Here is a 144,179-nt window from a genome sequence, read left to right on the forward strand (position 1 = left end):
GTGCTGTAGGGGTGAAATTAAAGGTGATTGTCATACAAAGGAATTAATGAGGCAGAATCCTAAAACGGTCTAAGCGTTTTTGGTCTCTTTATTCAATAAACCTCACCCAAACTCCTCAAATACTTTCAAACGTGAATGTAAAAGTACTTCCAATACTAAAGCCCTGCAAAGGAAAGATGGCTCTTTCTAAGAGCAGGAGCTGGAAAAGCATTGGAAAACAAAGTGTGCTATATGAGCTACCCCGAGCTACCCACATTTCTTTTATAGTTGCTATTGCATAGAGTGCTAGATGTGACCAAAACTAAGTGAGACTTACCTCCCATTAGGGTGTGATCTTCCTGCGGGTGTGAGCACACAAACGAGGTGCCAGAGCTCCCACTGGGGATTACGGTCACGCAGAGTGTTGGTCCTTGGAGCCCTGAAGGACCGACGGTGGCACTTGGAGCTTCCCTCCCACACCAGTTTCCAGGTGACACTGAGAGCAAGCGGTATGAGAACGGGCAAGTGACCAAACCACTTAGAACTGCTAAATAGTATTTTTATTTGTGGTCTAAATGTCCTTTAATGCTAGACTTGCAGCAAGCTTTCTTATTGCTTGTGTGTACTCTTACTAGCGTGTCCTATCATCAGCTACCTCTAATGCACGATCAATTATTCATGAAGTTAATAAAATATTAGGAAAATTCAAAATTGCTTGCACTTTTGCTCAGTTGTATGTACACTGGCATGCACTCCAAGTTACGTTTTTAAGAGTTCTGCATACAAAACCCACAATATGTTTTTGATTGCTTGTTTTATTAAGTGAAATGAACAGGGTAATTAAAGAAATTCCAGGAAGTTTCTGCTTTCTGTCTCCTAGGGACAAGCCTCAAGTGTCAAAGGAGATAATACTGTTGGCTGTAAAACACCCAAGTGTGTTTATATTGCCTCTAAAATGCAGCTTGTAGCTTCTATTTAACTTTCATAATATTTCCTTTTTACACCATGTTTAAAAATACATATTAAGGCATTAGTTGAAATAGAGCTTGTATGTATTTGAAAAAATCTGGTAATTACAATTTAAAAAGCATAAGGCAAGCCATTTGCCAAACAGTCTTGGGAATAAACTGTTATGAATATAATTTTATCCATAAACACTGGAAACCAAGAACAAGCAAGCCATCAAAAAATCTTCGAGATATTTCTAGTCTTGATTTTCAGAACATCTTTAACCCCAAGCAGATGAGCTCCTACTCGACGCCATAAACTATGCCACAGAATCAGCGGTGGTCTCAGTGCAGTAAATCAAGGCTTCTAGATCCACTGCATGGCTTTGAAGAATTGCTAAAGATATTAAACTTTCTCATAAGCAACCCAGACCTGCAGTTCTAAAGAGCTGCTGCGTAAAACATCCGCAAGGGAGAATTATTATGTACCAGATCTTCAACTTGCAGCTTCTATTCCCAATAAATAATGAAAAATTCTGTTTACTCTTTAACTACTTTAAGACCACATTCTTTAAAATACTTCTCTCTTAGTGCAATTATTTGATTTTCTAATACCAGAGCCCTCTAAATTATTTCTACATTCTTAGATAATCCAATATTACCGAAGCCATTCAAAAATAAAAACAGAATGTTTTTAATCAGGGAGTTAGTTATCTGGCAGTTCTCACGCATCTTGCTTCTCAGAGCTGCATCATCTAGGCTACTTAGTTTTCTTTGAAAAAATGTTCAAGCTTAAAAGCACATGAAATTTGTAAGGGTATTTTAAAGCTCAGTAACTTGCTTTGTATGAGTAAGGGTGGATAGGCACCGGTAAGGCAAAATTCAGCTCCTGATCTAATGCAGTTTTTGCAAAAATTTAGGAAGTGGGCTATATCAGTAAGAATTGAACTTTAGGAATGTTCTGAGAATTTCCCACTCTATTGACATATGCAATCTAGTTGTCAAGTGGAAACGTGCAACTGCCCTTGTAGAATGAACTTTGATGGGCTGAAGATGCTCCCAAGTTCAAATCTCAGAGTGTTTAGATAACAAAAGCCTTAGGTAACTGCTTTGCAGCTCAGCCATGTTTCCCGTGCCTTCTGCCAGGAAGACTTCCGAAGGAGAACATAAAACCTTTCAAACTGAGCGAGCAAACACACGCACTGCTGGTACCATTCAGCTTTACTGCACTTATCACAGCCAGCTCTGCAAGCACTCAGGTAACAGCAGCAGAGCACAAAGAGAAGCACGGAGTAACACTGGAAATAGCTTTCAAGACCAGCATTAGCTCTTCAGGATCACAGGGAGATGACATTAACCAAAGCAACTTCAAAGAGCTGAAACAGATTAAAGTTTTTCTCTTAATGATTTTAAAGTGTTATTGAAGGGATCAATAGCTTTTCCTGTTAAACAAACAAGCTGTTTAAATCAAGTATTCCTGGAGAGGAGACAAACCACCCTTGGAAGTAATAGTGGGATTTAATTAGGATTTTAGATTTTCACTATTCATTAATTGATCTGCCAGTCTCAAAATAGTTCTAGTGAAGGTGAGTTTACAGCAATGATTCCTTATGAAAGGACAGAATTACCTGATCCCTTCTAAGCCCTTTTATCTGTGCCAAAAGGCACGATTTATTATGTGCTTTCCATAGAGAGAAACTTTACTGTAGCTGTAACATCAGCTGTAACTGATGCCACCATTTTGCTGGGGAGAGGAGGGCAGAGAAAGGGGAGAAAGAAGCGTTATTTCCCCTTCCTTTAACAATAAAACACTTGCATCCCTTGACTGTGAATGTTTTGCTTATTGTCAACTAAGACATGTGAAAAGCTCCTCGCAAAGCAGAACTAAATTAACAGATATCCAGGTCCTAAATTGGCAGTGCCAGAGACAATTACTAAGACTTGGTGTGTTATTGATTCTCTTTATAGGACTATAAAATGTATCAGTTACTTGGACAGCTCTATACACAGTGAGGAAAGCAAGCTTGTTGTAAGGTGCAAGAACAGCTGGCTATTGCTGTGACGGTCTGTGCGTCACCAGAATTGCTAAAGAACCTGGGGGTTTCTGTTCCAAGGTGTCAAAGCAATGCGCTATGCTACAAGCAAGCCTTGTAACTAGCATCCGTCCCTATAAACTGATCAACCTCGCTCTTTCAAAGGAGGTGGAGTTGTGCTAGAAGCCTGGTCCTTTTATCCAAGGTACGACATGTGGGGACCAACGCAACCAAGTAACGCCCACCCCAGCACTGCAGGTGGCAGCTGAATCAAGTTCAGCTCTGCAGCTGAAGCTTACTGGACCTTTGCACTGCGATTGCAAAGCTCGTGTGGGTGGAAGGGAAGGTGTGGTATGGGGCTAGGACAGACCCCTCAGAGCGGAGTACTTTGACTCTCATCAGCCATTACTGCCAGGAGCCAAGAAAATGCCATGTGCCTGCTTTTTCTAACACAGCTTGCTTTCTACCTGAAAAATCACCAGAGAAGGAGGAAACAGAGGTGAGAAATGAGTCCATACAAGCAGAGAATAGGGAAGGAAAGGTAGGACTCCCCCCACCCCCCACCCCTTAAGCTGAAATCCTGGTTGCCTGAAACCCCGTTGCCTATAAATGACCTTCCATCTCCCACACGGAGATCCTGAGCCCTCAGCTCTCTCCAGCTCTGTCATCACCAGGCACTGCTCCTCTGACCTGAACTCCCCTCTGGCATGCCAGGAAATTGGACCCCATACCTGGGTGATGGTCGTGTTGATTGGCAGGGAGAACTAAAACACACAGCAGGCACTAGCTCTTCTGTTGGCAGGCCTAAAGAAGCTCATCTCCCACCTTACCCTGTGCCTTCAGCACTGTTGGGGCTGTTTTTTGTTCTGAACCCACTTTGCCGTTCACGTGGCTCATGAGGTGAAGTCCGAGGTTTTCCCTGAATTCGGCAGCCATTTGGCGTACTGCTGGGCTGGGATGCTGACAGCAAGAGGTCACCGTGTGTCTGCAGGTTCCTTGCAAAGGCAGCCCTGCCCCCAAAGTCACCTAGTTTTGCTCCTTTGTCAGGGAATTCCTAAAGTGCAGCTGAGTTAACTCCATGCAGGACGGAGCTCCTCACACTGCAGGTGGACAGGATGAGATGCAGCTGGATCCTCTTTACAGCTGTGCATGTGGCAGTTTTAATTGAAGCCAAGTCAGAGATCGGCTTGCACAGCTGGTCTGGTGATCTGCAAATCGCTGCACCAACCTCAGGCCTGCGGCTACATCCAGAACACACTGCTAACAGAAAGTTTGGGCAAAGCACGGTTGGTGAGGCAGATGCTGTGATCATCTTGTGTTGAGACAGGGTAGCATGAACCAGTAGATAGAGCTATTCAAACTGTGGAAAAAAGCAGATGCATTAACAAAAGCAGAACATGCCCCAGTCACAATGAAGCACAAAACCACAGGCAGATGAGAGCGCAGCTCTGCCTTCAGTCAGCTCTGCTTCTAACACGGGAGTACCCCACCAGGGGGCTCAAATCACAAGCAGGGTGTGACTGCTGGGCCCAACTCCCAGCTCACATTCACAAATGCATTTAAAAATAATCTCAGGATTTTTTTTTTTTTTTTTTTTTTTTTTTTTTTTTTTTTGTGCTGTGGAAGCAAAGCACAGCAGCTAGTTCATGGCAGCAACTTCTTCCAGGAGTGTATTTGAGAGGCCAAATTCAATTTTGATGTGTTTTAAAGCTTACATGTATATTCTCTACGGAGAATATAAGCAAATCGTGCTATGAAGGGGCTTGTGCAACTAAGAGGGAACAGTTTCCCCTTACCTCCGTTGGGAATGAAGAACCAGAGGGAAAAGCCCCCTACCAGGAGAGGGACAGGCGAGCACGGAGTTGGCGAAGGCAGCTTTCAGCTTCCCTTCATACAGCATCAGCCAAATTAATGTTTTTGTCTGCTACTACTAGCTAACGGCGAGACGCAGCCGCCTGCCAGCTCGTCTGAAAGTTTGTCCAGCCCCTGGCAGGGGAAAGCCCGGCTGCCTGCACCAGGAGCAGAGGAAAGAAGGGAGTTTTCAGCAGCGCTGCACAACGGGGGATGCAGGAGCAGACTCATGGGAGCTGCGCCTTTCCCCAGCCTCTCCATCTTCCTCTCTCAAGCGCTTTTACAGCTCAATGTGCTGTAAAATGCAGGATATCAGCACGAATACCTACACGTTTTATGATAATGTAAAGAATGTACTTGCTCAAAACATTTAGCAGTTACCACTAGATGGCATTTCGTTCCTGAGAAACTGGAAACCCCCAGATTTTGAATTACTCTTTACAGACAGCAGGAAATAGTATAAAATGGAATTACCTCACTCCGTTAATAATTTATTATCCATTGTCTTGTATAAGCAAGACATCACTAACACAGGATAATTTTACTTGCCAACTTATAAATCCCCCTTGTTTAACTATAGATTGCAACTCCTCTCTCCAGCCCCCTGCTCAGTAGGCAGGGAGCTGAGCTGCAGTCAGCACTTACCAAAGTCGTCTTCACATTTTTAAATGAAAGACAAATGTGAGGCAGTTCACAGACTTGGAGCGTGCCATGGACAACTGCCAGAAATGCTTTGCTCCAGTAACTGTGCACTGTATTTCCTGTGCTATTTTTGGATAAACCCTCAGTACAGGCTGCAGTAGAAAAAAATAATTCCCAATCAGGACTAGAGCTGTTAGAAGCCCCAGTTATGGATATTATACTTTGTGCTGGGACATTTTAATTTCAACATGTACAGGCAAGCTGTGATGTACATGATGACATTTCCATTCTTTGTCACACCATACTCCAAGGTGCAATCGAGTTCTACTGTGCACACCCTGGAGTTGTACAGAGGTGTCTTGTTTAGCATCCACAAGCTGCTTGGTGCTGGATGAGAGCAAAACAAACAGGATTTCCCTTACTGCGCAGCAAAATGGAAGGCTGAGAGGTGAACCATTAACTTCTAAGGAGTAAGAGACTAGAGCACAGTTAATTTTTACTCATGGAAAGTCAAAACAGCTCCAATAAACATACTTATTTAATTTTGCATTTATACAAATCTATGTATGTGAATTTTTTTTTCTCATTAGATGATCTTAAGTACCACTGCTCTGAGTACATAGGAACCTGTTCAACAGTTCATCAGAGCAAAATTCACAATCTGAATAGCAACGTAACACCCAGCACTTCTATGAGAAAATGTGTGAAAACCATCCATGTAAGAACAAAACGAAATACCATTATTTCCATTTTCTAAGGAGTACTGCAGGGTCAAAAATGGGATTGCACATTGACAGGGTGATCTGCATTAGCATGTTTGCATACAAGAGGCACAACCTGTGCTACTTGCAGCTAAATGCTGAAGAGACTGGAGACTTGTATGTCTAGAGAAGCTGTTTTGAGATGGCTCTTGCACAATTACAGAGATGACAAGACTAGAAAATATATTTGCATCCTATTTAAGCTTCTTTGTTTATGGTTTACTGCCCTGTGCCAGCTTTTACACTTCTGTGAAATACTTGTGCGGTGATCAGTGCACAGTACTTAGCTTGAACTACAAGATTTTTCTTGGTACATGTTGTGAGATAGCCAACTGAAATTGTAGTTGTTTTTTTTTTTTTTTTTTTTTTTTTTTTTTTTTTTTTTTTTTTTATTATTATTTTTTATTTTTTAAGAAGTTATTTTCAAGTTAGTGTTTTCCCAAGCACCTGGATTCTGATCGTTGTGAAACCAAACAAGAGGATTCAGTATGAAGGCCAGCACACTGACAGAGCTCTAGAAAGGTCAGAGAAACTTTGGAAAAGATTCTCAGGAAGTCTTTGCCCCTACCTCTGCAGTGTAGCACGAGCACTGCTGGAGGAGAGCCATTTGATGACGCAGAACCCACAAAGGAAAGAAATGCAGCACAGGACAGGAACAGGAGGGCTGCCGCTGGAAGCCCAGAACTAGCTAGGCTGCAATAAGTTACCAGGCAAAATTAGGAGAAAAAAAAAATAAAAAATCATTTTCTGGATACAAAGCATTTTGAGCATAAAGCAATCCCCAAGCCAAACTCTCTATCTACTACATAAGCATGGTGAAGACCAAAGCCCAGGTTCTCCACACTGTAAAGACCTGCCTAGGCACGTTTTACATCCTTCTTACGCCCATTGTCCCTCCCCAGGGCTGCGCATCAGCCCCATAGAATTGTCTCCTGGTCAGCATGGTTCCTAGTCCTTTTTCTGTAGTTAACATCATCTTCCATTGGCATTCTGGAAGAAAAGCCAGCCCCAAAAATCCCCAGACAAAACCTGAAAGATATTCCACACATACTCTGTATAAAAAAAGTGAGGTTCCTGTGTGATGTAAAATTGCATACCAAAACGCTTCCGGAACACTTAAGTCTCAGGTGTTTTTTGATATATGCTCAATGTATCTCAAGTCTACGTCTCACACCAAGGTGTCTTGCTGTTAACAGCTCTTCAGCTCCACTGGCAACAGCCACAGTAATCGCTGCTTGCTACAGACAAGGAAGGGTCTGAATGGCTGTGGCTAAATCAGGCAAGTTCTCCATACATTTCAGGGCGGAGCCTTATGGCAGCATTCAGAGAACCAATGAACACTAACAGCATAGATTTTTGAGCAGCTGAAGATCTAAATTGAGAAAATATTCAGGAAAAAGCTTCCCTGTTAGTCTAAGCTACTGCAAGGTACTAGGTTTGACAATGCCTTCAGAGGAACAACTTCAGCCTTGGAAAGATGCAGTATTGGGTTACAAGAAAAAAAGAAAAAAGACATATGATCAGTAGGTCACAATACACAGAAATAGTCGTTTACACTCACATTGTCTTTGACTAAATTATTGTTTACCAGCAAGACAGAGGCATAGATGGTGATTAGCAGCCAGCTAAATCAGATTCTGTTCTCTTATTTGGGAAAGCCTGATTACAGAAGGTGCTTTAGTTTAAGTTAAATATTGTAAGATAATGATATACTTATTTGTTTATTTTAAAATGTAGCTTAATACTATCATTCTCAGGAAACATGAGCTGGACTGAAATAAACCAGTAGACATCAAAACAAAAGTTTACGTTCTCTAAAGCTGCGTGTTTGTGCCAGTTTAACCATGTCAAAGTAGTGACGCTTTCTTAGGCAGACAAGATCCTTGGTATCTTGAGCTCTTGGTGCCTGGCATATTTTAACAGCCATTTCTGTTCTGTGGGTGTGTGCACCCTTATCTGATAGGTGCACACATCAGGAAAAAAAAAAAGTAACAAATATACTTCCATAATCACAAGACTTTTATGATTAAGTATTAATTCCTAGATTAAATTCTGCTATATGTAGTTCACTGTAAAACTTAAGAACCTTCCCTCTCCTCTTCCCCAAAAATGAATAGGAAAAAAAAGGGCTTGGAGAAACATGCATCAGTATAAAAATGATTAACAGTAGATGGACAGAGACTTTGAGTAAGGTTTAAACTGTATCAAGTTTGCCTGTCTTGTTATTCTACTGACAGCCCTGCAATCAGACTGTAACTAACCCCCTGCCTAGGAAATGGGAAGCTCTGAAGGCAGTTGCACTTTGCACAATTATGAAGCCATCAGCATACACCCTGTGCTCCTCAGTAGCGCTCCTGACTTCTGCAGAGCATCTCTAATGATGACTTGGGCAACACCAAACATTCCACATTGCTGGAAATTCAGGAAGTCCTTCCAGATCTAAATACAGGTTTTGTAATATACTTAATTCTAGGAAGATGTCAAGATTTCATAATCTTTTTAGCTGTGATACACAGCATGCGGAAACTGCTTTCCTCACTACTAACTTCTGGAAATAAAGGTTGCCATAGAAAGCAAACATAACCAGGAAGAAAGCAACATGCAAAACCATGACATTCCACACTAAATATATATATATATATATATACATACATACATATATATATATACACTAAATATATATAAATATATATATGTATGTGTGTGTATATATATATACACACACACACACTTTCCTGAGCTCACCAAACAGAACAATATTTTGGAGAGGAAGCAAACGAAGAACAAGAAAGGTCATGATCTTAAATTTTGGGAGAAAAAAAGTCACATTAAAAGTTGGAGTTGAAAGGACAAGAACCTTTTTTTTTTTTTTTTAATTTAATTTAAAAACCAATAAAATCCATGATTAATGTAAATCCAATTTTTTTCATGACAGTATCATCTAGATCTATCCCTACACAGTGTTATATAAGACAGGTTAAATAAATCATACCTGTACCACTGTTGGCACAGTGGTTAAAAATAAATGTAAAGAAAATACTACTCCAAGGTATCTTACACTTACTGCTCTGCAATGTAAATGAGTGTAGTTCAAATTATTTCTCCACTGAGGGAGGCAACAGGCAGCACATAAATGCAAACAACCTTCATTAGACACATTGTCATGAGTATATTAATCATGTCAAGAAGCATTGCTGGAGTTTCCTTCAGCATAATTTAACATACCTTACTTTATTAGGATGCACTTAATTTCACTATGTTTTCCCCTCATTATCATTTATGATGACCAATTAAAATGTTTGTGTCTGTCTCTAAGCAAATTACTTCTGTAATTCCAGTAGCTGAAATCACCACTCATCCAACACTTGTCATCTAGTTCCATCAGTGTAATATCTTCATATCTTTATTTGCCCGGCCTATATTAGCATTTTAAAGAGAAAAAGCTTACTTGGATCAGATATTTACATATAAAATGAGTTTTTTGTTTGTTTGTTTGTTTTGTTTTTTACACAGTGGAGATGGTAGGTTGTTTTCTTCCCCTGCTGCCCTGTTATATAGCCTTCAAGCTTTTTTCCTCAAAATGGAATATAGTTAGGAAAAGAAAATAATGAAGGAAGAGGGGCTTGGACACTATTCTTGTATTGGCCTTAAAGTTGTGTGAAGTTTAAATTTAATTTCCTTTGGTCAACACATGCAATAATTTGCAAGTACACAACTTTACCTTTTTTTTTTTTAAACCCCAAATCCTCCACACCAGAGCCCAGTCTAGAGCTTTTCAAATGATAACAGGATGAGGCGCCCCATAGATCATGCTTCCTACATTCACAAATAAGACCAAACTACTTTTAATATTCTAACAAACACAAGGGCACGATTTCTTCTCAACCTTTCAACAAAAATACAAGCAGTTCATCTGACTGCATCTGTAATTTCCTAGTTTCATCTACATTCATACAAGGTTAAGATACTTTGAAAGTTAGCTGGAAAAGTTGATTACACACAACACTTTTGCTGTGGCACTCATTGCAATCAGAAATGGCTGAGCAAAGCCTGTGATCACCAAGCTGTTTGTGAACTCCTTCTGTAGATTACCTTAGGCTCCCGGACCTGAAGATACACGGCTAACTCCTCAGAAGCTGCTGGATCTCAACTGCAGAGCAATGGAATTTGGCTCAATTTCTAAAGAATCATACGTGTTTTTACGCACATCATGTTATTTTTTACATTATAGTAATGACTTCCAGAAAAATGCTGGTAATTGCAATGATGAACAAAGAAGTCTGAAGACAGTGCTGCCTTTTAGAACAATTATAATTTCATTAAAATAGGAACATAACTTAAAGATAGATTTTATTCTCTTTGATGATTTACTCATGCAAACTGCACATAGAAGAAAACAGTACAGTTTGTGAAACATGTCCAATGTAAAGACCCAAAATGCTAAGTACAGAAGTAGTGTGACATACGTCTCGAAACGGAATCCATGGTAGTACGACTAATAACTTTTCTCTATTTGCTGAACACAGATTTTAATGGTTCTTTTTCCAGCCCCACTGTTAAAGTCATTAACTGTTTACACGTCTCCTATACACTTATGTACTTATTATACAAGCGCGACAGCTTTGTTATAAAAAAAAAAATCCACTTATATAAATATGGTTTAAAAAGCCTTTGTGTTTAGGAGAGCAAATTATAGCATAATCAATGAGGCCTTATCTAGTCCACCAGAACTACAATGAAAAGTGACTGTATAGCTTTCTTGCAGAATTCACATTTTGTGCCTTTGCAATTAATTTCCTTCTCACAAGATGTCCATTGTGTTTTACCATCCCCGAAACACTCAAGTGTTATAGTTTTTTTTCTTGAAATTGGGAACATAAGACTTTTAAACACACAAGGTTATCAACTCAACTTTGTTTTAAAATACAAAATATTTAGAATCCTTATTATTTGCATGCTTAAAGCCCTGCAATGATACATATATGACCTAGATATTTCTTTGTCCAGTTTTCATTATAGTATGGTTGTATATATATATTGTAGAAATTATGATTTTTCCTGTGGATCAATTACACTTTTTTGATTTGAAATTGAATCAAATAGAAATCTGATGGCACTGACACTTAAAAACACATAGTATAGTGTGGAGAAGGAAGAGCAAATGAACTACACAACCCATTATAAATGCATTAAATCTTTGTTATATACATAATGGAATCCTGCTTTACTGCCAGTTGCTACTATGCATCTGTTTTTGCTATTATACAAAGTTTTCCGACCCGAAAGCACACATCTAATTTTTTTAAACAACTTAATCTATTGTAAAATATTGTACTGTATTTTGAACATGAGTACAGAATCAAAATAGATAATGGCACATTTAAAAAACTCAATATCCTACAGATGATTGGATAATGAGAAAAAGTGTACCTACAATCATTTCATCAGAAACAAACTACATCATGGAATGTTAGTTATCCAAGTTCGCACAGTAAATAACATTTTAAAACTGCAATCACCTATCAGCCAGCATCACATTGAAGGCATCTTTAAACATTCAAGCAAAAGACTGCTGGCATTAACTACTGAACCATTCTCACGCACACACCACACACACCACATTATAATTACATTGTTTCCAAGATACGGTAGATACTGATTTTTTTTTCCACAAGAAAGGTATCAAAATTTTTGCTACTAAAAGATGACAGTGCTTACACAAGAATTAAGTACAAGTTAGCTTGCAAATACAAGACAATGACAAAAAAAAGTCTTGAGTTGTCTGAAGAAGGATTTTAGGCTTTTCTGGCATCCAAAACCATGAGTAAACTCAGTCTGCAACTCAAAAATCCACAAAATATCAACCTACCTTGGAATACTAAGTATTCCATATTTGATAACCCTGTATTTTACAATATGCTTGCTTACTGGTTTCAGCCTAGCAACAAAGGGTAGTTACAGATATCTAGCTAACTGGAGAAATAAAGCTCTCCTCCTCCCATAATGAAAGTGTTGGAGGAGAAAAAATAACCTGACATCAATTTAAAAAAAAAAAAAGAAAAAATCTATTTAGTAATGATCCTCACCTAAGATAGGTATGTGCATAAGAGTACTGTATCTCATATACTGTACTGGCCCTATTAAACAAATTAAAAACCCCAACGGTTAAAAAGTCAACCAAAATGCTATACATAAAACAACCCAAACATTTTTCTCCCAATGTTCTTCCTCTCATAATGTGCAAAACAACAAAAAGGCAAAAAGAATAAAAGCAAATTTACTGTTACTGTCTTTCTCTTGCCTAGTGCTTTATGACCTTGCTTGCATTGCAAAGTCAATAGGGACTATGCAGAACTTTGGTATAAAATGTCACATAATATTACTATCACAGTCTGGGGGATGACCTTTAGTATTTCACCCCAATGTTTGTTGAAATAATACCAAATTAAAAATGAAATAAACCACGTTGTACTGTACACACACTTTACACATTAAGCACAAAAAATAACTAGTAAACCTAATACTTAAAAAAAAAAAAAAAAGTCTTTGCAAAGAGACTAGTAACTGGTGTTCTGTCTCACCTTCACCTGCCAATCGTTAAAGCCAAATTTGGGTTTGATTTTTAAAAATGACTAATTTTAAGCTACAATTTCTCCTAGAAGGAGACTGGTCTTTTGTTGATTTCCCTTTAAAGTCACAAACGTGTATCTAAGAAACTGCTGCAATGCAAGTTTTTAATCAACTTCCTGACGGCTGCGACTGGGAGGGAGGCGCCATGACGATCTGGGAAAGCACTGGCTCTGTGCTCTGGTCCGCCATCTGGGTGAGAACGGAGGTGGCCACCGCTTCAGCCTTGGAAGTGGAGCTTACGCCATTGGAGGTGCTGACAGAACTGTGCTGAATAGCTTCCGTGTGTGGACTGCTTGGCACCGATATGTCTTCTGAACTGTCATCTTTATCTGCAGCTTAAGAAGAAAGAGTTGTTTATTTTTGCCCCCTCACAATGCACACTACTTCCAACATAACAGCAAACACCTCCCAAATAATTCAAGTAATTCATACTCACAGTATGACGTAGTGCAGCAAATTGCAAAACAATCTTTTCCCCCCACCCCCCGAAAACACTACTACAAAAGCAAAAGTATGGATTACATTTTGGGGTATTCAGGAAACAAGAACATTTTCACATCGTCAACATCACAACTAATGTTGTCTGATGTCCCGCCTAGTACATCAATCAATCAGCTCATGGGTGCAACGCCTAATTCTCATGGTGAATACTCATGACAATAAGCAATATTTATAGATAAGAGGCTAATTCTATGTTCAATAATACTTGAGATTGTGAATACCACCTCTGGAAAGAAGTCATTTATAGCATTGTTATTAGGTGGACACTACTTCTGCAAGTTTTCAACCCACATTCTTGTACCACAGTAAAAGTTCAGTAACTTGTTTAATATACAAATGTCTTTCAGTAAGATTTAAAATTATTTTTAAAATTAAAGTTATAATATCTTTATGAAGGTTTTCGCCACAAAACTGAAATGAATTAGCCCTTCAGTTCCATCACGTTTCCTCATGACAAGAGGGTAAACAGATAAAAAAAAAAAAATTCTTACTCTATGGAATTATAATTTACAAAGTTAGCATAATTGTCTCTCACACAAATGTCCTAGCCATGCTAGCACATCTTATCCTTTTTTGCCCAACCTGAGAATTGCAAAAGCTAGCCAAGGCATTATGCAAACATTGATGAGCAGAACTCTGAATTAAAGACTAAAAAGCAGAAAGAAGCACACCGCTTTTCACTCAAAATTAAATCTGAACACCTGATTTAAGTTTTCTGTATTGCTTTATGCTACTTAGTATTTTTCAAGTCAGTGTATAAAACTTTTGTGAAAAATACTTAAACCAAATATATAGATGGAAGATGAAGTCCTTTTTAAGACACCACTGTCCACTGTATAATACAACATAGAAAGACACACAGACATAGCCAGGAGAAGCACGAACCGCTGCTGGTGACACAGCAATAGAACACAGCTTGGAACACTACACTTGTCACTACAGCAATGGGAGACTATACCAGTCTTTGCAAACCCTCTCAGGTTTGCTTGAGATTGGCCTACAAGCTCAAGGTATCCAGTGAAGAAGAGAAGGGAAAGGATGACACTAACACTAAAAGCTATCATAGCCTCATTTCCATATAAAACCTGGCTAATAGCAGTAACTGAACTGCATACAAAGCATGAACATACAATGATGAAATGAAGTTTATGATGTACTGAGGTTTGTACGTCATACCAGAAAAATCACTCAAGTCCCCAACATAAAGATCTTTGAAGCAACCCCATGCATACTAAGAACCCACTCCTCATCATAGCCTGAAAGTAACAGTTCTATTATTGACTGTTTCTGGAAAAGAATGGTAAGGTCAAAGAGGATTTGTTAGTCAGCGAAACGGCGTATTTCTTTTGGAGGACTACTGCCTAGATGGACAAGGTAACAATTTCTCTTACAGCCCTATTACAAGGGCAAGTACGTAATAATTTGAAAACGTCATGCTATTCTTATCCACAAGGCTAGCTATTTTACAGATTTTTTTTTTTCTCCCCCAAAATCTTTCAAACTTCATATGCATTAGATAGATGATACTGAGCTAGGTCTGCTGACAATTACTAAACCTTAAGATTAACATAGCAACTGAATACAGCAAGAACAAAACCAAATTACTGCTGAAATATGTTTGTAATCCTTAGTAGGATTTATCCATTCAAGAATAGAAAGAATATAAATGAGTGCCAATTCAGCTCACATTATTCAATGGGATTTCTCGTTTGCTACACTTCTACTGAGTTCTGCAGGATCTGATGTGAAAATAAATAAAAAGGAACACAGACAAACTTTCTTAAGAACAGAAGAACTCTAGTGCCACTTCCTGAAAAATAATGAATCACTATGAGAGCAGCATATTCTTCCCTTAAGACAGAAAGAAAAAGCACTGAGTGGGAAATTGTGTATCAGTCTCCCTGCTGTCACACCTTTTCCTCCTCTTCAGTTTTTTTTCTTTTCTTCTTCTATGAATCTCAACCTAGCTGTTTTTTGCTTTCCACCCCTCCCCTCCCTGATTCTTGTTGGCAATATCATCCTTATCCTCAAAAAAAGATGAGGTTTAAATACTGTAAGCCAGAAGGCAGAGAGGAAGTGGTAGATCACCATTCAGCCAGAGAAGAAAGATCTTCCATTATTCTATATCCTTCAACATATAAATTACTACCAAAACAGAAAGATTTGTAATAACATCACAATGACAACAAATGTGAAAAGGGCTTGACTTCCTGATTGTGCTGGGCTCCGGAAGACCATACAGACAGCAGAAGAAACAGTTATGAGAATACTCATGATCACCAACGTACAACAGAAGATTTTGTATCATGAAGCAGATGAACATACTGTGCTGAAGAGACAAAATCACGTCATTCATATATTTTCAGGTGCTGGGGTTGTGGTGGTGAGCTTACAGCAGGCAAATGACTATATGAGATACAGACTTAACACTAGTCTATATTAATGGGTTTGACTGAAAGTGTAAATACTTGCAATGAATGCAAAGTAATATTTAGAAACAAGGTGCTACCCTAAAGAATAGCTAGTGTGATTTCCTTCATAGTCCTAAGTTTACAGGAACAGCAGCCAAAAACTGAATACAAAACTGCATTTGAATATACATGTATAACACCAAGCACTGACATAATGGGATCCACAACTCCTTTTGGTCCCCTAATACCTCTAGAAAGGAAGCCCCATGATAATTGTCAGCTATCGAGGGATTACAGAGGGACTCACTGGGAAATTTACATTTCTAGGCTTGAGTTGGCTTTTGTGAATACTCCTTGCAGTTGAAGGACTGTCGCCTATCCAGAACAGGCTGTAGGAACACAGTCGTTTGAGCTACCTGAGGTCTGAAACTGGTTAGTGAACTTCTACTGTTTCTTTAACTAGGGAAAGAACACAAAAGCACTTATATAATACCACCTGCACTACAGCCTCTATTTATCTTCCTTTATATTCAGTTTTGTACACCTGTTCTTGAAGATTATGATGTCCTTTTGAAAAATATCTAAACCATTTTTTTTTCAACCGGAATTTTCACAAGTTTTCACAGTCTTCCTCCTCTGAGTCCAGAAAAAAATGAGAAAAAACTGACTATGGCAGATGAATTTTAGAAATAATCTGGTATCGAAGAACTCAAAAATAAATGAACAGCATTCAGATGCCTCCTACATATTACATGACACTCCCCCTCACCCCCCCCAAAAAAGTGTTAAAAAATAATAAATTCAGAACCAGTACCATTCTTCTTTGGGAAATAAAAAAATTAAACTATCTGAAAACTGAAGACCTGCTACAGAATTTCATTCATACTGCTTCAAAGTGCAATAACCATTTCTCTCTCTTTTTTTTTTTTTTCCTCCTGTCCTGATGATGCACTTTTTTGAAGCAGGCTTTTGAAATAATGAAAATATGACTCCAAGAATGGTTTTCAAAGAAAGGATATCTTCACTGTTGTACTTTTTACTTGCCCTGAGGCAAAACATGCTTGGAAAATCCAAAAAATCTTGAAAGTTGTGTAAGTAGGTGCCAAAAATACCCTGCAAAGCAATAGATTATTTCTTCCTATTTAACTGCATCATAACTGAAACCCCATTAAAGTGTGGACTTAGCTGCTAAAAGACAGTCTGCATGGTATAAACTAGCACAGTCTCAGCAGTGCACAATATTCAGCACTGCAGGAGCTCTGTAATCTGGTGTCTTCAGTTTCTTCCACAGAGACTGTTAAACCACTTGGTACTTTTCCGAAGCAACTGGACTTACATGACATATGAACATAGTATCTTTATTTAAAAATACTTTCTTTCAACTGTATTTTCATAAATGCATTAGCTGAAACTATTATTTCCTCTCATAAATTGTACTGTGGGTAAATCAGTCAGCCAACATGTTTTCCTAATAGTATTCACATGAAGACGATGTGACAGGATTCTTCCAGAGGGATGTCATTGCAACTATCACTTGTGCTGAACTTTGACTTTCAAAAGGTTTTAAAAAACTAGGTGAGCTATGCCTCCAATTTTGTTGCTTACTATTATTGTTTTCTAAAATATAGGCTTTTCCCAGCAATATGGATTTTAATACTTATTCATTTTGCTTTCCTCAGTAAATTAGGAATGTCATAATCCTTTTCTAAGGGCAGAAAATAAACACTATTACTAAAATGTCTGCCATTAGTACTTCAACAAAGAAATCCTCAGCATATAATTAGCTTGCCAGACTTATGTTTAAATATTTTTTATGCAAATTCAGGAACACGTATCCTCCAAACATCAACGTTCAAGAAACCTGCATTTTTTATTTAAAAAAAAAAAAAAAAAAAAAAAAGAAACCCTTGCATGTATAATGTTATTCCTTGTAGCTTCTGTATGAAATTATGTTGTTCTGTCAGATGGGAGCCATAATGGCCTCATCCCTGCAGCAATCATTGTTAATATAAATCCCAAACATATTTCTATACTGTTCCAATTTACTCCAAGATGCTATTTTCTGTCTTGTCAAAATGACTGGAGATCAAAGGACCAAGATTTATATGCTCAAAACTGACAAAATCAGTATTCTAAATATATATGGCAATAGAGAGTTGCTAAATCTCCTGAATCTTTTAAATTAAAAAATATTGCCCATTCTGATGAAACTGCTTACAATGACTACAAGTAAAGATGGTGGCCATTAAGTTTTATCGCAAGCACCTGAGGATCTGTTTGCATGCAATACAAAATGTTCCTTTATTCTCCTGAATTACTGACACTAGCAAATTAAAATGAAGTGGCTACATATGGCAGAAACAATCTTCACATTTACAAATATCCTGAAATATCACTAAATCATAAAAACGAAAGCTGTGGGTTATATATTATGAATGTTGCCTAATGCATTCCCGGCTCAGTTATTTGTAACAAATTTGTGTACAATGGACAAAATTGGCCATTTATTCTACAGCAGCAGCAGCTGGTTCTGGCACTGTGTATCATATCCAAAAACGAAGTTACAAGTCAGGAAAGCATAATTAACCTTTAAAATGCTGGAAGGATAAAAATCAAATGACCAACTTTCAGTAAAAATATGTATGAGAAAAGAAGTGCTACTGAAATTCTCCATATTCCCTTCAGTATTGCAACTGCTTTTTAAAATACCCTGTATATAGAAAAGTAGATGCTTAATGCGGAAATAAAAACAACCTAGAAGACATTGTACAGTAGGAGCCATGAACCTGCATCTGATTATTTTAATAGCTTGACTGATCCTGGATGTTATGGTAAATGAGGACAGCTGTTATATTACCTCTACTGAAATCTCATTACGATAAAGAAAAAAACCACAAGGACCTTTCACTGTACTAGGCTAAATATAAAAAAAAAAAAAGCTTTATCATGTGCTCTTAATACTTTAATCATATTTTCCAAAACAGGTGTAGTAACCTATAGTCCATAAATGCTAATTACCATATGCATTTATTAAGCCAACATAAAATCTTCAATGATATATAACACGTCAACTGAGATGATTTAAAAATACATTTCTAAATATCCCATATTCATTCCTGCCTCGCAGTAACCTTTGAGATTTTTTTTTTAAATCTTTAATGTAATATTAGAACCGCACTTCTCATTTTTAATGCTCATTCGGTTCACTTTGGCAGTATTTCATTGATGCAGCCTAAGGCTATAGGTAATGGAACATTACTCACTATGATAGCCAGATTTCTTCTGCATGGCGGTTACAGGGCAATCTTTATGAGCCAGAAGAAGCTGTTTCAGCTGTGCCACTTCATTTCTCAGCAGGGTGACTTCATTCTAGAGGAGAAGAAAGTTATGTACTTCACCAGGCTCAAACTACATACATTTTGAAGGTAAGTATTAAGTTTTATAAGATTTTCAGTTGTTCACTTAGGGGTAAATAAAATTCAAGAAGTTTCCATTTAGTCTATATATAGCAAAAATGTATACGTTTCTTTTATCTTAGAATATTACATCTTATCTGAATCTTGACTAACTTTATTTTATGATTTTTTTTTAAATTAGGAAATGCTTTTATGGAAAATACAACATTTACAGTTTGCAGATGCAGAGTCTACAAATAGTCTCATTCACATGATCCAGCTACTGTAAGACTCTTCTATAGGGTTTTATGAATTCTAATCAGAGTAAGCCTAGATTTAGCTAGCCACATTTTAACAGATGCCACAGCCAATGATAAAAAAAAAAAAAAAAAGTTAAAAAAAAATCAGCCAATGCAGAATTGTTTTTGGGAAATATACTTGTACTTTGGAAAAAAAATCTCAAGTAGTGGAGAAGAATTTGGAAAATGTCTGTTGATTTTTACATTTCTCTTTGGCAACCATGCATAAACCAAGTGTTGTATGAAGGAAAAATTAATAATGATGACAAAACCCTGAAGTGTCAGTTAATACCACTAAAATGGAGTGTAATCTAGGAGACAGCACTTGCAGAATCTAGCGACAGGACTCATGCCCAGGCTGTGCCTTTCCACTACCGGGTGACCTTGAGCAAGGTCATTTTTCTTCTTGGCACTTCAGTTTTTCCATTTGTAAAACAGAGGATGATACTTACCTGCCCTGTAAAGCTGTTTGATATCTATGGATGGGAAACAGTATATAACCACATTGACAATCCAAACTGAGAACAGTATGGCATTGTGATAGATTCATTTTCATTTAGAACAGTAGAAAAGCTTTAGATATCTATAGAATCAGGTTATCTGTAATGCTTTTTGATCCCCATATCTTATCATGATATATGCTTTTCACGGGTTAATTTCTTTTAAATCCAAGTCTTTTCCATTGGTATGAAATACTTAAAGTTACTTAAACTGTAAGAAAACTTGTATTACATGAGTGTAATACATACCACACGTAACATAACTGGTAAATACATATGTTTATACATTAGGGAGCAATTTAAAGAAAAATAAACATAAAATAATTGGATTGCAAATAAAATTATGTAGAAAAAAGGATAACTAAAAAGATTCTAAAATAATGAAAATACTTTTAAGAACAGAATTTATTTGGTTTACTTACACTATGTAAAATGATTTACAAATACTGTAACTGAACTACCAGATTTTCAAGACAAAGCTTCTCTTCATGTCCTCTCCCTCAATTTAGAGGACAAAAATGTCAAGCCTTTGTACTTGCAAAGTCCTCTTAAAAAACTATTAAGGGCTAATTTTCTGTTCAGTCATTTTATTGTGCCAAATATCCCTTGTCAAAACTTTATATTTAAAACAAAAACAAGAGCTGAAAGAGAGCCAAAAATCTGACTTCACTGATATTTCTAATAAAAGAGAACTGTGATTACAAACAAAAAAAGTCATAATGAAAAAAAAAAAAACCAGGAAAACTCCCCCACCCCCAAAATCTCTACCAGCTGTAATTACATATCCTGAAATCTTGGGCTGTTAAGGAAGCAGTCTACTTGTACCTCCAGCTCTCAGTCTCATCTTAGTTCACCATATTATTTACTGAGGAGCCACAACTCTGGGTGCCATGCAGGCAGCTGCACAGAACTGACAAAGAAAAAAAATGCTGATGTAGTTTTGAGACACTTCTTAATAATGTACAGGAGCAGCAAAGTCCAAGAATATGAAATATACTTCTGTTAGTTTATAGGAACATTGGCAAAATAAATGACCAAATCAGGAAAAAAAATTCAGAAAGTTTCTACCTTCATCTCTCCCATTTAAGGGAGAATTTTATACACAACAGGATATATAAAAATGAAGTGGCTGTTTACCACTGCAAATAAATCTAGTAATTATGAAAAATGGTTGAAAAGGCAGCTTATAGATTAATCTCAGTTGTATTACAAATACTAAGAACTTTGCTAACAAGAACATAAAAAGCAAGTGTATTATCTTACATTAAAGCAAATTTGAAAAAAAAAATGGAACAGCATTGCTATACGAAGTTAAAGTGTTGAGGTATACTCATTAAATACATAGCTAGGACACTGTTAGCAACATGAACACTGTGTGCCAATAGTGCCATAATCAATTCACAAATGATTCCTGAAAGTAGAAGCAAAGACACAAGGTACATGCAATCCCACAGAAAGGCAAGTCAATGGTTGCCATGTACATGTCACCAGCACGGGCCACTTTTCATGGGTCATAAAATGATGTTGACAGAACCAACTTACATATACTTTGCAGTTTTCTCATCATGTATGTGACAATATTTAACCTCTCCAACTCATTCAAAATAAATTAATGTGATCTTCTTTACAGAAAACAGGCTAACAAGAAGCAGCATATGGAATAAACAATTCAACACTTTGCATGAAGAAAGATGTAGTTTTTGCGCAGGACAAATAGTCCCCTTCATTTTTCAGAAATCAAGTCAAGAGTAGTCATTAATGTTTCTTTAAACAAGCATGAAATACACCTCACATACTAAAGGAATTTTTATGTTCACACGTTTCAACAGCATGTTAACATTATAAGGCAGGTTTCTGGAGGAAAGCATATCTATTTTTACCCGTACTATGTTTTCCATAAAATATTTTCCCTACTGCAATCTAAGGTACACCACGCTGTGTACAATATGTTCTTTGTATCTGCCTTTATTTTCTGGATTCAAAATGCACTTGGAACCAGTTTAATCCTTACACTAAGCAAGGTGTTGGGTAACATTTTGAGGTATATTTACCGAGACTGTTACCAGAGACAGGCAGATACGGGGACAGTGGATCATCTGCACCCGAGTTAAACACCAGTCTTCCTGTTTCTTTTTGAAAAAAAAAAGAAGAAACAGGAAAGACTGTTTCTTCAACAAGATACCGTTGTGTGGGAAAGGACCTTTACTTAAGTGCATTTCTTTCTTAACCTAGCTTTCCTAAAGCAGCTTCTGCAGCATTGGTACAAACCACCACTGACTGGTGATAACAGAGGTCTTCTAAAACCTAAAAAGATCTCCTAAGGAAGACAGGACATTCTTCTACAACACTGAAGTAACAATAACTAATACTTTGCCCTCTAAATTTACTAAAGCAACAGTGACCAAATAGAGACCATGTTACAAACTTCAGTATCTGACACTGCAATACAAGTGGGTGGTCTCTGGGGACACATTGCCAACAGTTCGTTAAGAACGTGTTATATATAGCATACCATATCTTGCACAAAAGCAAAACAAGAGGGTATATAAAATTTAAGATCCATAAACAAATCAACATATGAATAGAAAACAGTCCACAAAAAGCAAACAGTAAAATCTGAAAAAGTTGAAAGCATGAAGTAACTTATCTAATGTATAGTAAAGACCAATAAAGGCCAATCTAACCTACATACGCTATTGACAGGATATAATTGATTGAAATTATCTTTTAAACAAAAAAATGTCTAAAGAGAAAGTTACATTCAAAAAAATTGAAGGAGCTACACTTTTCTCATACAGAAGTTCATCTACAGAAAGCTGAAAACTATGGAACAGAAGAATATACATAAATCACATAAGGCTCTTCAAAATTGTTATGTACCATTAGAGAACTTCCAGTCTTAAAAATCTTGATGTTTACCTTAGAACCTTTGACACAGACATTACAAGAAATCTACTGTGTTGAAAAAAGTCAGAAACATTGTGTGAAGCACTGCAATGCAATTTCTAGTCATTTTTGTATTAACCTACTTCTGGAAATACAACATCTCAGCAAATTCAGCTGAGCAGGTCGTTTAGATATTAAACAAAATATGAACTGCTAAACCCTAACACTCAGTCCATAAAACTGTACTAAGGCAAAACTCCAAACTTATTAAATTTACTATTAAATATAACATAAGTAAGCAAGCATGGGTCATTACTGCCCACTATGCTGATCAGCTGTACTAGCCTGTCAAGTGAAGAATTATTACGGAAATAGAAGATTGATTAATGTTTTCACATAAAATACAATTTAATTATTTCTCTGACATTCAACATCTTTACAAGTCATTCTGTTCTTCACAGTTAACAGCCTTGCTTTTGGCAGACTGCAAAAAAAAATCTTTTTTTTTTCAGTTAACTATTACTTAATTAATGCTTTGAAATCTGGGTATCTTTTGGATTCCAGATACGTAAACAAATAATTAAAAACCACAATCAAAATTTAGATGCAACTATAGGTTTAAGCAATGTACACTGTTAAATACAACAATATGTTACATGGACAGCCAGTTACACTAAAAGTTTGCTGCCCTGCCACCGAGGAGGCTAGGGGTGCACAAGAAGTTGGGAGGGGATGTGGCCAGGAGTGCTGACCCTGACTGTCAGCATAACAAAAAAAAAAACAAAAACAAAAACACAAAACCACAAACAAACCACAAAAACAGTACCTGCTACAAACAGCAACAGTAATTTAGAAAAAGCACAACTGTTATAGAGGAGAAAATCTATGGCCTTCTTTATGGGACAAAGGTTTTTTTGTTGTTTTCTTTTTTCCTGTGCTATTAGTGCTGCTACTGCATTTCTTAAATAAAATACATTAACTTTCTTCCTTGTCATTATCAGATAGTAAATTTGCATACCTCTAGATGACTGCATTGTATTAAAATATCTACAAACAACCCTAATTCTATATTTCATCCAATAAGTGGGTGTTTGAACACACACAGTATTAAAAAGCAGGATTCTTTCCCGCTAATTAGAAGCAAAAGACTACTATGCAATTTTGTAACTAAACAATATTAATATTGGTATTACAGTAACAGCTATAGTAAATAAGGTGTGTGACAATTTGTTATCCATTACAATACAGTACTTAAATCATTTTCAATTAAAAAAAATAGATATTCATAAGTTAAGGGCAGCTCCTATCTTACCAGAAACTACTTCCACTAAGAAAGCTGAAATATAGCCGATCTTTGTTGTTCTTTGCTTTTCTTCCTGTAAGTCTACCTTCACTTGTTTCTTAGATTTACGTTATAGTGCTACATATCATTTTGTAATTAATGGATTTACAGTGAGGGCTGTGACTACATTAAAGGAAAGGTCCACAGACTGTGAACAGGTATGAGAAGACCATGTATTTGCAAGTAATTTAAGCAATGCTGTGATGTCATGTCAAAGGTCATGGTTCTTAGAACACAGGAAATGATTTCACCTTGTGTACTTAGGTATGAATTTCTTGTGTTTTACAGATTGGGATGCTGAGTAGTTTTAAAGATAGACTAGATATTATGAAAAATTTCTTTACTCTAAGGCTAGGCCTTAGAGTAAATATTGGAACAGGCTTCCTAGTGAAGTGGTTGGTGCACCAGGCCTGTCAATGTTCAAAAGGCATTTGGATAACACCCTCAATAACATGGTTTAACTTTCGGTTAGCCCTGAAGTGGTCAGCCAGTTGGACTTGGTGTCTGCAGGTCCCTTCCCACTGGATTATTCTAGTCTATTCAGAAAGCTAAAGATGATTGATGCGTAGTAATTGTGGTTACACAATGAAAAGTAATCTTGCAGGCCCTACTCTCCCAGTTGGTTGACCTGGGACATCTTCATCAAAGAGCATGAAAGAAAGATTTTAATACAGAAGACCTATGAATTTGACTCACCGAACAACTCTGATGAAACAGCAAGGTAAACTTTAAAATATCAAAAATACTTTCCACTACATTTTCTAAATGGATGCTTCATTTAGGAAATGACATCAGTGTCCCTTTCTTTAATTCTCAAAATAAAGCTTTTAGATTTTTTATTTTGAAACAATACATTGTGCCAATTCTTGTGTGCTGCTGGAAAACATTACTACTAAATGTTAAAACATATTTTCTTAATTTAAACAAAAGGGTCACGGATTGTTTGAAACAGAGAAAAATGTGTCCACATGACAGCTTTCCAACGACTGATAACCTCAGAAGAGGTAGAAAAATGACTGGCAACATACACTAGACTATCTTACAGTATACATCCCTCCCTATAGGATTTATGCACACTCAGAGGGCAGTGTGCTGAGATTTGCACTGCCACTGCCTGTGCTGTACCTGTTCTGTGCACAAAAGAGGCCTTCAGTTTCCAGTGATGTCAATCTGGCACCTTTCACGAGCACTACATTCACTTTAAAGGAAAAAACAGTGAAGTTAAAAAGAACCAAAGGAAATCAAACCAAATATATTTAAATAACTCAGACTGTGATAGAAATTGTTAGGAGCAAGGCATTTTTTAAGGTAAAAATGGTAAGTAGGCTATTAAGCCTTTTCTCCAACAGATCTTGTCATCCTAATTTAGTATCACCGTCTGGAAGTTATTTAAAATTGAATAAAGGATAAATGGGCATGATCCTAAAGTTTACACATCTTAAAAATCTGAATATTCTTTTATATTCTTATTTTGTTGGTATATTCAATTTAATACTGAATTTTCAATTCTTATGCGACCCATAAAGCCATTTATATTTCAGATTTTGTGCAAAGTTTAAGTTCCATTGATCCAGAATCACTGTCCAAGTATAGTAAAGTTTAATAATTTTTACTTGTAATAAAAAGCATACCTGTAACTGGCCATTTAGTGAGCTCAAGTCCTCAGCTTTTTTCTCCAATGACTGTACCCAGACTTTCCGCTTCTGTCGGCATCTGGAAGCAGCAGCCCGGTTTCGTTCCAGAAATTTCCTTCTTTTTTCATCAGGGTCTTCATTAGCAGCTCTTCTTCGCCGACCACCTGTATTTGGCGTTTGTGGCGTAGGCTGAGCTGGTGATGCCTAAAAACAGTAAGAAGTATTAAAGAAGCTGTCAGTGTAATACTACTCACAACTCAAACTGCAGCACAAGTAAAAATACACAGCACATCTTGAGAAAAGCCTTTACAACGCTTCTACATACATTCATGTTATACAGATTTCTTTTGTGGAAAGCTATGTAATTTACTGTCACAACTAAGGTTTAAAAACTTATTTACACTGTATTTACACTCTTTACTTACCATGCAACATTAACATTTAACATTTTAATTATGGCTTTATTTTTGGTTTAAAATTGCACTAAAATGTCAATCACTTCACGAAGCTGAATTCATGTGACGTTTACATACGAATAAAGCACAGAAACAACACCACTTTAGATGGTCTCTCTCTTTACCAATTTTGATGACACATGATGACAAAGTCTTCACAAACAGTCAACTTCTTAGAAGCCTTTCACCCATAATAAATTTGAAAAGTCAGATTTGGTAGGAAATATATTCTCTACTCTTTACTCTTCCCAAATACCCTTCACTAAAACTTAATCACAATTGAAATATCACAGAATTATTTATTTCCAGTACACAGAAACTGCCTGACAAATGCTCTCTGTGCTGATAGTTACTGATCCCTAGATCTCCAAACAGCAATTTCCTATTTGTTAATGTAATGTTCTCACCACTGCACACCAACCTCCCTTATATCCACCCACACACAGTGACAGGATCAAAGTATTTCATTACCTTAGACTATACATTATACTCCCTTCATAGGTGTAGAGAGACCCTAGACAAGGATTTAATGAATTACGGTAACAACATAATGGATCTTAAAATTCTTTCAACAGATAGGACAGACACAACATAATTGTCTATACGGTATCTTCACAGCTGTACGTGTACACCTGTACATTCAGTACAGCACAGTAAGAAAGTTACAGTTTTAACTTAAAAAACCAAACCCACAGATACAGCATCTGGCATACCAATTTGTCATAAATTCTAGACAGATAACAAAAAATCTGGGAACTCCTATTAGATTTTTAGGAATAGCACACTTGCATATTTTTTTAATACTAGATATTAAGTAACAAAAAAATAAGTGAATAACAATCTTTTCATTTTGAAAATGCTGCTTCAAAGTATTATGACAATAGTCTTTTAAAAAACTTCAGGTAGTAGGGGAAAATAGCATGAAGAAAATCATCTTCCAATGGCTAGTATTTTTCTCTCTTTTGCTCCAAACATTTGTTTTGATATATTATTTGATTACACTGACCAATCTCAGAATCTAAATGCTTTCCCTGCAGCTGCAATTTACACCCATGGCTACAGGCATAAACAGGTTCGGTCCTTTGGTTTCTGGGCCAAGTATATACGGGTTTTACAAAATTGGTATTAGAGAATCATTGGGAACCATAGGTTGGAAAAGGTTCTTAAGATCATCAAATCTGAACATCAGCCTAAGACTACAAGTCCACCACTAAACCATGTTCTTTGGCACCACATCCACATGTCTCTTAAATATCTCCCGGAATGGCAACTCACCACTTCCCTGGGCAGCCCCTTCCAATGCCTATCCATCCTTTCTTTGAATAAATTCTTCCAAATGTCCAACCTACACCTCTCCTGGTGGAACTTGAGGCTGTTTCCTAGCATCCTATCACTTGTCACCTGAGAAAAGACACTGACACCTTTCACGTTTGTCCTACTGGCCTTTTATTTAGGAAGAGTGACTACTTCTACTGTTACCCATTTACTTTTTTAAGGAAACACTTTTCCAACAAGTTTCTTAGAAGCAGAACAGCTGCAGTCCTCCAGGATTCGCTCCTGGAAATAGCTCTTTTCTACAGCAGGGTTCCCACTTCTACTCTGAGTCAGAGCTGTTGTCCTTAATTCTCCTGTTCTCATCTATCACCCCAAAAGGAGAAGACTACCATCCCTAGCCTCACAACCCTCCTTTCAGCACCTGGAAGGACGTACTGAAACTATTCTTGTAGCAGAGCAGAAAAGATCCTTCAAGCAAAGTAACACAACCATGATCACTGAGGCAGTTAAAAAAAAAAACAAAAACAAACACTAAGAATGTTTATGACATAAAATACTAGACAGATGCAATATAAATGCAAAATAAATTAAGTTTTCTTCAATTATATATCAACCAGCTGTACAGTTTTCAGTTACCACAAGATTTCCTGTTAATGCAATCCAGAAATCAGGAGTCAGTTCTAAATCTAAACAAACAGATAACAACTATTTCGAAATTGTCACCTTGAATGACACGTTCTAGAAATATTTAAGGACATACAACAAACATCCTATTGCTACAGAAATATTGATGTAATACACTAGCATAACACACACACAGTATAGATTTACCAACCTCTCGAAATTATGTATAGTCATAAACAGATAAAATACACCAAGAAAAAACAGTCTGCTGCATAACTACACACTGAGATTCTGCCAACATTTTAGCAAAAAGATCTATTTTCCATACAGTGAAGGAGGCAGAAAGTACACGTGCACTGTGTTGTCATACCGGTGTTTCAGTTGTTGAAGTTGCAGGTTGTTGTAGTGATTGTGGTCGTGGTTCCTCTGACTGAGTCCTAACCAGCCCACTTGGATGTCCCTTGGCAGTATCTCCATTTGTTACCTGAGGGTGCTGCTGGGTCAAGGCTGCTTTCAATCTCTGAAAGAAAAAAAAAACAAAACACATTTTTTCCCCCACATCATGGAAATACTCTAACAATTATAGCATCACTTGAGGAGTTATGATGTATGTTAGTTACTAGTTATTTTCACTTTGCCAACAGGGGCTCCATCTTTAAAATAGCTGTATGCCTTTTTACAGGCTTTCAACAGTGACCTAGACATACACCTACTAGCAGATGACAACTTGCAAGCATCATGAAAGCATCTCAGAAAGAAGAGGACTGTATGCTGCATGGAGAAATAAACAGAAAACTGCCTTTGTGATGAATTGTGCCCACAAAGAGGTGACTTGAAAGCAAAGAACAAATAATTGTTGAAACTGGTATTACGCTTGCAATGACATGCATAAAAATTACCTGAAACCCTGAAGGTAGCAGGAATACCAGCATAGTACTCAGTAAGCCATGATACTTTGGTTTGAAGCTGACTAACAAATTTCAATTCCTTACTTTAATTTTTGAGAATTCAATAATCATTTTCTACCACATCCTTTACGCCAAATACATTTGTGAGTAGTTTTAATTAACAGCAACATTTAACTGTTCTTTTGATGTACTTCTGTGTCCTCATGTTTTAGAGTATGAACAAAACATTGACAAAGTACTAACTATTAATAGAGCGTCTTGATAGTGCTAGAGCTAGGCTGCATTTGGCCAGCTCAAAATAAGCAGAGGACTTTGCATCCATTTATGTAGATACACCCTATCAACTACAGCATTCCAACAGCTCTCAGCAATTAAGCCACTGGAATACTGTGACAGCTCTCTCCTACCATGACAGGTTTCCCTGGCTCCTGTTTTACAATTAAAACAACAGATTGCAAATCCACCTCTGCCAGAACTGCAAAAAACCTGTGTCTGTGATATGGAAAATTGACTCTCTATATTTGAAAGGTGCATGTAATCACCCACTAGCAGACGTCCCATTTGAAGACTACACAGAGAATCATTAAAATTCTAAAATTCCTCTGGTGGCTTGCTGGTATGGAAGCTTCAGACAGTGACTTCTATAGGTCACTTTTCCCCATGCATTGTGAGAATTTTGGTTTTCAAACAACTTAGGTTTTCAAACAAAGCCAACAATATAGAAGTATAGAGGCAGTAAGGTTGTGGGAGGTTTTTTTGTTTGTTTTTTGATGGGATAAGACATTAGTTTGTCTACGGACTTGCCAAAACTTTCTTAAATAATGCTGGTTGGGACTTAACATACATAGGAAAAGAGAACAGGTGTACATTATGTGTGTAACTCACAATGATGGCAGTTTCTAAACACTGAAATGTTTGTAATAATTGACCTTGCAGAAGCACTGAAATAATTCTGAATACACACATGTACATAAAAATTCAGTGTTAATTAAGTCTTGTTCCACACTTCACTTTGTATCACCTTTGTAAATTTCCAAGAACAAGAAACAAACACAAGAAATTTACAGCAACTCCCCCAGTGCTCAACTTGAACTAAAGGAATTTAGAATAGTTGCAGACTTTAGGGTAAGACAGCACCATTTTAAAAGATGGTTAAAAATTTTTAAAAGATTGATAATAAAAATGTATTTAAAAAAAACCAAACAACTGAAATTCTTAGCATGCAAACAGTACACTGAAATTCCTAATGCTACAGATACCTCATAACCTTTCTTTACTGCAGTAAAGCAAACTCACAGCATTCAACTTATACCTTCCTTGTACCTTCCTAACTCACCTCAGAAAAACGCCTAACAAAAAGCTCAGTCCCTGTCTTCAGCTAAACAAGAGCGGAAAGGACCAAGTGCTTTCTTTTTAATCAAAATTACTAAACCCAAGCTCTATGATCTAAGTACAAAAATGGAAAGGTTGATTTGATGATTTCTTGCCTTTTAGAATTCAAACTAATTCTGGTCATTAAATGGCGTAATTTCCATAATTACTACCAAGACTACCACAGAGACACACCACTTGCAAATCACTTTTTTTTTGTTTTTTTTTTTTTTTAAAAAAAAGGAAATATAATGTATTTAATGTTTTGTTGAATATCCTTTCCATAAGTTAGCACCTGTTTTTTTCACAATATATTTTCATTTACTATCTGAATTACTTCAGCTGTATTTCTTGCATCACAACTTGCCCTTTAGCAGGACACAAAAAGCATACAGTCAAAATAAAGACTAGGGAGTTATAACAAATTAGTTATGTTGTCTGTATTTCAACTTCTACTAGGGCTTTTAAGGGCATGCTTTCTATTTCAAGCCACGACATCAACAGGTTCTGAAAAGTTACATCTACCAAAAATTACGCAGCCACGACATAGCAACTTATTATATACAGGCAGTCTTCTCTTCCACTGCCATGAGAAGTAAAAAGAGTAGATTCCATCCAATTTAATGGGCTAGATAACGTAAATTCAGTAACAACAGGCTAACTTCTAACTTCATGGCACTGGAGCACAAACATTTACACCACATCAGTACAGCCAAGTGTGCCTGTTCAACTCTGCCTGTGGCTCTATGAGCAAGCCTTGATAAAAGCATCCTCCACAACAATAACAAAGTACATGAACTGTTAGAAATACTTTATAGTATTTACTTAAAGCCAGCTATTTTAGAACGTTTCATTCTTCATGTCCATTTCCTTAGCAAAAGAGTGTCCAATTCAGAAAATTTGGGAGATGAAATAAAATTAGCACTTGGGTGGTTTTTGACTTTGCTTTTTCATTTTCCCCAAATATGGCAAGTAACTTATTGTCTAGGTCCATTCTTTCTACCTCTCCCTTTCTGCATTACAAAAGTATTTGTAAAGTTAAAGAAAAAAAATTAGGAATTCAATGCTATTAAATGTATCTATTGTACGTTTAATTTGGAAGTAGCAGAAGTGAAGGCAATACCACGATACTATTAACATTATTAACACATATCAGGCATAATGGATGTGCAAACAGCTGAGATAGGACTTTCCACACTAATGATAACATTTTAAAAATACAGTTTTGTACATTTCAAAGTAAATAAACTCATTTTGAAAATTAGATTGTTAAATCTAAGTGTAGGTTCTCTGGAAACTAATGCAAAATAATTGGCTTTAGTTTTATATCACAGTTTCAAACTTGAAGTTTCAATAGTTACGATTAGAACTAACCACAAATATGGAAATACTGTGAAAATCAAACATTTTTACAGATTCTCACAAGAAGATATTAAACGAATGCATTTTAAAAGATTCCTATTGCAGAAGACAATGCTGTAGTAAAATACTACATGGATGTTGTGCTTCCTGTGAGTTGGGAGATATTCACACAAGCACTATGGAAATCTCAGTTTTATAAATCAAGTATATTGAAACAAATATTAGAATAAAAGTATGTAATGATTAATATGCGAGGAAATTATGATAACCAAAGCTTGACATTATTTGCCTATTAGAGGCAAACTAAAAGCGGTATTTTCAGATAACTTAATAGCTTTTAAAGTCTTTATTAGCAAAGTTTTATTGTTCATATATATCCTTGAAAACAAATCCTCACTGCATCTGTCAAAATTTGGTAGGGCTAGATCATTCCATCAAGAGCTCACAGAAACAAGACAATATTCTCCAGAAACAATTTATGAAAAACTCAGATCCATATTTCATATCTGCCACAAAAGCTCATCAGAGTAATAACCCTCCTTCTCCTGGGTGTTATCCTACCATCTGCTGCTCTATTACTTATCTTTATTTTGCAACTAATTAACAGCATAATCTTCTAAATTCAGCAAGTTAATTATCATTATTGTGGTCTTTGCAGCATCATCAGTCCTTATGAAGTCTTGTCTCTCCACCCCCAGAGAACATATGAAAATGAAGTAGGTTGTGAGAGGGTCTGTTTCTTTAGAGTAGGCTCATTAGGTGTTTGCTGATTAGCTCGGCATGCAGAGAGACAGGTCAGAAGAATTCTGCTGAACACAAGGTCCCATGCCAGGCTCAAGCAAGTTAATGTAGGTTTCTGAACATTTGCCAAGCTGCCCTCTGTCAGTTCTCAGTAGAAACCTCCTGCAGAAAGCCTCTGGGTTGCCCACTGTGTGCAAAGTATTTCTCAGTTTGTGACAAAAGGTTTTATATGGGGAAGAGAAGGCAGGGGGAACACTCAGTGTAAGTTAAAACATTTTTTTAATTTCTTAAGAAACTTCTGCAATCCATGCAGAAGGGTCTGAATGTTAAGCTTGCATCCACAATCCATACATTCAAAAAACAGGGATGTGTTACAACTAGGAATAGTTCATAGCTCATATATGGAAAGCAGATCTTCTTACAAACTGATTAGAAGCAAGTCTGTAATACCTAGAATTATGCATCCTTATCACAGAATGATCCGGGTTGGAAGGGACCTTTAAAAATCATCTGTTCCAATTCCTGACCATCCCCTCCTTATCGGAAAACATTTTTGTTAAACAGAACTATTACATTTACTTTTGAGTCTCTCTAAAATACCACAAAACTGATCTGTGTGTTTGATTTTAATAAAGTATGTAGAATTTAGTATCTATGACACAAGAAATAAAGAATAGTGATAAAAACAGATAACTTATTTTAAGTGTTCTGAAAAAGTCTGAAACTCATTTTCACTCCTATTCTGTGCCACTCTCAGTACGAGATATAAAGATATTTTCAAAATAATACCAGTAAAAGACAGTTGTGCCTGAATGAAATCTCTAATCATATTTCACTTGAATTCTGCAAGCAACAGGAGGAAAAGGATCCAAACACTTTCAAAACTGTAGTTAACAGTGCCTGAAAATGTGCTCCAGGAAGGTGTCCTATGCCCATTACCAAACAAGTCTGCCAGTTATTTTACGCTTTAGCTTTCAGAAATTGTAATGTCAATTTGTTTTTACTGAAGTTCACTCATGGTTTTAAATATAGAACCGCAGGGTGTTATATATATACAATTTGGTATATATATAGTAATTCACAAGTAATTCACAAGTAATTCATCAATATGAAAGAAAATTGATATTTTTCCATTAATAAAAATGTAGAGATTATGTTGCCCAAACCCACATTCAAATAATTAATCACCATAACTATTAGAAAATAATAGCACTGCAATCTCTAATTTTATTTTTGTAAAGGTCAAAGTTCCTGCCTTCACCTTAAAGAAAAAAAACTTTTGTCTATATTACAGTAGCCTTTTGTAAACAGGTAAGAGAGAAACATAACTGAGATGAGGAATGAAATCAAAGTACAGGTTACTCTTCTGATAACAAAACTAAAATATGTTAGTTCCTTGAAGAGTCATGCAAGAAATGAACTGCAGAGATGGCTTCTGTAAAGAAAGGCACAAGGTACAAACAAAGGTAAGTATCTGTTTCCCTTCTTGGTTTGTACCTGGTATTTCATCCAAAACATACAGACTTGTGACTCCTACTTATAACTGCTGGATTGTTGCCAGATATAGAGCTATCTGGGGTAACTGCATCTTCAAGTTAAAAAAAAAAAAATAAATAAATGTTGTTTTAAGTGGTTCAAGAACTTTACTCAGAATCTCTGAAGCAGGTAGATCTGTCTTAAGAATACCTTGAAATAGTATTGTCACACATGTGACAGCAGGAAATGCAGAATACTGTATATAGTAATATAGGAAAAGTGTATATAGGAAAGTATAGTCTTGAGAGAAAGGAAGGATGCAAACAATGATGACCAGAAGTGTGTATCACAAAACCCTCTGGAGTTAAAAACAAACAAACACACACAACTCATAACCTTTACAAATTTTGTATCCCCTATATTATAAATCTTACCTGAACATCTGAGGACGTTAGGAAACTGTCTGAGAATGGTTTTTGTGTATATATATTTGTTGCATATTCTATTTCAACATTTGATAATGCAATATGAAAAAAAATCTGAGACTAAAAATACGTATCTTTAAGGAACAGCAGAAAATCTCCAACTAATAAATAATAAATAAAAATGCAACATCCAAGTCAATTTCAAAGATCTATAAAGTCCTGACTCCTGGGCCTTGATCACTGAGAAAGGAACATCACAGCTCCCTCCATTCAGTTCTCTCCTCAAAAGACAATAAGAACACTAAGCTGATGGACTTCTTCCCAAAATAAAGCAGAAGGGAGAATATGGTACACCAAAGAATGTAAGAAGTGTTCCCGCCTTGTCTTTGTTTAAAGCATACCAGTAAGTCCAAAATTACAGTCTCCTCTACATAGATGGAACATCTATTCCATCAGTCAATACATCGTTCGTTTGGTTATTAAATTTAATTCAATAAAATAGCTTTTATTTCACCTTCAGAAGTGAATTATTAATGAAATAAAAAGCAAACAAGCAGCTGCAAAAAAAAGATGCCTTCTTTTGACATAGCCAAGAGCACAAATGAAAATGAAACTGATTACCACAGCTTTGCAGAACTTAGTATGTAGCAAGCAAAATTTTTTTCAAGAGGTATGTGAAAAAAATGGATTTGGCATCACCAAAAGTTTAATTTTTAAGATTAAATGGAACTTTGCAGTTAATAAACCATGACATATATACGAACAACGTATTACATGGCATAGTGAGTTAGTCTTTCTTTTGGAAGCTTTTCTGCATAAACATTAAGTTTCTCATTAAATTGCTTTTATTTTAGTAGTGATAAGAAATTAAGTTTTTTATTTTTGTGAATAGGCACTATATAAAAGTAAATGAGCATAAGAAATACACATAATTCTGATATTCTTGAATTCTGTTCATGTTCTCTATTAGGAGACAAGGAGGGAAATAAGAAATACTGCAAATACACTTTTTACAGTCTCATTTAAAAAAAGATAGGCAATCACTGAAGTGCATATATTAGCTAAATTCTAACGAGTCGACTAATGAGACTGTCAAATTTTAAGTCTAATGATCTTTGTTTTTCTTTGCATTTGAGTGACTGATTCTTCCAACGTGAGATCAAAGTATTTACCACATGCATGTGTCTCCTTCTCCTCTTTAAAGCTCCATAAGAACAGACCACTCAGTATGAACCTAATTTCCTTCCCAACTTAGGAGACGCTATTTTCTCCTTAATTTCACAAAGTAAAACTTAATGCATGTCTAACTCTAAATGTGCAATTTCTGGCCAACAGGGGTAGGGCAGGGCAGGGCAGGGTTCTCATTTTCACTTTCTTACATTCTTCTCTCCCACATTTAAGATAAATTCACCCCTTCAGACCTGGTTACATTTACATTTTCTCAGCTATGAAGATATTCCTCACTCCAGCCCAAGGATTACAAGGATGCACAGAAACAGACCTTTATCCTTTCTGTCCCTCTCTACACTATTTTAAAAGTTCAACTGAGGAAGAAAATGAAGGATAACCTGACAGAATTAGGAAGAGTCAGTGCACTGATGACTAGCTCTTCATAATACTTTCAGTACGTGGTGAATGTGGACTAGTGTTCCCACTACACTGGAACCCCATTACTCCAGAGAACAGATACAAGCATTTTGTTGATACGTTTTTGTTGATATTGTTTAATAATAGTTTTCTATTGCTTCTGAAAAGTTGGAACAAGCAAAAAGAAAAAAAAGACAGCAATAAACAGCAAAGCAACTACTTAATGTAGCATTTTTTTTTCAAATTAATTCAAATTACCACCTTACGTGATCACTAACTTTTTTTTTTTAAAAACCTCTGCCTGTTTTAGTCATGATTTTACCAAATTACTCAATACCCCACAGAAACAACTTCCACACAACACAATTTCTTAAGTATGCCAGTAATGCTAATCACAGAAAAAAACTTGCCAAATGATCTATATTTGAGATAAAAATACAGACCAAAAACCATAAAACTTTCTTTTCCTTTTTTTTTTAAACATCACATTATTTAGGATCAACTATATTCTGCTTCTTTGAAGGTGACGTTCATCACTGAAAAGCTACTTATCTTGTCTTTATTTTAACTGTTTCCTACCCTTTTATACAAAAAGCAAGAACGAGTTCAGTTGAAAATCTAGTTCACTTAAAAGAATAAAAAAAAAAAAAAGACCAAAATGACTGTTAGCAACAGAACATGCTGGAATCTGAAATAACTATAAAATAACTGCAGGTATTTTTCTGTTTTTATTAAATTTGTACTTGCAGACTTTAGACTAACAAAAGAAAACTAAAGCCATTCTTAAAAAGCAAAAGAATTTAATTAATTTCTCAAGTTAGTCTTCTTGAGGAATAATGGAGTTTTTCACTTACCAATTTAGCCTCAGACTGCACTGGCTGTGGGGAGGAAGGCCCTGGGATTCCTGGGATACTAGGCACCATGGTGACAGGTCTAACAAGCTGACCAGATAAAGTATAAAAATGAAGAAAACCTGAGTATGTTATCATAATACAGAGCATATGACACCACTACCCTCTGAAGCCAAAACAGCTGTTTAAAGTTCTATGCTGCACTTATGCAAACCTGCTAAACTTTCAAATTAATATAGCATCATGCTTACTTACTGGAACTGCAGCAGGGACATGCACATTAGAATTTGTGATAGATGCAGGAATAGCAACAGGCATGGTTTGTCCATTAGGAAGATGTAACAGCAGAGGAAAAGGACCTGGAACTGGACTGAAAAAGGAATGATGTATATAAAAGAAAACTTATCCTGAGAAGAGAAAAAGCTTTTATATTATATATGTATATATCTATTTTAAAACAGTTCTAATGTAATATTTATTTAGCAATTAAAAATATGAACTTAGTGATGTGGAGAACATGGAATTATATTTCACATGTAGTGAAAGTTGTATATTTTGTATGTTGTGAAGCACCACATTACACTAAAGCACCTCAAAGTTGTACATTAACTCTAGAAACAGTAACGGACAGTAAACAAGACAAAATAGTTTCAGAAGCTGTAAGAAACTTGACTGAGATTTATGTAACTTACACTATTGGTCTGTTAGAGGATGGAGCCTGGGTAATAACAGTACTAGATGTTGGTGATGGTATTGCCTGCTGAATAATAACACTTGAGTCAGAACTTGTAAGCAGTACATTAGGAACCTGTAGCGATGCTGGACGAACTATTGTTGATGTAGGCTGTGCAGTCTGCTGTAGTGACACTTCCTGAGGAAAAAACAAAGATCAATGAGTTTGTAAAATACAATTATTAAATGGCAATTCAAGGAAACAATAGAACAAATGTATAACAACATGCAAAATCAGTTATACAATTAAAAAAAAAAATAAAAAAAAACTTTTGGAAGAATCATTTAAGCCACCAAAATGAAATTGTTTGTGTTATTTTAGTTTTATGACCAACCCTGATTCAATTTATAATAAGGCTACTGTTACTAACAATTCCATTTTGATCAGATATTAAGATTTTTTAATGCCAAGAAACCCGTGGCACTATTTGCACCATCACGGCTACCCAAACTGAACAAAGAAAACATTTTATCGTGTCTTTATGTACATTCCGGTTTCAGTCCATTGTTGTACATTTAAACAAAAACAAAATAGGTTTAATTTTCAGTAAAAAGGAAAAAAAAATCTCTCTTCTTTAAATCTGTAACCCTAACTTGTATACATAACTAGAGTGCTATTAAGTAACCAATGCTAAGAGTGATAACTTTGCAAAATGTCTGGTTATCGTCATACAGCAGAAATGACGTGAGTACAGAAACTGAATTTCCTAAGTTGCAACTAAAGAGTAGACAAAACCGACTATAATTCTTAGCTCAGCAATCAGGTGAAGTACAATATAAATTTGAATCTAGTACCTGTATTTGCTGTTTCTGAAAGCCTATTAATGCCTTACTAAAAACAATGCTTTCCTTCTCAGGAAACCCTTCAAATTGACAGACTTCAGATTTACCTTCAGAAAGGATTTTTTCCAAGTTATTTAGTCTTTTGACACTAACTACTGCAATCAAAGGTACAGAGCTACAATCTTGAGACTAGCAGTTTTAGTTGTTCTATTGTTAAACAGCATTTTCCAATCATTTTCCTAATTATTTCCAATTAGCATTTTCCTAATTTTCCTAATATCCTGCCAAGAGGTTTAGGTTGGATATCAGGAAGAACTTCTTTACTGAAAGGGTTGTTAGGCAATGGAATGGGCTGCCCAGGGAAGTGGTTGAGTCACCATCCCTGGAGGTCTTTAAAAGACGTTTACATGTTGAACTTAGTGATATGGTTTAACGGAGAACTTGTGTCATGGCAGAGGTTGGACTAGGTAATCTTGGAGGTCTCTTCCAACCTAGATAATTCTGTGATTCTCTGATTTCAAATGGAGCATCTCATACCTGTAACACAAGTCTACCTCGACTACCTTTGTACTGAATTAAACACAAGTTTTGAGTATTTTTGAATATTCATCAACAAAGCTTTAAGTAGTAGGATCTTAGCTATCTTGCAGATATCCACTGGAAAATGAACAAGCTCCTCTGAGCACTCCATAGAAGTGTAAATAGGCTGGCAAATTCTGGGCTTTAAAAAATATAGGACTTGAGCTGATAAAACTTGTTCCCCTCAGAAGTTCAGAGGCTAGATCTGTCATTAAGGTTTATCAGTTTTTTCAGGGTTTTTCCCCAAGGATCTAAAAGATTCTATTTACAGTGAATAGAGCTTTTGGAGAGTAACAGAGAAAGCCAAGAATTATTTCTTCAGTATCAATCTAGCAAAATTATACGTTATAACATTTGAACACAGTACCTAGGATTATGGATGAGCATATAGTCAACAGAAGAAATACAGCATGGAATTGCAGAAAAAAAAATTAGAGAGGTGACTACAGCACATTCTTAGGACAGGATTAAACACTCCTTTGCAAATAAGAAATCTGGTGTAACAGCTAGACAGGTCTTACTCCATGAGAAGAGTCAACAAGAAAAACATAAAGGAGACTAAACTTCATGACTGAGAAATTAAGAGGAAGGCATATGGGGAGAATATTTGCTCTGAATCTACTTTAGCAATAGTTAATTGAGAAATGAGTATTGTGCCATTCTTCATTAGTTCCAGCTTCACCCTTTCCTTTCTGCTGTTTGCCACTATTACCTGTTATTGTTACTGCAACCAAGTAGGTTCGCATAGCCATCAGAAAGTCCATTCCCGTTGTAGGGATCTGACACGGGAACACCCATGTTTACCCCTACCAGGGCCAACATAGTTACAAGAGCTTTTTTTTTTGTTCTTCCTTTCACGTGAAATATTTTCATACATGTGGCAACCACATACATATGTATAAAAATAGATGTAGATATGTGAATACGACAAATTGAATATCCATGACACAGTAACGCTACTTTATATAAAAAGGTGGAAAACCTAGTTAGCTAACAGCAGCCACAAAACCATGTGTGTAATAGCTTTAAGACAAAAATGTCAACTAACCAGACATTCATACATTCTCAACAACAGTAATGCCAACACAGCCCCTTCTTTATGGGTTTGTGTGAGCAGCTTTTGTAAGCGCCTGTGTGAGCAGAAATTACAATAGCAACTAGAATAGAGAAGGCCAAAGAGAGAAGCATGTGCTGAGAGGCAGCATGTGAAAGTCTCCCAAGAACTGTTAAGTTCCAGTGAAAAAGGGCCCTTTTGAATTTGCAACAATGCAAAAACTCTGAACAGCAGCTGAATATGTACATAGTCACCAGTGTGCATACACGCAATCAACACGCTGTATCATTCCAATAGCATCCAAGAACACGGTGGCTGCTATGTGCAAGCCAAGACTACAAGAATATATACAGACTTGATGAAAGAAGGGACCCACTTAAGGACTTTCCAAATACCTACCTAGAACTGTCATGTCAGCACAACCTCCCACCTCTGAGCAAACAGCTGGGATTGGCCTTTCAACTTTTGCTTCAACCAGGTAACTATGCATAAGTTACAGTGCTGTGTGAATACTTATGGGCTATGAATAACAAGAGCTTCATTACTGAGTGTTCTAATTAATCTTGCCTTTGAACTGAGTCTGTCCCTGGCTAGACCCCCCATTTGGAGAAAAGTAGTTTGCAACTTGGACATGAAGCATATGGTAAGCATATTTCAGTGACTGTCAGAAGATTAGCGCAGTAACATAACTTCATTTTGTAGTATTTTGAAAAGAAAATCTTCACATGAATACACTTTTTTTCTGTTTTTATTAAATACAGCATTTGCATTTTGTTTAGAATAAAAATGATCTCCAAACATCAAAGGAATAACACGTTTACTGACGAGTGCTTACGCAGTTGAAAACAAATCATTTTCAGCTTCCTTTTCTTATACTACCTTGCTGTATGCTACACTCTGGAAATGTATGCATGTGCTAATTATTTCAACAATGTGGCATTAACATAAGCTGCAGATTTAAGTAGTACTGGATCTAAAGTACTCCACTGTAAAGTATCATTTTATTAACATGTAAAAGCCAACATGTACACCAGTCTAATAAAGATTGGTCAAATAATTGTTCTTATGAAAGTGTACGTTTTGTCTAAAATCAAGTAGTTTGCAAATATATTCTGCTACAGAACAAGGACAAAAAAAAAAAAAAAAAGATAAATTGGCAGAATCATGACCCTAACTGACCTTACCTTTACAAGACAGAAGCTTAAGCCTGTTCAAAGATATTAAAAACTTACTGAAAGAACCTCTCCAATCCTTTTATTCTTGAAACTAATAACCACATAAGTTCAGAAAATATTTTATGGAAGATGATAGTTACATTTTTATATTTGTTTTCAGAGATGTATATTTGCAAGTATTTTGCATCTAAAAGCAAGGATCATGTAATAACTTCCAAATGCAATCAATGAACACATGGAATTCTTTACACAGAAGTGAATGTTGACAGGACTGTTACTGCAATTGACTGCTATTGTAAAAAAACAATTGGTTTTAAAATAATTAACTTAGGGAATTGGCTATCTGGCAACAACTAAGCAACAACTTGTGAAATTCTGAGGGTTCTCTTCTAAAATATTGTTAATAAGAAACCAGGATGAGCTTGAAAACTCTCAACAAAAAATGAGGATTCGATTGCTTATTATTTTACAGCTAAAAGGCTTTATAAAATTCCAATGATATCTTGGTCTATTCCAAGCAGAACATCATGAAGCCCAATGGAACTAAGAGAACTCTAGCAGAAAACTAAGAAAAGAATTAAGCATCATTTTAACATCTCTAATATATTCCTTTGACAACTACAAAGAAAATGAGAACCTTCTTACACATACTTGAACAGGCTGTAATCATTTAAGGCTACTAAAACATATTCAGCCAATAAAATAGTTACAGAGGCATATATATTTTAAAACCAGTTATGCCCTGAAAAGAAGACAAACAGAAACTTTCCCTCCTTCAATACACCTATAGAAGGAGAATATAAAAATCTAACTGAGAAAACAGCAACACTCTGCTCACATTTCTCAACTTCTGCAGGCCACATTCAGCAGCAGCAGCACACTCCAAGCAGCACCCTCATCCTTGCTCAGCTTGTCTCTACAATCAGACATCAGAACAGCAATAAGCAGCAGCAGCTTTTCACTTCAGCACTGTTACAGTGACAACACTGAAATTACACCATGAATAAGTTTATAAGCACTGCCAAGCATTTAGATACAATTTTAACTTGTAACGATGCTAATGAGATACTGAACCACTACTGAAAAATATTTTCTCTTGCCAAAATCTGAGTACTTAGAATACATATTTGCAGAGAAAAACAAACTAACCTCTCCAAACTATGAAATATAGATTTAAGATTTGGACTGTGATTTGCTAGATCAAAGAAGCTCTTTACACGTATTTTTAAACCATTTTTACTATTTTACTATGTGATTGCCTTGATTAGCTATGATTCCTCATCTTTGCTAACTTACAAAACTCAGTACAGCTTTCTGAAGACAAATCTAAACTGAAACTCCCTCGATTTTCTTGTCACACACTTAAGGCTCTTCCCAACTGGTGCCTGTTGAGAGGACAAGAGAAGCAAGTTCAAACAGAAGAGGTTCACACTGGATACCAAGAAAAACATTTCCCTCACAAGGACAGTCTGGCATTAGAACGTGTTGCATAGACATTGTATAGTCTAACTTTGAAACCTCCAAAGACAGTGAACGCACAAATCCTTGAGTTTCTTGGTCTGATCTCAAAGCTAAACTCTGCTTTGAGCAGGAAGCTGGATGAGAAACATCCTCCAACATGAATTATCCTGTGACCCTGAAAAGTCCTGCTAATTTTGGGAATAAGGTATCTGAGTTCCTCAAATGCAGATTGACCATTAATGATGTACATAGAAAAACTGACTAGAGCAACCATATTGCTTACTACTCTCTGCTAATATTTTTTTTTTATTGATGTAGAAACAGAAATAATTAATGTTTCACTGTTTTTGCTTGGTTTTGTGTTTTCTAAGAGAACTCCATTTGATGAAAATACTGCAAGTCACATATTGAACTTATTAAAACATTTATTTCTAGTACTACCAGAGCAGTAATTCGAAAATTAGTTTTATCATGATGTCCTCTAGTGACAGACAATACCCCAGGAATCCATCCCTCCGTGATACTCAAGTAAACATTATACAAGAAACTGCTCATGATCACCACTTTTGGACATACTGCTGAAGCCTATCAGCTTTGTAGGTTATCAATCTTGAAACAAAATTATTTCATGCTTAATCGTGAAAGACAGCCCATTCATCCATGTGCATTTTTTGTAGAACTTCCCCTTATGTTGTACAAAACATTTATGAGAAAACATAGAATGAACACAAAAAAGTACACGTAAAGAGTCTCAAACTGTTGAAATTATTAAAAAAAATAGAGAAACTACACTTTTTGTTTTTTTCATGAATACAACCTGATGATGCATAAAACAGAACAAAGAGCCCTGTTAGCCTTTTTTAAAATAGTGCGAATATTAATTTTTATTTTCTTTCTAGGTTTACTGGATGACCAGTGTGGGTTAAAGAAATAATTGTGCTGGGCAAAGCTAACTAAAGAATTGAACAAAGTAAGTAAGTATCCAACAAATCTGGTTAACAGGAAGTCTTTTACTTACAACTACTTAAGTAGTGTGGGTATAAACAGGTACAATAAACCTACAGACCACCTGATTCAGATAATGAACTCGGGAAAAAAAAGCATTCTCTGACCTTTTCATCACTGGTAGTAGACTCTGGGTGAGGTAAAGGACTATCTTGATGAGTTGTTTCTACAACAGAAGGTTCTTCAATTTTATTTCTTATAATTGGTGTTGCAAGAGGAGACAGATCTAGAGGCATCTAAGATCAATAGTATAAAACAAAATTAGTTAATTACTAAGAAATTCAAATATATAAAAAAAAAAACATAAGTAACTAAGGAAAAAATCAGTCTTATGATAACAAGAAGGTGCTGATATTTGTAAGATCTTGATACAGGTACATTACCAGTCAAGCCTAATTTTTCCAGCACCTGCATGAATACCAATCTTCAGTAAGACTTTGCCTTTCAATATCCATTGCTAGATAAAGTAATTCTTTTTGAGAATTAAAATCCCTCTTAGAGTTTGTATTTTCCAAGTTTCAAAGGCAAATTATAACTGAGGAAGAACTATGCTATGCTTAAAAGATACACTTAAGATGTTATCCTTATACAAATTGTATCACATGCTACAAAGCACAAAAATTTAACTTCACTTTCAAAGTAGAAAAGCTACTGTGGACTAGTCATTTCAAGCTTAGAGCAGCAAATAATTACTAAAAAAGCAAGTTTTGTATTGCTACACAGCTAAAATCCACCAGGACATCTGAAACGCCACAGAGAAATTGAGTTATAAAAATACTTAAGCAACACTATAGATTTGAAGGCCTGTTCTGCTGTCTAATTTACTGTCCAAATACCTTTGGAAGAAAGTTCCCCCAAAGCTCATCTTCCATTTATATTCTTCCAGATGCTTTTTCTACTTAATCCCTAGTTTTCCTACTGAATATGTTGTTAAAGAGGGAAGATTGTTAAAGGTGGAACCTCTTTTCACACTACAGCTGAATATGAAACACTACAGAAAAAGCTGAAGTCACCCTCTTCTTCCCCCTCAAAAAAAAAAAACAACCCCTAGGAAATGTGTTATTATGGCAAATTTTCCACCCCTAGCAATGTTTGCTTATTTACGTTAATCAACCAGAGATACATGGTGTGACTGTGTTTCTTCTGGTCAGCTTGGATAATGAGTATCAATTCAAATAGTTGTCGTAATGTTTTAAATACTCTGTGATACCTACAACCTCCTCTAAGACAATGGTGAAGTACACAGAAAATACAGTATTGGTACTAGAACTGGTATTATCATATGTATAGGTTTAAGAAAAGCTATAATGCCACAGTAAAAAAAATATCGTTGTTTGGCATAGCTGTAGGAACAAAGCACAGGTGAGCTGTGGGGTTTTTTTGTTTTGGTTTTGTTTTGGTCAGGAATGACCAAATATACATCTTATATGTAAAATACCAAATGACCAAACATACATCTTATTTGTAAGTGCATACTAAAATCTTCACTGAAACAGAAAAAATAGATAGAGACAGATTCTACAAAATCTGTACATACGAATATTTAAAAAAAAAAAGAAAGGGGGGGGTTGTTTTGTTTTATATCACTGTCTATGGGAATCAACCAGGTAATCGACCAAAGGTAGAATTACTTATAGGAGATATTGAATAAAAATTTTTCATTTGCAGAACTGTTAAAGTGTTTGGGCCCTAAACCAGTTATAATTAGGAAGTGCTAAAATACATAGAATAAAACACATTTAAACATATGGGAAGTTCCTCACAAAAACATGAAATTGTTGAACAGATACAGAACAAATCTTGCTTCTATTTTAATCTGAAGTAAAAAAAAAGAATTGTAGATGTTTAAATCGTTATAAGTAATTTCTAGGTTAAAATGTTTACTTAACTGACAAAGTGAATAAAATCATAACCAAATCACTGACACCTCTAAATTTAGTGTTTTTGCTGAACTTTGTCAGTGCTTAATCTCATTATTGTTATTACTGATTCTGAGAATAACATTGCTATTTTAAATCTAAGCACATTCAAAATAGTCAGTGTTCACGTACTACTCTTTTCACTTTTTTCTTCTCAAATATTTTTCTTTCTCCAAAAACTCATTTCTTTTCAAATTTTTTTGCTTATTTAGGGACTAATGAAATTTCAATCAAGCTAATAATTAACTTAAACAGATAGACTAGATTCTTGAAGAAGTAAGACAAAGTCATTATGCCCCACTGTCCATTCTATCTACGTAAATTCAGGTAAACCAATCTTCAGAAGGGATTCTTAAATTCGTATTCTCTCCACAGAACACATAAGCAGCTGGACAATGATTACTGGTATAGTTTTAAAAGATATATATATATAAGTCAAGTTTGCTCTCTTTCTTAAATGGAACTTGTGATATAAAAGCAGCAGAAGCCCTGAAAAGAAAAAGTATTTGAACATACTTTCTTAATATCATCTTCAGAAGCCTTTTTAAACTCATTTTCAAAAGGACTTGCTAATTCATTGAATAAGCCAACTTCTTCACAGTTCTTCAAGAATCGAGTTGGTGTTGGTGTCTGATCTGAAATGAAGTTTACAAAAAACCCAAAATTTTATTTTTAAATATATGGTGAACAACATATATATTGTATTTTTTTTTTTCAGAGTAAAAGCAGAGAGCACCAGTATACTATCAAGATACGTATTCATATAATTACATATCAGTAACTCTCATTAAAACTAACCCAAGCTAACTAAGGAACAGTCAAAAAAACATCTGAATAAAGTGAATTTTATGTTATAAAGGATTTCCTTTAACTTAATTTAAAAATAACGTAATCATAGCAAGGTAACCTTCAAATTTAAGAAACCTGTATTTAGCCTACACAAAGATGGTATCAACACAGTTAATTACTTACTCTAAGTGACTTTATAGTGGATCAGTGTGAGTATTAACACTTGAAGATCTTTAGCAATTGACTTCAAAATTACTTCACTTTCTTCAGAAAACTAAGTGTAGAAAACTAAGTAAGTATTTTTGAATGTTTGGGGTGCTCCTACATTCCATTTTCTTGTAAAATGTTAATCAGCTACATATTTTGAAGACTGGTTAAAAGAAGAAAACCTTAAAGTTAATACTTAACAGATTTGTTTTGATTTTCTCATGATAGTAACATTCTCAAAAGATAACTACACAATGAAAAGAATGCCAACAAAAATTCTTTATCAAAGTACTTCAGTGCACCTACGTGGAATTAAAGTCATAAACCTGTAATGAAAGTAATAAACCCCAAATCCTACAGTTGTGATAGAATGGCTGTTCTTTTTTTTTTCTCCCCATCAGCCTTTCATAAAATTTGCCCATTTCAGACAGAATTATCTGGTCTCTTAGCCAGCAAAAACCATCTAGATATTAATAAAAAGCAGCTAACAGAGAGAAGTGAAAGATCACATTCATTATAAAACATAGTAATATATGGCATTTACGTTAATATTCTTAATTTTTGTAAGCTGACATTCATTAGTCATGTTGATAGACAACTAGACTCTCAGATACAGAGAAAACTGTCTCCTTTTGAAAAATACAGATATGGGGGAAAGAAAAATGACATGGTTAAGAATTCTGTTTTGTCTTGAAAACACACTCTTTTCTGTCTTGCAGGAAAACCGACCACAAGCCCTACTCCACCTGCTGGAGACAAGCAATTCAAGTCTGAAAACCACTAAGCAAGTCCCTTACAGTGCTGGATGGTTAACAAAGCTTTTCTTCCGACCATGTCCAGCGACCAGAGGGAGCTATTCTCAAGTGCCTAGTCTAGCATAGCAGAGCACTTTGGTGAGCTAGCAGGTTCTAGTTACAAACATAATGCTTACATGAAGGCTTTAATAAAAACAAAAATGTATTTAAAGTTTTGCATTTTTCTTCTCATATTGTGAAAACAGCAGTGATTACTCTGAAGTGTGTGGAACACACTAAAAAGAAGCGTGATATTGCACCCAAGACTGTACTGGCTCCTAAGATGGCCATACCACTGAGCTGGAATCAGAAGAACTTTGGTATTTTGCTGATTACTGCCAAGACATTTTCAAAAAGGTCTTTCTATGAAATTTTTGGTACTATGTAAAACCCCCTCATTTCACTATTATTATCTGGTCAAAGATAACCGTATTTGCTGCAAAGTAACTGTATTTGAAATATCCTAAGTGGTACTATACTCATCTTCACTAACATAATGTAGCATTTATGACTACAGATTATACACTAGAACATGGTTGCAAAAAGTTGGAATGATGCCATTGTTTCATCCTCTTGCAATTATTGACAAGGTCCCTTCCTTATGGTTTAATCGTTGAGGATCACATTTAAAACTTTAAAAAATGTAACTGCTGGCTTAAGAGTAACTTCATTTTTGTCTGTTCATCCTAGCAAGTTACCCATATAAAAGAAAAATGTTCTGAAGATATGTGAAAACCTCTGCAAGTTTGTTTAGGCTCTTCCACCACTGAAAACAAACAAAAAAAACACTTCGACTATAACTTTGGCATGAAGATAGCACGTGCTATCTTCATTGAAGAGCTTTGAAGCATAGATTGCAATGATCCATTAGAAATTACTTCTGATCCCTGACAAAAAATAGTACTTACAAATGACCAAGAATACGCTATGAATTCAGAGGTGGAAATACAATAAAAGTAGTTGGAATTTAAAATAAAAAATACTTCAAATAATTAAAACCAAAATTGTTATTTTTCTTCTACTATTTTATTCAAAGATAATAATTCATTTATTTATTCATTCTCTTAATATCCTAATTGATGAGTGGAGGGGCAGACGCCAATCTGTTCTCTTTCGTGACCAGTGATAGGACCCGAGGGATGGTGTCAGGCTGCTACAGGGGAGGTTCAGGCTGTGTATCAGGAAGAGGTTCTTCACCAAGAGGGGCTGTCACACACTGGAACAGGCTCCGCAGGGACGTAGTCACAGCACCAAGCCAGTCAGAGTTTAAGAAATGTTTGGACTGTGCTCTTAGTCATATGCTCTGAATTTTTGGGTAGACCTGTGTGGTGGCAGGAGTTGGACTCGATGATCCTTGTGGGTCCCTTCCAATTCTGATATTCTATGATTCTATGATCCTATGAATGTCATCACAGTATGTAAAAACTCCAGGTATTTTAAAATTTAGGAGACATGTAATCTCAATGAGAAAGTAAACCTTAAATATGGCATAACCTAGTTACAGACCCTGTTAGGTGTAGCCTTTATTAGAGTGTTCTTACTGAATGCTTACTACACAATTTAATTAATTCTTAAAGAACTGGTTATTGAAAAATACTTAATCTTGTATCAGATATAAATAAAGTTACTTAGGTAGAATAACTGGCTTCAGATTTTTAACAAAATTATGTGAGAAAACATTTACTAAACATGATGCAGACAACTACATTGAAGAAAATATTGCATAGTGTCTTAATGGAAGTCTATGCATTAAATACAGAAAATACATAAAACGTATGCACATTCCACCAGAAAAGTGAATAAACTAGTTATAAAAGTATATACTAACCAGCCACAATGACACTATCATTACGAGCCGGACCAAATTTCAGTGTCATCTCATGTTTATGTTTATGGACAGCCAAATGATCCTCATTGGTAAAACGCTGTGGCAGAAAGTTTTAAGAAACAGTTGTAATTTTGAATGTGAACACAGCAAACACAACTCTACAGAAAGACATTTTGACAACATGTAAAACAGTTTTTACTCTGTTTTGATTATCACTATTTCAATTCTGTATTGTTCGTATTATCACAATAAAAAGAATGATCTGTAATCAGATCATCAGAAACACACTCTTACTGTATTTAATAGCATAAAACCGAAATAAAGTAATCTCTTGCTCCTAACAGCTTACTATATAATTTAAGAGGCAGACAGAATAGGAAACACTGGAACATCAGACAACTGAAAGGCTGTGAATGAACTTATCAGCAATCTAAAAAGCAATTTAAGAACTCTCAAGTTTTCAGATGCATCCCAGCAGTTTTTTGCATAATTCCTCCAAAATTTGGGGTATACTCTGAAAGAAGCAGTAGGTAGACAAACTATGTGCTGAAGAGTCTTACTTCTATTAACCTACAATTCACTATTTCTCTGTAATTTTAGGTAAAGTTAGTGTTTCAATTGAGATAACCTAAAAAAAAAAAGAAAAAAAAAAAAGGTTTCCCCACATACAGGCTTCCTAAAAAGAACAGGTCTACAAAATATTCTCTTACTTTCCTTTATGAGCATTTGGGACCCAAATTATGTTTCTGAATTTTCCCCAATCATTCAAGTCACTCCACATACGTCCCGTATGATACCCATGAAACATATTTTTTGGAAAACAAAATGGAAAGCTTAGTTGACCTCACAGCACAGTTATCCAAAATATTTCTGTGAGAAAGGACATGTACACATTGAGCTGAAAGGCGATTTAAAAATGTAAGATTAGTGAAAGGCAGTATAATACAGGCCAGACACTTTTTTTTTTTATTAATTAGAACTCCCCTTGCCAAGGACTAAATGTCCGATTATCCATAGCTCCTACGACTTATGCCTAGATATAACATAAACCACAAACGTTGTTTATCATAGTAAGTCTCAAATACATCTGTCTGCACTATGTGATGGAAAGGCTCCTTTGGAGGGAACAGGTTCTCCATATTCAGACTGCCTCTCTCAGATCTAGCACGATCTGGCATCTTGAGAAGCTTTGCCCATTCTCTGGGACATAAACTTCTCCTTCAATTCAATTGAGGATTGCTGTAGCCCCATGATGCTTCTTATATGAGATTTAGTTGCCAAAACACTTCTGACAGAGCTTACATTAAAATGAGATTCAAATAGAATGAGGACAAACGTTGCTTAGGAGAAGGCAGTCCTCTTCTGTTACTTTTCATGTCTCTGAACATATATGACATAAGAAATCTTAGTTCTTTCCAGATTTAAATACAAAATGTTCCATTAATATAACATTAACACTGTCAGTCATCACAGAAACTGTTTTCAGAATAAGAATAGAAATATTTTGAACTCAAAATCCAAATAAATCCAAGTGCACTAATATAATGGAAAAAATCCAGCTTAAGAAATTAGTTCTCTAAAAAGGCAGCAGGGATGCCAATTTCATGCAGCAGATAAATGTAAATTCATTAATTTTCAGGTTACTAAATTAAAAGTGTTAAGACTGCTTCCTTTTAAGTGACCATCTGTTAAAGCATTCATTATTAGTATTTTTTATTTTCTGCTCACTCAGTGCTATATCTACTAATGCTATTTAACAGAGTATGTTACAAGCACTATGGGATTTGAAACACATTTTGTGGCATGTATACTTCTAGCACCTCCCATCAACAAAAACATACATAAATAAGAGCTATATTATATCTGCAGTCACCACAGATGTGAAGATTAATCAAAGTAATAAACTACTTTGAAGTGAAAAAAATTGACATTTTTCATAGACTTAAACAAAGAATGCCTGCAAACTTCACAATAAGTTTCCCACTAACATCGTAATATTCTGAAAAATGCAGCTTACCTAATACAAATTACATTTAGTGAATATGAAAATGTATATGTACATTTTCATGAAAACAAATAAGGCAAGATTAACAAATGAAATTGCGTTCAGCTCAGAAAGGGTAATTTAATTATCTTTTCCTTGTATGGATAATATTTTTCTGAATAAACACAATTAAAATGCTAGAACTTCTTGCTGTCATCTGCTTTTCAGCAAAACTGGAAAGCAGGATACTTTCTACCAATCATCATAAACCCCCTTTTCTTCAGTCCCTCAAAATACGTTTCACTGTTTTACTTTTACTTGATCAATGTTATTAAGTTCAAGTCAGACCGTTACCTGGCCACATCCAGGGGCAGTGCATAAGAAGGGTTTGTCATCACTCATATTCCACAGGTCGTTGTGCTACCTGTATTAAGAAGAGTGGAAAGCGTTTTATAAATATCGCAACAAGTTATCAATACATTAACATCCACAGGAGATTTTAATATTCTACAACCTCTGCCTTTTAGCTGTGGTAAGAATCTAAATACGCAGGACATAAGTAACATCTGGACCAAACAGAAACACAGCAGGTCTAAACTGTGCATCTCAGTCAGAAAGGCAAGTATTTGTGTGCAAAATGATCAATTGCAGAAGATACCTGAAAACACCGTAAGACAGCTTGCTACTGAAATGAAAATACACTGTGATCACTACCCAATTCGCTGCCCCCAAAAAGAACAAAGCAGCGGATAATACTGAGTACTCAAGCATACACTGCCAACAGATGAAAGTGATTGATTCTGTATTTTTTTTATTCATAATCTGTAATGCAAAGTTAGCAGATGTCCTTTATGTCATCTTTTACAAACATAACTACAAAAATGTGTACTTTAGTAACATCACAGCCATACAACTGAATTACTAACAGACTAAAAACATTTAAGAATGAAGTAATAAATACTAACACTCTTATATTTTGTGCTGATTTGCATACTTACCACACATACTGATACACATACCTGCCAGATATCACATATAAACCTGTTTCATAGGGCAAGCTACCATATCCTCCTTTTCATGGCAATGAACTGCAATTGAAAGTAGATATTAATTACTATGCCTGTTAAATATGCAACAATCCATGATTTTGTAATGACAAATGACATGCTATAATGAAATACAACAGTTTTTTTGAAGAAACTGTTTACCTCACCAGATCCACCAATTAAGTTTGCCTCTCTCAGAAAGAAAAAGGTGCTTCTACTATTAATTCTTTTGGACAAACTACTTCATTCATATTCTTCTAATAAAAAATTCCAGTACCTCTCATTTTTGAAGTGTGAACTCTTGTACAAAAGCGAAAAAAATCAGCCCTCGTATTATCTGTAAAGTTCAGTGAGGGCAACAACTACACTAATAAAGTTTCAAGGATACCACCAAGAAGAATTAAAATACTGAAGAACTACAGATTTTTTTCCAATTAATTTATTAATTAATAAATGCCTGCAACAAATTGTTGCATCACAGAAGTTTTTACATGCAAATAAGGTCTTTTCAGTTCTGATGCTCGAACTTAGGTAAAATATTCTAAATTATGCAAGGAAGCTTCAGGTAAAGTAGAGAATGAAAAGAAAAACATTGTTTGTTCCTATAGCAGAGCAAGGAAAAAAATTCATGCAGGTCTGCTGTCTCACCCTCCCCTTCCACCTTGGTAAGACCAGGGCACATCTGTACCATATGCCTGGGTACCAATGTGGTGACTTATTTGAATTTTTCATGATACCAGTACAAAAAAGCCTTGCAATTCTATGACATTTCAATGATATTGTACTAATTTTTTGAATAAGGTGGTTTTAAGAAGCTGTGGCCAGGAGGTGTAACTGTCCCTCATCTCGTAATTTTGAGCTTTCTGTTCCTGAATCATTTGGCTGCAAGATCTCTCAAGTTCATACTGGGTTCTACTGCTTTTTAATACTTTCCTGGTTAGTGGACCTTACTGTAGCATGAGCCTTTCCCTCAGCCCCTTCCTTTTTTGGGTTCCAGCAAAGCAAAATGAATCCGCTGGCTCTGTTTTCTGGGTTAGGAAGAATGAGAGAGGGTGGAAGAAGAGAAAGGAGAGCGCATTTCTCAGTCACACTCTCATTCTACAAGCAAGGTAGTATCAGGCCACTTTGGGAAGAGAAAGAGCATGCATGGGATTGGGTCAAGCTGTGCTAGACAAGCATAATAGTAATATGTAGATAGAGTGACATCAACAACTAAAAATAATGAAGTACTGGTACAGCAAACATAAAATTATGATACTGTCACATCAGTAAACCCAACAGTGATGAGTAACTAATCACTAAAGTTATCTCATTTTGAGGTCAAGTAACGGGAGGGGAAAAAAAAAGCACAAATTTATCTAATTAGCCAGGAGATGACAAGCACTCTTAACCCATCTGAAGGTTTACTCTGGAGGAAACACATTCATCTCTAAGCATGGAGATCTAAGTATGTAGATCTAACAGTGTTAGTTCTGACCTCAGCTTGGCTTGATGTATGAAGATGTCTTTGTGATTAACGATCATAAGCAGAATAAATCCATCTCTCCCCCAAAAGAGTAGTCATGAAAAGTTGTAAGGCTTTTGAAAGCTGCCTAACTATACTAAGAATATACACCATTTAGCACTAAGCACAAAACAGCTCAAATAAGCCTAAGCAAACCATTTAAGACGTAATACCTCAGAGATTCATATCTGCAGGGCATATATTACCTGATCCTTTTCTCTAAGACTGTACGGTAAAAACAGCTGCAAAGGGTATTACTTCAAGGAGAAGGAGAGCCCAGTGTCCTTGGCCATGGACACCAAATAGCAAAGAAGCAAAACATCGGGGGGAGATTCCAGTGTCACTTCTAAATATATACATTCAACAGAACGAGGATACTGAGACTGAGATCACAAACCAAGAAGAGATGAATGGCTGCCAGAAACTTTAGAGTCTTTGGCACTGACAGCTCAGGGAAACATTTATGTCCTGCAGACAGGATGCCAAAGCAAGTCAGGGATGGAGATTGCTCTGCTGTTCTTTGCAGAGAGTCCATAACCTGTCTCAAGTTTCTGAAAAGGTGCAGTATTTTGTGAACTGTTAAAACTATGAACTTGGTACTACCACTATTAAAGAATATTAACAATGTCATATATAATACTCATAACTAAAGCTTTAGGATAAAAACTAAGGTTCTTCTCAATGAAGCTTTAGGATTCCACCCTAATTACTGTACATTATTTCAAACTCCACGGACACTTAAAAGCCATTCCATAAGCACTGGCATTGTTCAGCTATGCAAAGCAGATTATTTTTTTAATGCAGGTTCAAAAATAGCAGGGTCAGTCTCCTTTAGGTCTCAAAAGGAATTAGCTTTGTTAAATCTTGATCGTGGGGCACCATATAGTGAAATATGGCTGCAATACACACATATGGATATACACGATGAACAGAAGAGCTATATCTTTATCAGAAATGGCTGAAGATGATTATTTTTTTATTCCAAAGGATGAAGATTTGAATTAACAAAATTGCTCACAAAGCATTATATCTGTTAATATAGCTTGCTCTGAGTCTTTGACAAGTGCATAGTATCAGCCATAAAAATCTACAACACCCACACTGTTAGCATTTTTCTTAGGTCACAATCTATAAAGATGAACTTTTCCTGTCTGTCCATTTTCTCTTTTAAACAAATATTACCAAAGCATGCATTTGCATATGAAGTAGTTACCTGGTTTCATGTTTTAGTTTGTGAAGCTTGTGAATTTTGAATATCCTGTTTATAAAGAAAAAAAAAAAAAAAAGTGTTGTCCTGCTGGATAACTTAGTGGAAAAAAGTTGGAGACAGATTCGTGTCCTGAACTTTCTAATATTACTCGACTGCAGACCACAAGGAACTTGGTGAGATACTGCCTTGTAAAGGGATTCCAGTTAACATCTGAGGAAAAAAAAAGTCCCTTGAAGCACTAAAGCTTTTGCACTTTAAAGAGTTCACGCACGCATTCCAACAAGACCTTGGACATTATAAATCTAAATAGAAACCGGATCTGACAGGATGGGAAAACAAAGGGCTCACATTCATTAGTCTAGCCACATCAGTAAGGATTGTATTTACCTATTACAAAGACAAATGCAAAGCTCACACCTAGAACAAAATAATTCCATGCAATACTACAGGCTGAGGGCCAAATGATTGTCAAGCAGCTTTGGGGCAGAACCTGTAACTCCTGGAGGACAACAAACTGAACTCGATTCAGCAGCATGTCACTTGCAGCATTGAAAGCTAACAGCATCTTGGGCTGAATTAGCAAGAGCAGTGCAAGCAGATCAAGGGAAGTGATTATTCTCCTTTATTTGGCACTCATGATGCTACAGCTGTAGTACTGTGTCCAGCTTTGAGCCCTTAAAAACACAGCAGATGACAAACTGTAGAGAAACCAGCTGGGGCCCCACCAAAATAGTTAGGGGGCTGGACTACTGCATACAAGAGGAGTAGCACGGAGAAAAGTTTGTTCAGCCTGGAGAAAGAAAGCTAAGGAAGGACCTAGTTTCTTTCTCTCTCACACTACATTATGTGTTATTATACAGAGGACAGATAAATGGCATCTTGAAAAAAACGTTACTCTCCCAACCCACGCGAACTTCCAATCCAAACGCTACAGATAAACTTTACACATCTTCGTTAACCAAGTAACAAGCAAACACCTTGTCACCCAGAAGAAAAAGATAGCTCTCGAAGCAATTCCATCTGAAAATCAAAGTCTAGCCTTAACTTTTTCTCTTCAGATAAACCAAATACTTCAGTGAAATAATGATTATTACAATCCACTGAAGTACAGCTTTCTTCTACAAGCCTTCCAATCCTAACCTCTTTTAGTAGCATAAAGAAACCTATAAATTCTCACTGCAATTCTCAGTGAGAAACAGAATCAGAGCTGAACAGGAAAAGCATCAAATAAGCTCAGCAGTATAATCAATTTTGATACTAAAACCAGAACGCCATCTAACATTTTTGGTGTTCATTTACTCTGTATTTACAGTACAAAGAAAAAACAGATTGAAGTGAAAGTACTTTAAAATGTCACATGCCTCATCACTCATAATCTGGAAGGCAAACAGCACAGTAAACTATATACCTGCAAGTATGTATACATGTTTAAATACAGAGAGAAACAATAACAGTACGGTTTGAAAACATTTTACTAATATTTAAGACAGCGTGCTTACTTAAAAAGTAAAGGTGTTTCTATGACACACCACACTAGAGTTCATCTATGTGTACCACAAAAATAGCTTCAACAATCATTTGTATATTTTTATAAGACTTCAATTAAACATCTGAAGTACACTTTCTGGAAACTATTACTGCATCCTCCGAGGCTTGCTTGTAAAATACATTCCTGTAGACAACTTGTAAAAGAAGAGAATAGTATGCTTAGCCAATGTCTTGTTGGCTTATTTTACTGGTAAATGTTCTGTTTTCTCTTAACTCCCTACATGTCAGAAGCATGGAAAACCCAGCTGACACCTCATTTTAAATTTATTCTATTAAACATTTAAATAGCTGTTTAAAACGTATGCAGGTATATTAATAAATCCTGTAAAAACATCTCCAAATTTGCTGAGAAAAATAATTTACACATACCTATTAATACTTGTCAGACTTGCTCCTAAAACCTCTGAACACTTTATCAGCATCAAACATGCTATATGCCAAAAGACCTTTATGCCTTAACTTGTTCCTGGACTATGCAGCCTTAGTCTGTAATTTCTTACATTAAACCCTGTAGCAACCTGCAATTTTGGAGTTGACACAAACAGCACAGAAGAAAACAACCTGAACTGAACATAAAAGGATGGGATCTACTGAGAAGACAGACAACTATAAACAGACAAAATCTGGAAGGAAAAACAAAACAAAGAAACAAACAAAAGCACCAAAGCCCCTTAGAATTTTTCTATTCCTCCAGCATTCCTCTGCTGGCCTGCAAGCAAGAAAGAGCAGACATTCTCACGAGTGTCACGCTGCCACACACATGCCTGAACTGGACAGTCCATAGAGGACAGACTGAGTCTGCCATCTTACATGTGTTGCAAACCCAGGTTTTGCAGCTAGGCTGACCACTTATAGACACATCTACATATTCTGGTTAGAAAACACAATGAGCAAGTGGGATTAAAAAAAATGTATTAGATTTTGGACACAGATCAGAATTATGGTAGTCTGTTAGCATTAAGTCTCTCTTATGTCTGTACATCACAGAGTGCTTAAGTTAGACCATCAGTGATGTATTTTTCCAACGCTTGCATTTTCTCAAGACTAACCATGTACATGCAACATTTTTTTTTATTCTTTACATTTGATCTGGGATTGTGCCCCTTTTTATTGCACCATAAACTCTTAGTGTATAGTTATTAACCCTCTGTAAGCTTTAACGTAGCCCCCATCATAGCTTCAATCATCAATTGCTTGAAGTTAATAGCATAAGATTTTTTAGATCGTACTCTAAAAGTTCCATCTTATAAAACAAAATTGTAACATAAAAGGACAAGGTCAAAGATTTTCAAAGTCTTTATCAATCTACAATTTCTACTTGAAGCGCGTAACTCTTTCATCTCCACATTCACTTTTAACTAAAGTCAAGCGGACTGAATATATTTGTCACAGTCAAGAGCAACAGTAACAGTTACCTGCAGAACTACATTTAGCGATTCGTTTGGCTCTATGTAGGAATTTTGACAGAGATGCCTCTTTAGATGAGAAAAAGAAAAGCTATTTTTGTTTTCCAAATGTAACCACTCCAAAATTAAAAGCGCTGGCTTTCTCATGCAGCCAAACTAGTCAATGCAAATCAAAATAAACAGAGTACCTTTTATATTTGCAATACTTGAATACAGCATTGTACAGCATAAATTTTAATCACTTCCCATATTTGATCTTCATTCCTATGGAGGCAGTCAACCTTACAAGTTTTACTTTCAGTAAAAATCAGATGTTTACATGTAGAATACATCACTTACAAGATGTAAAGTGAATAAGTAAAAGTAATACTTTAACAAGAAATAAAGTAAATAAAATCAACAACTCCATTTTAGAAGAAAAAGCCGTCATTCCACTTACCCAGAGAGACTGGAACAGCTTTTTGTTATCTTTTCACTTTCCTGTAATGCAAAAGAAGAAAGATGAATCAAAAGTAATTAATACTTCACCATTAGAGACCACTTTCAAAAGTGTTCTTACCAACTGTATTTTGGTAATGCCACCATAGAATTTTTTGTAAAAAACAAAAACCAACCAAACAAACAAACAAAAAATGAATAATGTAGACTGAAGGAGAAAAAAACTGGAAAAAATCAAATTTTCCTCCTCATAAAGGAAGCAGAATCACCAGAAAGTGACTCGGTAGATTCTGCAAGAGAATGTTGCAGATGGTCGTAGTCCAGAACATTTGAAGGCTGTAAGCCCCAAAAACTGGCAAAGAGGAAAACAGGAACAACTTCTTCACTACTGCCACTCCGCTGCTTACTAGAGTGGCTGTTCCATTTCCTAGAAGACACATGGTCAGTTTCAGAGTTCTAGGGAACAATAAGGAAGAATGCAAAACCTGCAGCACACAGCTGATTTCTTCTTTAAAAAGCCTAATGCTGAACACTTTTTCCTGATGCCCTAAGTTATGTATTTGTAACTGACATCTAAGACAAACTGAGGAAGGTATGAAATTAACTTACAATAAACAAGAAGGCAGCAACTGTGTAAGAGGAAAAATGTGTGAGAAGCGAGGACCAATTGACTCAACAAGTTCAAATGAGAACAAGAAGTCCACTGGCCAGAGAGTCACGTGTACAGAAACAAAACAATGAAGTTACTTTGGTTTTGCTGAAGGATCAGGCTTTCTGCATAAGGAGGTACAATTCTGGTAGACAGGGAGCACTGACTGAATAAAGAAAGGTCCCTAGGCCTAACACTTCTGGAGGGCAGCTCCTGCCTTGATTAGTGGAAGTTCATGCTATGTGAACATAGCTCTTAAAAAGAAGTCAAAAGCCAGTGAGCCTCAGAGAAGAAATATAGAGTTAATATTCCCCTGATCTTTTCACGATTTGCTTAGTGAGATACTAGGACTTACTTTCATCAGCTCAGTTTCCTAGGTGTGAATGTTTTAGTACTGTCCATCAACCTAACAAACACTGAGTGTAATAATTTAGAATTCAAGTGAGAACAAAAATCCTTAAAATATTAGGATCATCTCCCTACAGGACTCCCGTTGCTCATTGAGATTTACTGATTTTCCCCCCTATAAGCAACAAAGTAAGTGACCGTTGGCATTTACCCAGAAATGGAACCACACTGCACTGCTCGAAATAACTTACTGAAGACAAACACAAATCTGAACTGAAGCTAACAGAAAAATTTGCAGGTTGAGTTCCTGCTAAACTGCAACTGACAGAGAATACAATTGGAAACAGCGTGGCACCAACTTGTAAAAATACGAGCTACTGTATAGCTATTAAATATCAGCTCATATTTCTATCACTAACTTTACTCAGCGTCTTCTTAGAGTGCACCTTATTGATTTGAAACAAACCTGCTTAAGTTATGCAGGAGGACATGATAATTTAAAGGCAATTCATTATTAGAAAGAGAAGTTAGTACTATTTAATCATGTTTATTCCACTGAAAATAGGTAATGTTACTTCAAGATCATTTTAAGACATCATAAAAATGTTCATATTAGAAATAACAGATACACTTTAAATGTAAACATGCATTTACATGTAAAAATGTAAGTTTAGTTAATGGTTTGTGGAGAAAAAGAATAGCTGACGAGAGAGGAATGTTAGGCAATAGAGGCACCCAAATTTAATTAATAGAATTCAAAAGAACAGCATATTTCAGGCCACTCAGTGCTGTCACAAAAACACAGTAGCAGCATGATAACAAACATTATTCATAGAAGTATGCATGATTAAATTTAGGACCTGAAAGCACCTTATGTTACATGTTGCACAGTCAAGAAGTTTCTGGAAAAAGATGTACCAAAGATGTTCAGATTTCTAGAATTTAAATCAGGACAGAAATATGACTGCACAGTGAAGAAGATCACAGACTCAAATAGTTGATTAAATATTAGCATGGCACGTCAGTAGTAAAACAAACTCATAATGAATTTTTTTAAAAGCACCTTCACCCCACATGCACATGGAATTATTTTTATTTCACATTTCTTTCGATGCATGTTTATAACAAGCAGTTCATGACAACATGTCAAAATTATTGCTTCTCTTAATATTGCAGTTTCCAACTTTGATTCTTCCAACTTAGATTGGAGAATCCAAGTGAATGCCTAACCTGACAATAGCTTGTCAATTACGCCTACAGCTGGAGTTCCATCAATGGGCAGCCGTGTAGGTTTCAATGAGAAGTTGAAGATGCATCCAAAACACTTACTAGAAGCCCTGGACCACAAAGAAAAGTTTTACTCATCCTTGAAACGAATGTTGAATTTAGCATTTAATGCCATCTCATGTAGACACAGCAGTAACTTAAACTTATGTTCAGCAACATTAGCCTTTTTTTTTTAATAAAAAGCAAATGGCAACCATATGTAGCTTTACACCCAGCAAGAGCTTGGGAAAGGCCCTTCACAGCTGTGAACAGAATAGATGAGACAAGATGAGGATAAAGATAGTACTTTAGAAGGTGAAATAAAAAATTCAGTCTGAGTTAGTTATTTGCAAGGCAGCGGATGAATCAGAATTTCTATCCCTATCAGAATTTTGCGCTCTAGCATGAAGAAACAGGTGGCTACCTTCATTTGAGGAGGAGAACGATCATTCCTGGGAGAAGGCAACATAAAGAAAAGCGAGTGTCAGAGCCTGAGGCTGGGGCACGGAGACGCACTCCCGGCTCCCACTGCACGAACGGGGCTGCGGGGGGACAAAACCGCAGGAGCAGCACGGCAACACCCCCTCCATCCCCTCCATCCCCCCCATGCCCCACACCGCGGGGATAACCCCCCCGCGCCGAGGCCCCGCGCAGCCACCCGCACCCGTTACGGCGGCGCCCCGGGAGCCGCTCGATGCGGGGCGGGCCCACGCCTCTCGCCTGCAGCGGGGCACGGCCCGGGCCCTCCGCGCCGCGCAGCCCCGGGGCAGGGCAGGGCAGGGCAGGGCAGGGCAGGGCAGCCCCGGGAGGCCGCCCCCGCCCCTACCTGCGGCGCTGCGGCCCCGGTGCCGGCCCCGCCCGGCTCTAGGGGCGGCGGGAGCCGCAGGCCGCGGTGGGGGAGGGGGCGGCCGCGGAGCGGAGCGGCGCCGCCATGTTACCGCCTCCCGGGCAGCCCCCGCACGGCGCGCGGCGGCGGAGCCGCTCCCGGCCGGGCCCGGGGCCCCGCTGCGGGCCGGGAGGTGCCGTGAGGGGCCCGGAGCCGCTGTTTACAAACTCACCGGGCCCGCAGCGCGCGTTAACGGCCGGGTCCCCCACAGGCTTCCGTCGCCTCTCGCGAGAGCGCCGCCGACATCTCCGCGGGCGGCGGAGGAGCGCGGGTCACGTGGCGCCGAGGGGCGGCGCGCGACGCCGATTGGGCGCCGCCGGCGGGGCGGTCGGGGCCGTGGGGAGGGGGGGGAGGAGGGTGCCTGTGTGGCCGGAAGCGCCGCGCGGCTGGGTGTGGCCGCGGCGCCGCCGAAGCTAAGCGGGCATCGCGCGGGTTGCGCGTGGATGGGTGACCACAAGGGCCGGCGGCGAGGCGCTGCCTGCTGGGCAGTCAGGGCCCGTCACAGCAGGTCGTTAGGCGGCTGCCTACTACTAAGGGCAGTTAAACACCATCTCTGCCTCGCCAGGGATCTTAAATGCCTGCCCTGAGGCTTCCCTGGCCACATCTTGTACAATTCAGGCCTGGGAGCCAAGCCCTGTGAGATCCGTGCCTCCTCCTGCACTCGGGGTAAAACCACTCAGGGAGGGGAGGGCTCGTGTAGAAGTGCTGATGAGGAGCTGCGGCACAGCCCCGGCCCTGCTGCTGCAGGGTGGCCCCGAAGTGCTGGGGGCTCTGCTTGAGTCACGTCACATCCATGTTGCTCAGCCCAGGCTACGTTCCTTGAGCTCCCCGCTCCGCCACACACCACAGCCCTGCCCGCAGGGGAGCCCGGTGGGCAGGAGCTGCCTCCTGCCTGAGGCCACAGCTCTGCTGAACACCTCCAACTTACCACTCCACCAAAAACACTGCAGCGAAGCACAAAGAACATAAAACATAAGCAGCTTCACCTAATTTTTTTTACACAGAAGGAATCGGAAACATTTTGGATGAATTCAAAAATACCCTAATCATAGACATCAGCACAGTTTAGCTGGTATGTGCTCCCAGCCATGGATGAAATTTTGAACTACCAATCCTTTCTCCTGAGACTGATCAAAATCTCGACCTGAGAGTATGAACAACAAAAAAAATCTTCTAAAATACAGTATTAGTTCCAGTAGCATAAGCCAATTCTACACTATGTAAATGGCATCGCCTGTTTCCCTGAACTTGCAGAAGTCAACATGGTATGCCTCATTTCTTGTCAAGTGCTTTGGTAGAACTTCACAGAAGTGCTGTATTGTGCCTTCACGATAAAGTGGGATAAACCTGTTTAATTAATTTGAATTCTTCTTTACTAAGTATGTCGTGAAAGGCTCAAACAAGAGATATTGCAGAAAGGAACAAAAATCTATGCACAGTTCTAAACCTCTTGCACAGAGCAACTAAGAGCTGCATCTGAAACAGGTATTCTTCGGTTTCAGATTTACCTTTACATGGCATCCATCCTGAGTCTGAGCAGAAGGCTCAACTGCAAGTTCTTTGCCTTTAGCCTCAAACTGCTGCAGAGAACACCTACAGAGTATAAGCAGGGAAGAACAAAAAAAAAAAAAAAAGAAAAAAGCAGGTCTGGAAGCATGAATCACTCGCCTGCAGCAAAAACATAATAACATAACTGGTTAAAATAAACATTTCTTTCACCACACATTAGGATAACACTTGTGCACATCACTTTCAGAGGTGGAATGATGCTGAAGCTACTGGAACAGCAGGCAGAGCACTTCAGAGACAGTGGAGATCTCTGCTGCAGCTAGCTTCATCCAAGAACAGAGTCCTTAGTTTGGAGGATATCAGTCTTCCCAAATTGAAAGCACAACAAAGGTTTCAGGAAAAGTGAAGCCTACTGTTGCTTCACGGGACTTTATATATGTTTTCTTTGACCTACGAGAAATGTTTCTTGATGTAAGCTCCTATGGAGGTGGTCAAGTCCTTTTAGACAGATCACTGCTATCCAGTCACTAATATATATATATATATCTTTGTAACATGCAGACAAATAAATGGTTTTTACAGTTATCTCTTTTGTGAGCATTTTTAGGAACACACTATCTTTTTGGAAGACCACCCAAACTTAACTGAGCTGTTTAAGTGCTCCAACAACCAGCGAAACCACACTGTTTTTCAAGAACATGGAAAATAAAGGAATAAAGGGAGTCCATGTGCCCTAGGATGTGAAAAACCCACCCATTCCTCATTGGCTAAGCCTCTTATTGTCTATAAGGAGGATAACCCTCCCTGCCTGAAGGTTTGCCTCCATGTTTTGAAAGAGCTGGGTTAGTCTTTATCTGTAACACTGACATCCAATTCTTCCGAAGTTAGCACAACTTAACAGCAATTTTGCTTGGTTTTGAACCATGTTAACCAGTGAGTGGAGTGATTTAAAACGTGTCAAGCTTGGGGAGATGCTACTACTAAGATATGTCAGGTGTGAAATCTGTTTATGTGCTGCCTTTCAAACAAGGCTGACCGTAAAGAGAAGACTACATGTTGACAGAAGTGAACCACAAAGGAAAGGACTGGATACAAGTCCAGTAATTGTGGTCACTCAGCTTTCTTATCGAGGTTCCAGAACAGCTGCTAGCCAGAACTCCGTACACCAAGCACACAATCGTAACTCAGCAGAGCTATTTCATATGTAGACCAACTTCTAAGTATTATTAACTGATCCAGAGCTAGGCTTAACCTAGCTAAAGAAATCTGATAAACCTGGAACCTAGATAAAGAAATCTGAAACCTGAATTAAGTGCTCTCATTGAAATTAGAGTGCTATTAATTAAATGCAACTTCAACACAATTCTTGTTAATGACTGTATAACAGACTAGCAGTTACATGTAGAGTTAAAACAATTACCCAAGTCTGAAGTGATGAGAAAAAACTCACTGAATTCTTAGCTCATTATATTCTCCATTGGAGAGCAGAAATTAGAGAGGAATTTCCAGTTAGCTCTAAATACCATAGAATATATATACACACACACACACAAATATATTTAAATCCACGAATTTAATTTTTATCTGGCATTTAGGTAGAGCTGGGAGTGTAATTCAGCTTCCCTATCAGCCTAGACCAGTCCAAGATATTGGCAAATGCAGACTACCAACCTTGGAGGCCTGCAGAGATTTCTACAGCACTGAAAGAACAGAAGATTAAGATTCAGGGAGAACAAAGAAATACAGATAAGTAGATGTAACTACTGCCAGAAGGACAGCAGTACACAGATGAGCTTTAAGCTTTAATTCCAGTGATCATTATTTGCCCTATGTCTAGGGCAAAAATCCCCAGAGAACCATTTCTAGACATCATCACAAAGGGCACTACTAATACGCTAGATCTGAATACTTGAAGATATCACACATCTTACACTCAAACTTGCAGTTAAATAAAAGGTTGCTTTCCGTATTTCTAGAGTAATGTTTAATCCTTTTGCAGACATGACTGTTCTCTCCAAAGAAAATACAGGAGAAGTAGCCTCTTATGCTAGGTTCAAGTTAGGCTACATGAACACCGTATTTAAATTCAGATTAAAACAAAGGCCTTACCTGCATATCACACCAGTCTAAGAGCTGTGAGCAAGTTTCTCCATTTCCTGAAGGACAGTATACTTACAGGTCACACCAGTTCCCTCAATTCAAGTAACAGCAGGACAAGGCAGCTCATAAACCTACTCACCTTCTTCCAAAGTCCACTCTATATTTGAAAGATCAGATCTATTATTTAATGTTCAAAGCTCCCCACCAAGTTAGTATGTAAGAGCACATAGTATGTTGCTGTATATGTAGATAACTTAAATGCATTTAGGTTATTAGAAGACAGATGCTGTGAGAAGCAAGGGCTGATACTGCAGACATTTTGTTAAATTGCCTTGATCCTACTGCTATTAAAAAAGTTTAGAAGAAAACACAATGCTGCCTTTACAAAATTAGGAAGCTGGAAGTTCTGTTTTAATTAGGTGATGCTAAGAATGCTCTAAGTAAGAAAATAACATTTATTAGCCACAATTAAATGCCTTTGACCAGCAGTTTAATTCAACCTGGATAGTGGTCAGAACCAAGCAGAAAATTTGTTCTAGGGTGATCAAAATTCATCATGTAACTGGGAACAAAGGTAAACAGAACGTTCCTATGACTGTGGATTGCTTGGCTCCTTCTATCAAGCAGTGCAAAAATATACTGTATGCTAGCTAGTCTGAGGAAAAAAAAAACACATTGTGCACAGAAACAGCTCTGGGTAAATTTGAAACAGGTAAAGGAACAAGGCCAGCAATATAGCTTTTCGTGCTGTGTCAGTGTATACTGGTTTATTTTTACAAACACATACCGCTCCCACATACATTAAAATGTTTGACTTTAAGTCATTGTTTTAAGGGTCCTACGTGATATGTCATTAACAGGACAAATCCCCAGGGTCTGAAAAACAAGATGCTGTCTTCCAGACATCCTAATGAGAAAGATAATAAATGCAAGCGACAGGTTGACAGTTGTTAAAGTTGTTATCTTTAATGAAATGACTTTGGAAATAGCATCAATTTCCATGACACCAACATTTTGGGAGTCCCATAAAATATGCAGTTACATTCCAATGCCAGTATTATAGGCAGATCTCCTTTCACATGGCAAATAGGATCAAGAAAGCAACCATCAGACAGAAGAGACCCATAGCTTCAGACAGGGCGAATCCCAGGATAGCATATGAGAACAGCTGCTGCTTCAGAGAAGGATTTCTAAAAGAAAGCGAAGGTGTAAGACCTTTTTATCTTTATGTTCAAGATATTTTTCATACACAGTTTAATGTACCTGACAAATCCAAAAGCTCATACTTCCCTTCCACAGATTCTATAACAGGAAATCCATGCACAAATTGTTATATTTTTTAGCAAGGATTTCATTGAAGACAACTGTCTTGGCAATTAAGACTAAATTCGGGTTATGCAGACTATATATTCCATAAGAACATAGCTTTTATGACTATATTCAGTCTTGGAATTTACTTTGCCTCCCATGCAGGAACCATTATGGTTTATACATCTATTTACTATCTGTAACATTAGAACTCTATTCCAAATAGTTTATGTCTACAACATTAAGTAGCTCACAAAGAAATTGAAGAACTGAAACCACGTAGAGCAAAGAAACAAGTATGGAGCAGTTTGTTACAAAAAGCCAATGAATTATCCCTACGTGAAGTGGTGGCAGTGATGTTGGAGAGGCAGGAAAACCATCACAGTATCATTAAATAATATTCCACAACCTCTATTGACATGTTCATGCCAAAACCAAAAAAACCCCAAACACTTTAGCTTTGTTTGGAAAACACTTATGCTTCTTCACGTAGGTAAGCCTCCTTTTCTTTATTAAGAAATAAGATATAATCAAGTCTTCAGTGGTTGAAAGAGTAATGAAGTAAAGCTTATTTTATGCCTGTTTCATTCAGTTTCTCTTTAGAAATTCTCCCCTCTTATGGAAAAAGATCCAGGTTAGATTTTGAATTCCATTCTGGAACGGAATGCTGGAACACTGAACTTCAGTGACCAACACGCTGACCCACTCTAATGATTTTATTTCTTCCATGTCACTTCTCCAGGGAAACTGTACCAAGTTCTGAATTTATCAGAGCCATCCTGCTGAATATATTGCAGTGTCACGCTATTTATCTGTGTTTAACACTAGTAATTATTAACAGAATTTATTACAGTTCCATGATCCTTACTACAACTTAGCTTATCTGTAAATGCTGCATCAAGATACATATGCACATATGACTTTTATATGAGAGAGAGTGATTACCTGGCATAGCCAATGATTAGACTACCGAAGACTGTTCCAATACCAGCACCAGAACCAGCCACACCTACTGTGGCAGCACCAGCACCAATAAATTTGGCAGCAGTGTCAATGTCCCTGCTGATAGCACTAGTCTGGAATTCTCTAAGTGCTAGTTGGGAGACAGTGTTTTGGGCCCCATTAAGTGTTGAGTTGCCCTAAGAAAACAAAACATGAGAAAACATTATATTCAGACACAGATCATTTTCCATGACCAGCTTGATACAGTGTTATTCTGCAGTTATAAAAAAGTTACATTAGAACCACAGCCTAGTTACTCTTGCAAGGGATGAGACTATAACCAAGAGTTAAAGACTTCAGAATGTTACCCATTCAGCTGAAAGCAATCAATGTCAAACACAAAGGACTTCTCTCAGGGGGAAACAGCAGGACAGCAACAAGTGTTATTAGAGGTTTGATATAAAGCGGGTTTCAAAGCAGAGATTTTTGAGTTAGTACAAGTGAACTCTAGGCTGAGAACATTCAGGCTCACCAGGTAATTTAGGAAGATACAGAATTTTGTATATAAGGTACCTCTCCAGTCCTGACCTCTGGCCTAGAGAACACAGATGCCGAAATTGGTCTGTACAAGATTCTTGATCCGGCACGGATCTGGAAAAGGAGGGAAAAAGTTATAAAGAAGAAACACCTGATTACAGTTGTTCCTGTAAAGTCTTATTTAAGGTTTTAAGACTATCATCTGCTAACCCATTTGTCTTAACAGAAAGACAGAAATCTTTGCACTGCTGGATATACAGTAGATTATATGGAAACAAATGCTGCCGCGCAATTTGATAGCGCCGTTTTCAGATGACATTTTATGAATAGCTAGATTATTCAATGAAGCTATTCCTGCTGACAGGAAACGTAACAAAACAGCGACCAAGTAAAGGGAAAACAGACCAGGTGGCAGCGATATGCGTTTTAAAATGAGAAAATACAAGATTCCAAAATGAATTCCCAGGTTGCTAAACGCAAGGACGTAGCGTAGACATTGAAGCCTAGCAAGGCACCAATGAATGAATCCTCCTTCACGAGAGGCCTGCGTATGTCCTTGGGCTTCCAGCCGCCTAAGGTCATCCCTGCTCTCGCACAAAGCTCTTCCTGCAGGCCGTGCCGTGCCCGCTGCTTGCGAGAGGGGCTGTTCCGCAGGCCAGAGAGGACGTTTGGAAGGAGGTCAGCCCCTTGTCTCCACAAGGGCAAGAATCCCCCGCCCCGCGCAGGCCGGGCACTGCCTGGAGTTTGACCTACAGCGAGGCGCTGCGCACCAGGCCCAGCCGCCGGGCGCTGCGCGGCCCTGCCCGCCCCAAGGGGCCCCTCACCTTGACGAGGACCCCGGCCCCAACCGAGGCAGCCCCCGGCCCCGCCGCCCCCCTACCACCCCCCACGTCCCCCGGGGCTCGTCCTAGGGCAGCCCCAGGGCCCCTCCCGGCCCCCGCTGCCCCGCGGCCGCCGCCCGGCCCCGGGGGGGCGCGGTGAGGAGCGGCCGGGGCCTCTCCGCGGGCCGGGGGCGCCGCGCTCACCAGGGCGGGCGAGGCGGCGAGCTTGGCGCAGGCGAACATCTCGGCGGGCGGCGTCCCCGGGGGCCACAATCCGGTGTCTCTGCGGGGAGAGCGAGAGGGTGAGGGGGCGGCCGGGCGGGTGGCGGCGGGCGGGCGGGCGGATGGGGGCGGATGGGGGCGGATGGCGGCGCCGCCACTCACCCGGCTCCGGCTGCGGCTGCCGCTCCTCAGGGCCGACGGGCTGGGGCTGGCGCTGCGGGAGGGGCGGGCTCTGCGCAGGCGCGGCGGGGCCGGCGGCGGGCGCCCGGATGCAGCGCGGCGGAAGGGGCGGGGGGGAGCCGCCAAGGTCACTTTGTGCCGGCGCCATTGGCAGCGCCGGGGGGCGGTGCGGAGGGGGCCGCCCCCGAGTGGCCCCGCCCCCGCGCTCGGCCCCGCCCCCGCCCTGTCCTACACGGAGCCTCCATTGGGCCGCGGGGTGGGAGGGCGTTTGTGGCCTTGCCTGGCCTTCAGGCTAGGAAAAGATATAGCTCTTTTTTTTTTTTTTTTTTTTTTTTTTTTTTTTTTCTACTTCACACTTTGCACCCATGGTTTGGGAACAGAAGTACATGCGCAAACATCGAGGAAGATATACGTGACAGTGGCAAAACCTTTACCAGTTTGTCAGAACTTCTCTTGTTGAAAAAAATTGAGAATCCACCCACACGCCGCTGTGGTAACGAACCTTTCCAGCACCACGAATAAAAAAAACATAAAGTAAGTGTGGGTGCTGCCCTGGTGGAATTCCTTACACGCTGCTGTACTGCTGATCAACACCACCCTACCAAAGGCATACCAGTGAATATTTAAATTCTATTCACCTCAAAATAAATGTATTTATTACCCATCCAAATGTACATTTTATATCTGTCTTCTGCATCTTTGCCAGGGTGATCTCACATGCCCTAACAGACTGTGCTTTTTGTTCTCAAGTCACATATTTTCCTGTCAGTTCCTAAAATCAACCTGGAGTCTCAGGAGTGTTGTGCATTTTCTGTCATGATTCCTGCTCTGGAATGCTTTGCAAAAATGCATTCACAAGCTGTTTGGTCTGAGCAACATAAAAAACCACCATTAAACACTTGTTTATTGTTGCTCTTAAGGCATAACAGCTGATATTATATTTTACATGCAACTCAGTTGTTGCTTTTAGGAGGAGTCAGAAGCACAGTTATTGATCTCTGGGGACCATGTTCAGCTTAATTCAAGCAGTTCTTCATAAAGAAAGACTTCTGTTAATCTCACTCTATTTCCTATTGGTTTGACCTGCTGCTAGGTCCCCAGAGAAGTTCATTGGTGCTCTAAGGAATGGTGTAATTTCCAACTCATAGAATCGTAGAATATCCCAAGTTGGATGGGACTCATAAGGATCATTGAGTCCAACTCCTGGCTCCACACAGATCTACCCAAAAATTCAGACCATATGACTAAGAGCACAGTCCAAATGCTTCTTAAACTCCAACAGGCTCGGTGCAGTGACTATGTCCCTGGGGAGCCTGTTCCAGTGCACAACCACCCTCTTGGTGAAGAACCTCTTCCTGATAGCCAGCCTGAACTTCCCCTGTCGCAGCCTGACACCATTCACTTGGGTCCTATCACTGGTCACTAAAGAGAACAGATCAGCACCTGCCCCTCCACTCCCCCTCATGAGGCCGCCATGAGTCTCCCCTCAGCCTCCTCTTCTCCAGGCTGAACAGGCCCAGTGCCCTCAGCCACTCCTCATACGTCTTCCCCTCTCGGCGCTTCACCATCTTTGTAGCCCTTCTCTGGATACTCTCCAACAGTTTCACTTCCTTTTTGTGCTGTGGTGCCCAGAATTGCACACAGCACTTGTGAGGCCGCAACAGCGCAGAGTAGGGTGGGAAATCACCTCCCTCGACCAACTAGCAGTGCTGTGCCTGAGGCACCCCAGGATACGGTTCCTATGGGAAACTGTGTCAAAAGCTTGACTGAAATCCAAAAATATCACATTGGCTGATTTCCTTTGATCAACTAGATGGTGATATTATCATAAAAGGAAATCTAGTTAGTCAACGGGACCTACTCTTCATGAACCCACGTTGGCTGGGACTAAAGACTGCATTGTCCCACAGGTGCCCTTCAGTAACTTCAAGGATAATCCTCTCCATAATATTACCAGGCACTGACGTGAATTGCTCACCATGTACCTGAAACTTAAGTTCAACTGAGAATGTCGTCTCACACTCACAAAATCTCCTGAAAGAGATTCCTGGCTTTCCAGGGGTCTCTCCCAGAGAGGGCCAGTTAGGCCCCTTCAACTCAAACCACAAAGACTTCTGGTCACCGTGTCTGTGTTTTTAGGTACACCACGGGAAGGCCCAGTCTCACTTTGAGGCCCTCAGTGGTTTGGTATCTGCGCATTTCAGACCGTGACTGTCACACAACGTGAGTGTTGGCAGAACACACATGGTGTACAGACAGAATTTTTCTGGTGACTTCCTGAAGAGGTCTGGCAAGCATTTCTGCCTGCTCAGTTTGCCATGCAGGAATCATGTAATAAGGAAGCTGGTCATGGTACTTGTAAAATGGCATTTCTATCTGCTATGTGTAGGTTGGTCTTTCTTCAGACAGAGATGAATTTGGGCAATAATATATCTAGAAATGCAACAAATAAAACACTGTACAACAATGAATAAATGTCTCTGTCCAGAGTGCTTTGCACCAAAGGCTCTGTCAGTATTCTATATTCATTATGAATAACTCGTAAAAGATGACTATATGTTCTGTATTTGCTGACAGAGAAATCTTAGCTAATCAGGAGAATCCCATTATTCAAAGTCTAAATAGATAGTTCTCCTAGATCAAAACCTATTCTTTCAGGCTGAATTTTACTTCCCAGAAGAGGATTAGTACCTCCAAGCATATCACACACTCACACTAGTGTTTCTAAACGTTCTGTTTTGAAGAGGAGATATGTCTGGAAAACCAATATATTCCAATAACCCTTAGTTCTTGGAAGAGCCCCAAAGGGGGTGAAATTGGATCAAAAGCCCCCTGAGAATGTCCTAATGTTTTTGAAATGCTTTAAAACGTAGAGTGGTGTTATTACCTCAGGGTTAGCTCTCCAGAACTTCCAGATTTATGCTGTACTTTGCAGGGCATTGATTGATATTGATTTACAAAGTCAGGGTCTGTCAGTGTTTTCCACTGCCTGGGCCACGTTTCAGCACAGAATATCATGCACCTCTCCCATTCACTGCTGCATGGCTGACTCTTCCCAATCACGACGACCAGATAACTGGAGCAATTGCTTGTGGGAAGAAGCTACATGTATATAGAGCAGAATTAATAAGCTTTACAATATTTAAACTGATTTAGCTTTGGAAAGAAGGAATGAAGCTATAGTTATGTCTCTGCTTTGAGGAGTACACTCTTCATACCTGTTTGTCTTATTGATTATTGGTAGTTGGCAAATCTTGCTATAAGTAACATCGGAAATTTTAATTGCTGACTTGGCTGCATTGCATGTGATGCTTTACAGGAAAGCAGATGACGGAAGCCTTTTTCTCATCATTGTAAAGTTGTCTTTTACAGGGGAAAGGGGAGAATCTGTTTCTTGAGTGATCTTTGTCCCCCAGAGTACTTACCCAAGCTATTTTTTGCTCAGATTCATTTTCTTTTAGTCTCCGTTCAGTAAAGAGCTGAAGGCAGTTAACCACATAGGACTAATTTAGTCTATAGAGCATTCTGCTCAACTATCCATTGATTATTTTAACACCCAAGTCCTAGAAACTGATGGCATTAACCACAGAGACAAACAGCAGACCATGTCTGCACTTAGCAAAACTCTGAAGGTATGCAGATACTATGGAGACTTTTGATGTGATTTGAAGCAAAAATCGTGGTAATCCCTGCCGTATCAATTTTGGGTCTCTAAGATCTGTTTTAAATAACAGAATGATTATATGCATATGTTCTACTACTACGATAGCCGTTATACATCAAAACTGGAGTATTATCATTAGGGAAACTACTCCCCTATGGCAAAAATTAAGCGAGGGAAGGAGGCATTCTCATCTTCATCCTAGCTACTGGATTCTGGAGGAAAGCAAGACCAAGGCTCCAAAGCAGCCCTGTCAGGAAAGACAAGTAGAATCACTCTCATTCTGGATAACAAAGCCCTGTTGTCCAGTGTTCAGGTTCTGCTGGCTGGTTTCAGGATGTTACACAACAGTGTAAATATGTAGTAATATATCCACTCTTTTGTGAAGTCCAGAATGATATGAGGTCAAAGACAATCTTCTGTTTTTGAAATTTATTTTCTATTTCAGGAAAAATTATCAATCTTCTGAAGAAAAAAAAAAAAAAAACACAAAAACAACAGATGCTACATTTAATTTATAATTTATTTGCATTTGCAATATAAAATGAAATGCTTGACAGATTCACAAATAGTTTCGCTTTATGTTTCCCATCTATAGCCGCATGTGCTACGATCGCCACCTTCAGGACGAGTTTCCATGTATTTAAGCATTGTTAAGTATCTACCCCAATACTTTTTGGAAATAGATTTTTGAGAAAAAGCAGTAATGAAAAAATCTATTGATGCTTAATCAAATTATTTATTATAAACACACAGAAAATACAGAACCTGGGGAATTAGAGTACCTCTTCATTTGTTACTTAAGAAACTGAACTCCCGTGAGCGAGGTGTTTTACTCAGATGATTCATGTTTCCCATGGCTGGTTCAGGTGGTCTCTGTGCTGTGTTGCAAAGAACAGCCAATACCTGAAATGATCAGTCAGGCAATCGGATAGCACACACAGACATTGTTAGTTTACAGAATATCACTGAGAGAGATTAAATTAGAATAAATTCAGCAATGGTCTTTATTCTAATTAACAGCATTAAACACCTTTTCTAACAGAAAACAGTGTTCAGCTGGAGGTTGACCACATTGGCTGCACTGTTTAGAGCACACAGCTGGCAATGCAATTACAACACTGTTCACACAATACACACTTCCTGCTAAAACAGACATCCAGAGAACTGCACAGACAACCAAGACTTTGGCCACAGTAGAACCATCATTTCAAGAAATACCCATAAGCCTTGGTAGCTGAAGTCAAAGACACCCCAAATGGAGGGATGCTTTGTTAGTGGCCTCTTCTGAAAGCACAGGCTTTTTGTGCAAGGGGAATGGCAACACCAAGATTCATGGTGTTTAAACACTAGTACCTAAGCTATGTTCATGAGATTTTTGGACTTTTTGTTTCTTAGAATCATGTAAGTGGTTCTGGGCAAGTCCTTGTGGGAACTATATTTGGCTGTTGACAAGCTGCAAAGAGAAATAGAAAAGGTAGCTGTCCGGTGCTCATAAAAACATAGGATTTACTGATTTTTTTTGGGGGGGTGATTTATTTATTTATTTATTTATTTATTTATTTATTTATTTATTTATTTATTTATTTATTTAACTGGCTGTTTGTGCCTTGTAAAGAGCAAATGCAGGGTACATATATGTATGCCAGGACTGTGGCAGAAGGACTTTTTCTTCCTCTACCCTCTCTGGAGAGACTATAGATCCAGTTTGTAGTCTCTGGGGGGTGGGGAGAGATGGAACCATAGCCATTAATACATGCAAGATTCATCTGTTTAATTGTAAGTGATGTACCTTCCAAGTGTGAGTCTAAATTCTCACACACTTGCAAATTGCTTTGGGATCACTGCCCAAAAGGCTCAGTATAAACACAGAACATCCATTATCATCCTGGAGCTCCTTGGTCTGCCATGCTCAGCAGAAAGCCTGTGGGAAGGCACCAAGCCCGTGCCAGGTCCTGCCCTCCCAGACCCGGTGACAGTCAGAACCCAGGGAAATAGCTCTTCCAAGTCAGGTGGTGAATGCCACACTTTGCATGTCTCAGGCAAGCTATTTTTAAATTACTATAATTAATTTTACTCATGGTTACAGAGGAGATTGTGTATTCTTATGCTCTGCACCTAGAGCCCAGAAGCTCTGGACAGCCTGCCATGGCGCAGCTCTGTCCCCAGCAGTCAGACCTGATGAACACGCTGGCTCTCTGGCACGCCTGCACTCATTCCCATCTGCTGTGCTGGCGCCATTCCCACTCAGAATTAGCTATGCCAATTTCAGCAGGGCATAGGTGCTAACCAAACATGGTTTTAGAGGGACAGCTTTCATAACACAGCGAGTGCCATCCCTTTTGCCAGCAAATCCTGCTGTTTGCAAATAATTCCAGCTTAAGGCCACGTGCTTCATTACATGGGATCACATCTGTAGATGCTTGTGGGCATTATAAAAAAAAAAAAATCAACAAATGTGTAGTGTATTTCTCTTTCAGTTTGGCTTGGTGCTTGGAATTTTGCATGTGGAGAACGAATGCTCTGCACCTTGTTAGTGGGAGAGAGCCATCGGCTGTTACATACTGTGAGCAGTCTTAACAGGTCTCTGCATGAAAGCCGAGGCAGCAGACTACAGGATTTTAGCACTGCTTTTTCAGGTGGCCCTCGACTGCTTTGTGTCTGAGAAGAAGATGACAGAACATTGCCTTTTTTGCACTGTGGCTTTTGCCTTTCCAGATTCTGAATAGATTTGTGCAAAAGGCATATTTGGCCCCTACCCAATTCCAAAGTGGCATAGAAGTAAGGCAAAATTAATGCTACTTAGTAAACATTATATACAAGAGGTCTGTATATGATCTATAAATACCATAATAATGTATGATAAAAACAACATTAATACCATATTAATAAATTATAGCTGCACTTGACTCCTGTTTGCCCCACGGAACAGATTACATGTGTTAGCAGAACTACTCTGTATATAAACCCAGAAATGGCTTAGGAAAGAGCAAAATCTGTTCCCAAGCTTCACCTCAACAGATCACTGTTCTCAAATTTAAAATATAATTTTGTAGCTAAGAATGTTTTGCCCAGAATTCTCAAAAAAATATTTGAAATACTGGGAATAAAATAAGATTTGGGACAGATAATTTCCAACTGGACATTTCCAGTCATAGCTACTGAGTTTTAGACATTTTGCTGTCCAGGCAGGATCTTGGGGGGAAAAAAAATAAAACAAAACAAAACAAAAAAACAACCAACCAACCAACCAACCAAAAAACAACCAACCAACCAAAAAAAATAAAAACAACAAAAAAAGAAATAACAACAACAAAGTTTGTTTTTTTTTTTTTTTTTTTTTTTTTTTTTTTACACTAGCAAAGCACTGTAGGCTACTTAAAAATAAATTTTACATCTCTCTGAAAGAACATGGAATTTAAGAATGTGCAGAAGAGACAACATTTTAAAGGTCCCAGCCTTTTTAAGGATGCGAAGTGACAGGTAGACACCTGAATACACTGGAAAATCCTGTTGAGAATCAAGGTCTAAAATTACTAAGCTTTTGTAGGAGCACATTTCAGAGTAGTAGTGTGTATTTCTGATCATATTTTCTTTAATGTAAATTTTTGAAATCAGGTAGAGTTCACAAGATTTCAAAGGCTTTTAAGCATATGTAACATGCTTTTCCTATGGTATTGAGAAGTGAAAGACCAAAATACTATGTTAAGCTCAAGGAACAAAAATAGTCAGTCTCATTTCTGAGCACATTGTTGTACCCTAATCTTTATTTCCTCTTACCTGTCTTCTGTCCTTAGTCTTTTTGGCAATTAACCTAGCTTTGATTTGCTTTCCATACCCCTTGAACTCAGAGATACTCATCTTTTCTTCCCCCCCCCTAGCTCCTAAAAACACTCTCTCACAGTACTGTAATGGACTGGCCTCCTCACAGTTGTTGGCATTCACTGTTAATGAGACCTGCCACACATGCTGGTCAATGCTACGCTCAACTGTTAATTAGCCTGCAGTTACTTATTTTGTATCCCTCTATAGGGGTAGCATTGGTACCACAGTTAGGAAGTGCTCTTCCCAGCAGTGTCCCATCCAGTAGTACTCTTGCTTAATGTGTTCCGTGGAGGTTACCTGTCCTGCGGAGGGATCTGCCATCCTTCTGGGTGAGCCGTTCTGCTTGTTCAGCACCAGCCACAACAGCAAATAAACGATGCTGCAGCTCCCCAGTAAGCTCTCAGCTGTGAGAGGCTGCAGTGAGCATCCAGCCCGTTATCCCTCCACCCAAACCTTGGCTTTTTCCCACCAGATATGAGGTGGGCCGTGGCACTCCTGCTAGGGAGCACCTAATGGCAATGCAGGCTGGGTGGGTGGGGGACCACCAGGAGAAGTGAACAGCCTCTGAGCATTGCCTCATTGAAACTGCTGTCTGAGGAACACCAGTAATTAGAGATACATATGCTTGCTAATTTGAAAAAGGCATGGCTGGCTTGTTCAGATTCATGGCTGGGTTGTGCTTTTGATGCCTCCAAAATGACTAATAGTGTGTATAAATAGTGACATCCAGTGTTCAGTCAGATCAACCACAGGTCCGTGCTCCAGAAGGTCATTCAATTAAAAGATTTATTACTGACCCTGTTTAAAACGCCTGCGTAAAGATAGTAGGCTAATTTGAATATTAACTACCTGCCAACTTCAACACACCTCCACAATAAAAATTTCCTTCCTGACTTGTTGGGGAGCAAAAATGGTGTGGCTCTTGTATAATGCTTTAACTTTCTCTTTTATGACAGCAAGCGTCTGATTATTCCCAGGTGCTCCTGGTTTCTTCTTTCTCTGCTCCTGTTGCTGTGTATGTGGCCATTAGGGCAGCAGTCATAAAGGATGTGTTCACCACTTCCTTCTCTGTCTGTCTCTTAGCATAGCCACAAGTCCACCGTCTTCTATCCACATTAATTCCCTGAGGTATCCACACAGTATTTGTGTTGACTGCCTTAATTTTGATCTTCTCTAATCATTCCCTGCCAGATGGTAGTTAAAGTTTAATGGTTCCTGTAAAAATAGTTCCCTTTCTTCTTTTAATCAGTCACGTGTGTTTGCTTAGCTAACTGTTAGATGTTCAGAAAGCATGAAGGGACCACCAACACAATTAGTTCAAAATACACATCCGTGTTGTGATTTCAATACTATGTAAAAGCAAAGGGTTACAGGGTAAGCAAGATTCCTGGAAATTAGCATGGGCTCTACAGCCCTGAGTTGCTGTGTTCCTTTAGATGTATTGGAAATAAAAAAAGCAATAATTTGTGTCACTTTCTATAATTGAATGCAAATAATCTTTACCAGTCTCTAGGCTGCCATGTTTCTATAAGCTGAGCTAGAAAGCATATGACTGTTATGTTTTTAGGGATGGCTTGAGCAATGCACTTAAGCAGACACTTAACTTTAAGCAGATGGGTAGGGCTAACAATAACACCGTGTGCAGTGAGGTACTTGGCATGTGCTTAATATTAGGCCCCCGAGGACTTCCCCTGCAGTTATTTACCTCCTCACGCGTTTAAGACTATGTATCAACACCTAATGCCATAGAACCTGAAATTCTCCAGTATGTATTTACTTGATTTAAGCCTATTACGGGTTTGGACATTTTGCTGAATCAAGAATTTAATTCAATTGCACATTCATGCTATGCCTAAGTAGCAAATCGCTTTACAAGCAAATGGTTTAAGCCATATCAGATACCCATGGAGTGCACAGGTATTATTGCACCACTGAGGAATATGGAGAGCCTGGGAAAGTGATGGGCTAGAGGCTGAATCCAGCTCACAGTGCTGCCAGAGGAAAGATTGCTGCTGAATTAAGTAGAGGCTGGATCAGGCCCTGAATGCCTTGCCTAGAGCAATACAGGAAATATGTAGCAGAGCTACTAACAGATCCCAGATCTCATGAATCAAATCAGGCTTCTTTTGTATCCAACATCTGCATGTGCTGCAACTGGATGTGTCACTGTAGCCTGTGTAGGGGAGATTCCGGATTAGGGCTCGCGTGAGAATGCCTGAGCCTGCTGCAGGCATCACACCACCTACGCACCCCAGAAAGATGAGCCCAGCAGAAGCTCAGAGCATCCTGCAGTTTCCTCCCTGGTGCAGGACTGAGAAAACAGGGATCCCTGCACCTTCTTCCAAAGGACGTATCAAGAACCACCTCCAAAAGAGGGTACCAGATATGACAAAGTATGCACTACAGTAGTACACCCTGCCCAATTTTTTATTGTTTTAAATGAGAGAGAACTCAATTATAAGGGCGTTGTGATCACTTTAGTGCTCTTTCCCTTGGCCACGGATGCCTGGAAGCTGGACAACAAAGGGAGCTGCTTTATCTCCACTTCTTCCCGTTACACCTTCATTAACGGCGAGCAATGTGGTTATAATATAACAGAAATAGCCATGACACTTTGCTTAAAATTTTGACTGGAAAGGAAAATTTTCTGTTCTTCAGCTAAGTATTTTTCCTCGGTTTCTTTTTACATGCAGCTTCTTTGGGTAAGATCTAAGCCAGAGAGCAGAAGCGTAGATGGGCCTGTTTGTGTTATGATAATAACTGGATGACCTCACTGAGATCAGGGCCTCAGGGTACTAGATGCTGGGAAAAATGTCATAAAAGCCATTCTCTGCCCAAAGGAACGTGAAGTCTAAATACTCAAGCTATTTTGTAAATCTGGGACACAAGAGGTTGATTTGCCCAGTGTCAGGCTGTGGCAGTTGCTAGTGACTCACTCCTGATCTCTTGTGCCTTAGCCAACGGCCTTAGCCCCAGCACCATCCTTCTTCTCTATTTATATTTAATTAAAATGGCAGCAGAGCCCAGCTTTGCTGAATTTCCATATGTCTCAGCTGTAAAATCTGTCAGCTGTGGAAAAGTGGACATACCTATATTTTTTTTCTCCCCTACTTCCCTCTCCTGTTTCCACATCAGAGAAACACTCACCATTTCCTTCCCTGCTTGGCTAAGGACTGCAAACATATAAATGATCAAAATAGAGCTTGCTGGGCTGATGATGGCTAATAGCAGGTGTTGAAGTGAAGGCGTTCCCCCACGGACACAACCCATCATGGTTGGGCTGGTGCCCAGCTCGCAGGAAGGAACATGAATCTTTCACATGGAACGGGAGATAAATTGCATCTAAACACTATAATGATGATAATGTAGAGAGACAGATGTGGTAACTGAGTGCTAGAATCCCTCCATACACTCTTTACTTCTATTATACTGTCATGTTATATACTATTGACTAGTATAAGCCAGATGCAAAAGCAGAATGCTGTCTGAATTTTTCCTTTGGAATTCTCCAATTTGTGCCATTTATAGATAGAAACATTTTTCAGTGGTGAGCTGACACAAAGGCCATTTCTATAAGCTCATGCAAAGAGCACAATGCAGAGCCCTCACCAGCCTTTGTTCCAGCTGCACAACTTTTGTTAAAACACTGGCACTATGAAAACCAAGACAATTATGGCTTAGAAATCCTGGTTCTGTTTCCTTGCCCCACGTGTGTCCACTGACACCTTTGCAAGGAGGGTGCCATAGAGGGGAATTGTAGCTTGGAAGTGGCTTGGATTGGCTTTACCTAAATGTAAATGCTGTAATGATTTCAGAAGGTGAAAGGGAGCGTGAGGGGTAGATGGGGGGAGCGGCAGAGGACTGCCAAGTCAAAGCATGGAGAATATGTAACAACTGCACAGAACATTTATACACCTGATATAGCATACACCAGTTGTTAAGGCAGAAAGCCAAAGGTAATGAGCACTCTGAGAATTACGAGAGCTCCTTCTTGGACCAGCTTCTTGCCTGTAATTGAAGTGCTATCCTCTACTGATCCTTCAGGTGCTATCGGAGTGATTTTCTCCAGGCTTCAGGAGAGAACCAGTCCCTGAAGAGTGGAGGAAACTTTCTTTACATTATAGCTCTGTGCTAGAAGAAAGCTATGCATGTGACCCATGGGTATCCTTAATAGTTTTCATAGAAAGTGAAATTCCTAAGTGAGGTTTGGATTTTAATTTAGAAAGTGATTTTTATGTGTGCTGTAAGATGAATAGAAAACCATATGTATGTTTACATATTTGTTTTTAGAACCTGTCTATCATGAAATGTACATTAATCTGTTTCTATTGCATTTATTAGCATTTATATTTAAAAATATATCTATAGATTTTTAGAAATAATTAAGGCAAGTATTAGCCATCCAGAAGCATTCTCCATCAGCCTGCAATCTCCAGCAATTTTAACAGTATACTATTTCTTTTTCTATTTTTCTTTAACCAGCTTCTAATGTATTCACAGACAATGAGTGGCTATAAGACATAATTTTATTCCTGAATAATGGACATCAGCTTTGTCATCTTAGTGAGCTTCTTTTCATTTACAATATTGAATTTCAAGGAGTTGGTGGCTACTCTGTGGTGCTGAAAACTTCTATGTCAGCTTCAAGCCTTGAAATCTTTTCTAAAGGATAATCTATACTTCAGATAATCAGACGGAGAAATCAAACACCAACGAACTTGGCAAGCTCATTAAACTGTACATGGTAATTACTTTGCTTACCTTCCAAATTCTGTCTTCCTTTCTATGTTTTCACTCCATTTAAAAACTGTTTAGGACCAACACTTGCTTTTACTTTAGGCAGGGGACCTGGGACAATTATGTGCTGCCGAAATATTCAAATCTATTTTTAATCTATTAATTTCATGGTTTAGTATGGAGCATTTGAGTTCATCATCCTTCAGAAATGTCCACTTAGGACATTCCCCACATTTTCTGATAACTTTAAAGAGGTAGTCATCCTGGGAAGCACTGAGCGTATAATTGACAAATCAGAAAAATAAGGTAAAAACAAAGCTTTAGAGAAGCTTTGCAGGTATACAGTTAACTAAAATTAAAAAGAAAAAAAAAATCACCCCAAAACAAAACCAATCAAAATTTATATATATATATATACACACACACATATATATATATATATATATATTTTATTTTTTTTTCTGAGAGTTCAGTGATGTGCTATAATAAAAGTGAGAAATTGTTAATTTAATTTGAATAGGAAATGGAAATTCAAAGCAATGGACTTTACTACAAACTGGAAACAATGGAAAACTAGGGGATTCAGTCATTGGAAACTAGACAATGCAATGCACTACACTTTACTGCACACCTGTGAGGATGAGACAATCAGTTGTCTGTATTTGTTCCAGCTAACGTTGGTCGGGGAAGACATTTAATAGGTAACATTAAATGCACTGTTACTGTTACAGACCAATGGATATGTCCACTAGACAAATTTAGGGAGGACCTCCTTTGGCAATCCATAACTACTTAAGGACATGACATAATTAATGTCTCTGCTTATCAGGAAACATTAATTGAAGCATGCAACATACAAGCACACCGATGGAGTTTAAAGAAAGTAAATTAAAAAAATCTAATGCTAATTTATACTTTATGAGGAGAAGTAGACTAACAGGCCCAATATGGAAGAAGTTTCCTTGCTATATGGCGTCTTTCTACTTTGTGGTAGCAGTAAGAAACAGTTTTTATCAGCATGACATTTGCATTTAGTTTCCATGCAGAAAGCTTTTCTGAGGAACAGAAACCCAAACTATAGTACTAGCTGAGAGAAATACAGAGCACAGCAAATCCATTCTCCTCAGAAGAAACAACGTTAGAGAAAAATGTCTAGCTGACAGAGCACTGCTGCTGCCAGAGTCCATAAGTGGAAGTTACACTGCTATATTGCACTGGAAGCTCACAGGCACTGATTATACTGCACCCACCTAACTCATGAAGAACACAAGAACATTAAAGAACTGTTTTTGCACCAGTTACCCTTATATTATGCTTTGCATTTTTAATGTTGAGCAGAAGCTGTTAGTGTTTTAAAATCTTCACCAAATGTATCCATGCAGTGTGGAAAAAAGGCTGAAGTCATTAAACTGCATGTCATACAATAGAATCATCTTGCATTTAATTACTAGATTGCAAAAGCAATTACTAAATTTGGCCCAGGTGCCTGCCTAGAGGGAAGCCAGGTTTTTCTTCCATTTTGAGAAATTAGCCTCCCTTGTTTTCTCCCTGGATGAGGAGCTTGCAGCAAGAGCACTGCCTGGCACAGGTGGCCAGGAGTATATAGGATGCTGTGCAGGATGGCTGAGTGAGGCAGGAGCTAGGAATGAGTAGGAAGACCTGTCATGACCCAGAGGGTACAAAAGACAGACTAGCCTTTCTGCAGGAGTTAGAACAGAGCCAGCCCTTCCTACTGCATATAACTATTGGCTTCTTTACAGAGGAGTCCATATCCCTGACATTTTCTCATTTTTCCTATGTGTTTCCATGATAACTCGACACAGAATAAATATAAAATGTGTTTAACTACAAACAGGCATTTAGTAAATGTCAGAAATAACTGATCACTAACGTTCTGGAAACACATAAACAGCAGTCACAGTAAAAGTGTGCTAAAGAAATAGACTCATCTAATTTAAAACAGTAAAATGACCAAGTTCCGGGGCAGAAATGCTCCCTGAGGTAATACCATGACTTCACTCAGGAAGCATTACTCTGTGGGATTATAACTGGAACATTTTCAACCTTAAGGATTCATCTTCAGAAGCATCATTCTTGGAGTGCAAAATATCCTGCCCCTCCCATTGCTAGCACGGGGTTCCATTCATAACTCACATTTCTGTATATCACAAACATCCATCTGCTTGTAAGTCATCTTGCTGTTCAAGAACTGTATAAAAAGTCAATTTTACATCGTTAAGGGTTAAGAATCCAAGGAATTCAGCTTTCATTGAAATGAGTGATTTCCCTACGCACTCCTGAAAATCCTGTCTCCAATATGAAAATACTTAACATTTTGTCCAAAGGAGAAAACTTCATCCAGTTTCTCGTGGCCTTCCCCTGTAAAAGGAGATAAGATACATTCAGAATTGAGATAAGGTGGTCTCCTACTATGAACAGGACTGTTCAGTCTGCTGAGGAAGTAAAGTTGGTTTTATTTATTCATTTACAAAAAGTACATAGAGATTGACATCTAATTAGAGTTCAGGTGTGCAAAGCTGCATGACATGAAGATTTATGGGAAGTTTTTTCCTCAGTGTCTTAGCCAAACTGTGGAAATTTCTTCCCCAGTGAGATAAACTAATGGATTGACAAAAATACAAACTCTGCCTAACAGGCATTACGGTAAAGCTGTGTCTTAGTCCAGAGTACAACAGAGGAAAGATCACTTTCATAGTATTCTCTCTCTTTTTTTTTTTTCCTTTTTTCTATTACACAAGAATGATCAGATTCAGCAAGATTGGTCTAAGTTCCACTCCTAAATAACATGCAGAAAACTGTCTTCAAGCTTTTATAATTTTGGTTTATTCTGGTAAAGGAGTAGGTGGTTTTGAATTGTTGATAAATATTTTACCATGAAAAAAAAAAACAACATGTGAAGTAACGTTTATTATGCTAAAGGTTTAACATCAGTTAATCTTATTTATTGTTTCTTTAGTGTCTGGCATTCTTCTCTGATTGTGAAAATGCTCCCTTTGAGGATCACTGCCCACGTGGAAATTGCATTTGAATTAGGTTCATGTTGTTCTTTCTTATAAGAGGAAAAGTCAAGAAGCTGGAATTATGCTATCACTTTCATTGTATTCCTTTTCAAAAATGCTGTCACTGCTGCTGGTGGTGTTTTGTGCTGGAGTACTAATATAAGATTTATGAGTCATTGGAAAGTCTTTTTGTATTTGTCAAAAAACTGTATTTTAATGTTAGTAGCTCACATCACTAATCTAATACTGGCTCCTTAGGTACCCGCATGCAATTGTATAGTCAGCACTCCTATTATCATGCCACTGTATTCAACTGTACCCTTGACAGATCAGAGCCATAAATATTTCTTGGGGTGAAAGTAATTTAGTCTGTAGGTTTGTGTATTGTTTCAGTCCGAAATGTTCATCCTCAATAGAGACTATCAAATGAGTTGAAATGTTTCTGTAATATGCGCTGATGTGAGACCAAGAAACCCATTTCACTTAGGTACATTAAGTGGACCAAGATCTTCAGTTTTACCTTTGCTGTTACATTTTCCTGAAATGTCACTTATCTGTAAAAAAATAAAATGAGAGGAAACACATTTTCTTGTGATCTAAAGGCATTCAGCTGTAGTTACGTATCTTCTCCTGGTTAGAGAATAATGACAGGGCAACATAGTGGTACCCGCCTTAGATTTGAATTATCAAAACTTACACTGTAATATGAACGTGTAAATACCAGCTGCGTGACAAACACTATGCTCAGGATCAGATTCTCCTTTCATATACATACATGAAACTCCTACAGTAGTCAGTGGAAGTTGCATACACAGACTTATATGCTAAAATAATATGGTATTGCATCCATTTACCTTGGCAGATAATTTTACTTCAGAGAATTCTCAACAAACTAATTCAGTGCTTTAGCTTTTTATGTTATTAATGTTATGATGAAAAGAAGACCTTTCACTCATGGTATAAAGGCAGATTTAGCAGGAGGTATAGAATCACCTTGGATGGAAACACATATGAACACAATGTAGGTTTCAACGCATATATCTCCTGAATACGGTGTTTGTGGTTTCACTTATTGTACCCTGAACAACTTCTGCTAGGAAAAGGACAGTGGTCATACATTCACAAAGTTTTGGGCAGAATCCCTCATGGACGCTAGTTTACATCCTGAACTTGATCTAGTGTTTGCTTCAAAATATGGATATCTATATCTATATCTATCTATCTATTTATGTTAGATAGTATGGTACTTTATAAAAATTATTGTTTTTGAAAATAGATGATGGCATTGACACACTGAACAAGTCAGGTGAAACATATCTCATTATGATGCAAAAATAATAATATCGTGGGTATTAGATAATTTACATATCTGATCTGGGAATATTTTCTTTTAATATTACGGAACAGTCATAAATCCATGACATAGATTGCAACTTTGCTTTTCTCCCTCACGACCAGCAGAGGGAGCACCAGTGACAAAGCTGCGCGAAGCTCGAAGGCTTTGCACAGTGATGCACTCCACATCCTCCCCCGGCCAAATTCTGCCTGCAGACACCCAGGTAGAAGTTCGGGTGCTGGCAGCAGGAACTGAGGAAAGATATCTGAGGCTACGAGTGATCCTTACGTGCGACGAAATATTTATACATTCTTCAAAATAAACCCTTGTCCACCCAGAAAAATAAATGCCACACAGGAGTGGTATTTGGAATAAGATTTGAGACCTGGCTATGCAAACCATGGACATCAAATTTTGGAAGCTGAAGGCATGCTCCAAAGATGTTTAGCAAGCTCTGTTTCTTATTTTGAAATGTAAACAATAGCTTTGTGGGAAAGCACATTTCAAATACAAAAACTATGGTTACTCAAGCTGAGATTTTGAAAGACACTGGAATTCATTTCAAAGTTACCATGCGTTGCAATTGTCTAATATACCATACTGAATTTCAGACAGTATGTAAAAGTGTCAGAATTATTATATCAGTCCTTAACAGATGTTTTAGCATTTTCATTCAGTCATCAAATCTACCAGGAAAAAAAAAAAAAAAAAAAAGGAAAAAAAAAAAGGACTTCACAGCTGTTGAAAAAATATGTAAAAGATGACTGGATATAAAGCAGTCTAGCTCACCTCCAGAGCTCAATATTTATTTTTTACTTTTTTTTTTTTTTTTTTTTTTTTTTTTTTTTTTCCTGGAGTAAAGCAGCATAGAGAATCTCTGTTAAAGAACTCTGAGCATTTAGTCTTAATATGTCAGAGAACATGGCAGGTTTTACTCATTTCAGCAGCCATTTTTACCAAATCTGGACACCTATACTGTTGCCATTTCCTATAAAGTAATATACATAGCTACAAACATAGAAAAAAAAAAAATCTTACATCAGCTGGGATTTAAGCTTATTCTCCCATATTTTTTCACAACAGCAGAAGTACCTAATAGTGAAGAATTTGAGAGCTAGGCCAATGTATACGTTCAGCCAACATATCCAACCCAACAAAGACATTTCACACTGGTTGAGGAGTCTGTGCACATGCAACCTTTTTCCTTCAGCCCTATCAGCCACTCTAATCGAAGATACTCTCTCTCTTTACAAAACCTTACCTGCTTATATTAGCAGGTAAGGTTTTATAGCAGTTCCTCTCAATGACAGATGCCGAAAGCTGAAAACCTAACTGCGATCATTAGCCTGACTTTTACTACATGATTCCTAATGGATGCAGAGCAGTAAAACTGAGAAAAACGGCAGCTATGGAGACTTCATGTTACAGGCAGACGAGATCCAGAGTTTTGCTGGTGGTCTTGCTTGAAAAAAGTGAGGGATCCCAGAGTCTTTGTGAGTTCCCCCCATCACCATATTATCATGCATCTAGCTTTAGAGAAAGTGCCCAAAAACATTCCTGCATGTTAGTCTCAGCCTATATAATCCACTAAGGATCCAGTTAAAATGCCTGGCACGTGGGAGGTGGACACAAGCTGTCTGAAGCATCCAGTGTTGTATAAACTATACTTAGTCACCAAAATCCAGTCCACACTCCTTTTTTGTCTACATGCTGTGGTGACTCCTGTACTCTTCACTTGCTGATTGATGTCAAGAATTATGACAAAATTAAATCTTCTTACCTCAGGTGGCATTAGAATGACAAACCACTCGTCAATATCCAGGCTGCATAGTCTTACCAGTTATTTATCTGGTTGAAGGCTGTACATTGCACCTGCAAAGAACAAACTCGAACATTCATATTTTCCCCCCACCAAAAGTTTCTCTGAGAAAGGTCAATGTTACTGTGTCCAAAGGGCTTATTCAATGTGCTGTACTGCTGCATGGACTAAGCAAAAGCAGGAGGCTTTATTAATATCATTTTAGCTAGCTTTGAAGAAAGGGCAGAGAACTGATTAGCAATGTAATTGGAGTGTGTTTTCTGTTTACCACCTTTACAATACTTACTCATTCTTAGTCTAATTAATTAAATGTTCACACTTTTTGGAAAAGATATTCCTGAAAACAGCAGTGCAATTTGGTTTGCAGCATGCAATATCATTAATACATATGCATTCATACTCAAAAGCACTTTGTCACTGGATTCTTTGAAAAGGTAACTTTGGGCATATTTTCACTGTGTATTTGACACATACATTTTCCATTTTGCTATATCTGATTCCTTCTGAAAATTATTTATCATTTCTATCATTTATCAAGATTGTTCACCATGCAAAAAGAAAGCAAAGCAGAAAGAAGCAACAATTTCAGAATTCTCATGGCTAATCAAGTGAGTGGCTCAGTATTGTAATGGAGTAACTTTAATATTGAATATTTCTCTTTCAGACAGCTCATGTCACTGGATGTTAATTGCATTATATTTACTAACGTAGCTAAAACGGGATTCCCTTTACAGCAGTCTGAATTGTTCAATATATAAACTATTTTTGTCTGCTTTCCAAAAAGACTATTTCTCTTAAAAATGCACTGCTCTACAACATTGCTTTCTGATCATGGGGTGTGTCACTCTCCTTAGCTAAATCAGAAATACAGAAACATTTTTTGCCACTAATACTGAATAGTTAGAGCATGGTTTATTCATGCTTTACATGAATACATATGCATAAGTATTTTTTTACTTCCTATAGTCTAATTTGCCCAATGATTTCATTGAAAATAACAAATAGAGAATGATACTGTAGATTGCCTGTTTTTTGTTGTGATCCATAAATGTATGTGCCATTTAACAACCAATAAAATATGACAGGCATACACAATTCTGTCTGAGCAGGAAAGGAAATTTTATTGCTCAGGTTTTAGTCTCACATGCCCTTCATAAAGTTGTACAGTCAGATCCTTATTTTATTGTTACTTACCATATGTGTTACACCCCTTAGGCATGAAAGAGCAAGTTAGACAGAAAGCACTAACCTTATCTGCAGAAAAAGGAATTGTTTCAAATGAGTTTATCATAAAAACAAACAAACAAACAAACAAAACAACAACAACAAAAAAACAACTTTATTTAGAAACAAAACAAAAAAACTGGAGACAATTATCTCACATCTCAGAGAAGAAGGGACCCAATCTTACAATCTTCAATTCAGCATCTTCTTTCTTAAACACCTTACACACCAAAATCCTTGATGATGCACTACCATAGTCCACTGAAATCACTGAGTAAACTGCTGTCTGCTAATCCTTCTTACTCACTGTATCCTCCCAGAACTTCTGGTATTTCAGGTCTTAGCCTAACACAGGAAACATTCATAATCTGATTTGTGCATGAGTTTGTGCATAAAACTTTGTCAGAATTACCAGGTAGGTTGCAGAGGGGTAGAGCAGCTGTGAGTAGTGAACGCAAAAGGGTATATTTGCTCTGTGTGTTCATGCTTTTCAGGTTCCTTGTACACCACAGTATGAGAAAGAAAATGGTACGTGGTTACTTTGAGGCATGTCTACAGCTAGAAGAGTTTCAGAGCCAATTCCACTGGCTCTTCTTATCTTGGAATACACAGATTATATTTTCTTTAATACACATATAAACCAGAATTTATTTTTACTGATATACTACTACCTGTGTTTATCTCCACAAGTTTAAACAGTATGTTAAGAAACTGCAATGCATTAGAAGGGCAGGATATGAACCTACACAGGATATGAATTTATAAATGCCAAAGGAGCATAGTAGCAGCAACATACAAGTCAGAGTTCATAAAGCCAGGAAATATCTTTCTTTAGATCAGCTTATAAGGAGTACCAATGTATTTACTATTTAGGGGAAACAGTAAGGACTTTTGTGGAAACAGACTGAGGGACTGAATGATCTGCAGTCACTGTCCCGGCAGGGATACATTTCTGATGGAAGAGAGGGAGAGGAAATAAGATGTACATGTATTTCAGATTCCAGCAAGCGATACACCAAAAACACCAAGTAGTCTCTGAAAGCCAAATAAGAACCCTTTTCAGCTTCTTTTATTATTCTTTCTTTTGGCACTTTATTTAAGACGAATAGAAAGAAAGAAGAGCTACCAGGTAATAGCTTGGGGATATTTTTTTAAGCAACATGGGCTGAAATAATGGAGGAATGAAGAAATAGCACCAAGAACCTTACAGGCATTTTTCCTGGATAAAGTTGCTAATCTCAAGCTTCAGATAAACTAATACAGTCCCTGCCCAAGCAAAACTTCCGCACATGTTCTTTAGAAAGTAGGGTAAAGTTGTATTTTCTCTACTATCACACAATCGCACAGAAATATTTGTATATGAATTTAATGTTTGATGGATTTATGACTGTCTATAGAAGTCTGAAGATTACAGAATTACAGCCTGAAGAGTGAACCCTTGTATACAGCTATACAAGTTAACAGAAACTTTTCAGATTTTACTTATTTTTTAAATCACAATGATTTCAGTCTCCCAAGAAACTACACATAGTGGGAAACAGTCTGTTTGAAAGACTGGAGATTATAAGTAGAAGATGTTAATTATAGCTAAATGTCCAATTCCCTGCCCCCTACCCCAGGCTAAACTCTGTTTTTAGGATGCTTTCATTTTAGTAACCATTTGATCTTTCCTAGGAGAGGATTTGGTACTATTTCTTTTAATCTTCTCTGCATGCAGTTCAAAACCGGCTCACCGAGCTCAATTTTAAGTTATTGTTTGTGTTTATGAGCAAGAAATTGCAGGATCTACAACAAACCAAATATGTCATTTAAAGAAAACTGTGTGAAGTAAAGTTTGATGCATCTGATTTAATGATACTGTTACTCCCTCTGCTCACTAGGATCAGTGGGGAAAACAATTTAGGAACCTTAAACCTTTGCAAAGTGCAATAAACTTTGATCAGAATGCCTTTTCAACTAGTGAACAATCTAGCAAATAATTTTAAAAATATTTTGAAAATAAAACAGTCTATGCATATGAATATCTCAATGACTTCAATTAATTAACTAGACAGAACAAAGTTAAACAAACACATAAATCTTTGAAGGGTAGACATTCTATGCAGTAAATTATGCAACACTTCCACTGTCATCAGATAATGTCCATTGATCTAAGTCAGTGAAATAACTTCCACTGAGCTAGATTTTGGCACTAGCACCAGTGCCATAGATGATGCTCTTGCAGCTCTTAACTTCTATGGATCAAAAGTCTCCGGAAATCAAAAGTTCTCTATTTAATCAAACTGGATGGGATTTAGGTTAAAATGAAAAAAGGTCATGTATTCAGCCAAGAAATTGCAAAATGTGTTTTACCCACCTCAAAATATTGCTCCATATCTCATTCCTTTTGTAAGAATGTATATAAATCCAAAAACTTATTTTCCACATTCATTGTTTTAATAAAGTTCCAAAGAGACATTAATTTCCCAACCTCCTTCTGGCACTACAACAGCAATACATGCTGCTGGTGTTGGCCATAGCCAGTCTGATTTCAGACATTGTGACAGATCAGCTCTATAACCCACAACGCACAAAGGAGAAATTGCAGCAACACCCTAATTATGCTTACAACAGAAGAATATACTGCCAAAAGTATTGAATAAATACTTGAGAAATTAAGAAAAATCAAGAAATAAGGAAAACAAAAAGTAACAAAGAAGAAGAAATCTAGCACAGTATGTACTGGTCTCAACCCCTCAGAGTAAGGATATCCATGCATTAATATATCAAAAACAGAGTTACAAATCTTATTTGTACTGGCTTTACTTTTAAAACCTAGTGAGGCAAATTTATACTCTGGCCCCATTAAAACCCACTAATTTCAGAGTTGTTGAATTTAGGAGCATTGCATCATATAACTGGAAGCAGAAGTTAATGTACTGAGTGTTGTTTCACTGAGATGAAATATTAATTCATGCTTATTTTGAATGTTGATTGTTTTAATACCCTGAACTTAGCTACAGAAAATGAGATGTAATGGGTTGTTTCCATATGTCACAAGTAAACCAGTTGCTTTTTTAACTGTAAGTTCTGTGAGCATTATTTTCTTAGCTAGCAGTTCAAGAAAATGATTTAAAATTAAACCGTTTTCCTCACACCTGTAAAAATGTGTAAATGATAGAACTGGCAGTATGATGATTGCTTTACAGATAAGCAGTTTCTTCATCATCTTCAAGGACATTCAGATTTATGATCTAATCATTCAGCCCTTTAACAGGATGCATTTGAGTTTGATTAAAAAAAGAAACAAATAGCAGTGCAGATTTATTAATGAAATCTGCGTGACCTTTTCACATAAGGAACTCTCCCAAAATAATGAATTTAAAGTGCAGTATAGCTTCTTCAGCCTCTTTAGCTTTGCTTGTCCTGGTATGCAGTGGTTTTGGTGTGCTTTTTCCACATTGGCAAGTGCAAATTTTGGAAAGTTCTCTCTCCCTCCCCCTCCTTGAACTTTAATTGCTTAACCTACAGCCTAATTCAAGTTGCTCATAAACCTTAGCCTTTGTTGTAGGTCCGACAGCTGTGTTATGTCAGTAGCAAGTAAAACCTTCACAAAGTTCCGGAATGCTGCAAGACATTTTATAGGTGCTGCAATAAAAGGCAAATTGAATTTACAAAAATGCATTTGTCACTGATTAAAAACTTACAAAGTTAATTGGAAACACTGTGTAGGTGTTGCCACACAACTAGAGGTGTAACTGGTGGTTTTAATTCAGCTGGAGCATGGGGGATAGTAGCCATTCACATTAAGGCCAGCAATCTTATTCGTATTTCTTTTCCCTTGAATAAGCAGGGAGTACTTCCTGGAAGATCTGCATGAATGTCAACATTTAGCAGCATTAAGGTATTAGTTGAGGAGTAGTGACCACTTCCTTGTTCAGTTTTCAAGGACGTATCAAAGTAAAATTTGCAAGTATTATTTACTGTCTGATAGTAATTGCTGTATCCCTTGGGAAAGTTTTCTAGGCCTTTCCTCTCCCCCTTGTCTTACCTTGGAAAAGGTGACACCACCATAGCAATCATTGCTTCAACAAGTGAGGAGGGAGGTAACCAACAGCCGAGGCAATCAGCACCCTCCCCTTGGAGCTGAGTGAATTATCTCCATATAATCCACTTAACCTTTGCCATTGTGGGACCTGGGAAGCTGAAGGTATTTTTAAACTTGAGTCTTTTAATTGCCAGTTTATAGTGTCACTAGTCCAGCTCAGCTGGAAAGAGGATGATTGGAAAATAGTTCCATGAGGCAATAGCTTTTCACCTCGGCCAGGAGTCCTAATTATTATTAGTTTTAAGGCTCACTGTCCTCCAAGTCCATGTAGGCAGTGGTCTACAATGAATCCACAGGTGATGGGGTTTCTCTAACATAATATTACTTCTAGCTAAAATGTCACAGATTTCAAATTACTTGAGTGATATATTGTCATTAATTGTTAATATGCAGAAAAATCCAAACAAACAAAATATAATGGGAACAATTCTGTAACAGAGTTGAGTAATATAAGAAAACTGCTTTGCTATTTCTATCTCCACTTGCTAAAATAATTTCTTAAAATTCCACTTAATTCCCTTATCACACTTCACAGAAAAACAAAAACTCTAGCAAATGCTGAAGGATGCTTGTTGATAGCTTTCAAAAGACCAGCTATGGAAAATTTAATTAGCAAGTGGTTAGTTCTGCACACTGCCATAGTCTCTGAGAGCTTTTTGATATATTTTTTGAATAGTATTTACCTATTTTATTGATGAATATTCCAGTGTGCTTGACTGTATGTCCATGTTTCAGTGATCACTAAATCAAGTAATTAACTTTGCATATGGTCTTAGCAGAGATATCATGAAATGGAATCTGTACCTTTTCTTGAATTGGAATTTTCAGTGGAGCCCCAAAGAGTTAGGCATTAACAAATTCTGGCTTCTTTGAAAACCTAAATCTTAGACTTATATGATTCAGGGAATCTATCATGTTCCTTTGAGATTTCTCATAAAACTGGAGCGTTAATACCTTTTACAAATATTCAGCCAATCCTCAGATCTATAGTTGCTCATTCTCTTCACAGTCCTAAGAGAGCAGAAAGACGTCCTACAGTGCTGGTAGCACTCGTACTTCAAGTGCAAGAATATGTCAGTCCACAGCAGGCCTACAGTTATTTTTAGCAGGCCTACAGTTATTTTTCAGCAATGCATATAATCATGGTCTAACATACTTATACTGTAAATACCAATGCAGAAAAACACAATGGTACACACTCCCAAAGACCTTCTGACACACTGGCTGCTAATTCAGCCATCTCCTTGGTCTATGTTCTTTGGTACATACTCAACCACAAGGAAACCTGCCTATGTGATACCTTAGAATCAATAAATAAATATAATTATTCTGGGAAACTGATGCTAAAATGGTATCAGCGTATTTTCCACCACAGTCTTTGCCATCTCCTTTATTTTTATTAATAATATGGAAGCTAATAGTAGTCAGGATTCAGAAGCAACAGCAAGATTGATCCAGATATTTCTTTCCTACTCCTGCTATTCTACAATTCAGCACTATATGATGGGAACACCATATTACATTATTTTTAATTGTAGACTAAATACTTCAAAACAAAACAGTAGATTTCCAAGCCTAAATGTATAATTTTATCAAGGCCTACTCACAAAGAAAGAACATCTATTCGGCTTTGTTGGATATTCCTTCTCACCTTTACTCCTAAGTGGTTCATGGCTTAATGACATTCTTTCCAGAAAACTTAAAAATATTGACAGAATGGATGTCCTTTAAGATTTTAGGAAGCATCATGTATCTGTGATTTAGCCAGATTGTGCATCTGGGTAGTTCTGGGCTAGTATTTCAGCAGATTTTTATGCAAAGCCATTCTTCTTGGCCTACATACAATGAGCAAAGTATGTGGCAAAGAAAGGAATAAATAAAAGACAAAGTGTTTGAGTTATTTTTCTAATTTCACTAGTTAAGCCTTTAATGAAATTATCAGCAGTAATATGACATTTAACAATTAAAGAAGAGGCAGAAAGTACAGCTTACTGGCCTTGGTGGAAAAAGAAAAGCAGGAAGCATAGCAGCCATACTTTTCTTTCCTCAGGACAGGCCCCAAATGGAAAACAAACTAAAACAAAAGACTGTTTATATTGGTGTTAGGAGCACTCAAAACCAATTTAAGGATCTACTTTGGTTTGGATGATAATGTAAAATTTTTAGATGAGGAAATCCTCAAAAAAAAAAAAAAAAAATCCAAAACAGAGAGAGGTTTTACAAACAAACCTGAGATTTTCTTGTTTTTGTCTCTTTTATCAACCTCCCTTTTCTATGAGATATAAAAACCTCAGAGACAGTTTTCAGTTTATACTTGGAAGACAGCAGAAACTGAGATTCCTCCTCTGAGAAGAGTGTTTTGTGTGAGGCTATCGCACTGTGAAAATGCATCCATTATGGACAGATGTGAGCCCCTGTACCTTCCTGCCCCACATTACAGCAACTCAACAGTAACAAAGAAAACTGTGGTAGTGCCACTACAGAAAAGCCACTATGCTGACAAAAAGAGATGTCCCACTGTAGATTACACAGATTAGCTGCTTGAAGCCCACTGGGTATTCAGAGGGAATCTACTCTGAATTATTTTGCAGATTAATTGACTTTTCTTGTCAAAAGATTTTTTAATATATTTTTATTTATTTTTATTTATTTATTTATTTATTTATTTAAGGGAAATGTTACTATTAGGTATGGGAAAAAATAGAAGTCCAGCACACTGTGCACAGATAATCTAATTAGGAATGGGAAATGTAGAGCAGTTTATTCTTTGTTTGCAACTGCGGTGAATTCTGCATAGGCCCGGCCATGTTGGTGGGTGGTGCCAAGCACCAGTCTGTGCAGCTGTGTCACAAAATGGCAGTCAGGAAGGTGCAGCCATGCCAGCAATCCTACAGGCAGTGACTACAGCATTAAAAGCAGGGAAACCGCACTCCCAGAAACCAAATAGGACACACTGAATTATTTTAAATGGTTCCATACTATTTCACAAATATATATTTACAAACCTAGTTGGGGGTGGGGGTTACAATTCACTTTCAAAATGTAGGAATAGAGAAAAATGTCCTCCTGAGTATTAGTCTCTCATGACAAAATGTACTATTTTAAAGTCTTCTGTGGATCCATGGGTGGGGTATGTTTGCATCCACACAGGAGTGATGGCTGAAATGTGGTGCCCCCTGAATGGTCAAGAGTTTTGCCACTGCTTTCAGCTTTTCATCTTCCCTGAAGAATAGTGAACATGTAAAATAGATTACCTGTGTGTTTCAATTTGTGAAAATGGGCAGAGAAAGAAAACACTGTCAGGGCTTTACTAGAAGCTGCTGAACACAGGGGATGTTATCTACAATAATACTTTATACAGCTGGAGGAAAGTTCCTTTTATGTAAAAGTTCTTTATAAGTTTAGCTTCTCTTGCAGCTGATGAGATAGGGCTTTCACCAAATCACAATTAAGTTCTTATGTTTTCAGTCATATTTTTCCCCACAGAAGAAATTTGGCTTTCTCTATCAGCACAGCGACTTTAACTCCAGGTTAGAGATAAAGCACAGGAACAGAAATAAAGCCTCTAAGAGAACATGGTATCTCTCTCTGGCCTGTAAACAGGCTGCAGCTGACTGACCTACAGGCAACCAGCTCCTAAAATAGTACATGTGGGTTATACCGTAAACTAAATTGGAAGTTACGTAACCACGCACCCTGCTGCTTTCACCTCTGTCACATGTGAGAGCGTATTACTGCCTTTCAAGGCAAAAGACTTTGAATTTCTTTGATATGATTGAAAATATCAGACTGACATAGCATACTTTGCTGAAGCATTTATCTGTTTCATTCATTCGTCCTCATCAATATTATGGTATTACTGTTGTAAATTTAATAACAGCCTTATTAAAAGGTATTTAAATCCTTATCACTGATGTCTGGTATCAGATTGGGGAAAACAGTTCACCCATTTCTTACATGAAGATTATAGTATAATCAGATGGCCAGAAGAGGCCTATATTTTGCAAGTTCACATGGATGTGAGCTCAACCAGTTTTGATTAATGAATCCATGTCATGAACTGCCATCCCCTTTATATTCCCACTGCCACTGTAATTATTACAATTCATATGCTTCTCCCATGTTTGTGAATATATGTATGCTGTGTTTGCTCATCTAGCTAGGCACAGCATGTCATATGCTAGCTATTTCTCTTGGGAGGAAAATTGTCAACTGCAGAAAAAGTTCACAGCGTAATTAAGAAGTGTTTTTTTTTTTTTTTTTTTTTTTTTTTTTTTTTAATCTCATAATGTATATATATATATTTTATATCATGCCTCCTCCTTATCTGAAAGATATCACTGTGCTGATGGAGGTAGATAGAAATTCTGATCATGTTTCAACGAGTGAGGGCAAATATCACATATTGATTTATTTTTATTTGCAGAAAGTTTGTGTCACCCCCCATCCCCCCAATATCTACTTTGATATATGGATTAATGGGGAAAAGAAACAAAGGAAATAGTGAAGAGACATGGCTAATACACCACTACTGCACCAGTTGTTAGAAGGGTGGATAACAGCATCCTGGAAAGTGGGGGCTACAAAGATTTGGAAGATATGACTGCAGACCAGGAGAAAGGATCCAGAAAGGATCTCTCAGATCTCCAAAAACAGACCTAACATAATTCTTCAGGGTGTAGATGGAAATACAGAGAAAAATGTGGAAGTTCACAATAATAGTGATATACATGGCATGAAGTCTATTTCTGAGATAGGGCATTCCGCATGGGATATACCTATGCTTTGGAAATGTGTTGACATATCAGAAAACCTCTGAGCAAAAAGAAAAAAAAAAAAGAAAAAAAAAAGAAAAGAAAAAAGAAAAGAAAAAAAGAAAGAGAGAGAGAAGTGGGAACCTGCATTTCCGTAGCAATTTGGAATAAATTCAATCTATTTATTTTAACTGCAGTTAGATAAGAGATAGTTTGGTCATGATCCATAGTTACCTACAGTTGGAGAGATTTGCTACTATAAAACAGTTAAGTTGGTGAAATATCCATAGCAAGATATAGTGATTGGAAAAAAGACAGGGAGACACATTTAGAGCAAGAACAAAGTGCAAAGGTTATTTATCTACTACAGCTATTTCCACGTGGTAGATGCATCTTTATCTGAAGATTTTATATCATGCTTAATATTTGTCTAAAGAAACAAAATAGCTTTCCAAAAACTTAGAAACTTGATGCATAGATTGTGAGGTGAATTTCTACTGCCCATTTCATCCAGTACAGGTAATACCAGATCAATGGAAGGTTGCTGTAGGATTAATAGAAGCTTGTGATCATTGTTAAGGGTGAGCTCCTAGAGAATGAGCTAGGGACTATCTATCCATATCACGATTAACAAAAGATTTTGAGGATGTTTATTTTTTTTTCTTAATGAAGCATTGGGTCAGTTATAGCCAGTAAAACTTCTTTTTAAATCAGAAAACAAGGTACACACTGACCTATTCTTCGCATCAACATGAAAGTCTATTGGCAGGAGATAATGTCCATAAAGTGCACCATTTTGCCTAGTCCATTTAAAAACAATGACAACAGCCCGAAACTAATTACTTACATACCTTAAAAATGTCACCTCCTAGCTGGTTGTTATTTGGACAGTTTTCATCTGTGAAAGCTGCTTTGATACACTGACCTCCTAATAAATGGAGAATAAAGGAGCAACATGCATTATGGAAGCAAAATATGTGGTATCAATGCATTTTTATTTCGATTAGAGCTCAGGGCTTTGTTCCTTGAAAAGTCATTGGAGATCAGGGTTGTCAGTGAAACTTAGGTTGAGAAAAGTTTCTTTATATACATACACACATACAGATATATGAAAACAGCCATGTATAATAATATTTTATAATTATGTGATTAATTTAACTGGTTTTATGTTGACCCTTTGACAGCTTAGTCAATCTGCAACTGGTCCGTCAGAATAAAAGTAGGACCCTCTTGGATCACACCGAAGTTTCACCACAAATTCTACTGCTCTGGCTGTTCACAGGAGATATTTGTGATCTGTCACATGGCAGGCCGATCTAGATGTATGACCTGGCGAATGCATCTAGATCATCATATTTCCTAGACTCCAGTGGGTTTCTCTTTTGCAAATTGTCTAACCCCTTTTTGAGTCTGTTTAATCTTTTGGACTGTGCAACATGCCATGGTAAGGAATTCACAATTCAACTTGTTTTTATTGCCTATTTCAAATGGGCCATCTCCCTGTTTCAATATAGGCTGCCTAGTCTTCCTGTTATGAGCAATATGAACAAACTGTGCTTCCTTTGTAATATATTTTTAGACTATATATGAATATATTTATAAAAATATATGAATACTTGTAGACTTTCTTCAGCCATCTTTTAAGGTACCTTAAAAAAAAAACAAAAACAACAACACACAAAACACTTTTATAAAGAATTAAAAAATGTAGAAGTCCTCATCTAGTCAGTTATTTGCATGGCACTGCCCTGTGTCTGATCATCCTACTGTACTTCCATTACCTTGTAATTCTGCTGTAATTTTCTGTTGTACCAGAACAATAAGCTGCATTCAAATTATGGGCACATCTAATCAGTTTGCTGTTTTGTTTGAAATTTCTTTTGGAATTATTCTTGACAGCATTTACTTTATGGAAGCTGAGAAATACCAAGTTCACGTTTTAATAAAGCTACCCAGTGAGTTCTCTTTCTTGAGTGGCAGTAGCTTGCTTAGAGCTGATTTCTCCATAAACTTTTTTACCGTGTTATTTTGCACCTAGCAATGCGAATTTCAGCTACAATTTTATTGCCCAGACAGTTATTATGAAAGTCATAGGCAATTTCTACTTATGGCTTTAGTTTTGACTACCCTGCAAAATTTTATATCATCTTCAAAATTTGTCATTTGACAATATACATCCTTTTCCAACTCCACATTTTGTTGAAAAGAGATAGGGAGAGAAAAAAAGAGAAATCTTTTTTTTTTCCTTAATGGTATGATAGAAATGTATCCATTTTAACATCATTTAATCTGCTACTTTTCTTCTTTTAATTTCTCACAGATATTTGCTGTTTTGTGTTGTAAAAAGTTCAGTCTGTGGGGAAAATTAGTGATATTAAAAATATTTCTTTAATCAAATTCTGAGCACTGGTAATAGTATTTTCTAAGGTATATGCTATCTAACAAATCTTACATTTTATTGGCTGTCTCATTTTGTTCTCTTTCATATTTCACATTTATGATATGCTCAGACATACCCCTGTTTTGTTGAGCAGGACTCTGTGTGGTCTTTGATGTAAGACATAATTTATTTGACAAGGAAATATGAGATGGTGCCCTGAATCTGCATTTAATTGATGGATTGAGAATTTTTAGCATTGCAACAAGACAGATTCTCATCCAATGTGTCATGGAAAGAGCATTCTTTTAATCTGTCCTCCTGTGAATTAAAATACATGTATATATATTTTGAGGAGTAATTTAAAAAATTCTTTATTGAAGGTAGTTAGCAGGGTTTTCATACATGTCTGACATCCAAATACTAAAAGTGATTGATGCTATTATCTGTTCTTAAGGATATTTTTATATCTATGAGAAGTGAGTGCTTGATTCTGACAAGTCTTCAGTGAATATCACTAGCATTACAAATGAATACTAGCTCTTGGTAATGCATTAAGGCGGCATATAAACACAACCCTTTTTCATCAGTGCAAACTTGCTGTGAGTTTGTGCTTGTAATTAAATCTTATGCCATTTAAACATCAGGCAATCATCTCCATTTAAAAAACTTAAGTGATAATTACATTATTCTTCCACATCATTTTGCATAGGACAATGCAGCACACCAAAAGCTTTCAGAGGCTTCAGTCGAGTGCATAGTGCCTCAACATGCCATCTCATACCATCTTTTGCTTGTTAGTATTTTTGTTTATCATCTTCATGCACCTTCCATCTACCACTTTAAAGTTACAGGATGCCCTCAATCTGAGACAATTGTCTTAAATTAATAAAGTAAAATAAATCAGTTACTGTTGAAGTCCAATGTAATGCCTTTCTGCTGGTGGTTCTTGTGACATTTTCATATGGAAAACAAGGACATTTTTGATCATCTGCAGGATTTCTGCTTCTACAGTTACGTATTAAAAAGTTATTGTAGAGCTATGTGAATGCTGGCAAGTGACCAGGTCACTGAATATGCCTCTCTGCTTTTTCTCTTAGCAAAAGTAAGCTTTAGGTATGGCTATTAAATGAATGCTAACATTTAGCGTAAACTTCTGCTCCTATAGATATCAATAAAAACACTGCCATCAACGTTAGTGGCAAATAGATTTGGCCACAAGATCAAAACAGAATTGTTGACAAAGAGCCTAACTTCCACCACTGAAGAGGAGTAGGAATCAGTAGTAAGGGGATTGAGGTATAACATCTTTAAGCTGATGCCCTTTGTTTCACAGAAACAATAGAACTAGATTATAAATTACATATTCAATTTTGCCTTATTTCACATCATGGTAAGTTGAGAAAAATCCGTAAAGCAACCCATAGATATTCTAGTGTCAGCATAGTTAAAGTAAGAGATCCTAAACACATTTGTTCCCAAAGTATCAAGATATACGTGTGCTTATGTATATATTAGTTTAAGAGTAATTTTAAATCATTTAATCTTAAATTAGGGGACAAATTATTTTAATTTGTGCAACTCAAGATGTTGACTGCATATCCACAATCCTAGCAGTAAAGCGGTTACAGCACAAAATCATTTCACATAGGGCCACTGATTGGACGTGAAGTGGTAGGGATTCTTGCACCGTCCTGATTTCAGCTCTAGAGACCTGCAGTTGAAACATCAGTCTCAGTATCATTACTCCCTGCACCATCACAGTCCTACTGGAGTCATGGAAGCTTTAGGGAGAGGTAGAAACAACATCTAGGTAGCCTTTTTTTTTTTCTTTTTTTTTTTCCCTGCTGAGAAACACGGATACATTTTCTGATTTCCAGCTTTACTGGCACTATCTCCTCCAACACACAACAGGAGTTAGTGCCTCCAGCTACAATCAGAAGATACATGAGTATTCCCACTGGGGATTAGTCACTCTGCCCATGTTGAGGGGTGTGCAGGAAGCTGTGGCAGAGCAGTCCACATCTTCAATAGTCAACATCAAAAGATGTTGACTGACTAGCTAGGTCCTGAAGTCAAAGGAAGAGGGAGATGACATTTATTTGTTAGTGAGACAAGTGCTAGCAAACTCTTCCAGTAACCCCTAACAAAGGTAATCTTTGTTACAACCAGTATCAATACTATGCTTTTAAAATTTTCTGCAAAGCAAATTTATTCTGTTTTTGTGACGTCTTACAGAGCCTTCAGAAACCAGACTAGTGACCTGGAAAGCCTGCCAGTTTTTGCCTTAACGAAGGCTGCAAAATCAGGTTCATATTAGAAAATTAAAATAAAAATAAAGGAGACATAATATACAGCAATGGCCTCCTTCAGTTGTAACAACCTCTCTCATTTTTACCTTGCCTGCAAATTTGTGTGATAAAATAATCGTCATTTTTCATCATTATGTCTTTATATCTTTCATAAGAGAACCACTCTCCTTGTTATCTTTATTCACTGCTGTAAAGAAAAAAAAAAAAGATAATGTCCCTTACTTCATAAAACAATGCTGTTTTAAAGCTTTCATTTTAGAGCTAGCGTTAGGCCATGATGAATTGCTGAATGGTTGATTTCCTGACACTCTTTCTTACTAACCTTTCCTGACAGCTTCTGGATTGCTCTACCTGGTAATTTGCACTATAATAATGGCTACAGTGAGATGTCTCTTAACTATTTCCTTTATTTTTAACAAGATTCTTAACACCCTCTGTAGGTGACAAAATGCAATTACAGACGTGGAGTGTCCCCCCGAGGCCGGTTGCTCGCAGATGCCACCAGTACTTTAGTAGCACAACTGTTAAATGAAACGAAAACAAAGAATCAGATTCTCTAAACATCCAGTTCAAATAAAAATTTAATTAAAAGTTATGAAGGCGTTTTATTGATTAACAATCTTAGTAATTAAATAGTGTAGTTGACATTTTTTTTTGGGGGGGGGGGGGCGGGTGGATTTGTTCTTCCTTGGAGATCTCTAATTGTTGTATGGCTTTACATTTATTGATAACTCTGTTTGATGAATACAGATGCCACCTTTTATGGTAGTCGTTGACAGAGTAATCATATTGTGAGAAACACCAGGCTTATGTAGTAACAGCTGTTGCAGTTATACATGCTGATATCCATTGGGAAAATGTGTTTGCTGCTATCATGGGTACACAATAAATGGAAGGTGCAATAAAGCACAAGCTAACATTTTGAAAATCCTTACAACTCTAGGAACTTTATTGCAGATTACAAGCACTTTGATCTCTGTCCAGTACTTAAGTCTTAATTATCAGACTAATTGCACAGACTATGTTCATTTTCAGTGGTAATCCTTTCGTGATTAGCTTCTGTGTTCAATAACTGACTTATCCTTTAATTAAAAGGACTATTAACCTTAAGGCTGCTGCTGTGGCTTGGGATTAAACCTATACAGAGTTAATATTTAATATCATTGTAAAAGCCTTTGGTGAAAGGTATAGAATGAAAATATAGTGATTCCCTCCTTTACTGTAACTTGCTTTAGGAGAGAGCTTCATTATATATCAGCATAACATATTTTCCTTTGACATACTACTAGCTTAAATCCATTAAGTAAATGCAAGATATGTATGCACTTTGAGCCCTTTTCTCATTTACAGGCAGGGCATACTTGCACTGGATATTTCCCAAGTCATTCTAAACAGTCATGATCAGTGGCTGATCTGCAACATGCACACAGAGACAGGACAGAAGCAAGCTATAAAAAGGTCCTCCTTTTTACAACATTGAATTATTTTTTTGTATTAATGGACTAGGCAGTGTTATTTTTTGCTTATGTGGCAGTGAGGAGTTTATTTAGGAAAAGGAAAATGCTATGTGAAATATGCTATGGAGGAAAGGGTTCTATGGTTTTGCCAAGGGCCACTGCTGTCCAACAGTTTGGAAGACTAAGAAGCAAATCCGTAGTCATTGATGCCCAAGTGCATAGGCTGCCAAAAAGCCAGATGCTGCTGTGGGAATCACTGTGAATCTTCTAGTTTGGCATCTGGGTCCTGATATGAGCAGCCATGCCTAATGCCTGCCTGTGACTTAAGGTTCTACTGCTACATTGATGTCTTTCCTTTTGTTTTTATTAATTTATTTTAATAACACCTCCCATCTTTAATCTAGTCAAGTACTTCAGGCAGATTGATTGAAAAGCAAGCTAGGTGCAATGTCAAATATCTGCTGTCCTCAATAGCCTCAATGCATGGAATCTGTTGCTAACTCTACCTGGTCAAACTAGACTTGTTAAAGACTGTCTTCATCACTGAACTTGTTTGCTTACTTTGCATATGGTTTATTTGGGGTTAAGACTTAATTATTAACTAGTTTCCATTAATGAAAGCTAGTATCTATTAACCAGCTGCTCAATCCACTTACAAATTGAGTAGGAAAATGTATCATCTCCCACCCACATTTAAGGTAGTGACAATATGTCTATCATTTCAATGGGACTATTATTTCATTTTCAAAGGGAAAAACATTCTTATTTTTATGCGCACTGCTCGAAGAATATAAAACAATGTTCCCTGTGTACAAGAGTTTCCTCCAACATGTTACTTTCCCTGTATAACTCAAATGATATACATAGTAAGGGTGACCCAGCCACACTCTTTCCTGAATGGAGCAAAGATAAAAGCACTGTATTTGAAATCAATAGAGGTGACTTCTGGCCCATGATGGGAGTGCCTGGCTTCAGAGTTATTATATGGTGTTAAGTGCTGACAGTGCAATAGGATTTTCACAAGACATAAATACAATGAGGGATCTCCAAGCCTAGTGCTAGCCTGAGAAACGAGCCTGTTCAGGCTGCCTAGATAGAGCATGTTGGAGAAACACAGCCACAAACAAATATCTCTTGTCAGATATAGAATGAAAGGCTGAAGTACTTAGCATTAAAATATTTCCACACATGCTATTTTAAATACTTTAACTGAGAGCAACTCTGACTGAGTTCAGGAAGACAGGTATGGAGACTGGAATCATATTCTGGAAGTTATTAGCTTTCAGAAATTTGGGGATTACACCTTGCATTTAGCTATAGTACTCTGATGATTCATAGCAATTCCCTGTTTGGTCTTACCAGTCTTGTTAGCAATAAGACTAACAAGATGTTTACCATCTTCTGTATTAAAAAAAATAATTCATCGTCTCTTGCATAGTCACAGTTAGCAAATTTTTATCTGAAGGGTAAGGAAAAAATAATGGAAAACTCATGGAGAATTGAGACTCCTGAAATATTCACTTAACAGCTTGAGAAATAGGAACTAAACATGGAAGATAACTCTCCATTTTCACTGACTAGGGAAAAGATGAATCTGTCTACATTAAAGCTGGTCTCTCCAAAAACCCCTTGCTTTCTTCCTTGTTGCATATGTCATTGACATATAATACATTCATTTGAGCAGCTGTACAAAGATGTCTCTCAAGGAGATACCAACCTAGGTAGGGTGACTGTAGATACTGATAGATACTTCTGGTATCTTCAGAGCACCAGAAGCAGTAGGAGAAACATGGCATGGCACACTGTTATGAAGGCCATCACTAAGTCCGTATATTTCTGAGTGATGTTTAAGGTTACTATGTTCCATCCACTCCATTAGGATCAAAAAAAGTGGATAGAAATGGGCACGTCAACTTGACAGAAAGGTAGTCACAGATACCATCACAGGTATATATTTTGTAGAAATAGTTATATGAGTAGCAACTTTATCTTTTTCATTCTCACCACAGAGCATGATTACACAGTTACTCATTTCTGTGAGCTTTCATATCTCTAACCTGACATCCATTTAACTGTTTTAGTCACTGTACAGCTCTGTGCTAGTAAAGCTGGATAGTTATGAATCCAAAACCCCAATTCAGTATGGCACTAAGAATATGCTTATCTTTAAAAAGGAGTGTGTGTATATACTAAAACTCTGCTACAGGCCTAATAAAATTACTATAGCAAGTCAACATTAAAGTCTCAGGAGTACCAATGTATTTCAATTAAAAGTGAAAAACTACTATAATCTTATTAGAAGTTTAAAACCATTATGAAATACAGTTAGAGCATGTCAGAACCTACTATAATATACAAATTAAATAAAGGAATTAAAATGAGTGGAAAGGTTCCACACAGAAGTCAGGACTGAAGTTCAATCTAGAAAACATGAATAAACACATTTAAAACAGGAGGTATTTGTCACAAACAGGCTGTTTATCTACTGAATTTGGTAAATATTGGCTATTTAATAGCTCTAACTCCATGTTTTAATAGATGATAATCAGACATTTTCATCTAGATGCTTCCACAGCGAGGGTGGCTGGCTCCTGGGCAAACAGCCTTTTGTCACTGAATTCTGATCCCCAATTTTCAATGGCTGGGACGCAGTCTCCTCGTATGTACTAGAGCAGACAGTTGCCTATCATGTTGTTCCAGTTGCTGCCAGCTCTTTGCTAATTTGTACAATAATAAGCACCTATTTCCATCACTACTGGTAATCTTGTCATTTTTGTGATGTCATCAGTGCAAGTCAGAACAGAAAAGGTCAGTGGCACAATGATGTACTGTATATAAAATGAGCCATTAAGAGAAAAAAAATGGTTAGACATTTAAATGACCAAGCCTGCCAAGGCACAGGAAAATATATACTGAGATGGTCAGGATAGCTATATTTTGCAATTCCCATAATAAGTGAATAACTTCACCCCCACTGTGTTGGCCTAGAGCAGTACGGTGTGTACTGCACAAGACAGCCTCGAGCTATGCCTAGACAGACCAGAGGGAGTCTGGATAAATATATATTTAATGACTGACATTAAGCATATTTACTAAATCTTGTGAGTGTCCTGTATTCTGTCCTTTAATTTATCTAGTGTCTACACTATAGAAATATATACAATTTGAATATAGTGTGTAGATGTTTACCAACTTCTGTATTAAAAAAAAAAAAAAAAAAAGTGACCAAAACCAGCATAACAAAACCTTTTCATACCACAAATGAAGCAGGAGATAAAGTCAAAATTCAGACAAAGCATGACACTACCAAAACATCTGAAATGAAGTTCCTATGCCTATATAAAACACAGAGGGAGAAAGGGAGAGAAGAGGGAAAAAGGGACCCTGAGCTTCAGTGAGGGGCTCCTGCTGATTGACCAGGTAGTCCCACGTAGAACAAGAGAAACACCTCTTTGTCAGGTCTTACACATTGCTTAGGAACAGAGCAATCAAGTAATTCCTAGCATTACCAGCTACTTTTCCTTATTTTTTTCCTCCACCCTCCCTCTTCAAAAATGTGACTCAAGTCCTTCCAACCATCTTCAGAGTGCATCACCCTGCTCCACTCAGCCTACAGCTCTCTCTAAACAGAATCAGCAGCGTTTGGTATGCTTAACATATACAGGCATATCACCAGCAAGCATTTTAAGTTTGTGATAGTCACAGTTCTTTCTGGATTTCCATCAGAACTGCTTACAAAAGTAGCAATAAGATAAGGAGAATGCAGGAATTGAGTGGCCTCTGATAAATATTTCTCTCTGATTCATTGCTGCATTATTACAATATGCTTTTGCTGAAGTTAGGAAATGAAAGAACGAAAAGCACAGTTGTTCTACATCAAAACTGAAAGACAACAAGGAGTATGCTGTGTGTAGGAGCAAGCAGATGTTTGCTCTCACAGCTAACGGTGGCACAGCAAGGCAGCATACAGTACTGCCTGAAGACTATTGTGTCACCTACCATACTTCCCAGTATGTTGAGCACAGGCAAACACTGAGGTGATAAAATGACTAAATTATGCAGCTTATTAAAGACCAGAAAAGGCTGTGAGGTTGACAGGAACCTAACTGAATAGGAGATACACAACAGCAGATTAAAATCAGTGCTCACCAGTGGGAAGCAACAGATGCAGAGCAGTTCTTTGAGCATTGTGCTATTTAACACCGGTCACTTAGTGAACAACAAGCTGACTCTGTGTGATAAAAGCTAGGGGACTTCCTCCCCATGTGCCTCTTAACCACACACTCTGAAACTCTAGGCTTTGGCATCTCCTGTAAGTGGGGTATCAGAAAACTGGTTCCTTTCAACAACCCAATCTCTCCCCCACCATTCTTCAAGTTAAACATAACTGTTTTCATATCACCATTTGCATTTTCTATTTAAGATGTGGGGAAGTCATATGATTTTTATGAAGACTACAACACCAGTCTATTCGTATTGTATTTTTAGAGACATTGTATTGATTGAAAGAGAATTGGCTAACCTGAGATGTAAACAATGACTGGCATTGGCCTTAACCCATGTGGTTAATATCACTGATTTGTCATGCTGAGTGATGTGAGAAGAGAAACGATTGGTTGTTGATTATTGAACAGCTCAACACAGGGCACATTTGGCATGTCAGACGAGAGGCTATTCTAATGAGCTAGAGCTGCTGCCAATTACTTAAGAACCAGTGCCTCCTCTACAAGCTATTTCGTACATCTTCAAAATGTTTAACTAAATTCCAGCTCAGTAACAGATTGCAAATAAGATGGTTAGACTCAAGAACCTGTGCATACATATTCCTTTAGCAGGCAGGTGCACATGAGATGATGCTAATGGAGCCTTTCATTCTCTGGTGATAAGTAATTAACATATAGCACAGCAGTCAGTTTAAGAAATGTTCAGTTCTTTGTGGAATCTGACAGACCTGTGTAATTGAAACATTCCCTCGTACTTTTTATTTATTGGATTCAGGAAAAAAAATATCAGTATTGAAAACTATTAGAAGAACAAACTCTAGGAAGACAAACTCTAGGAGGAGACCTCTGATTTTGCATGGCCTGCTGTAATGACACTCCTAAATACCTAAAGCTTTGGCCTGAAAGAAAGAAAAATATGACAACCAGTCATAGAAGGCATAAATATTTCAGATACATCAGGACAGAGCCCACTAATCATAAATATCAGCTAAAACTTCTATTTTTATTTTTTTCCCCTCCATGGATGTGTGATCAAATTCCTCTTTTTTTTTTTTTTTTCCAGTAACATAGACATTATCTTTGTTCAGATTTTCATAGTCCTATCATAAAAAACGAACAATACTCTGGCCATGTCCATTCAACTACTGAACTGCCTCTGCTTAGGGCATACACAAGGACACCTGATTTAGAGTAAAGCTTTGACTACTTAAGTGTTCTTCATTTTAGTGCTTTTACATTACAGAATTAAAATACTTGTCCCAGAAACTCTAGAAGCTCCTTTCTACGTAGTTTTAGTATGCTATCCAGAAAGCCAGACATAACAGAAAATAAAGATGTCTTCCTTCAATTTGAGATACTTTTTAGTTTAAATTCTTCCTATAGCAACTACATTGTTTTCCACTTAAAAGTGTATATAGAATTGAACTGTAAATTGAATGTTGAAAAAGTGAGAGCTTTTATGAGCCAGATGGATTTCAATAGGCTCTGTGACCATGAAATTAAAGGTACGTCAGTATTGTTTCTGGTTTAGGCACATGTGCAAAACAGCATGCATGCTATGTGCTAACATGTACAAGAAAATGCATATTGAATGCCTCTCTCCTTTGATTAGATCAAATGTGTTTTACAACTGGAAGCCTATTTTAGTTAACTCCCACTGCAAGCAAGTATTAGGTAGCAATTTTAGGTACTCTAACACCATCATTATTGTTATTAAAATTAATCATCCCTCCCTCCCCCAGATACTTGGCATATGAAAAACTCTTAAAAACCATGTTTGTAATAATTTGTTTTGGATTCTGTAGCTGAAGCACCTTTATATTTTTCCTCATGAAATATTTGCTGCCTCCAATCACCTGGGGAACATTACCTTGATGAAGCCACTGAAATATGCTCCATCAGTCTCAAAGGGTTTTCCTAGCCTACTTTTCACCCCTTCTTGCCAATTAAGCTGCCACATTATGTATGATAGTGAGGGTCACTTGTTTTTTCAAGTGATATTCTGAATTGGTGAAGATGACAGAAGCATACTGGCCTAGTGAATAATTAGAGTGGATCTTAGAGCCCCAAACCCCCATCTTGCACTGCCACATGCTAACTATTTTTAACCTCAGCTCATCTCCTCTAGCATGATACATGTGTTTTTGCCAGGAAAAACTATTGCAGTATTCTGTACTGGGTGTCTGTATTTTATATTAAGCAGTTAACAGATAAAATAACTAAAGAGATGTTGAAAAAATAAAAAAATTGAAGAAAAATATATATATGCGCAATACAAGGCTTACTTCCATGAATGAGACACAACATTGTTCTCGGACCATATAACATTCATGACTCTGTATTTTGCAAATATCTAAGCAATTCTTCATTAATTCACTTTGAATTCACGTATACATCAGTTTATAGACAAGGTTAAAAAAAAAAGAAAAGAAAAAGAATTCTTTATGTTATAAGACCAAGAAGTGCTACTCCATAGTTCTAAAGCAGTAGTCTCCATTGTAGTCAATGAACATTTTATACCTGATGATATATTTCAATCAGAATTTCTGTACAGTCTTGCTACTGCACAATCTCCAAATAACCACAGGAGGCACAGAATATAACACGATTTAGTAGTTTCATGCAGAGACAAATATTTGTGATTCTAAGTCAGCCTTTCCAAAAGGAAGACACTTATCTTAAGTGTTCAGGATTAATCCACTGCCTAAGACATTTAACAAACAGGCTTAAAGGGAAAGTTACTGACATTGGATGAAGGTTTTAGTGAAAGAGCAGAGATGCCTTGGCTTGGCTAGCTTCTCTCATATAGCTATTAACAAATTTTACTGCAGTAGTGATCACCAGAAACAAAGGAGCTAACAGGACAGTAATGAAGGGCTGAGTAGTGACCTTTCTGCCTCCTTCCTCTCATTGTTCAGGTTGGAACAATGATGCATATTTTGACCAAATTCCTCAGCTGAGCTCTAATTGTGGACAGGGTGCAAGAACTAGAAGATTTGCCATTTGGAACTTGTAAAAACAAAATTAAAAAAAAGATTCATTCTTCAGGGAGTACTCAAGAGGTCATCTCCTTTTAAAATGTAACCACACAATTGTATAAGTTCTCCAACCTCACACTTTCTGTTGCTCTGTCTTGCTTAACCTCAAAAAAACTCTTCCAGCTACAAGAAAATGCTGCCTTCTTACCGCCACTGGAAACAGTGCTATTCACTACTTGCACAAATGGCTGAGAAGTAGATGCCCCAGATTGCAAACAGAGATTCTGGGCAGTTTACAGCAGAATTACAATTTAGACCATAGTCTGTGCCTGTTCCAAGCTATTGAGAGCTACACCAACTCACCCAGCTCCAAATACGCAGACAACAAGATCCTCTCAGCCTTAACAGCATAGTACACCTTATATTTCAGTGAGTTTTTCCTTTCCCCTGCAGCATGAAAGTTTTTTGGCTCAACATCCTTCTAATCAGGACATTTCAGAAGTGTTTTCTATGCAGCACTTCACCTTCTCTACCAAGGATTGCAGTTAGCAATTTTGTTTCCCTCTGTCTTACTTCATACAATTTGCTGAAAAAAGAGTGGCAGCAATACAAAAATTGAGTGCAGACCAAAAATAAAGGAAAAAACACAAGAATCCCACATCAGTGTACATATGCTGGTCCTTTAAGATATTCTGAAACAGCATAGGAAGGGCAGTAGCAAGCAGGTAACTTGGATATAATGTTTATTTTAGAGTTAGTGATAAATCACTGTGAGATAATAATGGGAGCATATGTCTCCAACAGCTTTTCAGAAAAGGTGTTCTATTCTAAATGTAAACTAGTGGACCAAAGAGATAGTGAAGATTTATTTCCTCTTTCCTGGCAGAAATAGATTTCTTTCCTTAGCATATTAATGATGATGCATTAAAAATGTTTACAAAATACCATCACTTGAAATTATGAAATGAATGTAATTAAATCACCTACAAGCCCTTAGGGCTGTGAACACCAGCTTAAGCATTAGTGAGACAGATTGCAAGCTAGGATTCTGGTTGTTTCTCTCATGCTGGGGAGAAATGGAAATAGAATTGCGACTGATAGCCCTACCACTGCACAGAATGTAACACTGGAGCACAGCAGAGAGGAAAATTCCCAGTGATAGCTAGCACCAACTGGAAGTCCTGCCAACAAGAACAGCACTGCCAATTTGTATCTCTGACCAAGGTTATCCAGGAGAACATTTGCCATCATCTATTTTTCAAGCAGCTTACTTCAGAGTTGCTATGGCTGGGCTGAAAATGGCCTTGGGTGAAAAAGAAACAAAACCAAACCAGAGTGGCAGACCTAAAACGGATCTTTGCCTGAAAAATAAATTTTCCTAAGGAATGGTATCACCTTAGCGTACAGTTATCCTGAGGATGGGACCAAGCTCTTCCAGTAAGCCTGTGAGACCAGACTGATGGGTACCTGCATTTGCAGTCACCCCTCTCTAAGGCTCCAGTGAGTTATATTGGTAGCTGGACATTTAACAACTAGGCTCCATCACCTAAACAAACAAACAAACAAACAACCCAAAACACACACACAAAAACAAAACAAACAAAAAAAAAAAGAAAAAAAAAAAAACACAAAACACCACACCACCAAAAACAAACAAAAAAACAGTTCAGCCACCCCCTTTATTCTACAGCTTTGAGGTAGGTTGTCCTCATCCATGTTAAAAGCTTGAAGTTAACCCTGGCAGAGCAGCTCACCTGGTAAAAGATAGGGCACAGACATCATAGGCCCTTTATTTTAAGCTTCCACTGTCTCCAGATCTGCTGCAGCCCATGCAGCATATTCTACAAAACTCAAGTAGCTTTTGATGATTGAGAAGGGGTAAAGCATCTAATTTTCATTCTAGACTTTCAACTGTTCCATTCCTCCTTGGATCTAGAAGCGTGACCAAGAGTGCATGCCTCATGTTCAGTCTGGTCAATATTTTAGCTCAGAAGCTAAAAAAAACACATGGAAATCGGGAAAGAGAAATTGTTTGTACATGATAAATCTATTTCTCTACTGTGTGCAGAAATAGTCTCACTTATAGCACCTTTTTAAAAAAAAAAAAATCTTATAGTATATGTTTTGATCAGAGAAACATCTGGCTCAAGCAGTCCATTTGCTGCTTAATTTAAGAGAGAAAAAAAAATGTGAAATATTGAGTCCATCTTTTTTTTTTTTAAAAAATAAATTATATATACATGAATTCTTACAGGCATGACCTATGCTAGGACATCTCTGCCAAACTGTGCAGTAGACAACATTTAGAGAATATCTGATTCCCTACAAAACCTGGATTAAGTTTTCTACAAAATTATTGAAGAGCATGGTCTCACAGTTAATACAGTTGCATGTGACATACTCCATTCTCAGTTTGCTGGTAATCTCAGCAACAATGCAAATGACTCATTGAAAAACAAAATTTCACAAGTAAACAAAAATTTTTGTTCATCACTTTTCAGTTTTTCCAGGTCAGAAACCATGCAGATTCCAAAGGTGTTAGATATATGTACAGTTTGAGCCAAAAGATTTGCAAGAAGAGCAGGAAGTGCCAGGAATAGGAAGTCTTGAGGTTAAATTTGAGCTTTTGGTATGTGTTTATTGTATTCTCCTCAATAAGTCTCTTCATTTTTTCATTGTACTCTCACGCGTAAACAGAAAAATAATCCTCATGAACACATACTTCAGAAGTATCTTGCAGCTTAAATAATTGATGCTCCAGCAGTACTTTAAAGAGTTTAAGTCTTTCCAAAGGTTTGCTTAGAGAGAAGTACTCCACATTTTCTGAGAATGACATTTCTGAAGTGTTCAAAAATTAATTCAGATTTGATCTCCCTTCTATTAGCCTATCCACATATATAGTTTAAAGGCAATTTTGAAGCTGAACACATTAACAACAGCCACCGGTAACTCTATAAAACTCCTATGGCAGTCTTTATAAGCACTTGCCCCAGTTCCTTAGGAAACATCCACCCAGTAGGATTGGGGTTCTGCTTAGAAGTTATGTGAAATAATGTAGTGAAAGATTCTATTATATAGGACACATCCAAAAAGGATCAGATTTACAGTATGAATATAATAGCAGTAATAAGTTGTAATGCTCTAAAATCCCTATGACAATGATTCCTTATTCAGTTCAGGTGAACATCATGCAGACTGACAATTGCTCACACAACAAATGGCAAGGATAAAAGTGACACCGAACCTTCATCGTGGTTCCTTGGAACCATCCATCCAGTGATATTAGGGAGTCACACAAGGCGTATGTAAGAAAGCATCATGAAATGTTACAATATAAGGTTCTACTACATGGCACAGGCTGAGAAAGAGTGAAGTTTACCATATGTACATCACCAACTTCCAGCTGTATACACTAACTTCAGGAGAATGTGAACAGCTAAGTGCTATAGGCAAACACTAAATACATAGAGCATAGATATCTACATAGGAGTTTCATCGTGTGTAATATACCTTTCCATAGCCAGTGTTCATCAAACTGGTAACATCTTCCTGTTCTTGAAGAAGAGGTTTCAAGTACCCTTTCCACCTTCCCACAAGCTCTAGGGGCCGTGTCCATGCACTGACAAACCTTGGACTGATATTACCCATGGTCACCAATAAAATGGGCATTTCAGTGTTTTACACCATGCTTTTTCTAAACTTAGTTTTTAAGCTACAATTCCCTGTACACTTTACTGCTTTCCAACATGGACTGTCAGGGTCTTCACCAGGCACTACATGATGCCAGTGTGCACATACCAAACTGCAGAGGCAACCAGAGAAACACAACCAAAGGGTGCATACGTGACAAACTGAAAGCCATCTCCTCTTATTTGAGGAAAGAATGGGCATATTCTAATTAGGAACCACACCTTCTAGGCTCAGAGCTTTCTATCCTTGTAATCAGTGCCAGGTTTTATTAAGTTTGTGAAAACTGCTGAGACACAGGAGATGCATCACAGATTCTACAGCTGCTGGTACAACGTAGCTCCCATCTGAAGTTATTACTGTAAGGCAGAACATCCAAGAAGTATTGAACTTCATAGAAGCAACTGTATCTTAAGCCAGTATTACAACTTATGCATTAGATATGCTACTACGAAGACAAAGGATGAACACTTCAAAAGACCCAGCATCTTACCTTACACTGCTCTTCTTGAATGCACAAGAAGGCCTTTCAACGTGTATGGGCATATCTAGCTCAGTGATGAAGCCCAGGATGTAGTTGCTTTTGGCCACTTATCACCACCTTCCTGAAATGTTTTTACACTTAATTAAAGGCAACGTCAAACCCTGGAGCTCTCCTTTTTACCGGGGGCAACCAGTTGGTGTTGTACTGAGAGCGAGTCCCAAAGGGCACTTTTCAATTAATAGGGGCACTTGCCACAGCACTGCTAAAGGGATGGCTTTTGCTTAATAATGAATGCATCAGCCTACAGCTAGTGAAAAGAGAGTGAGATTAACACTAGTATTTAAGAGGTTTCTCACATAAGCAGCCAAATTAAGGAGGAAAAAAATCACTTGGTTGCTTTATCAGTTCAGTGCTCTCCTTTAATCATTGTTTGAAGTCCATCTTTTTAAATCTTTTTTTTTTTTTTTCTTAACCTTTGTGGGTTGCAGGAGTACTACATGCTGTTAATAATAGCCCTATGTTGATTTTCTGTGTTACAACAGTAGCATCTTTTCCTTTAGTATTCTTTTAAAATATAACGTTAGGGTAAGTTTCTCTTAATTATACAGCTAGCTTTAGCAAGACTATAAGAAATTTTAAAAAGGATGAAAAGAATATAGGATAACTTGTGGAATTAAACAACAAAAAACACCCTTACCAATCTTAGTCCTCAATAAATAAAATGCTTTCAGACTCTTCCAGGCATGTTAGAAACATTTAAAAGCACTTCCCAAAACTCCTGAAAAGTACACATCTTCTGTCAACTCAACACTGCACATACTGAGCAGGAGAAACTCCCTGTTACTCCTTCACTTATCTCAAGGTGTAAATGGAAAGGTGCTGTGTCTGAAGTCAGGTGGCAGCACTTAACCTCTAAGACAGCTCCTCCCAAGACCAGGTTTTACCTCCATCTCCATGGAACCAGTACAAAACCTCAGTGCATCAGGTTCTAGGGAGTGACCTCAAATACTCATGTCTGTCACTTATTCAAAGGCATGTGACAAAATTAAGAGCTAAGTTCTGTTGATACTCAAACTGAAAATGGAGGTAGTTGCTCAAGGCCTAGTCTTTCTGTCCTGTAGTGGTAAGGTGATCCAGCTGATTACACCAGAAGAAAGCCACAACTTTATGGTCTCTGAGCCAAGTCTTGAACAGACTATGGAAAAAATTAGCTTAGCTGCTCCAAAATGGAAAGAGATCCCCTTGCAGCAAGGCAAATGGAGTTGATTTCAGATCAAACAGCTCAACGTTTATGGGTCAGACCCCTCTGAAGGAAGTTAGGACACCCACTCAGGGTGCAAGCACTGAACTGTGCACTTCCCTGAGGTGGCTAGTTTCTTGCAATCTGTGTTTCCCAGGCTGTAGTGATACAGCTTTGGCAGCTCTAGAATTGCAGGACTCAGCCCTAAAACCAAGGTATAATATCTATGGTAGCTCAGTCCAACATAAGCTAGCTGTTGCTGGAAGTCATTCCCTTTCCATCTCTGTATGGCAGGAAACATTTGGACATCTCATCCCCTCCACGTAAAGCCAGTGGGGAGGCCTGGTGGGCCAAGTACCTCAGGGCTCTGTGCAGCTTTCCTGCTCTGAGCATTTTTTGTTCTGCTTTGAAGGTCATGTGTATTTTTTTCTTGGAGTGTGTACCAGAAATTAGACATTACTTCTACAAATGCAATGTCGAACCACCGGACAATAGTTATCTCCTTTAGAGAATATAAATAGTCCATTTGGAATAGAATAGAAGCAGCAGCAAACAGTTCATCTCAGAACAACCTTACAGTGATGGTTAGGTGCTTTCCTGGAAAACATTCTTGAGTGCCAATAAGGGAATGTAACAATCTCGTGAGAATTTTAGCTACTGGTCTACAGGATTTATAAATAAATAAATAAAAGCGTTCCTCCTCCATTTTGTGACTTCAAAATGAGAAACACGGCCAGTCAGAAGTATAAGAATATTTAAAAACAATCCACAAAGTGTTTCAGGTCAACCGAAAAAGCTATTTTAAAAATAAAATAATTTACAAGGCTATAAAAATGTACCCTATCCTTTGTGAGTGACATGAAATAAATCTATAGTTCGTATATATCAAGCTTTGGAGATGTTATAGAGGGGGTGTTTTTAAGCAGGCATGTGTATCTTCTGAACATTTGGATATATATTTTTGATCACAGTTGTACCTTTTTCATTTTGTGTTCCAACACTCCTTTGAGGCTACTCATGTACCATACTGGCTTGAAGTGGTACATCTGTTCCTTCATTATGCTCTGCTCAGGTCTTTAAATACCTGGAGCAAACCCCAGACTCCAGATTTACCTGCTATTTTAATATAGCTGAACTATCTCTTCTCTACTTGGCAGTCAGTGTTATTGCACAGACTGTATAGTTGAAGATCATAAATTTTTCTTTGTGCCCAATAAATGCACTCTTTCAATAGGTTAATGCTTCTATCCTGCAATTATTTCAAACAGGTGGGCACTCTGACACTTGCCATTAGCCAGTCCGCAACACACAAATGTATTGATCAAGTCAAAGATGCACTTCTGACTTGTGCTAATCAATGTATCAGTTCTCCAAGGGTTTTTACAGTGTAATGAGGAGGAAATATAAACACTACTGCTAAGTTTCTCTCTCTTCAGGGAGCAACTGAGTGCACATATAGAAGAGCTGATGTACTGATTCACAGCAAAATAAAATGACATCTCCAGATAAAATTTTAATCTTAAGTATGTAGGTAAAGTTTTGAGGAAGATTGATAGGTAAAGTTGCATAGTTTGCAGAATTAGAGCACTTAATATACAGCTATGGAGCTATTGTGCAATTGTACCTTTTGTTGTGAGTTTTCCAGAGTTAACTAGAGCTTGACCTGCCTTTAGGTGCCCCAAGGAAGCCACATGATGTGACACGGAGCATTTTTGATGAGGAATTAGTAGTTTCTGTCCCACTAAGCTAGGGCCAAACACATTCCTTAGGGTGTTCTTGGAATTTTTGCTTTTGGAGGTGATATTCTGAAAGTCCCTGTCAGTGGATGGTCTTTAATTTACCATGCTTCAACCTTCAGTCTTGGAGTTGCAGCTCTATGTTGACAGTGCCAAGCAATAGCCACGCATTTTCTGTTAGTCCAAAACTGTTTACAAAAATGAACAAATGCATTCTGTGCACACAGTCACTGAGGTAAAGCTTGCCGAATGCTGGCATAATAAATATATTGCATTCAAATTCAGTTAAGGTTGAGGATCTCTTTTTCACATGAAATTTGTTGAACCTTTCTCTACTGGATCTTTCATTAAATAATCAGAGAATAATACATCTTCTCTGCAGTCAGTGATATCATTTGCCACCCTCAGTAAAGTTTTGTGTTGTCTCTGACAAGGCAACGGATAAGGTGTCAGATAAAGGGCATTAACAAGCTGCAGTTAGGATTCTGGGTCAGTACAAATCAGCGTTAACCCCAAGGTCACGAACAGTATCTGAGGTTACCTGAGGTTTAGGTAGCACAACAAAAATGATGCAGAGAAAAAAAGTATAAAATCTTTTGCTTGCAGTAAACCAGTTTACTTGAAATAAATGAGGAAAGAAATAGTATACTCTGATCAATCCCTCCAGTTTTTACTGTATTCCCATAGCTACCTTCAGCCCCTAATGACAGGATGGGAGTCTATAACTTTTTCTTCTGGATCTCAAAGTACATACACCAAATCCAAATGCTAGGCTCTTTTATGTCTTTAAACCAAATATACCTGAATCAGTCATTTATATAATGTCTCTTGAAACAAGAACTCTTACTGAAGCTTCATGCAAATATATAGCTAAATGCTATCACCAGCTGACCCATTTCCCATTGTCTACTATATATCAGGGACAAAACTCCTTTTGAGAGGCACAAATGCAACCTAGGAATTCTTAATCCCAAAATTCAATGTGTAATCCACTGGCACAGCGTGTGTCATATATTTTAATGCCCAGTGTACATGGATACAAGTGTACAACTGCAAGCAGTTAATGGGTTTACTCTTTTAATGGAGGAAGTCTTGGCTGCTAATCTGAAGACCCTGGGTTCAAGCCCTACTGATGACCCAACTTAAATTATTGTTTTATTAAGTAAAGACTTAAATATGACTGATATAATTTAAGCTATTTAATCTTCTATTATAGAATGATTAAGATTCATCCATCTGTTCTATAATCAAAGATTAATAAAGTTATGAAGCTAATAGTATAACAAGTGTTTTTGCTAATCCCAAATTGTTGGGATAGTTCTCATCTGGGAGCAGTGAGGGACACAGCAGGAGGAACAGTCCATCTCTATTAGGAGTGATTAGTATAACTTTAAGCTATAATTACTTGGATACATTCACACAGGAGACTGCTACCCAGCCATTAAGTATCCTTAAGAGGATGATCTTCTCTACCAAAAGGTCCAGCAGTTTTTCTGATAGTTGAGAAGTTTATCTCCACTAAGTGCCTGAATGGTGACTCAGTGATTCATATGAATGACAGGTGGTTTTTGTTTGTTTGTTTTTTAAAGTGGCTGACAATATAAAAATAAAATAAATAAATAAATAAAAGTTTCTATATCATCTTTCTATGCTCATTCTTCTAAGGGGATATCCATTAGTTAAATGGCAGGAGGGTTTTACCAAGCTGAAGGCACCTTGGGTAGCCTACTATCTCCATACTAGTCCTGCAGAATCAATACTTTCTTTGGCTATTTGACGTTGTCACTTCTTCAAACATCTAGAAAGAAACCAGTGAAAAAAATATGAAATCCCATGGGAATGTTTTCTACCCTAGAGCCATGGTATACAGTAAGAGACATTCTCAGGTGCCTGCCAAGAACAGCTCTGGGCAGTACAGGTCTGGCAGCTCATGAGTATCTATGAATAAAAACAGCGACACAGATAGTTTGCCTAAGCATTCTCAAAAAGTACACTGAAATCTAGAAGTCAAGAAAGCCCTATTCTCCCTGCCTTAAAGGTAGACAAGTAGAGGATCCCAAAGGTAGAACTAGTAACTCAAGAATTGCATTTATGAGACAAGGCAGATTGAAAGGCTTCAGAAAATTAATACCAGTCAGTGCACAGATGGAAGATTTTTTGCAATCCTTTTAGGATACTTTTTACTGGTCAGTTTTTATTTCTGATAGGAGCTGAAGACAGCACCTAAGCAAAAGATTCTTCTGCTATTTAACCAAACTGCTAAATTAAGAGAAATTTCACTGAGAGTGCTTTGAAGCCAGTTCTGTAATATCAGAAATAATCATGTCATTGTAACTGATCCATCTGAAAATTGTGCGTGTTTCCCGTACTCTTTCTTCCTCCCTTTGCAAAATGTTGTTTAAAAACTCAGATTTCTAGTGAATTGCATGGACCTTCTAACTTCCTATTTGAATTTAACTAGGCCCAAAGTAATCTCTTTCTATTAGCATCTCTTTTTCCTCTTTCTATTTCTTTTCTGTATGCAAAGCCACTATCATATATCCTCATCAGCTTTATTATTACTAGGCTAGCCAAGCCTTGTACACCTGCAGCATGCCTGTATTCTGAAATACAATAAGGTGCAGAAATCTAGAGAGGGCATCAAACGTTTACATTCTTACCAGATCTAGTGCACTAGTGGCTGGGGCTGTATACACTAGCTGATTACAGGATGACTTTCACATGATCTTTTGTTATCCCAAATAGTACCCAGAATACTTTTTAATGTTACATTAACTTTAATTTAAAGCTTGCTCCCCCAACCCACACCAATTCTGCCTATATAATATTCCAGTCTTGTTCCAAAACAACAATACCTTCCAAATTTGTATCAGCTGCAAAGTTCATTAAGCCATCTGTTTTGTGGCAAGGTCGTCATGAAAACATTCTTTCAATTCTAGATTTTGTCAGTCTTTGAACTAGTACCGTTCTCCCAATAACTTTCCCATTCAGCTCAGCTAATTATCTCCTATTTAACCAGTTTCTTGCTCATCTGATCATTCTTTTGCCAATGCAATATTAATTAATGTTTACTTAAGACACCTTACCAAAACCTCAGCTGAGCTGCCAGTTCCATACATTTTATTCACAGTCCCACACTTGATTTTTCCGGCTTTTTACCTTCTGCTTTCTCACCTTCCCTTAAGGCTATGATGTACTTCTTGAGTATCACTTACTGGAACTTCTGCTTGCAGTTCCTTAGTATTGTCTCTAGTTTTATTTTTTTCTCACAAGCCTTCACGAAAAGCAGCCAGCAAAACTCTAATGAGCTCCACTTCATTTTCAGTACTGACACCAGCTTGTGTTTGCATAGCACGAGCTATTGCATTGCCCATGAGCTGGGCTCTGTGCTTTCACAAGGAGAAAGCTCGCAGTTGTCTCTGCAGACACAAAAGAACGCACAATCTCTAATCCTTAAAGGAGATTCATAGAAGAACAAGTTGTAAAATCTTTATCTCATAATCATAAGAGAAATAGAACCTCCACCCAATTTGTGTAACAGCATTTCCAGCTCAGAAAATGTCCTTGTCTATCTGTGTAATCAAGTGGGTATTTTTCTAATGCTTTAGGTGCAGATTGCACAAAAATCTTGGTTTAAATTTCAATTTCAATAGAAGTACATTTTTAGTTAATATGGCAGAGAACAGTGAGAGGACAACAAATGCAGACTTATCTGACAAAAAAAAAAAAAAAAAAAAAAAAGAAGTGAAAGGAAGGAAATTTTTATTGTTTCTTCAAAATTCTGAAATTAGGCTTTTAGAGCCTGACTCAAATACAAATGCTGAAGGTAGAACTGTGGGAATAGGGATAAGAATTAAGATAAAAAATGAGGAAACATAAAATATAAATATTAAATATAGGGTCACCTAGAAACTTCTTGAGTGTTTTTCCAAGCTTGCTGCCCTCTGATAGCTTAAACAAACTGCTCACGTCCTCATAGTCTTTTCTCAGTTTCAACTTTTTATTAAATTTTCTTCAAAAAGAACTGAACAGAAACCAACACAGAACTACAGTGAGTTTTGACATCTTATTTACTCAGTAGGGAGATAACTTTCAAAGATAAAATATCACTTTCCTTCTGAATAGTAAGCTTTGTATTTTTTTTCCCTACTTACCTCCTTTCCTGGATTTCAAGTTGCATCTGTTACTGCTACTATGAATGTTTATCTCACAAGCAAAGAATCAATGTTATGTCTATTCCTACAAGATGCCTACAAGGGGAAATAAAGAGGAAATACTTTCTATCCTTTTACATCAACTGTGGAGTCAGCAAATGGACCATCATTTTAACACAAATTCAAAATACATTTAGAATTCTTTATTTCTATTACTTTGTTTTTAAACAGACTTACTCTGGTAACAGGGTTTTTTTGTTTGTTTGTTTTTCATATCTGAACAGTATCTCTAAATCACAAAGTTATATAACTGTTAAAATGAAGCCTCTCTATTTGTAAGCAACTAAAACCAGATCATTGTAATTTCAGCAAAATGTCAGCCATTTTCTCCTGCCCCACAATAAACAGCCAGTGTCTGTCCAGCAGTATCATGCAAGTGCATGTACAGTCTGGATCAGAGAGCCTTAATCCAGAAGAAGAGAAGCAGTCCCATCACAACTCTGTTTAGACAGAGTAAGATTGAGGACTTTTGTTACAGCCATACCATAAATAAATAGAGTGATTTATTCTGCAAAAGTTCGGAAACCCCAGCGCTTTCTGCATGGTCCCCGGGGATAAGTGCCACACACTTCCCTGCCCTGAGCACCCTAAAGTCATTGTGTCCTTCAGCCAGTAAGACCTGGGCTGAGCTGGAGCAGTGAAGGCTCATGGTACAGTTCAGTGGTTGTGAGTCAGCTAAGGTGACAATTTAATACACCTTATAAAAAAAAAATTGGTCAGCTATAATGCCTATACATTGCCAAACCATTGAGTACTGTGGCTTCTGAAAGAATAAATCATGCTCCTAACAGTGATCAGGATCATTTGGTTAACTGTAAACTTTAGTTTCATAAATAGGTAGTGGTAGATACTGGAGTTTTAAATCTATTTTAATTTCTGCATTTTCAGCAGAAAGACTTCCCAATATAGGATATAAAAATAGTTTCTTTATCATCATAACTGCATAAATATATAGTCAGAGACACTCTGAGCAGAAAAATTGTTAATCAGCTCACATTATAAAAACTAAATATTGGATTGAAACACCAAATACTTTGCAGAGTTTTCACTTTATTTCACAAAAGAGATTAACTGGATTCAAGGTGGGCTCACAGACAGTCTATTCTAAATTGGACCAGAAATCATCAGCCACCTACAGTCTGAATTTGACCCCATTATATTAAACAAAGAGCCCTGAGAAATAATTGAGCTGGGAGCTACACAACAGCCTAAACCCCTGCTGGCTGACAGTGTCCAACAGAGAACAAATGAACCCACTACTAATGGTAGTCAACAGCTTCTTCAGAGGATTGAACTTATCAACCTCAAAAGAAAAAAACAATATTCTGCCTGGTCCTTAAACAACTAACCTGATGTAGAAAACAGGACAAATTCTCAGCTACCGCAGCTCTCCTAAAATGAGAAGATCAATGAGAATTTAGATCAAGATCTTGCCATCTTCTCCTTGCAAAACCAAGCACGTGAAAAGCATACCAATCATCGTTCAGCGTGTAGGATCCTGCTAACTTGTGTAGGCCTCAGAGATTGCATGCTCTCTTGGCGGCCTGGGAGCAAAGAGTCCCCAGGAGCAGTGATGCACGATCCTTGCACCTCACCATGCACACGGACTGACTGAGAGGTGTGCTGGAGGTGTGCTAATGTGCTGGAGATGTGCTGCTCCCCTGCAAGCTCAGGAAGCTTCTTGTGCCAGCAGCTTAGCAGAACGCACGGCCACAGGTTCTGAATTTGTCCTTCCCCAGTGACAGCCGCTGCCGGAACTGCGGAGGCAGGGTCAGTTTTTTCCACTTTGCCTTTTTAACACAGCGGAGCATTAAGTGCCTCCCGCTCCAGAATAAATTGTGTGGATCCACTGCTATGTGGGCTGCAGTCATAATAAGGAGTGCTGTGAATCTGCAAACACAGAAGTGTTGATGACTTCCTGGCAGTGGCCACTGCTATCAGCTATGGCTGGTGACATTCATGCTGCAAGTTGAATAAAAACTGGAATAAAAAACAGCTTCCTACCTAAATTAGTTAGGATAGTGAGCCCAGCTGCTACACAGTGAAGAGAGAATTAAATAAACCCTGCCCCACTTAGACTGTCCAGCACATGGTGATTTCTCTCAGAAAATGGCATCTTTCAAAAACCCTTCCCTTCTTTCACAGTAGCCATGCATGCAGGTACTTAAGCCAGGACCCCAAGGTGCTGCTCCACCAGGGTTGATCCTGCTGTACCCACAGTGCTCAGGTAGCTTTGCCTGGGGCAGGGAGCCCCGTGGCACTGCTCTGTGCTGAGCTGCAGGCTGAGGAAGGAGCAAACCTCTCCTATGGCCAAATGCCACAAAGGGGAGAAGGCCCTCCTTCCTGACCTGGAGCAGTTTCCAACTTTGCACACTCCTCCACCTGGCCCTGAGCTACAGGGCTTGTCCTTGAGAGGTGTTGGGGAAGTGGGTGGCCTGCACAGAGACCTCAGCTAATCTGAAGAAAAAAAACAAAACAAAACAAAAACAGCTTGTATATTCTGGAAGAGCTTTGCATCTTAAGAGAAACTCTTTTCATATTTAAAGTGTAATGGTAATTTTTATTTTTTTTTTCCTTGACAAATTGATCAGTTAAGCCCTCCTTGTGTTCCTTCAGATGCCCTTCTGAGCACAGGAACTTGCAGTTCAGCCCCGAGCTCCTGCACAGCCTGGCACAGAGACAGTCTGTCATCAACAGCGCGCATGTACGGTACACCAATAATTCTGGTACCACATAGCAGGTCACTCTGATTAGGGCTCTTTTGCCATACACTGTGTTTTGTCTTTTTTCTGCAGCTGATCAGGGGATCTCAGAATTAATTAAATCTCTTGATGTACTTAGACAGCTTGTGGAGTAAGTGGTAAGGTATTAGAGACACTGAACTTGTTCATTTGATTTCATCTCTGTAACCTGAGCTCCAATTTAATGTTGTATCTCCTACCCTCTTGAAGATTAATTACTGCACCAGTTAGCAAGTCATCTCACCTGCTTTCATTTGTGAAGAGTGTAAGTCAGGAGAAATGTAACTTGGGTACTACTCAGGCTTTGTATATGACTGGTGAAAAATCAGTTCAACAGTTAACAGTTACATATATTTAGCACTACAACACTTTTTCTCACAACTACCTCTAGGTAGTAAAACCTGGTCAGATTACAGGTGAAGCAGTATGACTGACATTGAAATTCTGCTCTCAGTTGTCCCACTGACACCCTCAACCCCATTCCCAGTACCAGAGGACTTTCCTGGATTTACATGTGTGCTTGGGAACAGGTGTCAATTCCTTGGATTATTATTACTTTTAAACATGTTATGGCATGACAGAAACAACAGCCTGAGTATTTGACAGAGGCATGTCAGAATGGGTTTTGTCTTTATAGCACACACCCCATGGGCTCTGCAGCGCCCTGATAACACAGACAAGGGTGCGTGAGCAGCCCCGAGACACTACACAAGGACACCAAGGTATCCTGTTGGCAAACAGCTCTGCTCCAGACCCTGTAGGTGTTTAAATAGGACAAGTACCGAGAGAGTTTAAAGGGACTCTATGTTTTGGTGGCTGTGCAATGAGGAATAACACATAACAAGGTGGAGACTTCAGGGAGGAAAGCAGTATAGACACACTCTTCCACTTGAAAGATATGTCCAAGAAGCTTTAGTTTGTTCACTGGTGAGTAACTTTGACAGGTTAATGACTAGAGGAATACCAATTTTAATTTATCAGACACTGAGCCAAGCATATTTACCTGTGGGAATCTAAATCTATTAATTCCCATCCCTTTTCTGAAGTCCACAACAGGTACAAGTCTACCTTTAAATACACCTCATGTTTAAGACAATCTTCGTTCATGTCCAGCAAATCCAAGCACTAGCCACAAACAGAGAGGTTCGGGTGATGCTATCTGCTAGCCCAGGCAAACCTAGATCTGCATCACAGCTTCCCCAGCAGTTATCTCCTTGCTCCCAAGGGCACAGCCAGCTTTGTAGACAAACACTTGCAATCTTGGCACTTAATACATATACAACACAACCGTGCATCCTTATATGCTGAAACCTGCCAAGGCCTGGCAGGCACTTGTTTTGCACGTGAAGTGTGGCAGGAAGCACAGCTGAAGTCATGACTTACACCAATATGGTCAAATCATGCTCTACATTTATTACCCAAATAACCTGACTTTTATAGCAAATTTATCAGGGGCGGATAGTGTCTCACACAAGATTATTGGTCAAAAGCACTCAGACAAACAACTGCAAGAAAACAACCCCACCTGCAAGAAAACAACCCCCTTGTGATTAGCAGTCACATAGCTCTTGTCCTTGAAGCCAGCTGCTGGCAAAAATATTTTTAATTCCTCAATCAGGTGATATGGGAACATCGTCATGGGAACTCCTGAGTCATCCTGGTAGCTTGGTTTGCTCAGCTGAAGCAAGTCATGGCCTCCTTGCTGTTTCAAAAATCCCTCAACAATGAAGAACTTATTTACGATTACCATACTTCTTAGCATTCCTGTTAATTTTGTCATTGTTTCTTGCAGTGCCCTCTGACCATGTTCTCCTGCACAGTGGCATCAACATTCCCACCTTTGCTACCTGAAGTACAGTCCTTACACAGTCTTTTCACTGCAAAGACACCACTGATTCACTCCTAGACTCCCTCATCCCAGGAAGGCCATAAGTGGCTTCTTAGGGTTAATGGGATTTTCAAATAACTGTTCCAGGATTCGCTCTCTACATTGTTTCACCCTACAGCTTCAGCACCTGCTTACAGCACCATCAAGAACCCACAGCAGTTGTTCACAGGAATATTGTGAAGATTAGTATTTGTTTTCTGAAGTTTCTTTTAAGGTCTTTCAGTTATACATCCTAGAAACGCATCCAAGCACAAGCGTTACTGTCTGCTTTAGCAGGGCACCACTGTTACAGACAACATGCAACAAGTCTTGCATTAATTCAGACATCCATCCCTTATCTTGACATCTGAAAATGGCACCTTCTGGCAGCTTCCCCTTCAGTATTGTCTTTCTTTTAAGGATGATGTATAGTGGCAATTTTGCTTTATCTGCTAAGACCACCAGCAAAGTGGCAATCCTGTTTTTTCATTGGCAGTGTTTTTGATAAGTGATTTGGGCCTTTTTTATTGCACGGTAATATTATGTCTGAAAAACCCAATGCATGTCTGAAGAAAAACACAGATCTTTGATTTGTGTTGCCTGTGTGCATTAGTAAACATTTGTGGATTTCATGTATTGATTCATATTGTTGAAATTCTACTATTATTTCATATAGTTAAAACAGACTTTACCTTAGTGTTGTTCTACCTTAACTTTATAAGCATGAGTATTACCTCATTTATATGTGCCAACAGACATTGGTTTTGACTTCCAGAAGAAATTTTTAATTGTGATGGGAACCCTGGAAGGAGCCCCTTCTAAAACTAACAAATTATTTTTGTTAGGAATTTCCTAATCTAAATAACCCTTTCTGAATTCCACTATTAATAGATTATTTTTTTCCTTTCTATAAAAGCTATGCAAAGACAATCATGTATCTACTAAGAAGTTTTCATATGTCTCATACTGTCATGCATAAGGTTTCCAAAGCATCTTCAAAAGGCAGGAATCTACTACTTTAAGTATTCATTAGCAATGGCAATTGAGATGTTTTAGAAAATAAGGAGGAAATTATACATATGACATGATAAAAATTATATTATTTATAAATCAAGGGTAAGCAGTAGAAAGAGTTCATTCAGTCCCTGTCTTTGAAGGAACCAGTGCTCAGAGCAGCTGCTTTGCCTGCTTTTAGCTGATGTCTTGAAGAGGAGGAGCAGGAGAGCGGCAGCTCTCAGAGCTTCCCCTCCCTGGGGTGAGTGGTGGAGTCTAATTAGGCAGCGTCTCTAGTGCAAGGCTATATAGAGTAGTTAAGGAAGATACTTGTCATTGCTTACTATCTTAATAATGCATCTTCATATTGCATCTTTTCTAGTATCTCTCCATTACTGTAAATCTGTGCTTTAAAATGAAAAAACAAAGCAAAACAAAAAAACAACCAACAAATTCCATAACATAAAACCTCTTCTAATGATAAAATTAATATATATATTTTTTTTTTCTCCAGTGCAGACATACTTACAACTGGGGTGCGAGGCTTCTCCCTTAATATCCATCATCCTGGCATATTCTTTCTTAGTGCTAAGAGAGAAAGAGACAAATAGGTCTTTCCCCTTATACAGCCCAGCTTAGGAGCTGGAAACACAGAGATCTGTGTGGAAGATGTGTCTTCTGGTGAACAGCACAGCTTGTGAAAGCTTTCTGGTGTGACCGAATTAGTGGGGAAAAATGCAGGAGTCTGTAGCTTATTTGGATTACAAGAGTTTTTAGCTCTTAATTTTGTACCACATGAGGGTCATTCAACTGCCATGTTTTCAAGAAAATCATACTTTGTGCATTTACCCAAAAAGTACCACTAAACATACAGTAGAAGTAAGGAGTCATACTAAGCTCTGTGAAGCTTTGTGGACATAGCAATCTTTCTCACAATAAACAGCTTGTGGGTACACCTGAAGAGGGTTAGGAGAAGAGGGTGCATGGTGGCAGACAAGGTAACTGAAAATAGCTGTGTGCCTATGAGTTTCCTGGGGTGATGCACACCAGTATCTGGTAATACATGGTGTGAGAGATGCTCCTCTACGCAGACCCACAGATGTGTCCTTGCAGTGCTAAAGCACCTCCCAGCTGCATTGGGATCAGGACACCACAGACTTTCTCTGGTGACAACCCACCAAGTTCTCCTGCCTTCTTCACTGTACTCTTTCTCTATTGTAAATGCAAGGTAGCTCCAAGTAACTTGCCCATTAGTCAAAGAAGATGAGTAAATGACCTTCCTTAATTGGGTAGCGCCAATGAAAACATAGGCAGCTGACTGCCTTACCAATTCCATGCCACTTTGTTGCTGATGCAAACAAAACAAAAGCAGCTGTAACACAGAATATGCTGAAAAAGTCATCATGAATGTGTTATAAAAGGGTTTTTCCTTGTAGGTAGCTCAAAGATGCCCTTCGGATTTTAAATCCCTAAAGGATGGAAAATTATCTTTCTGAATGTATATGTAATGGTAAATGGTGATCTATGGATGCTGAGATGTTTAAGTTTTTGATGAAATAAACTTTTAGCTCCCATCATCACATATTGTTATGGCAAATCATCTCCTTCTGATCTGCAGTGCTCCTCTTGAGATGAGACAGAGAAGGTGATTTTAATTCTTGCTTTTCCTAAGGGATGAAACGCAGGCACCCACAACCACCCCCTGCACTCCTCACTCCTCCGCAGCTTACCTTCTCATTTGCTTCTTGGTTTGGTGCAAGGTTAGCTAATAATATTTTCCTCCTCAGCCTTGGGAAGAAATAGGTTGATAGTTTCAACCAAGGGTCTTGTCTGGTCTATGTTATATTGATACAAAGAGCATTAACAGAGGGAAAAGATAGTTACAGGGACAAAAGTAGAAATCCATGCATAGCCACCACATTAAGTGGTGATACCTCTTTGTTCATGGCCTCTTCCTTCAGGGCTGTTACACCCATCTTAGAGATTGTTCTACCAGATCTCTTACAATGTCTTCCACTTGAATTTGTGAGCCAAAAAGGACTACTTAGTTCTGAGTTGTTTCTTCAGACCACCCTAGAAGCATGCTTTAGGCAGTCAACTCAGCTCCTGGACACAGGTTCTGCCTGTGGCTCCAGGAAGCCCTACAGCTGATCCTTACCTCTCTCATAAGCTTTGGGACACCAGGAAGAAGAGGTTTGGGCAGAGGAGCTGCCATCTAGATAAACCGACTCATGCTTCACATTTGTATTTTTTCCACTGTGTAACTATGAAAGAAGACCGGCACAAATTTTATGTGTGTGTCATTTTCACCCCCACACAAATCCTTGATAGATGACTATGAAAATATGTCATTTTGAATGGACTATTTTAGTGCATATCCCTCAAACTTTTTAAACTTATCAAAGTAATTATTCATCATATATTACATCATAGGAAAAATAATTGAAAAATATATGTCAGTGTAATAAGCAGCTGAAAGGAAATAAGTAGGAGCAACTCTGCCAGAAAAATAATTTTTATATATATATATATATATATATATATTATTTCCCCTGTCTTTCTGTCTTTTCATTTCAGTAAAGAGGAAATGTCTGACTTCCACAAAATGGAAATTCTGGCTCCCCGCTGACACTTCAAATGAGCACTGAGCCTCACCCTCCTATTAGGAAAGTGGCTCCTGATTTTTCTGTTTAAAGGTATAATTTCATGTCACTTACAAGCTGATAATAATTAGGAGGTATCTGCATTAGGCATGAGCACACCTGCCTTTTTAGGAAATCAGTTTTGATATGGATCCAAACTTTGCCTGTGGTTAGCAGATGTGAGCAGGCTTTGGCAAATAAAGCTGTATTGTGATGAGGAGCATTGAATTAGATTATCCTGGAAATTGTAGCAGTGATGACTTCAGCTCATTAGGAGAAGGGAGGCGCTCAGGTAAAGACACCAGCCAAGGCTGATGTCAGTCGTCCTTCCCTACCAGGTCCGATCCAAGGCAGCATGCCTGCTGAGGGCTCAGCCCTGGACCTGAGCTCATTGGGAAGGCAGGTTTTACCAATGGCATTACGTGTGGCCAAGCCATCTAATATGATGAAAGCAGAGGCTAGTGGAGAAACACAGAGGGGATGCTGCACAAGCTGAGACCAGCAGATGACGTGTGCTGGGTGGGGAATCCCGCCTCAGCCCCAGCAGATGCATGGCCCTTCCCTGAAAATCCGGCACCGTGCTCCAGGTTACACCCTGCAAATTGCTGCTCTGTCCAGACCTCCAGGCAGGAAGCCCATTTCCCCAAGCCCATTTCCTCAAATATTCAAAGCCTGAATCCATCCACATGTGGGAGGCTGTCACCAGCTGCAGTAGAAGCCGTGCTGTCAGGACGGCGTTGAGGTCTGCGCTGCACCTCGCAGCAGCAACACCAATACCACACGTGCACCCGACGTGTCTAGGGCGTGATGGCTGAAAGAGTGACTACACATTGGTACGATGGGAGCTTTGCCTGCTGTTGGAGTGACTAAAGGCCCTCAGAGTGTATCGCACACCTTGCCCTGCTGACAAAGCTTAGAGGAATTAGGCTGCTCAGCCTGGTTAACAGGTACGTTCAGGAAAGCTCCCGGGTGCCTTTTTTTCCCTGCAAACAAGTATGACCCCCTTCTACTTAGGCAATGCAGCGCATGGTTGTTTTTATTATGGCTCTGTCACTTCACACAGTCCAGTTTTATTTCAATAATAAAAATATAGAAATATAATTAGCATCTTTGTTTTAAGGCACTGAGTTTTTATATTACCATGTGTGACAACTGCTATGGCAGTGAAATCGTTAAAATCATGTAAATGCTTAAACCATGTAGGCCTGGGAGATTATAGTTTCATTAGAGAAAAGGCTATAAAGTTAGACCTAGGTAATTACCTTTCCCATTAATGCTAGAAAATTCTTTGCTCCACTGAGAAGTGATTGTGGTGCATCATGCCTTCTGTGCTTTTACATTCAAACTGCAGGAGCCTTTATTTCATCAGCACAAACTGCAAGGAAACAGCGGCAGCCTTCCAGGTGTACTTTGCAAATTGGGGTTTAAATGTGGAACACATCAAATTAAAATTCAATATTAATTATTTTGTCTTGCTAGGAGCCTGAGTAGTTTAAAGCAGCAAGGGTAATTGTCTAACTCATTGTATGTGTCTACAGCGAACTTAATCATTATGTCAGCTTCCTAATAAAAGGTTATTATAGAAACAAAGATCCCAATTTTACATATGGTAGGCAAGGGAGAATTCGAAGAGCTAGTCTCCAAGGTAGACTTGAGGTTCTTGACAAATGATGCCCATGCTGTGATCAGATACTTAACAAGAAATCTCGTTATTAACTAGGCCTGTACAGATAATTAGCACTTGAGCTTCAAATTTTAAATCTGGCTTGAGATGTATAATTTATCAAAAGCCCTAGCTCGCTGTCAAAGTCCTATAATAAGGCAGTGTTATTGATGAATTGAGATTAAGAGCAGATTGAAGAGAAAATTAGGCCACTGGTTACTCTGAAAGGTCTGATTTCAATATTTGCAGTACTAATTTGGTATTATTTTGGTAAATGGATGTGGTCCCTAAGTGCTGCACAGTATAAAAGAATAAACTGTACGTCATTATTCTAACAAAAAAAGTATTGTTTACTGTATGTCGAATTTTGCAGCACTAGCAGTCTGGTTAATAAGCTGCTTTATGGGATAAGTGTACCTGGTTTTATTGCATTAATTTATTATAACACACGGAGAATGCTGGGCTTTTAGGCCAAGTTACAAAATGTAGCTTCTTTACATTAAAAATTATGTTACATTAGACTAATTATGACAGAGTATGCCAAGCCCTAATTTAGCTGTTTCATTTATATCTTTGAATTGTCTTTCAAGCATTCTTTACACTGGAATGCAGATAAGTACCATTTTATATATTCAAGCTACATAAAAAGAGCAATCTTTTTTTAATGATCGCCGGTAGCACTTCATTGCAAGTGGTTCCAAGAAAAAATGAAAGAGTTACTGTATGCAATCTCTCTACAGTAAACTGCAGCTGCAAAGGTGTTAGATACACATTCATGACCCTTAGCAAGCTAAATCTTTTTGATACACATAATAAAATGTCATTTAGGGCAATATCTATTTCCAGAATTATATTAGGCAAAATGAAAGGTTGGGACAAATTCTATTTTTTTTTTCTTTTTTTTCAGGTTTTAATTCTTAGCCCAAGCACACAACCATATCAAAACAACTCTGTGCTTTACCATATATCATGTCAAATATATAACAAATGCAAACACATATCATTGTATATATCTGATATATCACATCAATATCCTCCAGCAAAATAATAATGTCACTCGCTGCCTGTTTCCAGGAAACTTTGCGCTGAAAATCCCTTGTAACACGTTATTGGCAGCAGCTCCTTTCCTCTCAGTTTCCAGCTGTCCAATGGGGTATGCCAAGTCACAGCAGGACCTGAGGAGTGTTTGTATTCAACTGTGGCACTGCGCTTTATGGAGATTTTCCTTGTACATTGTGCACTTGCAGACAAGCGGGATTTCCAGGACCCAGCAGGGGCTCCCCGGTGTTTATGCTGAGGTGGTTAGCTAGTTGGCAAATTGCTTTGGGCCAGAAATGTGTGACAGAGGAAAATGTATTGCATTAGCTTTTCTATCAATAACATCTTAACGCTGCCTTATAATGCAATTGCTTTCATGCTGATCCTGTCTCCTAATTTTAATTTTAGGATTGATTGGATTTTGCAATCAGGCATCTTTGGCAATGTTGGGAAGAAAAGCCCTTTCCTCCTTTCTTTTAAATAAGGTGCTATTAAAAATATAAGCAACAAAATATAAACCACTCCAGCTGCTCTAGTAAGCCATTGACTGATATATATTTGTACTGATTTGGAAAACATACAATCTTTTTGATATATATGTTGAAATCATTTTAAGATGACTTAAAAAAAAATTATTATCTTAGATTTTACTCTGCCATGCACAGTGGAGCAGCATTTTGCTGGACCATTTGAGTCCTGCAGGATATTTAGTAGATTTGTAAGAGATCCAGAAAGGAGGGCACTGCAATGCCCAGCAGACGGAAAAGCTAATTTATACTTCTGTGGTGGTTATCATTCAGGAACTTCCAAGTGTTATTCACATATTGTGGACTTACGCTGACCTTGTTTACACTGACTGTACTTCTACTGTGCAGTAGTGCAAGTTGTGATCAGGAGACAGCTCTGCTTGCATTAAGACTTACATCAGCGTAAGAGGTAAAGCTGGGGAACTTTAGGGTCATTTAAGATAAAAATAATCAATAAGCTAGAGTTGAGCTTTATTTAGAAAATAATTTAGGGAGTATTTAAAAAAAAAAAAAAACAACTTTAAATGATATTGTCAAGGGTACTCAGATATAAAAAAAAGGTTTAGATATTTCCAAATTCCGAGGAAAAATGAATACGTATATGCTAAGCAGGAGCATTGTGCACATAACAAGACTCTGTCAATTTAGGACGCGCTGGAGCTCATCAGATAACACTGCTTTCTGATAAGCTTAGCGTCCAAATCGCCTGACTTGGAAGTCCTTTCACATGAAACATTCCCCTGGCTTGTAAGGGGAGCTGCATGTACAAAAGATCATCAGCAGAACGTGTGTTTCTATATTTGTTTATATTTGTATAGCAAATAGAGTAATGATAAAATACTTTTCATGACCTGAGGTGAGAAATAACAGCTACCAGCAATCGCCATGCAAAAGAAAAGAGTGGGAATGCATATTATATAACACTGGGCATCTCACACTGTGTTATTAAAAACAAATGGTTTTGGTACTCAGCTGGGTCATGCAGTCAGCTCTACATTCCTTGTTTTGAGCAATTTGGTAGTGTGGGCATTAAGTGACCACACGTGGGCTGCGTGAATTATACCACAGGAGAGAAGCAGCGTGAGGATTCCCATCGATATAATTACAAACAGCAACTACTTAGCGCAGCTCAGGGTGACAAACCGGGATTTTACCAAAACAAATTTCTTCAGCCAGACCAGAGGCATTTCAATGCTATAGATATTATCGTCTGTGCGCATCCAACAAGCCGAGCACGGAGGGCTTCCTGTGGTCAAGCATCCCCAGAAGAACCACGAAGTTGTGCCTGTGCTCGGCACCTTCCCTCGCCGGCTGTAAAAGCTCCAAGTTTGCGCTGGGGGACGGCTCGGAGGCCCGCTTGCGGCGAGGCGCCGACAGGGGTCTCCAGCGCACCGCGGAACCGCCGCGCACCGGGGCCGGGGCCGGGGCCGCAGCGTTGGGTCCCAGCCCCGTGCGGCTGCTCGGGGGGTCCCACGGAGGACAGAGCGGGGAGTAGGGGTTTTTGTCCTATTTAATTATTTATTTATTATGGGTAGGCACCTGGGAGGGAGGGCCGTCTTTGGTCTGAGCCTCGGTACCTGAAGTTCAGCAAAATAAAAGATGCCTGTTACAGAATGAGGCAAAACGATGCGTGGCTTTCTGCTAGCGTGTCAAAGCCTTCCAGTTTCAGCTCAGATCAGCCAGGTATTTCCAGCAGACCTGGTACTCACCGAGTATTCAAGCGACAGAAGGCAGAAAAACTCATTTTGCTAGAGGTGATAGTAAATAATAGCGCCGTTCTGTTACCTGTGTGAAACATTTGCAGTTAGTTAATTTTTAAAGTGCATGTGGAGTTTAGGTGCTCTCTCTCTCTCTCTCTGTTTTTTAATTAAATGATTCAGGAAGACAACTGTCCAGAAAGCTTAAGGCATTTACAAGTGGAATACAGCTCTATAGTCTGTGACAATGTACAGTGGTTGATGAGTTAGTTCTAGAGGCTTCTGAATTTTAATGATGTTGGAGATGATATTGTGTGTCCTTCAGCTTGTTAGAGTGACACTAGCACTCCATAAATCATAATACCTGTGTATTGTAAAATCAATACAAAAGTGCTATCTCAGCGCTAAACCTTAATAAGTTTTTCAGTGCTCTAACAGCTTAAACTTTGCTGTAATGCCATTGGACCTGCAGGTTAGGATCAGAGCATGCTTAATTTGTTTTGTAATAGAGACTTTTCTTTAATGAAGGACCGATTAGTAAAGCTTTGGTTGCCACTCTGGTGATCAGTTGGCAGAACAGCCTCTGCAATTAAACTCGTGTATCTCTGTCCTGAAGCAAAAAAGCAGGCTTAAACAGTCAATAAATGTTAATCCAGTCAGAACCTGTCTGCGCCTTTGAAGGCTGCCCATGAGGGGCTTTTCAAATCACATTTTTTTCATCTTGTTTTAAATATGGAGGTCCCCATAGAGCTGGTACGTAGTGTACAAGGCCTCCTACTGCTCTGTAATAAGATCTGGCATACTAACAATGTTCTGTACAGATCTGTCATCTTTAGGTTTGTTTGTCCCTCCCCATCCCTGCATACCTATCTGTATGGTTACTGGTTACAAGAAAAGTAATGTTTTAAATTTCATATATATGAAAATAAAAAGGTTGCTTTTAAAATCTTTATGCAAAACATGTTACTACAGATGCATAAGATTTTTATCATTTACAAATATCTCCCCCAAAGTTTTCCCCATTATTGTTTCTTTGTGGGGTGATTCTCAGGGGAGGAAGTTTACATTTATATATAAACTGCAAAGCACACATGGGAAACATGGAACTGCCAAGCAACTGTCCTTAAAACAAGCAAAAAAGAAAAGTTGAACCTTATTGAGATTGTTGTTGCTCTCTCTAGGATATGCTTCTCATGAAACATTGCCAGATATTTATCTAATTCTGGTTTTCATTCTTGTCTGCTTGCTTTCTTTTCCTATGAATGGGATAAAAAAAAGCAAGTTGATAACTAAAAGCAGAGGGAGGGTTAGCAGAAAGTTGGCTGATAGAGTTGGGAGGGAGACATGGGTGAAAGAAAGAGGCAATTCCCAGTCTTTAAATGCTTTCCATTTGGTGAAACACAGCTTTTGCTATGAACTTCATTTCCTTCCATTTTCCCGACTATTTTCAATCTGTCCCTTTACCTGCATGCATAGCTGTACATAAAGCATTAAAATACATGGGAGAGTGCATTAAATTTAGCCTAATCATAACTGGCATCCTCTTTCTGTTGCTTTGTATAATTTAGCTTTTGCTCATCATCAGGAGACTGAGAGCTTCAGATAAAAAAAGATGAAGAGAGTTGTATGAGTTGCTGCATTTGAGATGGAAATTTCTTGTTAGAAAGAAAGAGAGGGAAAGGAAGGATGCCTACCTCTTTTTACAGGGGACCAAACCCACAGCTAGCACAGTGCTCCAACTTCCCCAGAGTCTCTGTTTTCCACCAGGGTGACCTGGAAGCGTTCACAGGCGACAAGCTGACGCAGGGAGTGGGCAGCGGCAGCTGGGCGATGGGGCCGGTGCAGCACAAGCGTGCAAAATTTCAGCACAGGCAGGCAAGGGCGCTAATACCACGATGTGGTATTTTCTGCTGCTTCCTGCTGGCTGTCAGAATAGTACAAATCACCAAGTTGTCTTTAGTTTAAAATATGCCGAGGAAGTAATGGGCATTATTATTAACTACATTCACATTGCTTGTAGATATGGATATACACATACGTCTGCATACTTGGTAGCTTGAGTGATTCAGTTCTGATGAAGAATATTATGAGATTTTTAAATACTAATATATACATTTTAAAAACTCCCCTCTCTCCTTACCAGCTTTCTCAAGCCCCGCTGTGGTGAGGCCAGTCACAGGCAGTGCTGAGGCTGTGGTGTCCCTTTCCAGCCTGTGTCAGGCTGGGTCATGTTCAGCGTGAGGCACACATTTAATAACAATTTGAAGCTGAAGAATATATAAGGAATATATTTTGTCCTATTCTTTGTTATATTTCCCTTTTCAGACTCCATCTTCAGTTCTGATCACTGAATTCAGACCAGTTACATTCAGACACAGGTACATGCCCTGACTCACCTCTTGTGCCACTTCTGATTCCAGCCTGATGCTTGCACTTCCTCAAGCAGCCAGCACTGTGCAGCCAAGATGTAGTTTGATTTTTGTCTTCCATTACTCCTGTGATCTCAGCAAAGCCACTGACAGCAGACTTTGGGTTCCTGTTCAGTCAGGTTGTGTGCAACCTTGCAGAAATCATAGAGGAGACTCTTGCTGAAGTACTGAAATCAAAACTGCTATCTGCAGACTTGATTCATTAAAACATGAGCAGGGAAAGGGAAGGGAAAAAGAAAGTCAGACAGCATCTTTCAGATAAAATAAATCAAATGGATTCCAAACAGACAAAGGATATCTTGAAATACTTGGAAGTGCTTATTCAGTGCACAAAGCTATGGAGGCCACAGTCCTGGGAAGTGACAGCATAATAGCAAGGATACTGATGTCCTGAAAGCCCTACTAATGCACAAAAGACTTTCATAAATTATAATCCTGAATTATAATACATCATTTGCTACATTTTAAAATCTTTTTTTTGAGCAGGATGTGGTGATAAATCTTTCACATTCCTTTCCTTTCATTTTCTAACTTTCTGCCACAAAGAGTTGGGCACCATGTCCCTGCCTGCATGTAGTTAGTCCTGTAGTTTAGTCAGCACATCCCAAAATTTAAGAAAGCAGGGCCAGAGCTCACAGGCTGTTGAGTATTGCTGAAGTACTGTGGGAGCAAAGCACAATGGGATCAAATACCTCTCCAAGCAAAATGGTACATGAGATATTTGCTATCACAGAAGACCTGCTAAAGCATAAAGAAATGCATGCAGCATTCAAAGCAGGAAAAAAACACCTGTCTTCTTGCTCACCGGGTCTCTAATAAGAAAGGGGGAAACAAGCATGAGGACGGACAGAGGCTAATCATGGCCAGGGCTGTCAACCAATCCATAATGCCTCCAGGTCTTTTCTCATGCATCTACCTGCCTAGTCCTGCCTCACATTTAGGCGTGAACTAAACTTGCAAGGAGCTGAAGCTGGGATGAGCAGTGCCAATGTTGTGTCTTAAACGTGGATTGGAGAAGTCAGCTTTGGACTGTGTGGTCCCAAAGTTGCCTGTATAGGGTCAGCACGAAAGCAGTGGGTTAGGAAGCAGTGCATACCCTCTCTACTCAGTGCATTCAGTTTGTTTATTTTAGAAGGTGTCTGGTCATGGGGCCAATGTTTCCTCCTGAAGGACTGGAGCTGTTTGCATAAGAGCGAGCTGTCTGTGTGTGCTGGGACTGGGCTGGGGAGACGTGTTTGGAAGGGGAGAAAAGGGGGACACAGAGCACTAGATTTTGTTTGCTTTCCACTCTGTGCTAGCATTTGATGAGCAACTGCATGATCACAGCCAGAGTGTGATAATTACTGCATGTGGAGGAAACCCCAAAAATTTAAACAGGTCCTCAAGGTCATAAATGTAATTCAGTTTGTGCCTAAATCAGCATGTTGTGTCTCCTGTGCCCCTTCACTTTTTTTTTTCTTGCTGGCACACTGTTAGGATGCCCATGACTGTAGGTTGAAGTCACAGTAGCTATTCAGAGCATGGGCTCCCTCAGAGCCGGAAGGGGTAAAAAGAAATCTGGGTATAATCCTCATGTCAGCTACAGTGGTCTGGGCAGCCTCAATAATTGTGAGACACTTAGAGGCTCTCACAGAAACCTGGGAGCCTTTGACTGTTGTTTCAGTAGACTCCCATGGTCAACCTTGGGTGGCTGCAGGAGGTGAAATTTTAAGTAGACTCTAGCCTTATAAAACATCAGCAGACACATACTTGAAAGCCTAATGATCAGTTTACCTTGGCTTAATTAGGTTTATGTGTTCAAGGATATCCTGGCAGGGAAAGAGGCTTGCTACTCTTGGAGAAAATTAAAGCTGGAACAAAATTCTGCTGACCTGATGGAGAGCCTGAGCATGAGAGATCTCTGTGTGAGAGCTAGTTCTTGCGGCTGGCTCCTTGCACTCAGAGAGGTGAGCTGAGCCCAGATATCCCACTTGTTCACCAGCCATCAGCTCTCTTTTTGGGGTGGTGGCAAAGCTCTGTGCTCGGGAAGCTGGTGAGCTGGCTCAGGGCTGCTTAATTGCTCTCTTTCCCTCCCTTTCAAATCTCATTCACCCCTTGCAAAAATGAGTCTATGATTAATAGATTTTTGAATTGGCTTATAATTGGTTATTCTACTCTATAATATTAATTTTCATCTTCAACTGTTCATTGATTGAGGAATACTGGATGTGGATTGTTAGTTTTCTTCATGATACTACATTGAAGAATGATTTGGAGAATATGTTAGTGCATATTGATGACATTTTCCACCTCCTATGTGTTTTTACAGTATTTTTCTTATTTGCTGTCCTGGAAGAAGTGAAGCTGGCTGCTATGTATAGTATTTTTTGCATTTTTTATTTTTTTTTTTAATAAGCAACTGTTATAAAAACACTAAAAAAATCAAAAAAATTTAAACCACATGAAAATGAGGAAGATACAACTGAAAAAAAATAAGCCAGCTATGGCCATCTTACCAGCCTTTCTGATCTCCTTTCCACTTCCACTTCTCTCTCCATGCCACAGTATTTCCAGCTGCATGGTAGCAGGCATCCTGACTCTGGGGCATTTCTACAGACCACAGTAAGGCTGAAATAGAAGAATTTTTGATGAGATTATTGATGCTACCCAATTCACTTCAAAGTTTGTGGGCATGGTTGGGGTATGCCACACTTTTAACCAATGGACCGTGTTGGTCCATAACACAGATATTTAATGAACGTTGGCTGATGACCCACAACTATAAGAGATCCCTCAGGTCCTCCTGTGGCATGAGCCTCGGAGAGGCTGACTTTGTCACCGCCACATGCACTGTGGAGGAAACTGTCAATGACTTCCCCACCTGAACACTTCATGGCTTTGACACCCCTGCAGCTTGGGGATACTCTAGTCCTCCCTGTGGCACAGTTGTTCCAGGGACGCCCTGAATACCTGCACCCTCATTTGAGCTGCTCTTGTTGGGCCCTTTCCATCAAAGCTGCTGGATGGTGTCTCTCTTGGAGTCAGGATCACGCCCTGTGAAATAAGATCAATGTGCAAGTGCAGAAACCTGCTTTCAAACTTTCCTTGAGATGGTTTAATTTAAAACAAAAAAGTGTCACAAAGCTGTTTGCTTCTCACCTCAAACATTCATACTTTTAACAATTAACTCGCCGCGAGAGACTGCCAAAGAATGTAACTGCACTCATTTAAACATTGGTTCCTTTTATTACTGTCTTCCAAGAAGTAGCAAAACTAATTTCAATGAAAATTTGCATTTAGGAAACAATCAACAAACCACACACATAACCACATGTACGGCTCGGCGTGCTGCTGGGGTGAACCAAGGCATGCCAAGCTGCAGCCTGAAGCTAATTTTTTACAGCCGAGTTATAAAGCCCTGAAAAGGGGGTTTTATTGTGGAAATGCTGACAGAACCATACTGGTGCTACTGGCTGCCTTTCTAATTAGTCCAAAGAATGGAAAGTTATATTTTGCAATATGTGGTAAATGCTATTGTCCTGATGTTGCTGGTTTATGCCAGAACTATGGGCTTAATTTGGTGTTACATACTCTATTACAAGTTTGAAAAGGCGACTTGGACCCTTTTACTGTCTTGAAATGTGAGTGCTTTCAGGCAGCAATCTTGATTTGTACTTTCAATTATATAAATATTAAAAGGTGCAGTTTGGATTTGTTTTTGGTGACAGTAGTAGATTCCTGCTGTGTTCAGTCTACTTTGAAGAAGATGTGGAGTCCACATGGCGTTTCTTGCATGTTTTCCAGAGACTACTTTTAAATTCCTTCAATAAAAGTTACTTTTATTCCTGTTTAAGTGTTTTGTGGTAATGTTTACAGAGAAACATCCTGCCAGCAGACTAAAGTAAATAAAAGACAGGACACCAGTAACATAAAACACATCATTTTACTACTGTTCCCCACCACCTGCACTCCCCCTCTTTGCCAGAGCTCCCTGCTTGTAATTGTGCCTACCTGGCTTGGCTGCCACTGGTTTCACTGAAGGTGGCAGAGGCTGTTTATCCTGCTACCCCATCACTTTTCACTGCAAGGTTGCCACAGTATCACTGTGATAAGGCAACTTATGCACTTTGCCATCCCTTCAGCATCAATTAACTTGTTTTAATCTAAGACTGTTACTATGCATCCTATTGTAGTGCTTACAAGCTCTTGTCTTGCACCTACCTATGCTGGCCACCCTACAACAGGTAACAAAAGAATAGAGTCCTTTCCCTGAAGGTAGGACAAATCCAAGGGGAATGGATAGAAGCAATTATCAGATTACACACACGTGACATACCAACCATACCTTAAAAACATGCATAATTATAGGAAAATGAGTCAACCCACTGATTTAAATGAGACAACTATGTGATTAAGTGCTGTGCTCTGCTTTCATTTTGCTAATTTGTTTGTTTTTCTACTAGTACAGTACCTATGATATCTTGAAAAATGTTACTCACTATTGCTATATAAATGCTGTTGCTGCTAGTGTTAGTGAACTGGCGCTGGGCACAGTCTTGTGCATCAGGGGAGGGTGATATTAAGGCTCTAAATGCCTCTGTATATTTGTTTTAAATATACTATTGTACTTTAAAGTGCCTACAAATCACTATTAGTTATTATACAGTCACAATAAATTCTTTTATTTACATGTGAAATCAAGTCATGGTGAATTCCTCTCTCGTTTCAGGATAAAACTGATTTAACAACAGTGCCTCCCTCCTGTTGTAACAACATCCTGCTACTTAGCATTACTGGACTTAATTGAGCGACAAGAAGAAATTAATCCATCCTCTTCCTTCCAATCCCCACTTTTTACCCCTATCATTTTTTTTTTTGCCAGGATTGCCTTTGTGTGGTACTTGATAGTAATGCAAAAGCTTCAATAGTGAATATAGTATGTCTGCTGAGATTACACTAAAAGCAACTGTGGATTATTTTCTAAATGGTAATCCTTAACAAGAAGTTTTGTGCTTGTTCAGCAAAGCAAGGGCTCCATTTCCGTCCTTCTTTGTATTTCATTTGCTGCAGGGAGGCAGCCTCTCAGGAACGACCTGATGGGATGAAACATCAAGGTTTGACTCAACCAGATCTGACCCAACAAGCAGTGCTTAGAATTAGATCACAGTCTCCGCATGCATTAAGACCTACAGCCTACAGTAACTCTGTTAGACTGCAGAGCAGCTAGGCTGGCTCTGATTGAAATTACCATTTTGATGCTCTGACCTTCAGATCTCTTAACAAAGCAGAAAACGACCTGTCCACTTGTCCTTCTGGCTCTGGTGAGGCAGAGTGGCATCAGCTCCAAGCCAGTGCAATATTTAACTTAATCCATGCTCCCAAATACAACATCAAGACAACAACAAACTTCAAAGAACACAATTCTTACTTACAAAAGGGACTGCTGCCACTGCCACAGGTGGGTCTTCTGCACGTCGAAGATGGTCCTGCCAACACGTGGCCAAGCAGGCAGTAACTCACCTCCCAGGTCAGCTCCAAATCCTGGATGCATTTTAAAATCCACCAAGAATCACACACTGCAATGTTTGCTGCAGGTGCTTTGCCCTGAGATAAGCACATATGGATGTCTGGCCACTGATGAATTATGAGTTCCTCCTTGGAGCTTGGAGGAATTGGGAATGCAGTTTGAAAGAATTCTGTCAAAGGATGAGAGAATTCTAGCAAAGGGGAATATATATATATATCTTTTTGGTGTTAATTTGAACTTCACATATGAAGTAGCTAGAATCAACAATACCTGCTTCTAGAGCTGTTACACCCTATGTCATCTCCTATGGAAGAAAAAAACCCTAATCTTTGACAAATAAATCATTCCTTAAGCACTGTGTTGCCATTTGATGTTAAGTAGCAGGTGAAAGCTACTAGTCTAGTATGAAAGCATCCAGCAAAATAAACTGGATTATTTTACATCTTTTTATATGAAGTTGAAATTTGGCTTTGTTTTTCCAGAGTAAATACAGGAAAATACCCACTGTAACAGCTTTTCAGGACAGTAGATCACAAGGTTTTATTTCAATCAAGAAATAATAATAAATAAATAATGTCATACTACACGCAAATAGACTGAACTGTACAACACCCATTTCCTTGCCAGACATCCTCAAAAAAAATAAATAGCCTTTCCACATATCCTGAAATCCAAAGTAAGAAAAGTAAAACAATTTTCCAAGGTCTACTGTCAAAACAACAACAAAAACTGGAGAACTATTAATGGTGAATTGAGAAGGCTGGTAAAAATAAAGATAGAACATAGAGA

The 144,179-nt window shown here is 38.1% G+C and overlaps 2 protein-coding genes and 5 long non-coding RNA genes across 19 annotated transcripts in view; 2 read left to right on the plus strand and 5 right to left on the minus strand.

Moving 5' to 3' along the window:
* Positions 1–341: 341 nt before the first annotated feature.
* LOC140002940 (uncharacterized) lies at positions 342–8,769 on the minus strand. Of its 2 annotated transcripts, none has more exons than XR_011810652.1 (3): positions 5,456–8,769; positions 3,691–4,319; positions 342–475 (listed from the first exon to the last, which is right to left on the minus strand). It is a non-coding gene; the product is annotated as an uncharacterized lncRNA (long non-coding RNA). The 2 variants fall into 2 exon arrangements; XR_011810651.1 differs by lacking the exon at positions 5,456–8,769 and adding an exon at positions 4,756–5,093.
* Positions 8,770–10,506: 1,737 nt separating this feature from the next.
* Positions 10,507–65,899, minus strand: ATF2 (activating transcription factor 2). 7 transcript variants are annotated; one of them, XM_038182427.2, is made up of 16 exons: positions 61,670–61,794; positions 61,036–61,063; positions 58,350–58,390; positions 54,960–55,004; positions 52,216–52,284; positions 51,551–51,620; positions 49,213–49,309; positions 46,111–46,229; positions 43,783–43,911; positions 37,579–37,757; positions 37,142–37,256; positions 36,890–36,976; positions 28,536–28,685; positions 25,809–26,015; positions 19,019–19,124; positions 10,507–13,178 (listed from the first exon to the last, which is right to left on the minus strand). In XM_038182427.2, exons 6-16 carry the CDS (start codon positions 51,596–51,598, stop codon positions 12,952–12,954), a joined length of 1,464 nt encoding a protein of 487 aa, XP_038038355.1. In that variant the 5' UTR covers positions 51,599–51,620; positions 52,216–52,284; positions 54,960–55,004; positions 58,350–58,390; positions 61,036–61,063; positions 61,670–61,794; the 3' UTR covers positions 10,507–12,951. The 7 variants fall into 7 exon arrangements, with proteins under 7 accessions (XP_038038355.1, XP_038038354.1, XP_038038352.1 ...); XM_038182426.2 differs by lacking the exon at positions 61,036–61,063 and having other exon boundaries at positions 61,670–61,806; XM_038182424.2 differs by lacking the exon at positions 54,960–55,004 and having other exon boundaries at positions 61,670–61,793.
* Positions 24,474–28,976, plus strand: LOC140002941 (uncharacterized). Its single transcript, XR_011810653.1, has 2 exons — positions 24,474–24,898; positions 28,848–28,976. It is a non-coding gene; the product is annotated as an uncharacterized lncRNA (long non-coding RNA).
* On the plus strand, positions 39,250–47,902 carry LOC113844083 (uncharacterized). Its single transcript, XR_003498254.3, has 3 exons — positions 39,250–40,512; positions 43,570–43,640; positions 47,310–47,902. It is a non-coding gene; the product is annotated as an uncharacterized lncRNA (long non-coding RNA).
* A 147-nt stretch (positions 65,900–66,046) lies between the features above and the next one.
* ATP5MC3 (ATP synthase membrane subunit c locus 3) lies at positions 66,047–69,255 on the minus strand. Its single transcript, XM_027461005.3, has 5 exons — positions 69,099–69,255; positions 68,919–68,997; positions 67,930–68,007; positions 67,360–67,553; positions 66,047–66,296 (listed from the first exon to the last, which is right to left on the minus strand). Exons 2-5 carry the CDS (start codon positions 68,955–68,957, stop codon positions 66,182–66,184), a joined length of 426 nt encoding a protein of 141 aa, XP_027316806.1. The 5' UTR covers positions 68,958–68,997; positions 69,099–69,255; the 3' UTR covers positions 66,047–66,181.
* Positions 69,256–102,657: 33,402 nt separating this feature from the next.
* On the minus strand, positions 102,658–115,960 carry LOC106015149 (uncharacterized). The gene is made up of 3 exons (XR_001186970.4): positions 115,795–115,960; positions 115,107–115,218; positions 102,658–102,789 (listed from the first exon to the last, which is right to left on the minus strand). It is a non-coding gene; the product is annotated as an uncharacterized lncRNA (long non-coding RNA).
* Positions 115,961–132,901: 16,941 nt separating this feature from the next.
* The window catches only part of LOC106015150 (uncharacterized), a 23,643-nt gene continuing 12,365 nt past the window's right edge, over positions 132,902–144,179 (minus strand). For 2 of the 6 annotated variants that reach the window (XR_005267256.2, XR_011810655.1), the window contains 6 exons: positions 140,380–143,404; positions 137,852–138,015; positions 137,150–137,379; positions 136,608–136,711; positions 135,468–135,543; positions 132,902–135,335 (listed from right to left, as the gene is read on the minus strand). This is a non-coding gene — a long non-coding RNA (uncharacterized lncRNA). Of the gene's footprint in view, positions 135,336–135,467; positions 135,544–136,607; positions 136,712–137,149; positions 137,380–137,851; positions 138,016–140,379 lie in introns of all 6 variants that reach the window. The other 4 variants (XR_011810656.1, XR_011810654.1, XR_011810657.1 and 1 more) reach the window with 4 other exon arrangements.

The sequence above is a fragment of the Anas platyrhynchos genome, chromosome 7 (assembly GCF_047663525.1).
Source record: "Anas platyrhynchos isolate ZD024472 breed Pekin duck chromosome 7, IASCAAS_PekinDuck_T2T, whole genome shotgun sequence".
In the NCBI taxonomy this organism is placed as follows: Eukaryota; Metazoa; Chordata; class Aves; order Anseriformes; family Anatidae; genus Anas; species Anas platyrhynchos.

Excerpts from the sequence above, each read along its gene's own strand:
- ATF2 (XM_038182425.2), bottom strand. The coding sequence starts at position 51,598 with ATGAGTGATGACAAACCCTTCTTATGCACTGCCCCTGGATGTGGCCAG. Across the intron at positions 37,758-43,782 it reads CTACTACCAGTGATGAAAAG|GAAGTGTCACTACAGCAGAC; the intron begins GTCAGAGAATGC and ends TTTTTTCCTCAG. Across the intron at positions 26,016-28,535 it reads CTTCAACAACTGAAACACCG|GCATCACCAGCTCAGCCTAC; the intron begins GTATGACAACAC and ends TACTGTTTTTAG.
- ATP5MC3 (XM_027461005.3), bottom strand. The coding sequence starts at position 68,957 with ATGTTCGCCTGCGCCAAGCTCGCCGCCTCGCCCGCCCTG. Across the intron at positions 68,008-68,918 it reads TCGCCGCCTCGCCCGCCCTG|ATCCGTGCCGGATCAAGAAT; the intron begins GTGAGCGCGGCG and ends CTCCTTTTCCAG. Across the intron at positions 66,297-67,359 it reads CTAATCATTGGCTATGCCAG|AAATCCTTCTCTGAAGCAGC; the intron begins GTAATCACTCTC and ends GCTTTCTTTTAG.